Below are 135,595 nucleotides of genomic sequence, written 5' to 3' on the forward strand. Positions count from 1 at the left end.
CCCTCTTGCCGCAGGCCCCTCTGCATGTCAGCTCCATATGATTGCAAAGATAGAGATAGGGAGCAATATCCAAATTCATCAGGGGCCCCAACCCATCCCCACCCCCATTGATCACGGGTTTTGCGGTGTGCGCAGCAGTTGCTTTGCTTGCGCTTTTATCAAGTGAACTCTGTCTCGTGGTCAGCTCTTGGAGAGCTTGGAGTCCCTTTCAGATTTGGTGGCTGCTTCTCCTCTTCTCTTTTTTCCCCTCCCTCTTTCCTTTCTTTCCTTTGTTTTTGTCTTCCTCCCTCCCTTCCACAGTGAGAAGAAGGACACCGAGAAGCAAGAGAGAAAGGGCTCGCCAGTGACAATGGCCGACGACCAAGACCTTTCGGAGGTGGAGATGAGCCCAGTGGGCTCTGAAGACCACCACTGCCTCTCGCCAGGACCCTCCATGACATCAGACAACTCCCCACACCTTGCTGGCTCTGGGAACGGGGAGATGGGGAAAGTCAAGAAGGAACAGCAAGACTCAGAAGCAGATGACGACAAGTTCCCAGTGTGTATCCGCGAAGCAGTCAGCCAGGTGCTAAGCGGCTATGACTGGACCCTGGTACCCATGCCCGTCCGGGTCAATGGAAGTAACAAGAGCAAACCACATGTCAAGCGGCCCATGAACGCCTTCATGGTCTGGGCACAGGCTGCCCGGAGGAAACTGGCTGACCAGTACCCACACCTCCACAATGCCGAGCTCAGCAAGACCTTGGGAAAGCTCTGGAGGTAAGAGGGGCCAGGCAGAGCGGGAGCATGAGGGATGGGGTCTGGAGATGTCCTGGAGAGGACTGTGTGGTCAGGTGGAAGTATGAAGACTTATCAGGATGGACCCTGAGGGGACTTTTCTACATGGGGAACCTCCTCACAGGAGGCATGGTCAGATACTGGGGCAGGAGTTGGTAGTTAGACGTAGTGATGGCTTCATCAGCAAAGATTACCTCCATCCTCCGTGGCAGCCCTTTTCCATGTATTCCCCACTAACTTCTGCTATTGTTTCTGACCTGAACAGTCTCATCCTGGTCCTCTCCTGCTTGACTGCCAGGGGAGATCTTGTTTTCTTGGCTCACCCTCTCTGTTGGGCCAAATTTTGTACTAGCAGGAACTGAGCTTAGCCCCAGCCAACTTAACTCACTGGTGCCTGCCTCCAGCCAGTTTGAACTCCGGTCCCAATGCCAACAGGGGCTATTTTCCATGCTGTGCCACAGAGCAAGTGGGAAATCGTGTTACGGCAGAGGAGGAAGTTCGGGAGAAGGGAGCCAGGCAGTCAGAGCCCCATAGCCGTCCTTCCGAGGAAGATGCCAGTTTTGGCAGGCTATGCAAATGTAGTGAGAAGGACAAGGAGAGACCGTGATAGAAAGGGGAGTGAGGTTTAGCAGAAAGGAAGAGACCTTCAACATTCCAAGACTTAGCAGGCTCTCTTGCAACATGCTAGCTGCATCTCCCTTTTGCACCAAGAGAGATGCCCTTCATTCTGGCTGGCACACACACGCTTGTTCCTCTGGCCCTGCCAGTTTGTTGCACCCATTTTCATTTAGCTTTGTGTAGATCCTTCACATAGCTTTCCCAACCTCCTTCTCCTTCCTCTGGCAGACCAGTAGGCTGCTCTGACTGACTGCAGAGGGCCTGTGAGTGTGCAAAGAGCTGTTGTGCTCAGACCAAGCATTTCAGACTGGCCGTGCAGCTTCTTTCCCATCTGACACTCTCTGCCAACAACCCCATCAACTTGTTACACTTTCTGCCACAAGTCCCAATCCCCCACCTTGCCTTGCACCAACTAGAAACAAACCAAGGCAAACAGACCCTCACATTCTCTGTCCTGCTCTGGAGGAAGCCCCCAACCTTGGGTGGGCTAAGAGACATATTTATAAGCAGAAGCAAAACACACTCCATCCAGCATCTGATGCCGAGGTCTCCTCCTGGCTTCAAACCTCCTTGCTCGCAAGGAACTGAATATCTGGGCATTAGCCCAAGCTGCCACGTCAGTCCATTTCGCCTGACTTGTCTGTGTCTAGTGTAGCCCTAACCAAGGCATTTCTTAGGGAAGCTGAAGTTGAAAGCAGGGCATGATTGCAGATGCCTCATCTGATGCTCTTTCCCGCTTTGTTCCCCACTGCCTTCTCTTTTATAGCAGCACCTACTCCCACCTGGGGCTGTGCTGCCAGCCTCTAGACCATGAATCTACACTGGAAGAAGGGGGGTGTGTGAGGGGAAACTCAGTTTTTTTGTTCTCAATATGTTATGGCAAAAAATAGCCAGTTTTTAGAGCAACAGCCTCTCTCTGGACACTGAAAACATAGCAGAACAGTGAAACCCTCCATGGGTATCACATTCAGAAGTCAGGGAGACACAGTCCCCATCCCACGACCACATTCATGAACCCAAATGCCTCCCTGCTCCCAGGGTATGGGTGGCCCCATGGGACTCAGAGCAGGGGGACACTGCTGCTGGATGGTGGGCAAGGGCCTTGGGTGCTTCTCAGGGCACCATACAGCCATGGAGTGTGAATCTGGCAGAGAACTTTGTGGGATCAGACCTGGCATTGTAGTATGGTGCTAGGTTTGGCACCTGCCTGCTCTACTTGTACATGTCCCGTCTCTGACTGTCCCTGGTGCAGGCTGAGACTCTGAGCTGTAAGCCCCAACGGGGACTGTACAGTAGAGTAAGATGGACCATTAGTGCAGTCGGTGTCTGGCCTGTGTAGGACCATGTGTGTGTCTTTCTGTGAGGCTGGGTGGAAATATTAGTCCACAAACCTCCTCAGGATGTGACCCAGAGGTTACCAAGATAGTAGCCTGGAGCCTTGCCCTGCAGCCACTGTACGGTTGGGTCTTGCCTGCTGCCCTCTTCTATGCTGTCCCCAAGTTGTAGCTCCTGTGTATGAGTACAACTGCGAGCAGCTACACTGAGCTCTGGATGGCTTAGTCTCAAACATTGCACAAAAGACTCCTGCAAAAGACTCTGTCTGTTCCTGTACCTCCAGCCTTACAAGGTGATCACCCAAGCCCTACAGCCTATGTCTCTGGCCACTTTGGAAAATGTCGGCACGTTAGGCAGAAAGACGAGCACTGATGAACACAGAGATTGCCTGCAGACCACTGTTAAACCAAGCATGTCCCCAGTGATTGGCAGTGGGTGTGGACAGCCAAGGCTGGGAAATCTTGAAGGGTGGCTAGCAGACTGAGCAGTAACCCCAGTGCAGTCCCACATGCTCCTCAGCAAAACAGGCTGTAATGTTGAGTTTTTTCAAGCCTAGTGGCTGCTCCGGCCCTGTGCCACTGCCAGATCCTCCATGGGCCCCATCTTCCATTGGGGACATCTGCAGGACATGCCCTAATGACTGCAGTAGCCTCCTGTCCCCTAGTGTGGTGCCAGGGGGCTTATGGACCCATCCACCTCCATCTGTACCTATTTGGGGTCCATGTGGTTTGCAGTCAACAAACTGAATGTACTGAAAAAGAAGGGAGGAGTTTTGTGCTCAGTGGTAATGGCTGTTTTCCTTCCTGAGGGGGACAGGGAGCAGCTCTCAAATGGAGGCTGTCTGCTGAAAATGTCGGCATGACTCTCAGCCAAAATGCCAGCCAGCACCACCTCTGGGGCCAAAAACAAGCAGACCATGGGAAGAAAGAGAGGAAGACATAGTGAGGATGGGTAAGAGGACCCAGTGGAGGGATCTTGGCATGGGAGTGGCAGCACTCAGGGAATAGGGTCTTGCCAACAAAACTGGGGCTGTGGATGTGTAGGAAAGCCCTCCTGGATGATTTCTTCTCCCAGCCTTCCCTTGCCTTGCATCAGGAGATGCCCAACCCCATCACCACACTGACTCATCGGCAGCTGAATCCCGGCACAGGGTCAGGCCTCCAGCCTCGGGCACACAGCACAGTGCCATGTCAGGCGGCAGAATGGGAGGCTGCAAAAGGTGGGTGGAAAGATTTTAGCCCTTCTTTCTCCTCCCAGAGAGAGGCGCTGGATGCTTGGCCCTCTCCACTTGGCTCAAGGGAGAACATTTGGTGCCGGGCCGGGCAGCGAGTGCTCGGTTAAGCCACATGAACGGCTTTGCTCTGTGATCCATAACTTCTCTGCCCGTGCAAGATTCCTTTGCATTGTGGCCTGGAGAGTGTGGGGCAAGAGGGGGAGGGCAGGAAGCAAGTGAAATCCAAATCCCCCTAAATCTCCTGGCCTTTGCCTGCTCGCACCAGTTTCACTTTGCTAAAGCCGATTTGAGCTCTGATCCCAGTAGAGGGAGGAGGGAGCAGAAAGCCTTGGAAAGGAGAAGGCAAAGACATGGGGAGCAGACTTGCCACAGTCTTGATAGTGGCACTGCCTGTGAACTGCTGTCAGGGGCAGAGGAGGTGAGGCTTTGCGGCATAGATCAGAGGGCAGCATAGCCTGGACTGGCTCTGGTTCATGCCATCCACAAGATGGATCTGGGAGGCTGAGTTTTGGTCTCCATGAGAGGCTCTGCTTCAAGCTCACCACACACGACCCCTCACAGATCAAAGCTGGCTGTGCAGCCCACAGCCTCTTCAGTCTGAGAAGTGCCCACATGGAAAGAGACCTCTCATTCCCAACCACAGCATCTTAATAGATTTAGCACCATCTGGGCTGAGAGTGCAGGGATGCTAGAGCCTGGCTGCCTTGTAGTGAAGGGTCCCAGACTGCAAGGCTGCAGGTTCTGCCTCCATTCTCCAGCTCCAGTGGAGATGGGGCATTCTGCAAGGATGAAGGTTTTGCCAAGGCAAGGTCACGCCCCAGACCACAGTGTCTATGAGGGTTTGTCATGAAGCCCCTTTGGACCCCTTGGAGGGCCACCTGGAGTGGTGCATGCTGAGGGATTAGAGCCCTACAGGACGCGTGAGTATGGTAGCAGGAGGGAGACAGGAAAGCTGGTGTTGGATTCACAGTGACTCGGTTGCTTTAATCTCCAGGATTAAGGCACTGGAGGAATGTGGTGTGTGGCTGTGACCTGCTCAGGCTGCCTGGAGTGAACCCAGGTCAGCACTGTAACGGGCACCAGACTGTGCCACACACCTTCTGGCTGTTGGCCGGGGGAATGACCAAGGAGAAAGGAGGTGCTTAGAAACCTACCCATTACTTGCTGGTGACTCCTGTAATCCCCTGCCAGATGCATCAATGTGCTCCAGGAGCCATGCCTCCTCCTTGGCTTCAGGTTTCCAGGCTAGTTCAGGCCTTTGTATCTTCCTCAGTGCCTATAGTTCAACAGAATTGGTCACATTTTATTGCTATGGTCTTTGGAGGTACTAAAGTGCTGGCACTGTTCCTTTGTTGGGGGGAAAAAGGCACGGACATCTCATAATTTTTGCTATTTGGGAGCCCCCATTTCTAATGCAAGTCACAGGAAAACTGGCCACTTCTGAGAGCACTGGTTTCTGGTTGGAAGCAGGATGACCTTGAGTCACAGTATGAAAATGAAGTTCTTCCAACCGAGACACTGCTAAAGGCTTGAGCAGTGAGGTTGACTTCATCTTCAAGAGCTCTGAGCCATCCTGCCCACACATTTCACCATTTCCTCGGAGAGCCTTTCTTAACTAGAGTAGTCCATCATCTGGCAGGAATACAGAGAAGCTTACGTTTCTGCAGTGCCTTTCATCCAGACACCAAAACTCATCTATTTCTACAAAGCTAGTACCATATCAACTACATTTTTTTCAACTGCTCATTTAAGTTCAAGAAGGGCTGGTTCTTTGTGCTTCAGCCTTCTGCATTATCCATGTCTAAGGGAAGCAGGAGCTCCAGGAATAGCAGAAGGCACTGCTTCCCCCTCTTTTGAAATTTTCTTTAATTCCCTTCTAGGATACTGCAAGGTGCTTAAAGGCCCAGCAAGCTCCATGCAGCAACATGGATTCTGTGGAGCCAACACCAGCTGCTGCCATTTGTGTTCAGTAGAGCCTCAAACTCATAGCAAAGCCTATGGAAGGGTGGGGATGAAAATGGAATAAACACAGTCTGAGGAAGGGAGAGACATGTAGGAGGCAGGACTACAGGTAGTAAGGATGGCTCACATTGCCTTAGTCCTAGGAGTAATCTTACCTGCCCTTAATTTGCCCAAACTCTTTGAAAGCAGCTTGTTCAACCTTATTTTAGGTTGCTATGAAAGGCTGTGCTTTGTACCTTTGGGGATGAAACTGAAATGTAAGAGAGTTTGCTGAAATTACTGAGATGCATCATCAGTTGGGGAAGGGGGACCCAACACTGGCACTGACTGTTGTCAGGGCTTAATAATTAATGATGAGGAGGAAAACATTACTGTTTCCTCTGAAATACTTCAAAGTTCTCCCTGGTGTTCTGGGAAACACCCTCAATCGGGCAACATCCTAATACTGGGATTTACGTGCTATGTCCCACAGTGCTGGGTATATAAGTGGGTTTTTTTTCTGACGTACCTGCCTCTCTCCTTCCCCTCTTCTCTGCTGCCTTGGCCTCTGCAGGCTGTTGAATGAAAGTGACAAGAGGCCCTTCATTGAAGAGGCAGAGCGGCTGAGGATGCAGCACAAGAAGGACCATCCCGATTACAAGTACCAGCCCCGCCGGCGGAAAAACGGCAAGGCCACGCAGGGCGAAGGTGAAGGCCAGGTGGAGGGGGAGGCTGGTGGGGCTGCTGCCATTCAGGCTCACTACAAGAGTGCCCACCTGGACCACAGGCATCCTGGCGAAGGGTCACCCATGTCTGATGGTCATCCAGAACATCCCTCAGGTGAGTTATAGGTCTCTGTGAACCTACTGACAGGTTACAGGCAGTTTGGAGGCTCAAAAAAAGACAAGTCACCACGGTGAAAGCCTGAGCAATATGGCTTGTTCATGACCAAAGAAACTCTGCTGGAGTATCAGCACTATAGGGACGTACTTGCATTCCTCTGTTCAGGCAAGGTACCATTGCACCCTCCCTCTTTTTTACACAAGATGATATAAAAAGCTTTGCTTTGGGCTGGCTATTTCTTTCTCCCTCCACTAAGTCTCCAGCTGGGCAGTTGCTGGCATGATGGGAGGAGCAGAGCTGGGCTGTGTATAAAGTTCAGGCATAAACTGGTAACTCACCTCTTCTCTTTCTTTCCTCCTCAAAATGTTCTGCTTTGCAGGTCAGAGCCATGGCCCCCCCACACCTCCTACCACCCCTAAGACTGAGCTGCAGGCAGGCAAAGCTGACTCCAAACGAGAAGGGCGTTCCCTGGGCGAAGGGGGAAAGCCACACATTGACTTTGGCAATGTGGACATTGGGGAGATCAGCCACGAAGTGATGTCCAACATGGAGACCTTCGATGTCAATGAATTCGACCAGTACCTGCCACCCAACGGACACGCCGGCCACCCAGGCCATGTTGGGGGCTACGCGGCAGCGGCGGCTGCTGGCTACGGCCTCGGGAGCGCCCTGGCTGCAGCCAGTGGACACTCTGCCTGGATCTCCAAGCAGCACGGAGTCTCTTTGTCCACTGCCACCTCATCGGTGGTGGACTCCAAGGCCCAGGTGAAAACGGAGGGGTCCACCCCTGGAGGCCATTACACTGACCAGCCCTCCACCTCCCAGATAGCTTACACATCCCTGAGTCTGCCCCACTACGGTTCGGCCTTCCCTTCAATCTCCAGGCCACAGTTTGACTACCCGGACCACCAGCCCTCCGGACCCTACTACAGCCATTCCAGCCAAGCATCTGGCCTCTACTCTGCTTTCTCTTATATGGGACCTTCCCAACGTCCCCTTTACACTGCCATCTCTGACCCTGCACCCTCGGTGCCACAGTCCCATAGCCCCACACACTGGGAACAGCCGGTGTATACGACTCTCTCCAGACCATAAGGGCACAAGGAACGGTGACCGAAGCAGCGACGGAAAGGCTCCGAAGACTTAGCACAGGCAGAAGAGCCTCCGAACTCCGAGGTCACTCAGTGTCATCCAGCCACCAGAACCCACTGAGTATACAGAAGTGCCTTTCTTGACCCCGGCTATCGCTGGCTCACCCGCCTAGAAGAAGGTTTTTCGCCCTTTCACCCTTTACCAATTTCATGCAGGCCATGTGAATGGCATGTGACACCTTACTGGCCTTCTAGATGAGAAGGATTCTAGACATGGAGTGACTGGTCCATGGTGGGTTTCGTTGTGTGCACCCTAAACTGTACGATGAGACAGACTGCCCTTTCCTTCCCCTCCCCAGACTGCTCCAGGGAGTTAGCAAGTGCTTCCAACAGGCCACAATGGCCAACACTTTGTCACCCTGCTGCAGGTGAAGGGTGGCTGCTCAGCCTTGGTGAACATGATATGGGAGGAGTACTAGGGAGGATGGCACAGCCTGGCTTCCTTGCCATCAGCATGGTGCAGCAGTCCTGCCTAAGATTCACACATGCATGAATTTCGAACTCCATTGGAAGACCAACCTACCCTTGCTTCCCTGCCAACTTCCCTGCATCCTAGTTTTTTTCCCCTGCCTCTTCTCCCCATCCTGTCTCCGCTTAATCCCACGCTCTTTCTTGCATGGAGATTTTAAGGCTTGCCTGAACAATACACAGGACTTGGGAACTGCACTGTCAGTCTTAGCTGCCCATACCACAGCCTGTGTACACACATGTGCTCACATATGTAGGTGCAGGAGAGGTGGGGAAAGACCAAGTGAATGATCAAGGTGCTGTGCATGAATCCTCCTTCCTTACAATTACTCTATATCATTCATTTATGTTTGGCATTTCTGGCATCTTGGTCCTTCCTAATCTCTTCAGTATCCCAAAAAACTTCAGAGCAAACTTGGCCCTTGCTCTTCCATGTCTGCCTGTGCCTGCGTGAGATGAAGAGGCACCAAGAAAGCTACTATGCACTTGCCAACCCCCCGAGTTGATTCCAATACTCTCTTTGAACTACCACTCCAAACTCAGGCTGATGGAGTGTGCAGCTCCACTCATTTGCTCATCATATCTCCTTGTCAGTCAACACCTCCCTTCTACTTATGTTGAAGATGGAATGATCCTCCTGTGGCTTCAAGAAAGGCAGATATGCACCCAGTTTTGGACGAGTGTAAAGAAAATCAGCCTATTTAGATGTAAAATAATTTGTTTTCCCCTTTGTGTTTAAACCTGGAAACAACCAGCTCTTACAGTCAGATCATCCTCCTTTTTCAACCCAACACCTGAGGACAGTCTGCTTTACTTCTCCTTTGTCACCTCTAGAACTGGGGTGATTTGTCATGCCAGGGAGTGAACTGGAACAAAAGTTGCTGCAGGAAAAGATGAATCCTGGCAACTCACCAGAGACATGTTGTGGGACCTTCCAATGGATACTGCAGTCTAGAAAGATAAAATACTTTAACCAAACATGGACTGTGATTGGTGCCGCTGTTTCCTTCTGCTGATATGACTGTCAGATGCTATTCCTGCCTCCCTTAGCTATGGATGACTTCTCCTTGTGGTGTCTGAAAAGATCATGTAGAATGTTTGCTCCCTGTACATGTGTAACCTCTTCCAGCCCTCTCCCCTTATTTATGCAAGTAGCACCTTCCTCCCCCACCTCCCTTTCCCAGTCTCTATGCTGTCCTAGCACCATTAACTCTGCATAAAACATATGGAATAATAAACTCAAAAGTTTCATTTTCATGTGTCTTAGTTTGTTGGCTTCTCTCCTGAAAGTCTTTCCTGAAAGATTCAGCATGCACAGTTAAGAAAGGTTTGTATGTACTTCATCCAAGAATTTCTTAATGTGATTGTTAATGCTCTCCAGAATGGGAGTGTGGAGTTTATCATCCTAGCTCCTCAAAACCAGGTGGCATATTACATCCCTTAAAAAACCCCAACAAACTTCCCCACATACACAAACTTGTGTGTTTTGGAAGCAACCATTAGTTTCTCTGCAGAAACTCAACACCCTGGCCTCTTGCCTTCCACAAGCAAGAACATAAACAGAGACACACATTTGCACTCATACACACAGACTTCATCCAACAATAGATGTATACACCTTCTTGCTGAAGAAGACATCCTGGGTGTAGTCAGGACCTGGGAAGACATCTGAAGATGTTTGGAAAGGAAATGTACAGCAGATACTGGTCTGCTTAAGAACATCTCTCAAGGCCAACGGTAGCAAGGTAGGATATCAATCAACACTGAGACTCCACAACTACAAAATTATTCCAAAAGTTTCAGTGTATCACAGTATTGATCAGATCCATCCAGTGAGTTTATGTTCCCTAAGTGCTTTAAGGGTGAATTGAGTAAGCAGGAGGTCTAGGAACTGTGGAACATGTTCAAAGCTTTTTTAAAACTCACAGCAGTATCTGGATGAAGCACTTCATAGGGCCAAGAGCATCATCAGCAGAATGGCTTAATAGATCTAGCAATGGCAATGCTAGCTAAAGAGCTCCATACAAAATAGGACTGTGACCATTTACTGGAGAGGAGGAGAAATTTCTGCCCTAAGTTACAGGCTGTGGGGAGAGCCCAGAAGGGAACTACTGCACTGCAGACCAGGCCAGGAGTACCCGTGGGGAGAAAGGGAAGCCATGGGAGTAGGAGAGCTGATCACAGGTACATGGTATAGACAAACAGAAGAGTGGGAAAAGAAAGATCTTAACCACACATAAGTACTCTTCTTCAGCTCTTCAAAAAGCAAACTAAGAAAGCAAATGGGCTCTGCCCCGTGGTTCCCTAGTGGAAGGAGATGCCACCTCTCATCTAGGAGGGATCACACAACTAAGACAAGACAGAGAATGCCACTGGTAACAGAGGAGTTAACTGCTCCTCCTGCAGCCTAGCAGGAGCTGAGCTGGCCCAGCATCCTTCCCTGTCCCTTTAATCGTATCTGATACAGATGCGAGGCTGGGGAGGGGAGTTGGGTAGGGAACAAAGAAGCCATTTAAAAAAAAAAAAAAAAAAAAGACAAGAAAACGACCCCCGCTCCATGGCAGACGCCAAAACTATTGCACAAAGGCACCATTTCAGGGCTGAAATTTCACCGCACCAACGTGATTAAAGGATTCCATGGAGGGTGGGGGGAGAGGGCTGAAGGCCACAGTGCTGCAAATTAACCTTTTCTTGGTTAAGATGGCCTGGACCAGGAAGCACTTGTGTTCCTCACAGTCAGCCCCCTCCTCACACCTGCAAGGATGGCCTGGTTCTTTTACAGGGAGCAGTGAGAGAATGACATCCATGGTGGGTTACATGAGCTGAGTTCCCAGGCAGGTGGATGCAAACTCCCTTAGGGACGTGGATGCTCCTCTGCAGGCACTGACCACACATACAGCATGGAGAACACAGGCTTTATGAGCATAAGCCTTAACATGAACTGGCTAGGAAGGTTTCTCCTGGAGCAATGTGAGGAGAAAACAGCTGAAACGACATTTACCTTCCCTCTTCTTCTCTTTAAAAAAACCCAAAAATCCCAATGACAATTTTTAATAGGGTAATTGAGAAAGACTCAATGTGTTCTACCCAAGAGCTCAGATCTTTCTTGTGAAGAATCTCAGAGCAGACAGAAGATCACAGAATTGCCACTGTTGTAAAAGACCTCTAAGATCACCCTGTCCAACCATCAGTCCAGAACACACAACACCTTCTCAATAAAGTATGTCCTGATGTGCCTTATCTACACTTTTTTTTTTTTTTTTAATACCTACAGGGATGGTGACTCCAACACCTCCCTGGGCATCCTGTTCTAGTGCCTACCTAGTATTTCAGTAAAGAAATTCTTCCTAATATCTAGTCTAAACCTCTCCTGGCATAACTTCTGGTCATTTCCTCTAGTTCTAAATCAGGAAAACAAAACCCAGTAGTGGTTGGCCTCTGAATGTATCTCCCCAACTCTTCTTGATTTGAGCAAGGGGCTACAATTTTTCTGCTCCCTGCACATCAGAGGTAAGACTGCAGGAGACTTAAGGAGACAAATCACCAATCTTTCACCACACTACAGACTAAAGGAACTCTTTTAAGTTTTAACTGCTGTTGTACCACTGTGAGCTCCACAGGAGGTCATACAGCCCAAATGGCTGGAGAGCACCCCTACCCCCAGGACCATCAGTTCCACTGCCTGTCAGGGAACAGCTGTACAAGGAGGAAGAAGAAGCAACAACCTAAGGCTGCTGAGCTGGTGGGACTGTGAGTGGCGACTGGGCTTCCGGCTGGGGCAGTGCCACTGAAAGGGGATCCCCACCTCTGATAAGCAGCAGGAGCAGGGAAACAATAGGTGATTTGATGAGAGCTGCTCTACGATACTCCTGAGAAGCCCTACAGCCAGCCCTGGCCAGAGAGGAAATTGGGGGTTTCCACAGCAACCTGCTCAGGGCACAAAGGCCCAACTGTCTAGGGGGAAGCAATGGAGGTGTCTCAGCACTCCTGTTTTAAGAAGGGAGAGGGGTGGAGGACTGGAATCTTTCTGAAGTACCTGCTAGAGCATTTTTGTACAGCAGGCGTTTAATTGGCTACCAGTCCTATAGCTGGAGAGGAGTGCTGCTGGGGGAGGATGAAGCAGTTATTGCAGTCCTCAGCAATATGGTCTTTACAGGTGAAAAAAGGCCACAAGAAAAGCGGGGCACTTAGCTCTCTAATCTTATTAATATAGTTTATGATGCAAAAAGAATAATGAATAATGACCGAGCTGGTAGACTGAAGAAAGTCTTCTCCTGGACGTGTCAGACTCAGATAAAAGAGAAGGTGGAAGAAAACATGCAAGCAAACAAACCCACATTCAGCTTAAAATGGGGAGACTTATAATTTATTTACACAAATATAAACAAAAATAGAAACATCTCTGGTGAAGGAAAGAAGCCAAATGATTTCTGGAGGCTGATCAGTCTGTGATAATTAACTCATCCACACCCCAGTCTTCATAGCTCCCATCTGGCAGGTAACGACGGATGATTATGGGGATCTTGCGTGCTCTGAAGAGAAGACAGAGAGGTGAACAGAAATGCCAGAGCCCTCACTGAACTGTCTCAGCAGGCGATGGGAACTGAGGTGCTTAGAGGCTTCAGTACGGCCCTTATGTGTAACTGAGAGATCACAGAATCATCACAGAACGGTTTGGACTGGAAGGGACCTTAAGTATCATCATTCCCCTGTGTGGGCAGGGACACCTCCCACCAGACCAGGTTGTTTCAAGACCCATCCAACCTGGCCTTGAACAACTGGCCTTCAGATTTGTGTGGCAACAGCAATTTGGTATTATATAGCAGGGGGAAGTCCCAACAACCTTCTCTCTTGCTCGTAGGAGCAAAGAGCTGAGCACTGTTAGACTCGAAACCAAAGACCTCCAGGTCACCTTTGCTGATAGATACTGCAGGAATTGAGCCCTGTGATCTGAACCCAGTATTTTTTATTGTTAAATATTTTTTATCAGTGGGTCTGAACCCACTGCTTTTTAATCCCACAGGAGAAAAAAACAATTAAGAATCAAGGGACTTGAACAAATAATAACGTTTTGTTTGTTGGAAGACTTCTCCCCGCAAGACACTAAAACAGTGGCAGAATTTTGAGAACCTTTGCTAAATTCTGGAATTTAGAGTGTTTTGCACCCTGAAAACATCAGTTACTTATTAAGACGGATAGGAAACAGGGACTATTCAGGAACCTGGTATAGCTGAGAGGGAGCACAGCATCTGCTAGCAGTGCTTCCAATTGGAAAGCAAGAAGACACTGAACAGAATTCAAGTTAATGGAAGGAAATTTAAGTCAGCAGAATGTAATCAGTCTGGAATCTAAACAGGGCATCAGGTTTCAACTGTATTAGACTTGAAAAGTAATACAACTTCTTTAATGATCATATTCAGGGCTGTAGTTTTTTCCAGTAGAGAAGTAGCTCCCGCATGCCAACAATTACAAATGAATTTTGGCTCAGAACAGGATGCCACTATACTTTGCCACACCCTGACTTACTTTCTACAGCTCGTGCTCAGACAGTGACCAGGAGGAACTCAGACTGAGCTTGGAAATCTGACAGGAACCTGACCTAGGGAGCTTTTGCCAGCAATAAAGGGAGCTGTAATAAAGTCTGCAAGAGTGGTTGCATTGCACCAATAAACTGGGGGAGGGAGGGGCAGATCATTTCAAGAATGGGCACTTAAACAGTGATGGAGTCCAGCTGCTCTGCTTGAAGGATACCTGCATGTGACCCAGGTCACAGACCATGCAGAGCAAGCAGGGAGCTCTGGTGTGGGAAGCTGGGCCAGTGAGTTGTCATCCAGATGCTGCCTCTGCTATAGTCAGAGATTTATCTTTCTGTAAGCAGAGGATGTGTCTCCCCACAACCACAACAGGCCAAGCATGGAAGGCTATGGGAAAAGAATATCCTTAAACAGGTCTCCTGGCTCTTATTTTTTTCATTTCATTTGAATGCACGTGTAATTCAGACAGCTACTTCAAATCAGCTCCACTCGGAATTAAACTGACTGCAGAAAGATGAGGACCTTGGGTTCTCATCACAGAAATAAAGAACACTTAGACTCCAAGGTTAAGGAGGTCAGAGCACTTCTAATCATCAGTACTTTGCATGAGCCACTCAGCTGGGAGAGAACAGCTATGAAGAGGTACCCAGGTGAAAAGGGGAGAGCAACTGCAGAGGTCACTGCTCTCGAGGGAAGACAAGGCTGTCTTGAAGGTGCTAAATCCTGGGATAAGGAGATGTCTGCTGGCTTTATGGAAATCAACATGTTCATGGTTAAGGTCCAGGACTTACTTGAGTTCTTTCATGGCAATGAGCAAGGGGTCAGTCTCTCCTTCCAACTCCACCATCACAGGGGCACACATCCTGGGACAGAACAACAGTCACTTGAGAGAACACCCTGAGAGGGAAGAGGCACAGCTAAACCTGTGCTAACCTACACCACCCAGACAACAGACTGTCTGACAGGAGTGTGGGACACCACCTCAGCAAACCTGATTTGCTCTGTTGCAAAGAAATTTTCCCCCAAGTGGTTATGGACTAGGAGCTTTTACTTGAATGTTCTTGCACCATCCCTCAGACTCTGCTGACCAGCAGAGCACGGGCTGGTCAGATCTACACTCTTTTAGTCAACCCCTGCTTTAATTAAATGTGAGAAAAAGAGAGATTCTAAAATAAAAGCAATAAAGAGGGTGGGTACACCATAAAATGAGATGAGTTCTATAACTCCAGCATATTTCTTACGTTTCAATTTGCTTACACCTTCCAGGTTCTGGCTGGGGGAAAGCAAGGAGCTGGATTTATGATGCACTCTACCTCTAGGAAGGAAAAAAATTAGCATTTTGCAGAGGGTTGTGACAGCAGAGCAAACATGGGTGACAGTATCTGCCCATGAGACAGCAGCAGCAAAGAAAATTCACGTCATGCATAGCTAAGGCCACTGGGGGCTGCTGCTGGCCCGGGTTCAGCACTGAAGGCAGAAGATGTAGGTGATGCAGAACCAGGCACCAGAGTACAATGGGTTATGGACCTGGCACCAGCCCATCTCATCTGCCCTGCTTTTTCTGGCCCCCCACTAATTGAAAGACTGTGCACAAAACAGCTTCACAGAGTGAAGGCTGTGCAAAGAACAGCTTGGCAAAGCAGTGATGAAAGATCTCATCACCAGCTATGAGCTTCCAAACCCTGTAGAGGAGAGGCATCATTTGGAGGGTGGATATAACCAAGGTGAAGCTCAGAAATGCACTTTCAGACAGACCTTGCCATAGCCTCATGATCTTGCTCATAAGGCATTCTTCCAAAAAAGCATCAAAAAAGATTTGTGTTATTAAAAGAAGTCTAGACAGGTAAATGGATAAAGCTGAAACCTGCCAGGAGCACTTAAAATAGGCTTTAGATGGTATTACCATAAATACCATATAAATACCATGGCATTACCACAAATGAGGCCCCACTATTCCAAATCTTTTTTTAAAAAATAAACACCTTACAGCTTGCCACAATGCAACTGCACTTAAAACAGGTTTCAGGTTGGTCACTCCATTCCAAATTCTTACAGCCCTGTGGTACCAGCTGAAGACATTCTGGAGCATTCCTCTCTCCTTTCAACACTGCCTTTTGCAAACCAGTTCTGAGCTTTCCAGCCCACATTGGTTCCCTTATGAAAGGCAGAAACCAGCATCAGCTTGTCACATCTGCCTCCCCTCTCATTCTGCCTGTGAGCTAGGAAGGTTAATTTGGAGCTGCTGAATGCCCTTCCTCTACAGGCATAAATACCACCATCTCTGCCAGGGAGTGATATCAAGGCTTTATAAGCAACTGAGAGCTACACAGCCCTGTCCTTCAGTGTTGACCAAGTTGGTGATCTACAAACTCAGCAACTGGGTAAGAGATTACATGAGATCCAGCAATTTTTAAGGAAGGAGCTTTCACTGGGAAGGGAGGAAAAGCTGTGACGACGCTCAGGATACAGAACTAAATACTCACGCAATCTGGAGGGCACGAGTGCCCAGGACTCTGGCCCGCTCATACTTGGTCATGTAGGGGGTGGTGATCCGCTTCTGGTTGGCCTGCTGCCGCTCTCCCGAGGGGAGGATCTCCACGTTCTCCTGTCCCTCCTGGGGGAAAGCAGACCAGTGCTCCAGCTCGGCTGTGCCCACCTCCAGCCAGGCCCCGCGGTGCTGGCAGAGCCCCCGAGGCCTCCCCAGCCCCAACGACCACCTAGCCAGGCCGCCACCATGCTTTGAGGTACCACCAGAGCCTGCTCGGGACAGCAGGCGAGGCGATCCGCGGAGCACTCACCTCCTCAGCGTTCTCCAGGTCCTCCAGGCCTTCATCCTCCTCCACATCATCGAAGTCGTCCCCGTCAAAGCTGCGGGAGGAAGACACACGTCGCACACGGGTCAGACTTGCCCCGCCGCGGGCTCCTCCCCAACCCACCCGGCGCCCCTAAGCGCAATATGCTGCCGCCTTTCCTCCCTCCCCTTCCCGTTCCCGGCTCTCACTTGTCCTCGTTGTCGGACATGTTGCCTCCTCCTCGCCTTCCTGCCGGGCGGAAGTAGCGACCGCTTCCGGGTTCTCGCCGTACCGTACACGGAAGTGCCGGGGCTGTGCCGTTGCCAAGGCGACGCACCGCCGCGCTTTCCCCCTCCTTCGCCGTTTCCCCATCCTCCTCCGTTCCCTCCCGGTGCGACCCTCGACGCTATGGAGATTTCGGAGCGACGCCGCGTGATTTCAGCGCCCTCGGCGGCCCGTCCGGTCCGGTACAGCGCAAAGACCCGGGAGCTGCTGAGAGGTAAACGGCAGAGCCAGGCCCGCGCATCGGGCCTGGCGCTGATGGGGCCGCCCCGGTTTGAGGCTTCTGAAGCTGTATCTTCTTTGGGTGGGAGCTGGGAGAGGGGGATCGGTCCGGGGCGGGTTCCCCAGTCTCTCCCCGCTGCCGAAGGGATGGAGTGGAGACCTCTCGGGTTGCCCTCTCCATCACAGAATCGTTTGGGTTGGAAAAGACCTTTGATCATCGCGTCCAACCCTTAACCCAGCAGTGCCAATTTCACTGCTAAACCGTGTCCCTGAGCACCCCATCTACACGGCTTTTAAACTCCTCCAGGGATGGTGACTCCACTACCTCCCTGGGCAGCCCCTTCCAGGGCCGGACAACCCTTTCAGTGAAGAAATTGTTCCTAATATCGAGTCTAAACCTCTCTGGGCACAACTTGAGGCCATTTCCTATCACTTCTTACTCAGGAGAAGAGACCAACCCCCACCTCACCGCAACCTCCTGGCAGGTAGTTTTAGAGATAAGATCTCCCCTCAGCCTCCTTTTCTCCAGGCTAAAAAACCACAGCTCCCTCAGCCACTCCTCCTTAGACTTGTGCTCTCCATTGCCCTTCTCTGGGCTCGCTCCAGCAGCTCAATGTCCTTCTTGTAGTGAAGGGCCCAAAACTGTACATAGTACTTGAGGTGTGAGGGTGTTGATCACTCCTACCCTGGTCCTGCTGGCTACACTATTATTGATAGAGTCCAGGGTGCTGTTGGTCTTCTTGGGCACACTCCGGGCTCATATTTACCCACACGTTGTGTTTTTCAGTGATGATGGAGGAGTCTAAGCTGCCGTGTTTCCAGAGGCGATACCTGATGGACTGCGTGGAACGTGAGTGATGGCCCTCCTGATCTTCCACCTGTGGCTGCTCTGTGGTGGGTCTGTGCTTTTGCTGATCCCCCCCATGGGGCGGGGGTGTTTGCCCACAGCCTGCTTGGATGGGCAAGTGCTTTGAAACAGCAGCACGGCTGCTGCTGACACATAGGGACATACGGGATGATGTGTCCCCCAGGGTTATCTAGGGAACAAGATGCAATGGCATGACTTGAACCACAGTCTGTCTCCTGTCAGCATGTACCAACAACCATGGTTTGCAAACAACCATGTTTGCTCATGGTGCTACAGTGAATCCATAGGGAGATCTGCTGGTAGTCTCTTGGCACCATCCATCCAGGCTCCTCTCATCCTGACTTATAATTATTTTTTGATTTTTCACAAGGGGGAGATACCCTGCCTCTACAGTGCCGCCCCACATCCAGCAAAGAGCCAGCTTCTGCAGTGCCTACCTTCTCCCCAGACGTTTGTCAACGCTGTAAACTTCCAGATAGACCCCATCTCCGACCTGCCAAGGTCTGCCAGGCAGGAGACGCCTACGCCAGGGAGAAATTCAAGCCACGGGCAGGGCGTAAGTCAGCAAACATCATGAATAAATAAATGAAGCTGCCTGGTCCTGCTCTTCCCCTTACATCTATCCCCAGCCTGCAATCTCAGTAGTGGCAGGGAGTACCTAAATTCATAGAATCATAGAATGGTGTGGGCTGAAAGGGACCTTGAAGCTCATCTAATTCCAACTCTCTTGCGATGAGCAGGAACACCTCTCACTAGATCAGGTTGCTCAAGGCCCCATCCATCCTGGCCTTGAACACTTCCAGGGAGGGGTCAGCCACAGCTTCCTTGGGCATTCTGTGCCATCATCTCACCACCCTCTCTGGAAAGAATTTTTTCCTAATGTCCAACCTAAATCTCCCCTCTTCAAGTTTTAAACAATTTCCCTTTGACCTCTCGCCATACACCTGTGCAAAAAGCCCTATCCCAGCTTTCTTGTAGGCCCCCTTCGGATATTGGAAAGCCACTATAATAAGGTCACCTCAGAGCCTCCTTTTCTTCAGGCTGAACAACCCCAACTTCTCAGTCTGTCTTCACAGGGAGCTGCTCCAGCCCACTGATCATTTTTGTGGCTCTCTTCTGGACACACTCAAGGAGCTGTATGTCCTTATGCTGGGGACTGCAGAACTGGACACAGTACTCCAGGTGGGGTCTTACAAGAGCACAGTAGAAGTGGAGAATCACCTCCCTTGACCAGCTGCCTGTGCTTCTTTTGGTACAGCCCAGGACATGGCTTTCTGGGCTGCAAGCACACACTGACAATTTATGTTAAGCTTCTGGTCCAGCATCACCAAAGTCCTTCTCCTCAGGGCTGTCTGCAGTCCTTTCTCCTCCCAACCTGTATTTATGCATGAGATTGCCTTGACCCAGCTGCAGAACCTTGCACTTGGCCTTGTTGAATTTCATGCATTTTGCACGAGCCCACTTCTCAAGCCCGCCAAGGTCCCTCGGGATGGTGTCCCTCTTCCTTGCTCTTCATCTTCATGCTTTCTTCTTCAAAGATGCTTTAAAAAGTCCTTGTGTAAGGAGGGAGCACTATGCAGTTCTCCAGCCTAAAAAACACAGGTTAAGCCTCTGATGTCAGTGTGCTGGGCTATTGCCCCGGGTACCCCTGTGTGGTGCTTATGCAGGTCAGCCTGGGGATGGGCTGTTAACATAATGCTTCCTCTGGCATCGTTAGCAGGAGGTGTGGCCAGGCTCCTCCCTAGGGAGACAGGCTGGTAATAGCTTTTTTCCACTTTGCATTCACAGGGGATTTGGAAAAGGAGAAGCAAAGGCTCCAAAACATCTTAGCAACAGGGAAGGATGTGGTGGAGGACAAGGTGAAGCAGAGACAGGTCCCAAAAAAGGAAGAGGAGATAGCAGAGCCTGACCGGTTTGAAGAATGTGAGTCTTCCCATACCCAGGGGGAGGGCAGGCAGGGAGGCGACCTCCCTCCCCGGGCTGGGGTCACAGGTTGTGTTGTTGGCAACCTGAAGCTCTGAAGTTGTTGAGGGAGGCACAAAGCCCAGTTTCCAAGAGAGGATTTGCTGCTGTGTTGCTGTGATCCAGCCAGCCTTGCAGAGCTTATTCTGCAGAGGTTTGCTGGCAGAATCAAGCTCCCTGAGCTGCCCAAGCAAAGTGAGCTCTGCTGGCATGGGAATTCCCTGGGGATGTGCAGGGTGACCTGGGCAGGAAGCCCAGGTACTGCAGGTCCTTTTTCCAGCCAGCATAACTAAACATAGACTAGGATGCTCGCCACCCTGATGATGCTCATTTGGGCTCTGTTTTCTTTCATTCCAAGGTGACTGGCAATTTTTAAATGTTGAGCAGAATTTTAAACTCTGGTGGACTTTGGCCTCCAGAGTATTCTGGAATGGCAAAAACCTGCCTAGCACCTCTCTATGCTTGAATCTTTAAGGAGTGTGTGTGTGTATGTGTGTGTGTGTGTGTGTGTACCCCAGTCAGCCTTTTGCTAGCCAGGGCAGCACAAAGATGAACCACGCTAGAATAATATGTACAGAACAGGTGCTGTGGTCCCTGGTGTAGGGACACATACATGCTTTGTGTCCCTTAAAACTTGTCATAAGCAGAGTGTTGTCCTTGACACATCTGAAATAGCTGTGTACTTTGTACTGTGGCAACATTTGGACCAGCTGGCTGCAGGTCTGTGCTGTACAGCTGCTTCTAACCTTCTGTGCTGGGAGTGGGCATGGTGACACTGTGCGTCAACCAATGAACCTCATGGGCTTTAAGCAGGTTCTGTCTCCATCCACAGACTGCTTAAACTGCCAACAAGCAACAGACAGTTGTCTGTATAAAGAACACTAGAGAGTTACCATTCTTACAAGATAGGGAGCTGTGCGTAGATGGGCAGGGGGGACATTTCCCATTGCAGAAGGGACTAGTGAGGTATTTTGATGGCATGTGCAAGATGAATGTCACATGAGACATCACCCTTCCCCAAGTAGAGCTAAGAAACTGGGGGTTCAGTTTTAGACAGAAACACCTTTTCTTGCCTTTTTTCGCTGAACCCTCTTCCTACAGTGGTTTTTATTGTTTGTTTGTTTTTGGTTTATTTTTTTTTATCTGTCAGTGGTGAACGAAATTCAGGAGAGGAGGGAGTTCCTGGCAGAGATGGAAGCTCTAGGACAGGGCAAGAAGTATCGAAGTATTGTCCTCACTGAAATCTCACAGGTACCTGAGCATCCTGGTGACACCAATTGTACACTGCACAGGGGGAATCCCTAGTGTCAGAAACCTGAAAGCAGAGTCTCCTCCAACACCTGAACTGGGAAGGAGGCAGAGAACTGAGTGTTTCCCTTCATGGCATGGGGTGGGTGTGAATTTGGGGGACATGGCATCGAGGTTTTCAGCCTTTCTTTCCATCCCAATCTGTACTTGGGGTTGGCAAAAGAAGAAAAAAAACAAAAATTTGCCTGCATTCTTGCTGCTCAGCCTTTCCCCTTTGTACTTTGCAGAAAATACGTGAGATGGAGATCATTGACAAGAAGAGAAGTGAGGAAATGAAAGAGATCATGACAAAAGATTTCCCTGGTGGGAATAAATCTGATCCTCATGACTAGGCCACAGGAGAAAAGAGAAATGAAATTTCTTTCCAGCTCTTTTCTCAAGGGCTGGTCTGTGCTTTCGCCTGCAGAGGGGGCACCACCACCTGATGCCTGAAGCCAGAAGGCAAGAGCAATTTGTATACAGCTGGCAGCAGAAAAGAAGCTGTTGTAAAATCCTGCCCACGCACCAGATCCCTTCTTGCTCGACGACGTTAAAGAGAGGAAAACACGCAGCAGCAGCTACCGAAGCATGAGGAAGCAGAACCTCCTTTTGCCTGTGCAGTGCCTCGGAGTAGCAGCAGTCCACCAATAAAAATGTCACTCCTTTCCATCCAGCCAGGCGTGGAGGTTTCTCATGACAAGTACGATGCATTGCAACCCACATCTGTGACCTGCTTCTGTCCCCAGGACTCTGGGAACCGCCGTGCTGGCAGACGGCAGGGAGGAAGATGGAGCTGCCTTGCACAAACACCAGCCCCTGGCATTGCTGCAGGTCAGTGTGAGCCCATGCATCAGCAAACTCTTGGGTGGCAGCTGGACTACTGGGCAGGCACTCAGGAATGCAGCTGCCCTGAGGCAAGGGAAAGGGGATTTCAGCTCAGTGCATGCTGCTCTTTGCCCCCCATTTTTTTTTTTTTTTAATGTTCCTGAAAGCATGGTATGCAGGATAGCCATCAGCTTCCCAGAGCCTGGAAATGGCTGTTCCCTCACCTCGTGCATGACCCCTACCTCTGTCCTCCAGCAGGCTGTAGCATGATGCCCTACTATTCCTGTGTAAATTCCAGCATGGTCTGCCCCCAGTTTCCTTAAGATCCCATTATCTGCTTCTCAGTAATACTCATCCAGCTGCTTCCCAAAGCCAGGCAGCATGCCCTGGCCCCAGGGCAGCATGAGTGCACCAAGGAATCAGAAACTTAAGCCACGGATTGTTTTTTAAATCCAATGTTTCTTTTATTTCTGTTCAGGTGAATGAAAGTCATGGAGTTAGTAGAATATAATTTACAAATTGGAGTTCTATCCAGGCACGGGGCCAAGGGGTGTCAGGCTGCAGTGATCCTGATGGCCTTTGGCAACATTGACATGACAGCAGGCTCTAAAGTGGATTTCTTTCTCCTCAGAGAAAAGTTGTGCTTTGGGATCTCCCCTCTCCCACCTTTTCCCCCCATCAGCCTTGCTGGGGTACAGCAAGAGTGAGACGGTGTCACCAGCACAGGGCTGGATTTGTCACCTCCCAGCCATAGAGGCCATGCTGGGATTGAGGAGGGACTTGGGTCCCTCAGGTTTTGGGAAATGAGGACCCCTTTCCAGAATGCTGTGCCAGCCACCTTACAAGGCACTGCCTGGAGAGCATTTTGTCCAGCACCTGCTGGAAATTTAGAAGAGATTGCAGCCGGTTATGTCTAGTTTGCTAATGAGAAGGCATGAGAAACAGCTGACCAACCAAACACCCATGAAATTAATTCAGACTGATCCAAGAATTCAATAAATAGCTCCTCACCTTGGAGGAGAAGGTAGGAAACAAAAATTGAAGGAAGAAGGAATAGCTGGGAGAACATTGCTCCTTCCCCCCCATTCCCTTCTCCAATATATACACACGCACGCGCACACACACACGACAAATAAAATAAGGGGTTTAAAAAGTTTTAAGATGGGTTTGAATTCATCTAGTAAATGAGGTGTAAAAAATAACCAGCCAACCCCTGCACACTTTTCAAGTCTACAGAAATGAAGCTGGGTAATGGTCAGTCGTGACCGCGCCTCTCTCCCCAGCTGCTTGAGGGTGGCACAGGTGGGCAGGGGCACAAGCTCAGTGCCCCTTGCTGGCACGGAGTCAGTCTTAAGCTTTTGTGCCCTTGCCTGGAAAAGGAATGTTCCTCCCTCCCCCTGAAAGGCAGCAGAGTCAGTGGGTGTTTAGCAGCAGTGGGAGGTAAGATGTCCTGAGTAGGGCACTTAAGCTAGGTCCTAGCAGCTGTGCACTGTCCCCTGGGGTCCTCTCGGCCCTGTAACAGAGCCCACCCAGCCCTGGCTCTCGAGGGAGGGGACAGCTCAAAATAAATAGGGCACCAGTTTGTTTTTTTGGCTATGGCTCTAGAGCCCTGGGATGTGGGAGTGTTTTCTTAACATTTTAGTTCAGGCCAGTAAACCCAAAGAATCCTAATTCTAATACCAGAGTTTTCTCCTGAAGTTAAAAATGGGACAGGAAAGGGACAAGAGCTGGCAGGGAGGGACAGGCAGGCCCAGTCCCCTCCTGGCAGAGGTTGGAGGCACGTGGAACTGTCACAGTTAGAGCGGGAGAAGGGACAGGGGGGGTGGTTAGTGCAAGTTTTCCCACAAACACCAAACTCCTTGGTTTGCTTCTCAGTTAACAGCACGCAATGGGGTAACGTATCCGAAAAGCGAATTTATCTTCTCCTTGCCTCATCAGTGAGGCTTCACGGAGGGGATGGGCAGGGCTCCTCCACAGCCTCAGAAAGGGGACCAATTTGTTTGCACTCCCCCGCTCTGGGCAGAGGGCTGGCGTTGCCTCAGGGCAGCAGCTCTGGTGCCTGGGATGGGAGCTGGGGGGGAGAGGCAAGGGGAGCAGAGGGAGCCAAGCCCCCTTCCTGGCAGGCATCCCAACCAGCTGCGGGAAGGTCAGGGCAGTTGGGTAGCACATCCCTCCCACTGCTGGTGTTCCCCTGCACTAGCTTTTCTCCTTGGGTGACTTGCTCTTGGAGTCATGCTTGTTGCCCAGCAGCTTAAGCACCTTCATGGGCTTGAATTTGCTTTTCTTCTTGCTCTCGGTCTCCGTCTCCTTGTGAAACTCTGGGGTTGCAAAGGGAGGTTGTTACTGCGGGATACGGGTGCTTTTACACACACACGTACACAGACACGACGACAGGCGCAGCGGGTGACAGCCACGAACCAAAGCCTGCCACTGTGTGAACAATTCTTTCTGTGACAACAGGGGCACGCAGCACAACTGTGCCCCAGATTTTTAATAGCCCTACAGGAGAGGCTCCAGAGTCACACAGAACAGATTCACTCGCTCCTTCTGCACACGGTGAGTAGCTTATTGTGCTGCCCCTCGTGGGGGTCAGCAGCGAAACCATCGCTCCAGAAATCTTCCTGACCGTTTCTTACCTTTCCTTTTAATCATGGCTTCCAACATTTTATCCTCCTCCTCTTCCCTGAAAGAAGAAGTGGGAAATAGGTCAGCAATTCAGTCCCAAAACAGCTGCTGTATTGTTTAAGGCCAGAGAACCTCCTACTTATAAGCCATGGAGTGGCAGATCCATCACTGTCTTGTGAGCATGTGCTACCAGCAGGATAAATCCCACACGCTGTTAGTACTGCCCACTGTTTCCCACACAAGGCATTCAAAGAGACAAGGATTGGGAAGCCTGGGAAAGACGTCATCAACAGAAACATCTTGGGACACCCCTACAAGCAGCTTGTATGGTGCTGAGTCACTTGTATGGTCACTGAGACACTTTTCCCCTCTCCCCCAGCCTACCCCACTCCTCACTCACCTCTGCCGGTCCTCATCCAGGCAGTTCACAATGGCGTTCCTCTGCTCAATGATGGTCACCAGCTCCTGCATCAGCACCTTCTCTCTCCCACGGTCCTCGTCAGTCCAGTCCTTCTCTACTCAGCAAAACCCCAGGGAAAGACAGGCAATAAAATGGCTGAAGGAGCTCTGAAACTCAAAGCTTTTGGGGCAGAGATCCCCTAGCACGATCCCCTGCTACCCTGAGCCAAGCTGCAGGGCCAGTTGGATCACTGGTGCTGCAGGAGGGATCTGTAGGTGGCATCCCATGGGGACAAAAGGCTGGGGCAGCAATGAGATGGGGCAGCAGCTCTACAGCCAGCCGGTTGGGCTCATATCCCTTAAGGTCTGTCTCTTCACCTGAGAGCCACCTAGACAGAGGGGAGATGACACCAGGGAAAAAAACCAGAGGTAACTGCACCCAGAGTGATGCTTTACCTGGCTTGTTGAGGAGGCAACGCAGTTCATACTCCACATCCGACTGCCGCTGCTCCAGGTTCTGCTGCTTGAAGCTGCAAGGGAAGGGGACACTGCCAGGAACTACTGCAAGGCTTCAGAGAGGCAGAAAATCATCCCAACGTATGGGGGGAGCTGAGAAAGAACCTCCAGGATGCTGAGCTCATCCTGTAATAGCCAAAGGACCAGGGAGCCAAATGCAGGGACCACCCCCAGCTGCTCAAGGCCTTCCCACAGGAGATGCTGCAGGGACTCTGGTCACTTGCAGCGGGGCAGTTCTAAGTGCATTTGGATACATTTGTCTGCTTGCCCTCTTTCCCTCCCTTCTCCAGGCCAGGAGGCTATGTCAGGCTCTCCCCAGAAACACAATTTCAGGAAGGCTGAGACGGGGCTCCCCACAAGACCACCAGTGCCCCCGTAACATGCTTGCACACACTTACATGTAGATGAGCTCGGATTCATGGCGCACCAGCATGTGCTTCTCATGGATGAGTTTGAACCAGTCCACCAGCAGGCTGTCCTCAGGGCTGTCTGCCAAGCAAAGGGACAACTCAGAGCCATCCCCAGCCTTGCAGGATTCCATTGCCCTGCAGCAGGATGGACTCTGCCAGACCAAGAGAGGAGCACTAGGCTAGAGCCAACCTGACCTCAGCCTGTTCCTGAGCCCCAGAGAGGCTCTTCTTCCACCTGCTTCCACTCTAGGAACATCTCCATATCCAGGATATGGCTGTGACCATTCCTGAAGCCAAGCACAGCTCCTTTTGCTTTTTCAGCCCCAGAATCATCAGGGAGAAAGTCACCACTTCTATCTCATTGGCTAGACACAGGGAAGCCCTATGGTCTGTCCTGCCCCACACCCACAGACACCCCACCCCACCCCACCCCACCCCACCCCACACACCATTCTCAGCACTGCGAAGTTTTTCCTCCAGGGCCACCCCACGGTGCTCCAGCTGGTCCAGCTGATGCTCGATGGCATCCATCTCCCCATAGATGTCTTCCTCAGGGATATACTGATCTGTCTGCACCTGCCAAACCACAAGGCAGAGACTTCCATTATCATCAACCTCGTTGCCAAGGGTAACCCTGAGGCTGGTCAACACCGAGAGGGGAGGAGGGACAACAGAGCACTAAGTGTGGATCCCCCCCCCCACTCTGGAGCAAAGGGAGACCACAGGGCTGTCATCAACAGGGTGTAGCCCAGACACCCTCCTCCCCAGCCACAGACACCTGCTGCAATCCCCACCCATACCTGCACCAGCAGGCTTCACATACACAGCTACAGCCCTGGGAGAGAGCACAGAGCCATCTTTCCCCTCCCTGCTCCCGAGGGCCCTTTTACCTTGCGTTTGATCAGTGGGAAGCCATGGCCGGGTGCAGGAGGCCGCACTGGTTTGGAGCCCTTGGAAGGTTTCTTTGTAGAGGGGGAGGCAGCAGGTGATGGCTTCCGGTTGAAGGGGTTCTCTTTGCAGGAAGACTGGAGAGGGAGGACAAAAGGAGATACATAAGTGCCCAACAAAGTCAAGGGATATAGCATCCCAACAGCTGGGACTCAGCAGACAAAGCAGCTCTAGGATTTATCCTGCCCCACACCCACCGAGAGGAACGCAGCACTGATCTCCACCAGCAGCCTAGACTTGGAGCAAAATCCAGCTGTGCTCCAGTTTGGCATCAGTTCACCAGCTTCTCCCTGAGAAGCATGCTGAATTATTGTCCTCCATAGTTCCCTTCCTATTTGCTCTCACCAGATGACATGCTGCCTCTGCTCTAGCACATGGGGCAGACAGAATATGACCAAAGCCACCTGAGGCTTGCTTTCAGGGGGTCACAAAACAAACTTCCCTAAGGGGCAAGCCTGGACTCATTATCCCCACTGTGACCAAGTGATGGACAGGGAAGAAAAGCCCCCTGATCTGGATGGGAGGAAGGTCACCATCTCACCTTCATCTGAGGCTTGGGCGAGGAGGGCATCTTAGGGCTCCCAGCACCCCCATCTGAAGCCAAGAGGATGGGTGTAGGGCTAGCCCCAGCTGGAGGCTTTGGGGGCAGCCGGCTTGGACTTGTCTTTAAGCTGCCAGTGGAGATGCTCCTGCTGGCCTGCAGGGTGCTGGGCTGGGCCTCGCAGCTGAAGCTGACCAGCTCGCTGGAGGAGGAGAAGGAAGAGTTGGTGGAGAGGCTGGCTGGGGCAGCAGGGCTTTCACTGGAGGAGACACTGGCCAGTGGTGTGTCAGTGCTAGAGGTCTTGGTGGCTGTTGGTGTGTAGACAGTGGGCTCAGAGCAGCTTTTGGGCACTGAGGCCTCATCGATGTCACCTAGCACCTTGGCTGAACTCTCAGAGTTGATGCTCTCGAGGCTGAGGGCTGGAGATGGGGTAGAGGATGATGGCTCGGAGTGTGACAGCCTGGAGATGGGGTGGTGGGCTGCAAAATAAAGGGAGAGAGGGCTCAGGGAGGAACAGGGGCATTCAGCAGTGATATACACTGGAGGCAAGGATGAGTAAAAAGGGAAGCAGGGCCTCTCTGTCTTCAAGGAAAACAAGAGGGATCCTCCAGCACAATATCTTGCCTGTAACTTAGTGGGTAGAGAGGACACAATTCCCAGCACAACCATCACTGCATAAGGGCCTGGCCTGCCAGGGTGATGCAGAGGTGCCTGGGAAGTGGGAACTTCCAAGGGGACACACAGAGCTTGTGGAGGAGGGGTAAGGGAGTGGGGTTAAGCTCACCTAGCGGGGAAGCACTGGGTGCTCGTGGAGCTGGCCGCTTCTTCATCTTTGGGCTGCTGGTGGGAGTGATGCCGTACCAAGGGTGGAGAGGCTTGGCAGCAGTCTCACTCTGTTCCTGCTCAGGTGTGCTCTTTTGGGTGGCACCGTTCTCTTCTTCCTCCTCATCCTCCTCCTCAAAGGGGTTGTATGGTTTGGGCTCTGTAGTATCAGACTTACTGTCCTCACTCCTGGCTTTCCCCACCTCCTCCCCATCCTCATCCTCTGAAGGCCTACTTGGAGTCTCATGGCCACTGCCTGGGGGAGGAGGGGGAGCTGGCTTCTTCTTGGGCTCTGCTTGCACTAAGGCTATCCATGGTGGGTCCTTGGCTCTCACAGCAGGTCCAGCACTGGGGGAAGAGAGAAATCGAGGTGGCAGGGAGCAGAGACAAGCTGGGACAGTGAGACACAGGAGAAGGACTTAGCCCTCAGGGGAAAGGATGGATGGAGCAGGATGTTTCCCATGCAGAAGCAGCTTTCTTATCCATGAGTGGTCCTGGTGTTCTGCACACAGTGTCTTGTTCTCTGCAGGCAAACCTATGGGCCTGAGGGAAGTGCAGCCTGCTTGACTTGCCTCCTGGGCCCAGTGTTTTAGTTTCTGAATATTATAGCCTCCATCTGCTAAGCAGCTGTAAAGGCTGAGCTTTCTGGACACAGCTCTTTTTCCCTCCCCGATACCATTCCTACACACCCTGCTCTGCTCCCCAGGCTGTGGATGGAGGGGGAGTTGAGATGAGATACCTGCCCTTTGTGGTCACACTCCCTTCCTGCACTTCAAAGGGCTGTTCATCACCTTATCATCTGAGCTTCAGAGGGATCAGAATCTTCTTTGTTAACTCTTACACCTGGAAGCACCACTGCTCCTCCGGAGGCACAGCCCAGGCACATCGTGGCTCTGTGAGTCACCGCTCATCAGGAAAGTGGCCATCACTTGCCACACACACCCGCTCCTTGGCCACTGCAATTCCAGGGTGCTTGTGCAACCTCTGTCCCAAGTGAATGAACCAAGAGCAGTGGGCTACTGGGTGAGAGCCCAGGAGGTATAAAAGTTGCAGCCTGACACTCACAATGTCCCTGCTTTGGACCTTTCCTGGGACAAACCTTACACAAGGCAGACGAGCAGCCCCTTCCCAGCACCCAGAAGCAGGGTCGTTTCAGAAGGCACTCGTCAGTCTACATGTGCCACAGAAACACCTTTCTGAAGCCCCTTAACTCTTTACAAACCCTAAGAGACAAAGACCCTAAGAGGTACAGACAAACACAGTCAACCTGACTGTACTGCACTGGTACCCGTTAAGTTACAGGAAGGGACCTGGTCAGAGCCTACATCCCCCCAAGAGCAGGGGCTGGGGGAGGAGGGAGAGGACACCACAGCTGAACCAGCCCCACTTGCAGTGGGGTTTGCAGGTGATCTGTGAACAGAAGGACATACCGATCAGAGGAGCAGGGTCTCCCTCGGGGTTTTGGGACAGGAGGGCTGGGTTCAGGTACCCTACCTAGAAAGACACAGGGTCAGACTGTCACAACACCAAAAGGACATGAAGAAAGAGTTTAAATCAACACAAGGCATACATCTCCCCACAGGAGGCTGGCTATTCCACTCTCAAAAGATCTAATGGTGTTTCTCCCACAATCAGTGCAGTCAGTCAACACCAAACATCCCCTTTGCTTTCTTCTCCCCACCCCATTCTGGGAGCTGCACCTGGAGAACTGACATGCCCTTCTGTCCTGCAAACAGGACCTGCAGACACCCGCAAACTACTCTTAGCACTGCCACCTTCTCTCCACACTGGCAGCACCCTCTAAAATGCTCTGGAGAAATAAATATAAAGGAAGCGGGTAGGCAGAAACCTAGCGCTGCTCTCCCTGCTAAGGGGATGGCTGGCAGTCAAAGGCTCTGTCTCTGAGCCTGAGATTTATTTGGAGGCAGAAAGCTACAGAGAAGCACCCACCCTGCCACTGACCACCTTGGCTGCTGGGGAGGTGGAGGGTAACCCCTGTCACCACTGTGTTCTCTTACCATTCACCATTCCAGGCCCACACTCGTTGCCATCACCCTGGAGAGTGGACCTGGGCCGGGGTACAGGGTGTGAGGTTGGTGGGGAGAGGGCTGAGGAATCGGTGCTTCTCCTTGGGGCAGGGGTGGGTCGCGTGTCCCTAAGCTGTCCGTCCAGTGTGCTGGCTTTGTCCTGGGTAAGCACTGTGGGCTTGCTGGGAAGGGGAGGTCTGGGGGGAGTCTGGGAGACTGGTGCCCTGCTGCCTGCGTGAGCAGGAGACATCGCTGTCTCTTCCTTGCTGAGTGTGCTGTCCTTCTCTGCTGGGCCAGATAGCCCCTCTGCAGGCACTTGGGTCTCCGCCGTTCTCTCCAGGGAATCACTGTCATCCTTTCCCACCTCTACTCCTGTGGGGATGGCATCCTCACCCACACTTCCAGCTCCAGTTTCAGTTCTTGGCTCTGGTGACTGTCGGTCTGGGCTGGCCCTCCTCTCTGCCTTCTCACTCACGGCAAATTTACCACGATGCTGCGTGCAGACAAAAGTCCCTGCCTCTGACCCAGGTTTGTATGACCCCGGGAGCAGTGTGCTGGAGCACTCCTTACACCTGCCAACGAGAAGAGAGAACCCCATGAGATGGGAGATGCCATACTGCCCCTCAAGGAAGGCAATGCAGTTGGGAGATCCTTGGAGGGCTGTGAAGTTAGTTCCTACCCCTGCTACTACATCCTAGCATGACCTTGGGAAAGTAAGTTGGGAAAGGAGAGGAACACAAAAACATCACCATGCCACTGTATGAACAGATGGGGAGTTCACAATTCAAATACTGTGGGTGATTTGGCTCTACTTCAACTAGAAGCCCATAGTTTTCCTGGAAAAGATGCAGAAGATGGGGGGCAAGAGAGAGAGCTACAAAATCATAGGTGGCCCTGGGAGGAAGAGAGGGATCAAGCATTCACAGACACAAAACAGGAAGTATTATCAACTGGAATTTGAGAACAGCTGGTTCAGAACTGGTACTGAACCAGTACCAGGGAGGCTATGGGCTGCCTTGTGGAGTCCAGGCAGGTTAAAGAACCCACAGACACATTTGGGGGAGGTGGAGGAAAAAGAATAAATGCCCCCAGACCCTGAGTATTAAATCAAATGAGGCCACTTCCCACTCAGCAAATCCCTAGGCTGGAGGCTTAAGGAGCAGTCAGGAGAAGCAGCATAAAAACCTGGCCTGATCTGGTCTCACCCTTGCTGGTGCTGATCATGACCCCCACCAGGGTCATGGTGTTTGGCTGGAAGGATGAGGGAATGATGCAGTAGGACAATTCATACATTCCCCCTTGCCTGTTGAAACTGGGCTAATAGCTTCCCTGTCCTTCACTCTCTGCCACATCTCCTTGGATCATCCACTTTTTCCCTGCTGAGCCTTGGAATCCTTCCTAATGAAGCCCTCCAGGTGCAAGCATAATACACAGCCCTGGCAACCAAGTCAGCCCTTTTCCAGCAGGGAGGGGAGGAGGGTGACATGCATGAAAGAGAGCCAAGGGCAAGGGGCTGATCAAGCACTTCCATGAAAACCAAGCTTGTTCCTTCTTGTCTGAGTACCTGGCACTCACAGTACCTGACTGCTCTACATGGCAAGAAGACCATTTTGGTGAGAATTCTGCTCTGTGTGTCCAGTTGGCTGGGATTTCCTTTGAAATGTAGAGCAGAAGCATGAGGACATGGGGACTCTAGAGAGAAGGGGTATGATGAAATTAAGAGGTAGGCAAGTTTGGACAAGGGGAGAAAAAGGTTTGGTTTGGTTTTATCTCCATCAGCCCACAGAGAATCCTGCCACAGGACATTCCCAAACCAAACAGCACCTATGAATTAGCAGGGAAGGAAAAAACAAAAACAAAAAACCCCAAAACAAAATTTAAAAAAAACAAAAACCAACAAAAACCCAAACCAAAACACATACACACAAAAAACCCTAAACAAAACAAAACATTACCAGAAAAGCATAGAGGCAAAACACTCCAGACAAAATTCAGATTTACAGGAATCTCATTGCTAAGTCTGAAGGGCCATGAGCTGTTCCAATGCAGGCACAACACCTCTCTTATTCCTGGCCCCTGGGCAACGCTGCACCTACACCCCAAAGCTTCTGTTTTTGCCTCAGTTGCAGATGGGAGCTTGATGGGAGCTTCGATGGGAAGCTCAGCCCCCTCCTGTCTATGACACATCCCCAGCTGGCTTAGGCAGGAATTGTTTATACAGGTGAATGAGGCCTCCCCTCTCTTCCCACTGGCTCAGTATTTCTGTCCTCAGATGCCAGCTGCCCACTTGCCAGCTCTTGTCCTGTGGCCCACAGGAGAGATCTCATCCCTTCAGCATCAGAGAAGGGAAAGCAAAGTGAAATGACTTCACAGGTGCTGCAGGTAAGAACCTGCACCCAGGGAGTAACCACAGAGCTGCTGATGTCTAATCCCTCATTCCTGGGTTTGGTAACAGTCTGCAGCTCTTCACATGCTCCCCTGAGAGCTCAGCACCACCCCAGGCAGCATGGGAGCCTGTATATCCAGCTGAGGATATGGAGTGTAGGTGGAAGGAGGTCTGCAGGATGATGTCCTGGCTCAGACCTCAGTGGGAGATGGTAGGGAGGTTCTGGGTAGGCAGGTGGTGAAGAGGCCAAACGTCCTGGTTTACAGAGCAGGGAGAAGCCCAGGGGGCTGGGATGCCAAGTCAGTGCAGCAGGAAAGCACAGGAAAGCAGGGAAGGCGGGGAGTAGGGGAGACAAGCAGCACAAGGTCTGATCTCTGGGACAGGGGTTGGTGGGCAACCAGACCCTCTTTGGGATAATTTCAGGCACTGTTATCGGTGCCTTGTGCTGCCCAAGGAGACAGACACACCAAGATGGGACACAACTGGCTTCAGAACTTTCAGTTTGCCATGGAGAGTTGTTGCACCAGCAGGGGCATGGCCAGGACATACCTAAAGCACTGTCGGTGGTAGAGCTTGCCCTCAGCTAGGTAGCGCTGGACCAGGTGGACGTGCTGCTGGCAGGATGCACAGGTACTGCTGAGCATGGTGTGCTGGGACCTCTCCGACAGCTCCGAGGAGGCATCATCCTGAGACATAACATATGGGGAGCTCAGGATGGGGCCACGAGCTGCTCCCCAGTCCACGGCTTCTCCAGAGCAGCTGCTCCCTGTGCAAGGCTGAGTGCTCGGGGCGCAGCTCAGGGGCTGACCTCAGAGACTGGCAATGCACAGAGCAGCTGTCCCTGAGTCCTGACACAGGCAGGCTGACTCTTCCCAAATTAGAAGGGGCCACTCCAAAAGGTGCCTTTCTCCTGTCTAGGGCTGAAGGGTTGTGGAGGGTATAATCTAAATTCTAGGCAGCAATGACATGCAAGAGAAATCTCTCTTTGGAAAATGTGCCATCTCAGATATCTGCTAAAACCTAAAATGAGGGACTAACAATGAAAAAAAGATTTCTTTTCTGCTCTCCTAATCTCACATTCTTGCTCCTTCCTCATCCACAGGGTTATCATCCTATAAGAAAAGGTGCTTGTACCCTGGATGGCCCAAGGAACCATCCGGCACCAGTCCACCCAGCCTCTTGCCTATCATGTACATTCACAGTACACAGCCTCCTAGAGAGAAATCACTCTCTTAGTTGGGTTGCCCAAGGCACCAAAATCCCAGACACCTCCTCCTACCCCAAAACACACAGGTAGCCCCCTCATGCAAAGATCCATGCTACAGTGATGGGCTCTCTCCCATCTCCTCACTCACAGTACAGGGAGCACCACTGCCCCAGGCTGGCTTGGAGTTAAGAAATCAGGTTACCTGTGGTGCTGGGGTACTTTCGACCGGATCCACAGGCTTCTTGTGGGACAGCAGAGGAGGCGAGGAGGCAGCAGCTGGGCGCTTCATAGGCGGAGGGACTCTGGCTGGAGGCAGAAGACAAGGAGCATCAGGCACCCAGAGGAGAGATGAGTCACAACACCCATGTGGGGGAAGGGGAGGGGAAAAATAAAAAAAAAAATTAAATCATCTACCCTTGTGACATAGGACAGGACTTGCCACTCCCAACATTTCAGTGCCTATTTTAGGTGGAAGAGACAAACACAATCTAATAATGGGTTGGCTGTGAGGTTGTGAGGGAGCCTGGCTCTGCTGTGGGTCCCCTACTGTGACCCAGGGACACTGTCCATTCACTCTAATTTGATTTACTCATCAAATGCTGCTTGGCTTCCTTGTCACCAACTCCCTAAGCAATGCTAACAGCCCAGAGTGCCCTGGTAGCAGCTGATGTATTGTTGTGATCCATTGGACCCCATGGCTGTCAGTGGGTCTGTGAAGCATCCCTTGCCCATCAGGGCTGGCACATACACACACCAGTCCCCAGCAGGAGCCCTTGGCTGGTAGGCGAGCATCCCTGGAGAAGTGCATGCACGTGGAAGAGATATATCTGATGTAGTGGTTAGAAAGTGGAGCAGAGACCTGGAGCCCTCATCTCCACCCAAAAGGGATGCCCTGGAAGAGCTGTCTCAGAGCAGCACTCAGCTCAGGTTGCAGTTGCAAGAAGAAATGAGCTGATTCAAGGCACTCCACCCTGGCTCCCCTCCCTCTGTCCTCCAGTTGCTTTACACTTACCCATGTGATAAAAATTAGCTGTGGTAGGCGGGTTGCCTATCTAGCTTTCTCCCATCTTAGTGGGTTAAAGCAGATCACAAAGGGGTCTGATGAGCACCCAAGGGTGGTGACCCAACCCAACCATCAGGAATGCAGCACAGAGGGGAGGAGAAACAAGGCGTTCCTCTTTCCTTTCCACAGCCTGAGCTCTTAAATCACCTCCCTGCCTCTTGCGAAACCTCACCCTGCTCCAGTCCCCTGTCCCAGGCCATCCTCACAGGCACCAGCAAGATCCACGAAAGGCAGGCACTACCCACTCCCCTCCCCTTGCCCACAAGCTCCATGGCTCCTGTCTGACGCGTGAAGAAGGAAGCACAAGGTAACGTTGGGTTTCCTGTGCTCAAGTTGGGGCACACTGAGAGCCAGAGGGGTGGGAGGACACTCACCTTGGCTGGGGTTGTTGAAATGGTTGTAATATTGAGACACATAAGTCATGATGCTGAGGCAGTCGGGGACTTTCATGGAAACCATGTCATTGGGATCTAGCAGGGCTGGAATGCCCAGCTCCCGCTCTGCCAATTCAAAGGCCTGCAGAAACAGCAGAGAGAGGTTTTAAGTAGAGAAAACTGATGCTCTCTGATAAATAACATAGAAATCAAGTTGGAAGAACCCTGGGGAAGATTAAATATTAAGCCTATGGCACCCCTGATGGACAGAAGCTACCAGACATGCTGCTTGACTGGAATGGTGACATTAGAAGCAAGAGAACCAGTTCTGCAGCTGCCCTTTCCTCCAAGTCATTTCAGCAGCCTGTGCCCCTGCAACTCCCACCTGAGGGGTCCTGGCATTCACCTGCTGCATTGGGACAGGGAAGAGAAACCCAGTGTTTTTTCAACCCATGAAATGGGCACATCATCACTGCTCTCACACAAGAGCCCAGCAGAGCTTCAGCTGGCATCACGAAGGGCCTAGGGCTGGTAGATGCTCCCAGTGACACAGCCAGACATGAACTCTACTCAGCAGCATCCCCGGCCACCCCAAATGCTCACCCCACAGAGGAAGAGACTCTGCTCATTCTTTCATGCTCTGGGGGGGGTCACATCTTCCCCTCCCACAGTTCACACAGCCATCCCAGCTCAACAGCCAGCAGCCTGCCATGCACATGCCATTTCAGCACTTTCCTGTGTCTCAGCAAGCAGAAATGACAAGGGCATTGCTTTAAGAAGCACACAGCTCCTACAACTGCATACACAGCTACTTGAAAGGAAGGAGTGAAGGAGGAAAATAGCTGTTTGAGAGCTTCCCACATGTGTGCATGTGGATTACTGGCTGTACGCTGGCCATCACATTGCTGTGCCAAGGCCAGAGTACACACATTTTCATCTCCAAGGGAGGTGGGGGGATGCAAGACTATGGCAGGGACTGAAGTGCAAATGAGTCAGGAAGGGATGAAAGTGGTGTGGGCACCGAATGGTGAGGAAATCAGGTGCAGTGTGTGGGTAAAGACTGAAGGTGCCTGGTCTCTGTGGTACAAGATGCTGTGCAGGGTATGGGATCTAAAGAAAAGGAATGGAGAAATAAATGAAAATGTGCATTTGCAGTAACTGGGGGTGTAAAATGCCCCCTGTGGACACAGCTCCTCTGGTCAGCCCAGCTTTAAGCTGGTGCTCTGGACTTAGCCTTGCTGAACACAGGCTGCAAGAAGCAGAGAGCAAGAAGAGACCCCAGCTTAGGGGTCACTCAAAGGACAAGAAACCCATTCTATGGCTCTTGAATAGGAAAATAAAGCTCCTACTGGCTGAAAGGGGTCAACTGGAGAACTAGGACCCAACTGGAGACCCTTAATACTGAAAACCCAAATGACCTAGCTCAGCTCATCTTGGGAAGGCGGTGGCCCATGTCTCTCTATGGACTATCAGATGAAGCCAGCAGCACTTTCTTTCAGCCAAAACCCCTAAAGCTATTTCTTCTCTGTTCTACCCCTACCCCCTGGGGTTGGGCATCTCCCCATTCCCCACTTCCTGTGTCTGCTGTTGGCTCCAGCTGTCCCAAGCAGGAGAGCAGTCTAGGTCCAGCATGACCCTCCTCTCTGCTTATGCCTGAAATACAGGTAGCTTCCTGTACTGAAGATGTTATACACCATTATAATCTTCACCTGAGATCTTGTCTTAGCAACTATCAGGATAACAATCTTATCTTCTCCTCCATACAGGCAGGAAGGTGATGTTCCAGATTCCTTTATGTTTCCAGAAAAGCTCCTGCCTATTACATACAACCACTGATTTTTCTCACACACCCTCACACCGTCATGAAGTCCTCCCACACTACATGACCTTCATCAAGTCATTCTCATGTCCTTTCTTCCTTATGTGTACTGCATAACGGGACTTACCAAGCGGTTATTCTCATAGACATCATCCTTGGAGAGAGAATCAAAGTCTCTGCAATGAGAAAGCACAAAAAAGCCACATGAGGTCCAGAGGAAAAGTACCCCAATGCCACCAGACGCAGGTTTCTTGGGACAGCCAACCTTGTAACAGCTCAACATCTAAGATCTGAGATAAAAAAAAACCTTGACAAAGCAGATTTCAGGTTGTAAAGAGGCAAAGAAACCAAAATGAAATTGCAATTATAAAAAGACAGCAAGTCATCAGGAAGTCCAGGAAATGAAAACCTTACTGCTGTCTCTTATTACCTGCTCCTTCTGGCCTCAAGAGTAAAGGCTGCAGAAATACCAGGGCCACTTTCTGATTACCACCACAAACCACTGCATGGAAGGGTGTGGACATCACACCAAATTTGCCCCTCAAAGGCCACTAGCACAACAGCAAGAGCAGGATGGTGGAAGCAGATCCTCTGCCTCAAGAGAAGGAGCAACCTCTGCAAGATCTCTCTCTCCTATGAGAGTCTTTAGGCAAACCTCCCTGCACAACCTAAAGGGATTTCAGGTCACTCCAGGATTTGTGGTGACACAGGTCCTAAACTGCACTTCTGTCCTTGCTTGCTCCCCAAGACTCAGGAAAAAGTCCTCAGCTACAGCCTTTACAGTGAGGCAGCTTGCTGAATGCTGAGGGCACAGGGAGGAACCCCAGCAGTTCCCAACCCAGGCAAGTTGTGGCATTTCCCTTGTTCCCCTGGACCCCTTTGGGGGATGAAATCAGCTCAGCCACAAGGACTGACTGGCTGCCTCTGTCAGAGGAGCAGATGGTAGAGAGTAAAAGTGGTCTGCAGGTTTTCAATAGGAGGAGAAATACAGTAAGGAATTCGTTACGCCTCTTCCATGTGCGCGTGGGTATAATGTGTGAAAACAGCATCATGTTAAACTGATCACACCCCCTTCCTGCCAAGGATCTCACTTTTGCTGCCAAAAAAATCCTCATGCAGCAGCTCAGTGTGCCTCTGAGCTGGATTCACAGAGGAGGACACAGCCCAGAGAGGTTTAAGGTCAGGTGAGGCTACCCCAGTGGCCCAGAGAGAGGTACCAACCTGAGAGACCAACTCAGACAACTCTGATCAGAGAGGGAGGGATGTGTCTCCTCCATCCTGAATGTGTTGCACAGGAATTGGGCACCATGGCCCATCCTAAGCCACGGGCCCACTGAGAGGGGCTGCGGAAGCCTCCCTTCCTCCACCATCCTTTGGATTTTATTGCCTTTTCCTGTCATGCCGACCCGACCTGCCCCAGAGCCGCACCGCAGGGCAAACAGCCTCTTCTGGAAGCCCCTTGCCCGTGTTTCCCAATGCTGCAGAGGAAGTCTGTGATGAGTTCAGGAACATTTTCCCAGCTGCCTGAGCCACCATAAGATTACATTTCCTCCGTTCAAAAGCAAGAGGCTGCGGGTGCCGTTTCCTCCCAGATAAATGAAACCACAGCCGCTCGCTGCTGCGGGAGCAAATGCGGCAGATGTGCAGGAGATGGGCTGAGTGTTCTGCTCTGTGTTAAACACCTTTTCTGGAAGCTCACACAGATACACGCACAGAACTAGGCATGTTTAAAATAGCACAATGTTTCTCTCTCTCCATACGCTGCAGACAAAAGCCTTCAGCCGCAGCCTTTACTTTGATGTCAAAACTGGTGCCTTTTTATGACTATTTATGACTATTTTCCCTTGGAGATGTTGTTTTCCTCTAAGTTTTGTTGTTTGATGTTGTTGGTGGAGTGTTTTTTTTTTTTGCCTAGAGAACTCCTTTAACCTTGCAGTATTTTTATTTTATGTTTTCTTTTTAAAGAAAATCTCAGTTTGGGAACACAGGAGAGGCGATGACAGCTAAGTTGATATATCAACTGCTCTCTAAACATTCATGACCTTCATTTTGAATGCCCTCACTTTCAGGATATGGGAGTGGTGCAGTTGGAGGCTCAAAGACTCCTTGGTGGCCTGGGCTGGGAGAGTATTTTTTGACAGACAAAACATGTACATTTCAGTCTGCCCCAGCAAAGGAGAGCTGTTTTAGTAAACCAAGGCAAATCTGCCTGGGAGAGCAGAAGGCAGCAGAGAGGACATGAAGCTCAAGAGGTAACCAAGCAGCAAAGGAATAGAAGATTTATTCATTTTTTCCAGGAATATAGGATTGCAGACTCTCACCTTTCCTTAGGATACTGAAGTCCCTCAGTACAAGACCCCAGGGATCACAGTTTATTTGGTTCCTCTCTGCTGCATTTTCCAGCTCCCTCTCTGAACAAGCCCAGCAGGACCACGCTGATCTCCACCACTCCCAACATGGGTACTCCCACAGCCTGCTCTGTTGTGTGGAATCCCTGAGACTCTGGGCACGCTCTGGGACTGTGCAAGGAGCAGGCATGGGAGAAAGAAACCCCAGACTTCATAAACTGCTTCCTCTGCAGAAAGACCAGAACTTGCCATCTCACAGCTCCATGACATGTGGCTGCATGTCACATTATTTCCTTGCCCTGATCTCAGCAGCCTTCTGTCAAGCCCTGCTCAGGCTCCTCTCCTGACAACATACCAGTCCAAGGGGTTGTATGGAAGACTCTGCTGTCCCACTCACACAACTCTCTTGACTCGGCAAACCCCAGCATCGTACCATATCCTGGAGTAGTATTTCCATGCAAATAACATGCCAAGCCCTTACCTAATCAGATAGACAGAGAACCACTAAGCACTCCGGGGTTTCGGGCAGCTGCCAGGGAGCACAGCAAACCCAGGGAAGGGGGAAGGGTGTGCCGTGCAGCTCAAACCAGAGCAAATTCCTGGATTCCTCGAGTATAAATCATGAGCACTTTTAACAGCCGTGCTGCATAATAAGCCCTTCAGCTTTCCTGGTCTTGTCAGGGAAATGCTGGCAGTACAAGGGAAGGAACAAATGAGATTTGTGACCCTGTCTGTAACCAAACCCAGGGCCCCAGGGACATGAAGCCACATTTCTCACACGCAGCTCTCATCTCCTGTTTTCCTCAAGCCTCCATCTCTCTCTCAGCACTCGAAAGGCATGTGCCATGCTCTCTTGTTCTTCTCACACCCCAGTGCCAAGAACCTTCCCTGAGCTCCAGAGAGGCTGCACGGCTTGGGACGCTGGAAGATGCTTTTTGCTTCACTAACAACTGCCCTGTAAACACTAATTTCATGCTTGAGCTTACTACATTGCTGAGCAAACAAACTCAATAATCCCTACAGTCCACTGTCAAGTTGGCTTGGATGCTTCCAGCTTAACTGACATGGGAAAAGAAGAGATTAAATGTCTTGCCTTAAGATTTCACAGCCAGCAGTGCAGTCAGCAGCTAAACCCAGGCTTCCCATTTCCCTGATTGGAAGAGAGAGGTGTTGAAACCAGGTGAGGTGTGTACAGTAGTACAGCTCAAGTCAGGGACTTTCAATTAATTCCATGGTTCAACACACAGATCCTGCAGGTATTGACTTCATCCTTGGCTGTCAGTTCAAGATATTGAACACTTCCAGTCTTTACTTCTTTCAACAACAAAAGAAGCCTCTCTAGTGGTTCCAAGAGCTCTGCAGTTCAGTAGGAACCGCTCTGAACCCGTCCAGGGCAGCATCCCGCTGATGCCACCCGTCTTATGTCTAAGTGATTGTGTTCAAAACAGGGGTCAGGCAGAAAACTGTCCTCAGCCTCACTTGGCCATACAGACTTTGACGACGGCCTCTTCCCCAGTGTGTCACCTACCAGCACAGCAACACAACAGAGGGGTGTCCAGGCAGGGTCAAACGACCAGGACAGACCAAAAGCCACCACAGCAGCAAGAGAAAGCCTGGAGGAACACACTACCAGAGGAGTGGTGCCACCCAGGTAGAGGAGAGAGCTCCGGCTCAGCTCTTGCACAGATGGATGTGCTCATTCCTCCCTTCCACAACCCAAGGGGAAGCCAGCAGGAAGCACACAGAGAGGAACTTCAGCCTTCAGGGAGCAATGCAGCCAGAAAAGCCCCGCACAAAGACAGACCATGCAGGGTCAGAAAGGCACTTGCAGATCCCTGCCAAGTCCCATTACCGGGCTGACTGAAAGCACTTTAGAAGAAAAGAAGGGTAACCACTTTTCCTCTGCCATCAGGAGATTTATTACCTCTGATCTGATCTTCCCACTTCCAAATTGGGACAGGCTGAAGAAGTTGGAAGCAGAAGAAATGATGCTGCTCTCCTGACTACCCTCTGAAAATCCTTCTACAACATGCCATGTCCTTGTAAGGCCCTGGGCTTTGTCTCTATAAGGCAGCTCGTGTACAGGACCTGCGAAGCATTTATGTAGGACAGCTGCCAGGAGCAGACTTAAGCCCACTGACAACTTAAGAGCTGTAGCTGCTTCTTAGTGGGATGGCAAATATGGTTAATGGGAAAGCCTTACATTGTTCTAGTAGTGTTTATGGCAAGCTTTTGCTGAAGCTCTGCTTTCCATATCCCAGTTACTGTGCCACTTTTAAGAAAAAAAAAATAATTAAAACTTTAAGACACACAGGAACTATCCATAATTTGCCTCTTCCCCTCCAGCAGCCTTGTGACTGGGAGCATTTTCAGATGCTCTGTCCTAGCCGGGCAGAGTGAGCCATACCACATGGAAGCTGCTGAGACAGAAGACCATCCAGCTCCCTCAAGACCCAGAGCGATGGAAAGCCACAGTACATCTCTTGGTGGTTGCCAAATGCTACGCTGAGGGTTTTGTGGAAGGGTTTTTGAAACAGAGAAGGCAGTTTCTAGCCTACCTGTTCAGCTTCTGCTTGTAACAACAGAAGCCTGTTTTGTTCTCTCATGGGCACTGCAACTTCACAGTGGAGTCAGTGACAGCCCTCTGCCTGCTTAGAGGCTGCTGTTATGACAAAAGGCCATCCCAGGACCAGCTCAAAAAGAGGATTTGGTCAGTTCAGGCAACCTCAAAGGAAAAACCACCAGTGCCAGAGCAGAATGTGACAGGGGAAGCTGACAGATGAGGAGCATATGCATGCTGGAGGCATGGCAAGGTGGGGTGATGCCTACCTGCACTGACATGGGCTACCAAAGATTGGAGCAGAGGGCAGGTAGATTCTCAGCAGCGCAGGATTAGAGCAGCAGGTCAGGGCAGATTCCTTCCAGCAGCTCAGCCAGTTTCTCCAGCCTGACACCATGCCCCTAAGCAATCCCAAACTCACTGTCTGCCTCTTGAAATTCACATTCCACCTCAGAGCCACCCTGCAAGAGGGAGGCTGATGAAGGAAACCCAACTCCAAGCCATTGGCAAGGGCAGGTAGTGAGGCTCAACGCTGCTGCTGGTATTTCATGGAATCATAGAATGTTAGGGGTTGGAAGGGAACTCTAGAGATCACCTAGTGCAACCCCTTAACAAAGCAGGATAACCTAGAAAAGGTCACACAGGAATGTATCCAAGTGGGTTTTGAAAGCCTCCAGAGAAGAAGACTCTTCTCTGGGCAGCCTGTTCCAGTGCTCTGTCACCCTCACAAGTAAAGCAGTTTCTCCTCATGTTGAGGTGGAACTTCCTGTGTTCTAGCTTAAACCCATTATTCCTTGTCCTATTCCTGGATACCACTGAAAAGAGAATGGTCCCTTCCTCTTGACAGCCACCCCTCAGATATTTACAGACTTTAATAAGAACCCCTCTCAGCCTTCTTTTCTCAAGGCTCCTGCTTTCAACTGCAGCATCCACAGAATACGAGCTGGAAGTAAATGCAAGCAAACCAGTCCAGAGGTCTGCATGTTTTGGAGAGGCCTCTCTGGCTCCTGGGTAAGGGGGGATGCCCACCACCTGCAGGGGTGAAACCCCTCCATTCCCAGCTGCCAGCATTATGCCTCCTCCCTGGCAGGCACCACTCCAAGCTGGCTGCATGGCAGTCAGACCAAGCTCACCTCCATGCTCTTCTTGCCCTTAAACCACAGGACTCCTGTTTAACCCTGACCTTGACAGGCATCCAAACACAGGTCAGAAGGTCATTCACTCAAACACGGCATCCTCCATCCCGGTGCCCATTATTTCAGAAGGCTACGCAGCCACTGATGTGCTCTCCGCCTCAGAACTCCATGCCCAGGGAGGCTCCGTCCCTCCCTGCCAGCCACCCCGGGGCCCTTCCTTTCGTGTCCCCCAGCCCCCGGCATCCCCCCGCCCGCCCCGGCAGCCCCCGGAGGCAGCTGCACATGGGCACGGCCGGCCCAGTCCTTCCAGAACAGGGTCTCCCGGCGCAACCCCCGCCACCCCTCTCCCCGTCCTCCTTCCTGCCCCCACCGGGATGCCGGGCGGCGGGGGGCAGGCGAGGCCGGTGCCGGTGTCGGTGCGGCCTGCCCTGCCGCCCGCTAGACTCACAGGAGGTCAGGCCGGTGGCGGTGGAGGATGGCGCAGAAGGCCAGGCCGTCGCGGAAGGAGGAGCTGAGGTCGCGGATCTCCACGCCGCGGTACCCCTCGCACTGCCGGCGGCACCAGGCTTGCAGGGCGCCCCGCGGGCCCGACATCGGGGCGACCGCCACCGACACCGCCGCCGCCGTGAGCCCAGGGGCGGGGCGGGGCCTAGAGGGGCGGGGGCTGAGCAGTGGGTGGGGTTTGAAGTAGGCGTGGGTTAAAGGGTTTGCACCCTCCCGGCCCCTTCCCCTCCCTCCCGGGGCTGCCCCTGCCCGCCGTCCCGGCAAGGGAGGAGCGAAAAGCGGGTGAACTCCGCCCGGAGGGAAGGGGAAAGGCCGGGGAAGCGGTGGCGGCCGGAGCCTGCGCAGCCGGTGGGGCACGGAGCACACACACACACACACACACACACACACACACACACACACCCGCCCCTATGACTCGCACCAGCGGAGGGAAGGCTGAATTAATTTAATAGAATCGTAGAATTGCTTTGGTTGGAAAAGACCTTTAAGATCATCAAGTCCATCTCTTAACCCAGCACGGCCAAGTCCACTGCTAAACCGTGTCTCTGAGCACCGCATCTACACGGCCTTTAAATACCTCCAGGGATGGCGACTCCACTACTTCCCTGGGCAGCCTCTTCCAGTGCCTGACAACCCTCTCAGAGAATAAATTGTTCCTAATATCCAGTTTAAACCTCCCCTGGAACAACTTGAGGCCATTTCCTCTTGTATAGGTTAACACCTCGGAGAAGAAACCACCCCCCACTTCACAACAGCGTCCTGTCAGATAGTTGCAGAGTGCGATAAGGTCTTTCCCCAACCTCCTTTTCCCCAGGCTAAACAACCCCAGTTCCCTCACACACCCCTCATAAGACTTGTTCTCTAGCCCCATCACCAGCTTCTTTTCCCCTTCTCTGGACCCTGTCCTTCTTGGGACATGATGGGCCCAGAACTGAACACAGTACTTGAGGTGTGGTCTCACCAGTGCAGACAGCAGGGTGATGATGACTACTTCTCTGCTCCTGCTGGCTACACTGTTCTTGATACAATCCAGGATAGCATTGGCCTTTCCAGAGAAAAGCCTTGTGTGGAAGTTACAGCCACCTTCTCCTCTCTTGCAGGACAGGGAGCACTGAAAGCAGGAACTGAAAACAGTTGGGACTGAAGTCAAGTTTAACTTCAGCTACAGGAAAAAGCACACCAAGCGACCTCATTTCTGGATCTTCTTCAGGCTTTGATGTAGGTTGCTCTACGCAGAAGCAGTTCTCTATAGTCCTAGGGCCATGAGCCATGGAGGATGGAAACATCAGACAGTGGAATACATGTGGGACATAGGTGGCTCCCAGGGTAGGCACAGGGCCAGGGAGGGCTTTGAAGAGGGGGACATTTGGAGTCACAGGCAGCACTTCACAGGAAGCCCTGGAAGAAGTGGAGGAAGGGTGCGATACAATCTCAGGAACCCACGACATGGAGGAGATGGATTGTCACGAGAGCTGGCATGCATTCTCAGAGCAATGCTCTAGCAATGCAAGGGGAGAAGCACATCATTACATGATAGTTTATTTTGCTAAACATTTTTTCCACTTCCAGTTAGGCCAAGGGATGGGGTGGGGCGCAGTAGCTACCTCTGTGGAAGGCTGGTCCATCACACAAGTGTTTAGATTATTGCTGGGAGTCCCCACTCAGTAGGAGTCCCCCCTCTCCATTTTCTTTTTTTCCCTGTGGGCTCTACATTCCTTTCTCCACTCCCATCTCATGCTTAGCACCCTCCTTCCCCTATTCCATGGTTACATTCTATTATTGCGTGGCCCCTGAGCTGTAACAAGTGAAAAACAAATGCCTTCTGAATGGCCTGTGCAGCCTCACCCCTCAGTGCCTGAGAAAAGCTGTGGTGTAAATCACTGGAAAGCTACAATGTAATGAAAAAGGAAATGAAGCATTGTCTCGGGTTTGTAACACCCGAGCTGGCTGCTCTGAATCCCCCAGACTTGCCTGACATCATCTTCCTGATGTATCCTAGGGGAGAGGAGAATCAGGGAGAATTCCTTAACTATCTTTTGCAGCATCCATAATCACACTTGCTCCTTTCACAGCTGCAGGTCAGAGACAGATTAGATAACCCTGTGCTCTGGTTCCCTCTGACAAAACCATTTGGACCACCACTGCCTGAGAACACTTCCACTAACCAAACCCTGCTGTAGCGGGCAAGGCTGGAGCTCTAAACAACCCCCCCTCTACTGCAGGGCTTCTTTTCCAGCAGCAGCAGAGCTCTGTTGATGCTGCTGAACACCCTGCATTCCTCCAGCTTCAAGCAGTGCCAGGCACCGTGTCTGGCTGAGCCCATCTTTCTGCTCCATGAGAGAGCTGCAAGCTCTTCCTGGCTTTGATCCATCATGTGCCAGTCCCACTCATTTAACCTTCAGCAGTCCCTCGAGCGAGGCAGACCAGCTGATGGTCCCTGGGCATAGTCTGGAAGCCACCAACACAATTCACATACCTGAGAAGAGTATGCTGGAGGGTTTAAGATACGCACATATATGCATTAAAAACCTGTAATTCCAACATATCCATCACAGATTAAAACCAGACCAAATCCCACACATTGCCTTCCTTTGCTATCTTGATTATGGTGATATGCTTCCTGCCAAAGGTTCTCCTCTTGCACATCACATCTGTCTCAGCTCACATTCTGGGAAATATTTAGGCTCTGGATAACAAGAAAGCTGGAAGGGAGCTGCTGTTGGTAAACTATACACAAGCAGAAGTGCCAGGGCTAGAGATAAATAGGAGCAGACTCTTGCTAGTTCTTGTGGGCTGCTGCAATGCAGTGGCATCTCAGTCCTTCTAATAATTCTTTAATTAGCTGCATTCAGAACTGGAGGCAGCAAGTCCTTAGCACATGTCACACCAAGAGCAGCAGCCAGAAGGCCAAGAGGAGTTACCCATTTAATCTCACTCTGTGCTGCCTGTACCCTGCCCCTCCGAGTTACACAACTTTGTGATGGGAAACACAGTTTACTTTTGAGTGGTATCTAGGACAAGAGAAACTTGACCTTTTCAAAGACAGCGTGTAATCCAACAAAGGCTCATTATTCCTGACTTCTAAACAGAATCACACACAAAGCCAAGATGGACAGCCAGGACCCCTCTCTCAGTGGGGAAGAATGAGAGAGAGGGGTACAAGGGGACAGATGGAATACACGAAGCAATCTTTGTGTCTGTCTTCTATAACACACGTGGCTTTTTTTTCTCTTGCATCTGTTCCTACCACTCAAAACCCAAAGTATTTTAAGGACAGCAAAAGGAGAAGGGAGAGGAAAGGGTGTGGAGGACAGAGGAGATACTATTAATTCTTTACATTTTCTTCCTCAGGATTTACAGGTCCATATCCCCTTTATAGGGCTAGTTTTCAACTGTTTTTTCTCTTTCAAGGCTCTGCAAGCTGTCCTTGAAGAGTCAAAAGTGGCTGGAGAATGGCGGAAATTAGCATTTAAAGGGTTTTAATAAATTATACACCCTGGGGGAGTTTTCTGGAGAACCTGAAGTCCATTCAATTAAGGGCCAGGATTTGGGCATCACTTGTGCTGAAATAAAAACACTACCTCCAGCAAGGACTTCCTATCAGATGGCCAAAGTTACTACTGGTGAACATTTACAAGAAAATTCTCCTCCCTCCTCTAAAACCTTGTCAATCCATTTTGGAGCACTTCTACTTCCTAGCAATTCAAAAAATGAAAGGGCTGGGAAGGCAAAAGCACAGCCTTCCAGGAAACCAACTACATCTCAGTTTTATTCAGTCTGTGGGGTGAGAGCTAAAAGGAGTAATATTAGCATCTCTTTCCACATCCTGTGGAAAGATCAGAGAACAGCTAATTTCCTCCTTGTTAATCAGTTCTGCAACCTTCCCTGTTCACTGTGTGCAGTGCCTCTATAGAGCACGGAAAGAGATCTGCTCCCCACTGTTACCTGAAAGAGTGTGGACCAAAGACAGCACACACAGCACCTGCCCACATCTCCAGATGCAATTATATTCTTCCATGGAGGCAGAATAAAAAGAGTATACCCGATACTGAAGGTTCAGCAGGAAAATTCCACTAATTTATTAGATGCCTTCTCCTTCGTAGGATAGTTTGAGCCAAACCAGTACAAAAAGATCCTGCAGTCCCAGGAGATTCCAGAGATGCTGCCAGAAGCCAGAGCTCCCTTCCCTCACCCCAAACAGAATAATCTCTCCCACCCACTTCTCTGCTCCAGCTGATCACTGCATCCACAGTCGTTCTAGGGTCTCTGGCCCATCTTTTTCAGGGTTCGATTCAGCTGGAATCAGAGAAAGCAGAGGTCAGGAAAATGCATGGTGATTGACATACACTACTGTTCTCCTCAGCAGCCTCTATCCAATGCCTCTGCTCCTTCATCTCCAACTCACTGACAAAAAAAGTTCTAGCACAAGTGCAGAAAGGGGACAAGGTAGGAGGGGAACTATTAGAACTCCCTCCTCCACTCCAAGGCAGCAAAGGAAAACGTGGGGAGAAGAGAGGGTGCAAACTCCTAGCAGTGATATTGCAACCCTGTATTGCTCCAGTCCCCACATCTCAGGATTTTGCTGCCTCAGCTTGCAGTGCACAGCAGCCTCTGTCAGGACAGAGGACAGAATGTCACCCCATGGCTAAGCAGAGAGCTGAAGTCATCTCCACTCCAGAAATCTTTCAGGCCACTTTCTAGAGCTGTAATAATGAGGGCAGAGATGTAACTCCAGTTGTGGTACTGACAGGAACACTGTAACTGTCTCATGACAGAGTCAGTGCCCTTGGACAGTAAACCCCTCCTCTTGCACTGTGGCTCAGATAAGCCACACTTCTCACACAAAAACTTAACATTCTTCAAAGGCCAGAAGCTGCTGCTTAAACCTTTACCCAGTGCCTTGCAGAGTCAGGGCTCTCCCCTGCAAGGCACCACACAGCTGTTTCACACAAGCATTGCTCCTCCAGGGTCTGCACAGCCCCAGTGCCTGCCCCACTTTTCCTCCAGAGCTCCACAGTTGTACTGCCCAGGACTTACCTCCTCAAACTTGTGGATCTGGCGGATGAAGAAGTCCCCATAGCGTCGAGCGACCTTTGTGTCTGCAATATGGATCATGTCCTAGGGGAGGGAAGAGCACGAGGTCAGGAAAAGATCTGTGCTAGCAGGTAGATAGGAAGCATTGCCAAACATAAGGAGCAATCAAAGGAACTTCTCTCCAGCCCTGGTTCAGCATCGCATATACCTGATCTGTACCAGTCCCACAGCAATCATTCAGTTCTCTGTGGGCTGCCTTCCCTACACATATGCCTGGGATGGGTCCCAAATTCATACTGTATTCATTTCCTACATTCTTGCACACTCTGCCTATTTTTTCCTCTCTCTGCAGAATTTTGACACTCCTGACTCATGCTCTCCTTCCCTCTACCAGAAGGGACCAAGAACAAGAGACAACCTGTCCTCCTTACTAGCAAGACACCTAATAGTTAATGCCATCTTCTCTGAAAATGAAGTCCTAAAGTGCACCACTTTGCTATGCATCCTGCTGCACAGAGATCCAAGGTCAGGATGGGGACAGGACCATACCTTGTGTTCAGATTCCTCCTAGAGCAGACAAAGCTAAATGGTGCTCCAGTGAAAAATAGACTTGTAACATGACTAAGTAAGATCCTTACTTTGTCAAGCAAAGGAGAGATGTGAGGGAGACCTGCAAAGCTGATAATGGCATCTGACACACTGACAGTACTAGCTGTCACCTCATACTGACAGACAAACAGTCCCCTCTGTCGTGGAGATGACATTCAGGACCTTTGTTTTCCAGGTATGGCAATTGACAAAGCTGAGCATGACATCCCATCACTGTTTATCCACTAACACTCTGTTAGGCAGGGCTATGATTTCCCTGTGCATAGCCAAGCCTTTCACATGGCCAGAAAGGAAAGGAAGTTTCCCACAGACTGGAGCAAAACTAAGTGCTGTCACCTCCAGATTTTCCCAGGTGAAGGAATTTCCTGACCCGCAAGAGAGAAATACCAACCTTGTCAATATAGAAGTCAACCTCAGAGGCAGACTGGAACTCCCCATCCAGGGCAGATATGCCACTGGTCCATACCAGGTTCTTCATTTTGTGCTTGAAGACGAGCAGCTGGATACGAAACTCCTGCTCTGTGAGGTCTAAGAAGCCAGCCAGCTTGGCCACAGGCATGGTGGTGTAGAGCTTGAGGAAGCTACGGATGGTGGAGAGCTGGGCCTGCTGCTGAACCTCATCAGCAAAGACCTTGAGCTGCTGCAGGAAGGGCTCCTTGTGGTAGTTGGGGTGCACATTGTCATAATTGGGGACCACAGGGGAGAGGAACTTGGGGCAAGCATAACTGAAGAGCTCCTCATAGACCTGTGCATCACCCTTCTGCATGCGCAGCATCTTATCCCCATATTTTTCTCTCAGCTGCAGGTGGATGCTCTCGTCGATGCGCATGGGGTACATGGTGAGGGCGATGGCCAGGAGTGCGTGCATCTGCTCATTCTGCTTGTTAATCTGAAACAGAGAAGAGAACCTGTCAGCTTGTCAACACGCTCAGGCCTTATGGTGCCAGAGGGAGCTGCAAGTGCCTCTGGGTAAAGCAGACAGATAAATGCCACATCAAGGACCTGGGAGCTTGGACTGACAGGAAGCTGAACATGAGCCAGCAGTGTGCCCAGGTAGCCAAGAAGGCCAATGGCATCCTGGCCTGTATCAGGAACAGCGTGGCCAGCAGGTCCACGGAAGTGATTCTGCCCCTGTACTCAGTGCTGGTGAGGCCACACCTCAAGTCCTGTGTCCAGTTCTGGGCCCCTCAGTTTAGGAAGGAGATTGAGGTCCTGGAGCGGGTCCAAAGGAGGGCAGCTAGGCTGGTGAAAGGACTCGAGCACAGATCCTATGAGGAGAGGCTGAGGGAGCTGGGGGTGTTCAGCCTGGAGAGGCTCAGGGGAGACCTCATCAATCTCTACAACTCCCTGAAAGGAGGGTGTAGCCAGGGGGGGGTTGGTCTCTTTTCCCAGGCAACTCTCAGCAAGACAAGAGGGCACGGTCTCAAGTTGTGCTGGGGGAGGTTTAGGTTGGACATTAGAAAATTTCTTTACGAAGAGGGTGATCAGACATTGGAATGGGCTGCCCAGGGAAGTAGTGGATTTTCCATCCCTGGAGATATTTAAAAAGAGACTGGATGTGGCACTCAGTGCCATGGGCTGGTAACCGCAGAGGTAGTGGATCAAGGGTTGGACTTGATCTCTGAGGTCCCTTCCAACCCAGCCAATTCTATGATTCTATGATTCTAATGCAAAAAAAAAAGAGGGCTAGACAAGAGGAAAGTATAGAGTGAACATAATTATAGTCACACAGAACGTGGATGGCCAGAATCAGGTTTGGCTGCTGTGGTGCAAGAAAGTGGAGAAGGGAAGGTAGATAGTTTAAGAAACATCTCCTGGCAAGGGACTGTTACCAGGGAGGCCAGTGAAGACAAGACTGAGAAGGAAAGTTTATCTGAGTGTGGGATGAAATAGACAGCTATATAGCTGAAACAGACATAGCAAATTTTCTAAGTGTCATGGAATTAAGAACAGCAGAATTTGGCTACAAAAAGAGTTAGAAATCAATCCTAAGGATGAAAAGGAAAGAGCAGCAAGGGGTAAAACAGGCACCAGAGACAGCTTAGTGGAAAGAGAAAGGAGCTTTGTTTCAGCTATGCTTAATTAAAAGAGTCTATGAATGATTATCTGATAATGGAAATATACCCAACAATGGCATAAACCTGAAACGCAAAACTGGACTAGAAACAGAACTGAATTTGAAGAAGCATCAACAAGAATATTATTAGCAGCTGATACTTATTAACAACACTGCCTGGAGGGAGAGTGCAGATGGAGCCAGGGCAACTGTATGGTGAACAACCAAAGGAACCAGTGACATAGCTCAGAGAAAGTATTGCCACAAGTGGCAGAGGAATACAAAGGATGTCCAGTCACCACTGCCAGCATGGTCCAAGAAAATAAGGCTGGACTACTGGATGTAGGTTTTCAGGGGGCAGGAAAGAAGACAGCAGCTTTTTCTTTTGGGAAGTCTAGACCTGTTCTATCTCTTACCATCTCATACTTGTAGGTTGTCCTCTGAAACATGCTCTTGGTCCTCTGGATGTAGAGGAGGATGTTGGCAAAGACACGGATGGCATCCTGGTAGCGCCGCATCATAAGGTACGCAAAGCCCACGTAGTAATAGGTGGTCACCTGGCACTCAGGCACCCGGGAGTACATGCTCTGAGAAGGAAGGAGCAACGTGATGGGTTAGAGAGGAGACAACCACCTTTGATCCAGACAGCTGGTTATCCAGAATCCAACCACCTCTGTTTACATTCATGTCCCAAATATAGGAAGAAGAGTGTTAATTCAGGATACCTCACCTCCCGCCCATCCCTGCAGCAGCTTCCTCAGGGCTTATTGTATCACCCCACTTCCTATGTTTTCCAGTTTCAGTTTCCTGCAAGCAGAGAACTATTGCATTGTGCCCAGTTTTGCTCTGTTCAGTTCCCTTTCCCCCTATTTCATTCCACGTCCTGTGCCAGACAGCACACACACAGATCTGTGCCAAGCCTTGGGCCAAGCACATGTGTCAGCTGGACTTTTGTTAGCCACTGTTACCACAAGCATCACCCAGTTCTAGGGCAAAACCATGCAAGGTGGGAGTGGGCATGGTGAAAACGAGTCAAAAAATTAAAGGATGAGCCACTGACCAAGGATGGAATGATGCATTCAGCTAGCTACTGCTGTGCTATTGCTTAGAGTTCAAATAACATTCCTGATAATGATGCTGCTGCCTTGCACAACATAGCAAACCTCCTAAAAAAAAAATATAGGCATTTGTGCTGCAACAGCATCAGGCATTATCATATGGCTTGATCTAAAGCCAAAGCTCCAGCTGCATTCAACTACAAAGTCCTGACAACTGCAACAGCTACAAACAGCTCCTCATCTGGAAGATCCATTGTGGCAATCTTTCACCAGCATATTTAGAACAGAGCAATTTGACAAACTGCAAGGGAGAGTTTAAAACGTGTTGTATTACCTTCTTGTTGAGCTCGATGTTCTCCAGAACCTTGATTGCTTGGTAGTAATCCCCCAGCAGAGAGTGCAGACGCAGTAGCCCAACCAGGCTGAAATAGCCCAGCATCTTGTAGAGGGAGTGGCGACCATATTCTCCAGCCACACTTTCAGGGTCACCTAGGGGAAAAAAAAAACAACAAAAAAACAAAAAAACCATGAAACTTTCCTCCGAGGAAGCAAGCTCCCCTTTCTGGACCTCTACACCTCCTACACCTCTACGTTTAGAAGCAAAGGGAGCAGGAGTAACAAGAGTAACCATCAGCACTTCTCACATACAGCCAACAGAACCTGTTCCCAGTCAGCCTGTCCACTGATTAGAGATTCAATCCAGCTCCCAGGCCGAGTTAATTGAGCTCTGCCAAACCAAAGCAAGAGACAGCAGCCTTGGTCACTATCACCCAGCTAGCTCACCTCCACTTGTGTAGACCTCCAGCTGGCGGTTGATGTTGGATTTGTCCACCAGGGAGTGCAGCACATTAAGGACGCTGTGGACATTCCAGATCTTGGGGTTGGAACGTAGGAAATCAATTTCCTCTTCAGACTTCTTGGCTGTCTTGCAGCGGTACTGGCTGAAAGACTGGAACTACAGGAAAAAACAGAGATTCAATGGTGAGAAACTTTCGGTTTGGAAATGATTGGCTAAGTGCACTCAGCTTGCAAGTCGATCACACAAATGCATTAAAATAAGCTACAAGTCACACGCACATAAAAGTTTCATCTGAGATCCCCTGGCATTTAAAACAGCAAATTAAACCACCTTTAAAGCACCTGTGGAAAAAAACCCCAAACCCTATGTGGTGCAGAGGGAAAAGGCCAGAAGACATTAAAAAGCAGAGAAGAATCTCTTAAACAATCAGGACAGGCAACTAAACACAAATCTGCTGTCTGAACAGGCAGCAAAGAGAATGACCAAGTCCTGAGATACGTTTGCATATGCACACATCTTTCTCTATATGTGAACACATCTTTTTTATCCTCAAGCTTGACAAGAGTGCACTTGAGGAATTCCAGGTATTTCTATAGTAAAAGGTTACAGACAAAGGAATCTAAAATCCATAGCACCCAAGATCTCTACTGCTCCTCTCTGAATGGTAAGTGGAAAAATATCTCCTAATGTCATGATCTTAGACCACAGGTAATTTCAAATCAGGTCAGCAATCTCCCAGTGAAAGTGTAAAGGCCCTACTGAAAAAAACGAAATGAAAGTTAAACCTTAGTGCACAATAAAACTAGCTCAAACAAGTATCTTTTTTAAAAGCCTTTGTCATTAGAGCAGATTCAAGTCAGGCCTCTTTGTACAAGTCAGTCAGAAATGAAGAGAAGCTTAAAAAAAAGCTCCCTTTTTTTTTTTTTCTGCACGTTTACAACTACTTTATCTACCTGGTGACACAGGAAGAGCTGTGCTCACCAAAGTTTTCTGACCTGCAGTGGTACCCTAGCCATGAAAATCACAGAGGGATGAGATGGAAAAGCTAGTGTTATAGAGGAGAGACTATCCCAAAATGTCCCAGTCTTATCGTCATATACCTGGTATATGAACTCATCAATTATATCCCAGAGCCACTGGTTGGGGAGTTCCAGAGGAGCAGGGCCATCAGCATCTGCAGAGGAACAAATGTAATAAATGAGAAGCTTAAAACCCGGAGCAAAACCAAAAGGCAGAATCAGAGGAACAGAGAAGTTAAAGAACACAAGAATTTCCCTGAAATGACAGATGCAGCAGCAGATGAATGAAGCTTCCAGCCAGGGAGTGATACACAAGTCCAGCTGCCTCCACAGCCTTCACTTTTAAAGGACACGAGTGTGTATGGGGTTAATCTCTAGAGCACAACTGCTCAGCAGCAGTGACTCTCAGCAGGGGTTTATGCACACTGATCTTTTCTCCGAGACAACTCTGGCTGAGAGTCAACAACAGTAACATTTGCTCCCAGGGCAGTTAACAATAAGCAGTTGTACAACACTGCTACTTTTCTCTAGCTTACAGCTTCGTTTTGCTTTTTAATAAAACTAGGTGAAGCAGTTCTCAGCTAGACAGCTAAATAAATTTTACTCTTTAGAGTATTTCAGAAGGCACTGAAAACTATTTGTTGTTTTTGTGCTTTTAAATGCATGGATGTAAAGTCCTCTTCATTCAACACTCAAGCAACATGGAAAGCCCCAAGCCTGTTTCTTCCAATGCAATCTATTAAAAAAACCATGTTCCCATTCTTCTGACCCTTCCTCCAGCTCTACCCTCTCCATCCACTCCTCCCCTCTCCAAAATTCACAAGCCAGAAATGAATCCCAGTTACTCACTGAGGATGTAGTTGAAGAGACTGCAGTAGTTGTAATAGGATTCAAATCTCTGCTCCAGTGTGGGTCCCCCCTGCAAGGAGAAGTCAGCACAGGCTCTTAGCTTCAAGCATGGCAGGAGCTGAGTTTAGGGGCAGCAGTGTATTGAGGAGAGCCCAAAGTCAGTCTCAGCTGGAGTGGGTCTGCTTCAGAAACATGAGAGCTAATATCCATCCAGGACACCCCCCAGCAACACCCAGAAAAGTCGGAATTTCATCACTATTGTCCCAAAGAATAAGGCTGACTTTTAACATAGAATCATAGAATCATGGAATTGGCTGGGTTGGAAGGGACCTCAGAGATCATCGAGTCCAACCCTTGAACCACCGTTGCGGTTTCTAGACTATGGCACTGAGTGCCACATCCAGTCTCTTTTTAAATATCTCCAGGGACGGAGAATCCACTACTTCCCTGGGCAGCCCATTCCAATGCTTGATCACTCTCTCCGTAAAGAAATTCTAATATCTAACCTAAACTTCCCCTGGCACAACTTGAGACCATGCCCTCTTGTCTTGTTGAAAGTCTTCTGTCAAAAGAGCCCAACCCCCACCTGGCTACACCCTCCTTTCAGGGAGTTGTAGAGAGTGATGAGGTCTCCCCTGAGCCTCCTCCAGGCTGAACAGCCCCAGCTCCCTCAGCCTCTCCTCATAGGGTCTGTGCTCGAGTCCCTTCACCATCCTAGTTGCCCTCCTTTGGACCTGCTCCAGGACCTCGATATCCTTCCTAAGCTGAGGGGCCCAGAACTGGACACAGGACTTGAGGTGTGGCCTCACCAGCACTGAGTACAGGGGTAGAATCACTTCCCTGGACCTGTTGGCCACACTGTTCCTGATACAGGCCAGGATGCCATTGGCCTTCTTGGCTACCTGGGCACACTGCTGGCTCATGTTCAGCTTCCTGTCAATCCAGACTCCCAGGTCCCTTTCTGCCTGGCTGCTCTCAGCCACTCTGTGCCCAGCCTGGAGCTCCCCATGGGGTGATTGTGGCCAAAGTGCAGGACCATATGGGAACATATGGGGAGCTTCTCCCTCAAATCTCCTGTGAGCAGGATGCATTAACCTTACTTGTCCTCTTCTCTGCTGCCCAGGCTTAAAAGCTTCCTATCACCCTCAGCAGCTTTCCTTTATTCTCCCATCATGAGAGGACCTGATAAATCAACAATTCTGCCACTCAACAGTATTTCTGAACACTTTGAAAGGCCAGTAAACACAACAGGGAATCATGCTCTTCCTAGAATCATTTTCCTTGTTGCACCTGGAGATACTTCAGGGGAGTCTGAGAACCACGAACTGCACAGAAGCTTGAGAAACCAAACTCTCCTGTTAAAGCCTGACTCAGGTTAACAGAACAGCCTTTTTAAAGTGCCCACTTCTCCACCCTCTGGTCAACAATAAAACTGCAATTATTATTTTGTTAAGTCATGCCTCTTCAGGTTCTTTCCTTAAAGAACTAGGAATTACTGTGGTATTTTAAGCTTCAAATCAGCTTAAACAAAAATGTGGGATTTGGTTTGTTTTATAGAGCATTATTATTATATATATACACATTAAATAATATTCTCATATACACATTAATAGTGGAATATTCCACTTCCTTCCCTTGTATCCATTATGGTATCCACGTTTCCCTCTCCACCAGGCATATAGATAACACACCTTCCTCTTGTGACACCCCTTCTCCCTCACTTGCTAATCTAAAAAACAAAGAGCCAACAAAACCAATTGATCCAAAGGTCTTGTAACTATAGATCTATAAAAAAAAAATCCAATTATACCTCCCAGTGCCTCAATCTTCCCTAATACACTAACCATTTCACTTCTGTCAGTAACAAACTTTTACATACTACTCTCCTGGAAACTCAGACCAGGTCCTCTGATTCACAGAGGATGCCAGGGAAACCTGCACACTCATTACAACCAAGCTTGAGGACGCAGCTAATGAGCTTCAGAAACACAATCAAGTCTTTCTTGATTTTCAGCACCTGGCAAACCATTACCAAACTAATGAAAGGCAAGAATTTTTCAGCTTCCTTAAAGCAACTTGATTTACAGCTCACAAGCACACTCAATCCTGCCTTACAAAAATTATGGAGCTGCTGGTAGCAGCCAATTTCGCAAGTTTTATGGCATGGAGAAGCCAGCAGGAAGATAAGTAAGAAACACTCACGCTGACTTTGGCATAGATGTGCCTATAATACAGTTCCTTGTACAGGATGAGGAAAACAGCATCTGCAAAAGAGGATAAAAATAGGCATTAGCAAGACACAAAGCCTAAGCAGCTGGGTTTTTCAGACACACCAGTGGTGGTCCTCCTCCCAGTTATTAAGGGAGATGCAAAAGTATAATGCCTTCAGTTTTGACTTCTTGCCAGGCATCTACTGAAGGAACCAGAGTGAACAACCATGAGTGACTCAGGTGGCAGCAACACCATACACTTGCTCATTCACCTATCAGAAGTAATTTAGTTCCTTCTGTCTCTCACAAACAAAACCAGAAAGTAAAAGACTTACCATTTCCAACCTGAGGGGCAATGGCCTCAGCCTCTGGCCATGGGGTATTCTTAAAAAACCTTTCTGTCAGCTTTGTCCAGCTGAAAAATAGACACATGTGATATCAGAAACCATTTCTCATTATGAGAGTACCAGAGCTAGAGATGACAACGCACAGGCCTTGGACTTGATGAAAGCAAATCACCACCACCATCCCCTTTTGGTAAGTCCAGTGCTGAAGTGATGAATAAGAACAACAAACTAGACAATTAAAGGCTTTAATTCATCTTTTAGGGATGGTACAGTTGAACAGGTTGCTCTCACATTTCCTTCATAAGGTAACAGCTGTAAGAAGGAATGTAAGTATCTGCAGGGAACAGACATCCACAATTATCTATCACAGCTCTCTGCTGCCTAACTAGCACCACTGAGGTTACTTTTTGCTGCCTCCTGCCTGTCAGGGACAGGACTAGCATTTTCCTTCAGACATCACAATTCACTGCATTTTAGAGAAAGCCCCTTTTTGGAACTCCAGTAGAAGTCAGCCTTTCCTTTCGCAGCCTTACTTTTTAAGAAGAGGGTGCGCCTTTATAGCTGTGTCACTTCACCCTTGAGGGTAGGATGGTTTTGTACCTGTTTTCATAGATGTCCTGGATCTCAGACACTTTCTGGTCAATGACATCACTGGAAACGTGGCTGGCCTGGAGCTCGTACACCTTCTGGTCAATGAGATCCGACACCGTCTTGTGAAAATACTGAATAAAGTTTTTGATCACTTCGGGGATCACCTGGTAGGTCTGCTGCTCGTACTGCCGCTCGTAGGCCAGGTCTTGCTTCGGATCTCCTGAAGGAAAAGAGAAGCGGTCAGGAAACTGCCCCAAGGCCCGCTCCGGGCCTACAGACCCCCGAGGACCCAGAGCGGCGGCGGCGCGGCCCAGGCCCGCACTCACCCGTGTGCATATCATAGTCGTTGGAGTAGGCGTAGGGGTCGTAGGCGCCCTGTGGAGAGAGAGATAAGCAGCGAGTCACCGCTAAGGGCCCGGACACAACCCCCCGGCTCCCCCTCCCGCCGCCCCGGGACCCCTGCCCCGCACCTCGTTGTCGTAGTCCTCCCCCGGGTAGGCCATGGCGGCGGCACGGCAGGAAAAGGACCGCGGACGGAAACGCAGGCCCCGGCGCCGAACAGGAAGGGAGGGCCGCTCCCTCCCACTGGTTCAAACAACTGCCTGTCTTCAACCTGCTAAGCTGCCATAGGTCTGGTGCTGACTAAGGCCCGCCCTCCAAATCTGATTGGTTACTGTGCCTGCCCCTCAGCCCTCCCTTGGCACCGCCTCCCGCCTCCCCTCGCACTTCGCCTTCTTTCTTCCCACTCCCCATTGGCTGCACCCGGGGGAATGGGGCTCTTCCGATTGGTCGAGAGGGCGCGGGCCGCCCCGTTGCCATAGGGACGATCCGCCCCGCCCCTCTCTCCCCGGCCCGGGACCGGCCCGGTCCGGCCCGTGAGGGGATGGAGGGCGGTAGTGGAGCTGCAGCAGCGCCCGATGGGGAGCCAGAACCAGAGTCAGAGTCAGAGCCGGGGGCTGGGCTGACGCTGGGGCCAGTTCCGGGCGCTCCCCTGGGCTACCTGCACGTCCTGTGGCAGCGGGAGGAACCTACGGGCAAGATCCCGGCCCGCCGCCTGCGCAGGGCCGCCCGCCTCCACCGCCGGCTGGGACCGACCGGCAAGGAGAGCCACGGTGAGGGGCCGAGCCGCCGGACAGGCCTCGGCGGGGTGGATCGGCTCCGCTTTAGGGAGCGGATAAGGCTTCAGCTTCCCTGTCTGCTTGGGCTCTCTGGAAGGAGGTCGGGTCGGGAAGGGCGGCTTGGGAAGCCATCCTTGCTCCTGCCGGCATCCTTGCGCCCGTCAGGAGTGGGAGGGCCCGTGGCCGGCCTCGGGAGGAGAAAAGGAGAGGGCTTCTTACCTGGCAGCTGCTTCTCTGACTTTGTGACTCCTTCTCCTGCTTCAGCCTTCTCTGGGCAGAGCCCGCACCAGCGTGGTTTGCTCCCCGAACCTGGGCTTGGGCGCCGAGGTGGGATGTGTCGGTAGGGAAACGCTCCTTTTCTCCTTTGCTTTCCACTGATGGCTTTTTTTTTTTTTCTTTTTTTTTTTTTTTTTTTTTTTCTTTTTTTTGTCTTGTTTGTTTGTTTGGTTTTTGTGATTTTTTTGTTTGTTTGTTCGTTTGTTTTTTGTTTTTTTCCATAGCTTTGAAAAGGCTGCGTGAAGCTGCCAATAGCAACGACTTGGATACAGGTAAGATTTCTGTCAATCCTACTTTGGGCCTCTTCTTGGAAGGGCAGTTTTGTCGAAGACCATTATTTCAACAGAGGAGCACGAGGGTGCAAATGGTTTGCAGGCATGGTGCTTTAGATGCTGCAAATCTAGAAACTGCTTTTCTGGAGCATTCCTTTTTTTCTTTGAGCAGAGTGAGGCTGGTTATAATACCTGCTTTTTCACTGTGTCTGGTTCATAGTGTTAGTTTTCCAGATGCCTCAAGCGAAATCAGAACTGTACTTTTCCAGCTTCCTGGGTATGTGACTTCTGTTGAATTGTTAGCAGCAAGAGAGGAGTGTTTTGGAAGGGTGGAGAAGTTATGATTATCTGAACCATGCCTTGTGTGATGGGACAGTGTCACAGTAGATCACATTAGGAGCACAGCTTCTCGCAGTGACCCTTCTGTTTTGTAGATCAGATGGGGTTTGATATACATCGTCCAGCAGCAGTATTGATGTATATTATCTGTCTGTTGTGATTGCTCCTCCTTAGACTATACTGTCCCTTCAGCTGTTCTGGCCCATTCATCTGGCCATTCTGTGAGCAGAACTAGAAACTGGTTTGACTGGTAGAAACTCCCAGTTTGTCAGGGTGGGGGTTTGTCTGGTTTGGCTCCACAGTACACCTCGTTTCATGAACTGATGGGTAAGGTTCATCTGTGAGCTGTGTCAGTACAGAAAGGCTTGGCTGCAGTCACCAAGGCAAGAGGAAGCATGAAAGAGTGTGACTTTATGAAAGTCTTTATTTCAGTCCATCTTAGGGTTTTACACACCTGTATTTGTTACTTGGGTTCCCCTGTTTACAGTCCTGGTATGTTTTGTGTACTCTGCAAGTTGAGGAAGTGTCTGATGATTAATTTATTCTTCATTGACAAATAAAAATCTCTTTTGCTTCCTGTGGTGGCACTGGGTGGGAGAGGTTATGTCATTTCCTACTGGCTTTGGGGCAGGACTAGATAAAGTGTCCCCTCTTAGTGGTTCTCACTGGTAGCACTTTCAGGTGCTCTTCCTTTCTTCTGGAGTATCAAACATCCCCTGTTACGTTGCCACCACTTCTGCCTTTTCAGGTCTTCCTTTCACTTCTGTACCACACTTAAAGCAAGAAGTGTGCAGGAAGAAATTCAGATGTGGCTAGTATTTGATCTCTGGAAGCTGAGATGAGTTTTGACTTTCAGTGGTCTGAGCTATCTAGTGTCTTGTCTCCAATACTGGTCAGTCTTGATTGTTGCAGGGTATGCTCTGAAAGTTCTCAAAATATAGCAAGTCTATCAGTATTTTTAACTGCCACCCAATTAGCTTTATTTGAAACACTCGATAATTATATTGTGATAATCTCAAAACAACGGGAGTAATACAGTTGCCCTCACACATGTTGCTGTAGATGCTACTTTTATGTCCTTAATCTCTTCAGCCTTTACTGATCTCTTTGCATTTGTTATACCAAATACTGGAGAGTTACACTAGTTTCTCTTTCCCTGTGTAAGCAGGTTTTTCCTTCTTCTCTGAGAACAGGAGGTTGTTCAGGTTACAAGAAGTGCTGGTGGTGGCGCTGAAAAAGTAGCTGGGTGGACAAGCAGGGGGAACAGTATGGGCAGAGGATAATTTGGCTATTTGGGCTGTTCACTAGCTCACTCTAATCCATAGTCTCCTAAGGGTATATGTGCACTGCTGCTGGTGGATTGGTGCACTCACCTGACTGCTTCCCAATCAGTAGGCACCATTAGTATGGCAAAACTCAGGGGTTTCAGATGAATCTCAGGAGTGGCATATTTAAAACAGCATGAAGAAATGTTTTTTTCTCACTGCGAGGAACTGAAACTTCTCACTGTAGGTCCATGTTGATGTGAAAAGCTTTACACAGATGCACCACGTGACTCTGCAAATCCATGGAGAAAGCCATTAGCACAGGATGCTAATTCTGGCTTGGGGGGTGGCTGAGGTGCCTCTGACTAAGGTCTGTGAGAGTTAACCCTGCATCCTTGTCATCTTTCTATACTCTTCTGTAGGCATTTATTGCTGATTGTCCTTGGACCTTGAATATGAGTGGATCCTTAGCCTTAAGCTGTTACACTTGTGGCTTTTCTTTTATGGCCAGTGCCTGGTGAAAGTTGTAACAGTGCGTGGAGGGCATGCTGCCTAGGCTGGTTCTGATGGGCTGGGGTGCTCACTGGAGCTTGATCAAGCCCAGTTGACTTGGCAGCTGACAGAACGAATATCTGCTAGCAGAAAGAGCAGGTAGTGTTACCCCTCTCCTGATTAGGTGCCCTTTCAGCTTACCTGCTTTCTCCTTCTTGGTGTTGTCAGTGCAGCAACTCCTGGAGGATGGGACTGACCCCTGTGCCGCGGATGACAAAGGCCGCACAGCCCTGCACTTTGCCTCCTGCAATGGCAACGACCACATTGGTGAGTGGGGAAGGGGGAGTTCTGCCATAACAGCTTCTCCATGCCAAAGATTTTGAATGGTGCTCTTTATTTTGGTTCAGCACGTGGCAAATATTGCTGCATTCCCTCTGTTTGGTGGCAAAGTTGCCGGCTGTACTCTGGCTCCAAGGCTTGCCATGTCTTCCTGCTGAAGGGGGTGCAGCAGCTCCCAGCTTTAGGGCTGTACTGGTGCAGGAGGAGGGGTGTCCTTGCTCACAGTTCTTCCCTTCAGGGTCACCGCCTGGCTTTGTGCTAGGTCCTTCTGCATTGCTCTGCAAACTTCTGTCCTCTGTTCCTGTGAGGAAGATTATGTACTGAACAGAAGCATCCCTCAGGCATGGACCTGCATCCCATTTGGGCCTGACCTGTGGGGCAAAAGGAAGGGACTGACAAGGTTCTGTTTCCTTGTTTCCAGTGCAACTGCTTCTGGACCATGGGGCTGACCCAAACCAGAGAGACGGTCTGGGAAACACCCCCTTACATTTGGGTAAGTGCCACACAGATGAGTTTTGCATGCAGACAGGTGAGGTGAACGCTGCCTTGCTTTTTTTTTCCTCTTCACTTTCCTCCTTCCTGTGCATCACAGGATGCATCCCCAGCTTTAAGGACCTGGGAGGGACTCTTTGCATTTCGTTAGCTTCACTCTTTATGAAGGTTTTAGGGGCAGATGTAGAGCAAATCCATTTCCCTCCCTCTGCCAGCCCCAAAGATCATGACATCCATTCCTGAAAGAATATCTGGGCTTGAGCATGAGGCCACCTGTGGGAGTTGGTCTGTTTATCATGTCAGAGAGCCCTTTGGGAAGTGTCAAGCTCCACACTTGAGCAGAAACTTCTTTGTTGTTTGCTAGTACCTCTGAGCTGTCTGTCCTGTGTTTTCCCTCCCCAGCTGCCTGCACGAACCACGTTCCTGTCATCACCACGCTGCTGCGCGGAGGTAACATTTCCTGTATAACAGTTTCAGCCTCTCCCTTTCCTGCCCTGCCCCTCTCGATACTCCCCAGGAACACTAAGTTCTTGAAGACAGCCTTCACTTTCTGTCCTTGCTCATGCCTCTTGCAGGGGCCAGAGTTGATGCCCTGGATCGAGCTGGTAGGACCCCGCTGCACCTTGCTAAATCAAAGCTAAACATCCTCCAGGAAGGACTCTCCCACAGCCTGGAGGCTGTACGCCTTGAAGTGAAACAGGTAAAAGAAACAACACTGTGTTCTGGCAAGGTGGTGCAGCTCCTAGCAGTCTCCTGTACTTTTTATTTAAAGACCTGTCTGCAGGCTCTTGGCTTCTCTGGGGAGAATTTGGCTTTTTTTCCAGTTGTTTTTAGGGACCTTCCTTTTTCGCAGCTGCTATTCTGAATTTTTGCAGCACCTCTCTTGGCTCTGGTAGGACAAGGATGCATTGAATGTCTTTATTTGGCAGGCTGTATGGAGCACTCTCTTCAACCACCATGTAAGACGGATGCCTTCTAGCAGGCAGGAGAGGGGCCATGGGATGGGGCTGTAGCCATGACATACACCTTCCAGCAGGAATTCTGCATTCCTAGCACAGTCTACCCTGCTCCTGTATGTGGAGGCATGGGATAGGATAGGAGTCACAGGGCTGCATCACAAATGCACGAGGTGTGAGCCTTGCTTCGGAAGCAATACAGGAGCCACAAGGATTTTCATCCTCGATGCTCGAGCAGATCCTGCTGGAGTGGGAGGTCCCTGCTCTTCACAGTGAGGGAAGATAGCTGGCTGTAAAGAATAGCTCAGAGCTTTCAGGGCTGGACCTTGTGCTTTTTCAGCTGGGTCTGTCTCTCTTCCCCCAACACCTTTGGTGACAGGCTGGGCTCTGATGCCACCATTAGTGCCCTGCAGTTGCTTTGCATGTGTCATGTACTCTGCTGTGTACGCAGCACCAGGGCTGGGCTTGGCAATTCATTTGTAACTTAATTGTTCCTGTAAAAACAATCCAGTCTGGTGCTGCTGTCTGATTTCTGTCTCTTTATGCCCGTGGGTTTCAGATTATCCAGATGTTGCGGGAATACCTGGAGCGTCTGGGGAGGCATGAGCAGAAGGAGCAGCTGGATGACCTCTGCTCCAGGTTACAGATGACTAGCACCAAGGAACAGGTAAGCAGTGTTGAGCTACTGTGACTCACCTGCTTGTGATGACTTCTGTGTTCAAGAGAATACAACTGCATGAGCAAGGTGACATTGAAAACATGGTTATGGAAAGGCCCCAGCTTGCATTCGGTAAAGGGAGCAAATTATGTGGTGGCTTGCCGTGGTCCTTTGGGTTGGAATTCAAAATGCAGAAAGCATCACTGTGCCTGGCAGCTCAGCAGAGGAGAAGATCAGATGGGCTGAAGGCACATGTTTCTTAAGGCCAGGATCAGCACAACCACAAAGGGCTGCAGGGCCAGTTTGGGTTAGTTGGTTTTTTTGGTTGGTTGGTATTGGTTGTTTTTTTTCCCTACAAAATACTTGCCATAATATACAGGCTTCGAGGAAACAACCTTGATACTCTGGTTGAATGGTGGGTAATGCAGCAACATGCTTCTGTTTTAAGGAATGGCTAAATAACATGAGGTGGAGGTCAAGGGGATGGGGAGAGGCTCTCATGACCTTAGATTAGGACCTGTGTGACTGTGAGGACAGGAGCCCTCCTACGTGACTGTGGGACCTAAGGAATCTTGGAGGATATGCTCAGTATGGGCATTACTGGCAGTCCCGGTGCAAGGAGACTTGTCACAATCCCCCTGCTGACTGGGCGTTTCTTCTGTGGTGGTGGTCAGTTGCACAACTGCATTCCTCAGCCTAATGGGCAGCTGTATTTTTCTGTCAGGTTGACGAGGTTACAGACCTCCTGGCCAGCTTCACATCGCTCAGCCTGCAGATGCAGATGGAGAAGAGGTAATGGGCTTCCAAATCATCTTCCTGATGCACCCTGAGAAGACTTAAAAAAGGAGGAAGCTGAAGCTTGCTTCCCACATCGCTGAATAAACATTGCTGCCAGCGGCCGTTCCTGCCAGATCCACTCTCCCATGGTGCTCAGACTTCCTGTGGGTGCTGCCACAGCTGCCTTATAGGAAGGCAGTGGGCTTTGGACAACAGAGACAGCAGTGCTGCAGCTGAGACTCTTGGAAAAAAAGATCTGCGCCTTTTTATTAGATGGGCTGGCACTGAATAGGACACCCCTTCCTGAGATATTCTGTTTTCTCCTGAGCTGAAGCTTGACGTAGGCGATGGCTGATGCCATGTGCAGTCACCAGCACTGATGAGTGCCCCTCAGCAGTTGGGCAACATCACAGAAGTGTTTGGAACTGAGACCTTTTGCCACCTCTACGGTACTCGGTTGCACGGGGGAGAAAGTGGATGCACTGGACAGCAGAAGACTTTGTGCTGTGAGAAGAACATGCACCTAATTCTTCATGCTAGCAGCTGAGCAAACATACTGCCTTGAGAAACATGCACCGAGACTTAATCCTAACCCTCCCCACAGCCTGTGGTCAGAAAATCTGTTTGGTTACAAATGGGATACAAAGCTTTTAATCACTAGACTAACAGCTTTTGTTGGCCCCGTTTTCTAAATCACTGCTGCAAGCTGGTGCTAAAATACTACAGTGAAACACTTGCAAAAAATACCCAGATTGCTAGCTAGCAGGTCAGAGCTGCCCCAATGCAAGAAAAAGGTTTTGAGGGAGGGTGATTTAATCCTACTGCATGTTTAGGCAGACATCTACATCTTGCAAAAAACCCCGACTATAACTGGTTTCCGATTGTTGGCAGCCTTGGACAAGAGGTCCAGTTAAAAGAGGAGGGTTTATGCTGCCCCACCAGCAACCAAACCCGGAGCTGATCTGTACTTTTTTTTACTTATCACTGAGAGGTGCTGCTTGGAGACCTTGAATGCAGCGTTAGGAACAAATTCTGACCTCTGCTGGGAGCCTGAAGTGGTGCAGCTATGACGGATGCAGGGAATTGCTCTTGCTGCTCTCTTGCTTCTGCACAACTGTGATTAGTAACTATGATGCAAATAGCTTTGTTTTCGAGCAGGGATCCATGAAATCTTGTAAGTAGGGCACTACCAGCAGCAGGGTGACAAGAAGATGCCCAATTTTAATCGTGAGTTCCTACCTAAATGAGATAGTAGGCTGGTAGCAATACCCACCCCACAGCTTGGGAATCACTGGTTTGAAAGTGTTCATTCTTAGGATTCAGTTCAACCATACAACAGCCACAGTTTGGAGCATTCTTCAGGGACCTTCAGGTCAGCAGCTTCTTTCACATCTGGCCTCTTATCCAGGAAGAGGCTGGGAAGACCTTCATGTTCAAAGCTGAGACACAGAAATATGCATGACTTTTTGGTTGATTCATCCATGGGGTGCTGGAGGCCATGACTGGGACTGTTGGTTTCCTGGTTCGACTGGAGCTGTCACTGTGAATACTGATACTTTGTTATGATATACTGGATGGGAAGGATAACAGAGGGGGTAGGAGACAATCTGATCTTTTTTCTATTTTGAATTTCAATAAAATCCTGTCAGCCTTTTCAGTCTCCTCAGCCAAGTTTTTTCTTTTTTCAGAGCACCCCGTTCTTCTTTCTTTACTTATGTTCCAGGCCCCAGTCACAGCACCAGAGTTGGTAACTGCTGCTCTCACAGCTGGTACTGACAGAAGTGACAACATGAAGTTATTTGAATTCAAACACTGGTCTGTTTGCAGATTGAAGTACATGGCTGCTGGCTGACCTTCTGATCTTGACTCCTACAGCCAAGAAATCCCAGGGTTTTTTATCTGGTTTGTTGCTGTGAAACAGTACAAAGGGATGAAAGAGAATCTCAGTGGGATTGCTTCAAGCTGGAAGAAAGGATGTTTTGCAGAGAGGAAAAGCAGCCTTGCCCAGTCTGCACTGCTGCTTAAGTATGGAGCTGTTAGGGAGGAGGCAGATGAGGGAGGAGGCCTTGTCAGATAGTATGGCCGTGCTGTGAAAAGGCAGCAAAGGGATGAGCGGCTGGGAAGGGACATCTCCTGGGCAGGGCAGAGAGTTTCCAGGGTGGTCTCTGTATGAGGAGCTGGTAACTTTTGTGTCCAGTCTCTACTTTTCTTGCTTCTTCCCCTCTTCACAGCCTAGTCTCGGTGTCCACGTCACTCAGATGTCACAGCTTCTGCACTCAATGGCCTTGTTGCTGAGGAGACCATTAAGGTCCCCTAAGAGCAGGTGGCTGAAATGCTCTTTAGGGCTGCAGCTGCCTTAGTTGCTGATATTGTCTGCTAACTAGACACAGCTTGGAAGCTTTCCTTAAAACCAAGAATACACTTAGCTGGGACTCAGAGCAAAGCTTTTAGTCTGAGCACACATGATGATGTTGTCCCCAGCTCTTCAGGCTTTTGTGTTGCCTGGCGGTGGAGTTTTCATGATTGTGTCTGACTGTAAGCTCAGGGTGGAAAGGTGTGGGTGCTGCAGCCAGCCAGGAGTGCTCATCTTTCCTCTTCCAGCACTGTTGCCTCCATGGGAGGTGAGGCAGCACTGACAGTCCCCTGGTGACTGGCACAGTGAGCTGAGACAAATAAAAGGAGCAGGTTTATAGGAAGTTTTGCCACTCCTTTAGCAATAATACCAGGTAAGAAAGAGAAAGGGGATCTGTTTTTCAGAAAAGCATCACATAGGGATCACTGCAGTCAGTTCTGCTTTCCTGCCTCAGGGTTGAAGCACTGGGCTGCTGAGACCAATGTCATGTGTTTGGCACTGGGCTGAGAAAAGTTTTAGGGTTTTTTGTGTCAGCTGGTCATGCCGAAGCCTGGCTCAGCTACTGTATCTTGAAAGAGAGTTACCTGCTGGGGAGGGAAAGCAGGAAAGAAAAGGTTCCAGGGAAGGAGGAGAGGGTGGTTCATGCTGTGCTCAGAGTGGTTCACTGGCACTGTCTGGTTTTTCTGCTGCTCCTAGCCTGGTGTCTTCAGCCTCTCCCAGCAGCTTTTCCCCCTGCCCTTGCATCCTGTGCCACAGATTTCCCTGCAAATCACTAGGGTCAGGCTGGTGGCAGCTTTCTGCATCTCCCAGAGGTGTCTGCTGCAGCAGTGGACAATAAAAACAACAGCACAGGTTTCCCTCTGCTATTTATTTTGACATTAAACTCAGTCCAACCTCCTTATTTTGCTTGTGCTGCACCACCAAACACACCTCGGGGCCATGAGGTCAACCAGGATTTGGCCTAAGGCTTTGTTTCCCCCTCTCTGCTGTCTGGCCTCCAGAGCTGCTCCATTTCCCCTCCTTGTTCAGAGCACAGCTCTGCAGTGAGGTGCTGAATCCCCAGGCACTGAATGCAGCAGCAACCTGCCCTCCTCTGCAGCCCCTGCTCTGCTGTAAGACACAACCAAAACTAGCCAGGTTGAGGGTCTGGCTCATCCAAGCATGGGAAGACTGAAAACCTGCTTGTGTTTCACTGAGGACCCACAGCAGAAGCAACAAGCCCTGAACAAAGCCTCCCAACAAAGCTGCATGGATGTTAGTAAGCAAAAGGCCTTCCTCTGAAGTGGCCGCTCACCCATCTGAGCAAATGCAAAGCGTGCACGCTGCAGTATGTGCAAATATCAAGAATCTATTCAACTCTTCAGCAGCTTAAATAATTAAACTCCAGGGTATCACGCTAACAACTGAACACCATTAATTCTTTCACCTTTGCCTTTCCAGCAGATTCAAAATACATTGTTGTGATTATTTGTGCTGCTAAAGAAACACCTCTGGCAAATCTCCTACCCTTTCATCTGTTTCCTCCGCTCATTCTGTGAGCAAGACAGATCTTTTCCATCATGGAAGAGTACTTACTGAAAGATGGCTTATTCATGCTCTATGCTTGCCAGTGTGGGAGAGAAGCCTTGGGCAGCTCAGGGCCCATGGGGCAGCAAGGTAGAAGAGCCTGCAGTTTTGATTAGGAAGATGTTAAAGGAGATTTGACAACCTGCATTCCTCTGAAGGCTCTGTAAGGGGAAGAGCGCTCACAATTATTTGAAGAATTAAAATAATCAACTGGCAACCTGCTAAGGCTTGTCATGAATTAGGAACCAGCAGCTAAACCCAAAAGCAAATAAGCAGAACTGCCTGTATCTTGCATAAGTGTTATGTGTTCTGACTACCCCTGTCATACTGTTACTTCTCTGCTTGTGAGCTGACAAGGCTGTCCTGCCCCAAGCTGCCTTTGCAGGGCTGTCCTGGCTGCTTGCAGTGTGTCTGTTCAAGGTGCTGGTCCCATGAGTCCAAGGGGAAACACAGACAGGATTTGAACCTGTTGCTCTGCCAGGGAAATAGCCATCCTTTTAACAGCTTTCTAGGTCCCCCAGCTCCATGTGTCTGCAGACAGGGAAATCAAATCCCACCACCAGGGCTGCCAGATTTGCACACAGGGGTGTAAGCAGGGTGAGCTTCTCAGCACCTGGATCTGACACCTCCCAGGAGTGTGGGACTGGTGGTATACACGCTGGGGAGATGCCAGGCAGCAGAACCAGCACACAGCTGGTAGGACTAGGTTGCTCTAGGCACAGGGCAGCTATGTCTGGCTGGCAGGGGAGCTGGTGCTGACCATGAGCTGCAAACCCCCAGCCTGCTCTCACTTCTCTTGTTCCTCCTGCTCCGTGCCGGCATGCGACACGGTTGCATTCAGCTGATGTGTCAAACCAGCCTCTGCAGGGTTAAAGCTGAGCTTGTCAGCCCAAGTGATGACAAGTAGGAAAGAAAATATAAGCAAGAAGCTATTAATTAAGGTGAGAAGCTGGGAGAAGAGACTGCAGAATGATAATCAGTCTGGGAGGAGAGGCTGCACGGAAAACGGCAGTCAAGATCCTTCAGCTTTAATTAAGCCCATCTCTGCATCAAGGACATGACACCTGTTCTTCACCTCTGCCTTTGAGCTGTGAAACCAGTTGGAGCATGTATGCTGTTACTGGGCAGACAGGAATTCCCTCCTGGCCCCAGAGCCTCCCTGGGCCAGGCTCAGCATCTGTCCCTCTTGCTCATGTGCTCTCCAAAATCAGGGCTTAACACCAGGCAGAGCTTAGAGATGGGAACAAGGGCTTGTGGATATTTACCGTGCTAAATGCAGCTTTCCCCCCAGGTTTTCACATTGTCTTGTCAGTCCTGTTTTCATTTAGGCTTCACCCCAGCATACAGCAGTCAGGACTGACCTGACCTCATCTCTTTGCAAGCCAGGACCAGGAGGAGCAGGATCAGGGGTGAGCAACAGCCTGGCTGCATGCAGGCAAGAACGGGCAGCATTGGGTTATGCCACATCACTGCTTCTGACCACTGTTCCTTTCTCCCTCTGATGCTTTGGGCTCTGAAGTGGGGACTCTTCCCCAGAAACAATGCAGATATTCCTGTTACCTGGAGGCTGTCTTTGCCCCACAGGAGCTGGCCACTAGCCATGGCATTGCAGGCAAAGGATGGCTACAGGACAAGCCATTCCAGGAAGGTGGGCAGAGCACGCTGAACATATTGCCAGAAGGCACTGGCTGCAGAGGAGCCTGAGAAATCAGAAATAGGGATAGGACATGAGGGAGGCTCGAGGTGCAGAGAGCAACATCAAGTACATGAAGGGAAAAAGAAAAATAATTCCCCAGCACAGTGCTTCTGCTGGCCTCTGTATGGGGGAAGGGGTGTCCTTGGTGCTGAGCTCTAGTGATTCATACAACTGCATCAGAAAGAGTTGAAAATACAACGTTGCCTGGGAATTTTAAGAGCGGGTAGGGCAAAGTAATAAGGGAAGATTTACGCAAGCAGAATCAGGGGACAGGAAAAAAAAAAAAAGAGGTAGCTTGTGGCTCTGCTCATGCTCAGCACATCTTTGCAAGCCCTTTGCTGCCTGATGGTCCACCAGTCCCACTGCACAATTCTTGCATCACTGAGAGCATCAGAAGGCAGATATGGCACCAAAACCCTTTTGCTTTGGATGCAGCCCCAGCTGCTTTGCTGAGGTCCCATCATGCACATAGACAAGTCAGGCCATCAGAGGCTTCTGCAGCCAGTGTGGAGATCAGGACATCACTGATGGAGCTATGCAGCCTCCAAGAACTTTTGCATGCTCATATTGGCAACCAGCTCCCACTGGTTAGTGGACTGCCAGTAAATGCCTCCTCTCTGCTAGCTGGGGCTCCTCAGCATTAGCTCTCTTACTGTTTTAATCACCTAGAAACTGAGAGGTGTGGTCCCTGCAGATTTCCAGGCTGTGGACAATGCTGTAGCACCCAGTCCTTGTGTCCCTGCCTGGAAAGTCAGCCTGTAGGTCTTTGCCAGGAGGGATGCATCCATGCACGCACCAGCTGTGAGCAGTGGAGTGGGAGCAGCAAACTGCTGTGGAGGAGAACCATCTGCCCTGTTCAGGGCAAAGGTGTTCACTCTGAAACCTACTGCTGCCATGTCAATTTGTCACTGTTTCCCAGCTTCAGTGTAGAAGTCTGGAGTGTCCCGCAATGTCCCTGCTTTCACTTAACCCTCTCTGCCAAGCTTTCCCTTCCTCACTGCTGTTAGGGCATTGTGGGTGAAGATCTGTTTCATGTTGAGTAACACACTCTGGAGCCACACAGCACTAATTAAATGCCAGGTGTAAATAAGGAAAAGGAAGGCTGTTGCAATCCTGTAAAGCTTACTGTAAATATTGAGCTGGGGCAGCAGCTGGTTTAATGATTTGCAGCCAAGGCATCTCTCCTGGCAGCAGGACCATGAAGGAGATTGCTGAGAAACTCTGTGGGACTTGAGCTTTAAGAGGTGTGAGTGAGAAAGTTCCCCCTTTTGCTGCCAGCGGAAAACCATCTCAGTGTGGGCCAGATGATCCTGGCCTCTCCTGGAGGAAAGCAAAGCCCCTGGGATGTGGTCAGGAAGTGTGACACTAAGATTTCTCCTTTGCCTGTCACCATTGAGGTTCTTCCATGGGCTTGTCCCTTTCTCTTCCCAAAGCCTTGCCTGGCCAGCAAAATCAGTCCCTTTTACCACCCCCTCCATGCCTCTCAGGTGACTTGTCTCTGTACCTTTCCTAGGGCTTCTTCCTGAGCTTGTCCTACAGCATCACCAAAAGCTCCCAAGTCACAGGACTGAGGCTCAAAAGGTTATGACCTCTATGGTTTTCTGGGCTTCTCTGGCAGTCTGATGATGCAGAAAAATGCTGAAGAAAGCTGCCGGGGTCCATCACAGCTGCGTGATGCTCACCCAGCTCCACAGCCACATGACACTGCTGGGGTGGGGAGAAGGTTCTTGCCAAAATGTGGGTTCTCTGCTAACAAATTGCTTCCCGCCTCCCTCAGGCCACCTTGTCCTCCCTTCTGCTCTCTGTTTCTCACCCCTCACCTCACCCTGCCTTCTTACTGACATCTTCTGTCCTTGTGGATGGCTCCTGCCACATATTTATCACTTATATTGCCCCCTATTTGTCCTCTCAGCATTCCTCCTTTTCCCTCTCTGCTTCTATCCCTCCCTCTCCAATGACTTTCTCTTGAATGCCAGCAGTGCTGGATCCATCTTATAACCCTTGGTTTTGCTTATTCTTACTATTCTGATGTGTCTGCAAAGTCAAATAAAACGAATTACACCCTGATAGTGACTTGGGAGCATCAGTCTGTGCTCAGGCTGCTCCTACAGCCTCCACCACCTCCAGCCCAAACTGCAGAGCCCCACACCAGGCAGAGGTTCTACCCAGAACACAGCAAAAGCAGCAGGAGAAGGAAAATACTGGGGTTTATTCAGGTCAAGCAGAGGAAAAATTCCAGGGCCTTCTGGTGAATGTAATTTTTGTCCCACCACATAATTCCTGTGGCACTTCCCATCCTCCCAGTGGTCAGGCTTGGGGAGGTGGTGCATGGCCCTCCAGCGAGGTGTTGTTGAGGTGCTACCACAGCCAAAGGCTCCTCCAGGGCTGCTGGGGACAGCAGAGACAGAACAGGGGAAAATCTTGCTCCCAGGCAGACATGGGTCCCACAGCAGTGGCTGTCTTGGAAGATGTCCCAGTCTACTGAGCTGTGTTGGTATCATGCTCTCTTGGAAACCCTCTCCATTAGGTAGAAAGGGGCATTGAAGAGATAGAACTGAACATGGTGCTCATAGGTCTATTTCTTTCTCCTTCATCTCACCACAGCTGCCAGTTGGCTCCACAGCTCATTTTGCAGCCTAGCTACTTTTACTTTGGTGATGGCCATCAATTCACCCACAATCATCACCATCATGTGGAAAAAATAACTTATATCAATGAATAATGTTGCTGCTCAGAGAGCAACAGGTCCTTCATCCCCAGAAGGAAGGGATGAAACTGCAAGTAGCAAGCAAAGATCACAGAGATGGCAGCAGTCCCTCAGGAATTTGTGAAAGGCAAACAGAAAGTAAGCAGAGGGGCAGGCTGTGTGCAGCAGTGTGGTGGAAGGAGGAGTTACCAGGTTTGTTTAGGAAGAACTGGCGATAGCTATCAAGAAATATTTATGAATTGAAAAAGGCATTAGGAAGTGTCCTGCAGGATCTGCTTACAAGAGCTAAAGCCAGGTGGGACAGAGCTCCAGGAAACATTCTCCAGTGAGTACTTCTGGTGGGGCAAGGTGGAGGGAAGAGACTGGAGAGATGTTTTTTTCTTCCTTGAACTTCAGAGAAGCCACAGGTGCAGAGGGGAGGCACACAGAGCCACAGTCAGCACATGAGCTTTTCTGTTCTCCACCTGCCATGGCACAACTCATTTGAGTGTGACTGGTGACTGTTGCAGAGTTTGCATCATCAAGCTGCTGTCACAGATGGCTGATTTCCTTGCACGTGAGACAGGGCTGGAAAAGGCTCTCTGATCTGGATGCAGGGGCTGGGAAACAGCATGGAGGTGGACTAGGGCTGCCCCTGGACTATAGGAAAAGAAAGACATATGGACAGGAAATAGTTTTTCACCACTTGGGGCTGGGCACAGCACTCCAGCCCTGTCAAAGAAAGAGGCTGCCAGCTACCCTGTTCATTCTCAAGTCCTCTTGCACTCCATCCACCCTTCCCACCTCTGATGTGCCCTTAACAGACTGGATTTCCTATCAGGATGCTTTCACTTTGGTTGCCTCCCACTTAAGAGCTCCAAGGTGCTGCATGATATTAGCAAGTTAGGAAGCTGGGAAATCGAGGCCTTAAAACCTTTTGCAGGAATGCCAGCCAGGCCATCTGGCATCACACTAACATGTTCCTCCACTTGGCATCTGGATGGGTGGATTGTGCCTAGGTGAATTCTGTAGGACAGTGAGGGAAGATGAGTGAGGACAATTGGTTACCAAGGCCTCTCAGGAGCTTTCAGGGGCTCTGCTGCATCCATTCCTCCTTGCCCCACATTATTCTGCCTTTTTGGGAATGGAGTAGTTACTCACAGTCTGGAAAACATCTGTAATGAACAGTGAGGAACTCCTGAGTTCCTCCTGCAGGAGTCATGGGTATGGGATGGCCACCTGGTGCCAAACTTTCCTCTTCCAACAGCTCCTTCTGAACAAAGACCATGGCATCTTGTACCTGGTGAGTCCATGCTCTGGCATCATGACTGGCACCTTCAGGGTCCCTCTTTCTGGTGCTCCCCTCTGGGACCTCCGTGTTGCCTCCATAGAAACCTCTGGTGCTGTTGGTGAAACCTTTGCTTGTGTTGACCACGTGGACTTTCTTTCCAACTCTCTTCTTCTTCTTCCCGGTTTTGTTCTTGAAGAAGAGGCAGGTGAAGACCTGCTTGAAACGCTTGCGGAAATGCTTGGAGATGAGGGCGTAGACAATGGGGTTGAGGCAGGAGTTAGCATATGAAAGACAGTGGGAAGCCAGGCGGCAGGCATAAGTGGCTCGATTGAAGGGGAAGTGGCCAAACCAGAAGCACAGGATGACCAGGTGGTGAGGCAGCCAGCAAAGGCAGAACAAGATGGCCACAGCCACAATCATCTTAGTGACCTTACACTTGGCCTTCCTCGACTCTGAGATCCTTTCTATGGGGTCTACGGAGGTCCACAGGAACTTGATGGTCCTGGCGTATGCCAAGCTCACCACAGTCACGGGCAGGAGGTATCCAAAGACAAATGTCAAGATGTCCAGAATCTTTCGGCGCTGGTCCTCCCAGATGGGGACACAGATGGGCACCCCATGGTAATGGACTATCTGGTAGTAACTGAGGTAAGGCCCTGCGAAGAGCAGAGACAGAGACCAGATCACTACAATGGCCACTCCTGCTTTTCGTGAGGTGCGGAGATCTCGGGACTTCAGTGGATAGCGAATTGCCAGGTACCTGGAGGGAAGAGGAAAAAGGAGAGACCAAACCCAGTGTGGGTGAGATGAGATATTTATCCTGCCCTCTGCGTAGCCCTTCCCATGCAGCCACTCATCTCTCCCCCTTCCTTCTCAGGGTCATCCCAGCACAAGGTCTGAGATCTCTGTCAGCCACCCTGCTGCACTAGCTCAGGGAGGGCAAGCAGTGTGCCTCTTGTATCAGGGAAGAGAAGGACAGGAACAGGGCCCAGAAGGCTCCCTCTTTCTCCCCTGTTGCACTGATGCTCTGGGGCTTTGTCATTCTTGGTTTTACATGATGGACACAAAGCCTCAATATATGCTTGCACTCCTTCTTCCCAAGGGAGGGTTGGTAACCAAGCCTGGGGCTTGGCTTGGTGCTGAGCAAGGACACAGCAAGGTGGGGAGGCTGGGGAGCCCAGCAAGGTGGGGAGGCTGGCTTTGCTGTCCCTGCCTCTGGGAAGACCTACCTACTTCTATCAGGACATGCATCAGGGTAAGGACTGTCCTTTCTCCCTCCTCTTAGCTCCATGGTGGCAAATATGTTGTCCCTGAGCTGAGGGACCCAAAGGGTAGGGGACACTTGCCTGTCGACGGAGACAGCAGCCAGGGTAAAGCTGCTGGCATACATGGTGAGGTAGATCAGGAAATGCACAGCCTTACAGGCAAAGGCCCCAAAGAGCCACCCATCCAGGGTGTAAATGGTGGCCTGGAAGGGGACGCAGCAGATGATGAAGCAGAGGTCGGCCATGGCCAGGTTAAGGATGAAGAGGTTGGTGGTGTTGTACTTGACTTGGCCATTCCGCAGCAGCACGGCCAGCACCAGCCCATTGCCCACAGTGCCCAGGAGGAAAATGAGGGAGAAGATGATGGGTACGATAATCCCTGCAGCTCGTAGCTCCGGGCTGTCAGAGGAGGCATTCCAGCCTCCTGGCATCTCCCCATCTGACTGCAGGGACCTGCGTGGGGAAAAAGGGAGACACAGCACCTGTCCATGGCCATGGGCAAGTGGACACTGCTCAGCATCGACCACAGCAGCCACCAAGAGCTCTGGCCCTAAGGTGCCCGATCCTAGGCTTTGTCTGACACCCACGTTTCTCCCAGAGGCTCCAATCCCAACCAGCTCATTAAATGATGACATCAAGATCCTTGTCATTCTGTTGGGATAAGCCAGCCCACATCTGCCTGACTCCAGTGGAGCCAAAGCCCCTTTTCTCCTGCCCTCATTCATGTCCCTATCACAGCACTTTCTGTGCTCACAGCCCCCTGAAGGACGCCCTGCCCTTCCTCCTGACCTCCCCTGCATTTCTCCTACAATCACAAAGCTGCTGAATCTCTTGGGATTGCTTGCTTTGTCAAGCCTACATCTTAGCTGGTGTTTAACAGGGCTCAGCTGTGAGGCCATGGGGAACAGGGGCTCCTGTAGGCTGTAAGCAGTCCTGGCACCCTCATCACAGGGCTGTGCCACCTCAAGCAGCAGGGACCTGATGCCTGGATGATACCCCAAAGCAATAGCATCCCCACCACAATCTCAAAAAAAAGGAGATCCTTCAGCTCATACCACTTCTACCCCAGAGCTAGGTGCCCCTTTTTCACTGTGCAGTAGTTATGCTCCACAGAAAAGAGGTGGCTAAGGGCACCTCTTTCTGTTGATGAGAGGTGCTCATGGGTTGGATGGTAGCAGCTAGGAGAGGATGGAGGGAAGACCTCAGAGCTGCCTGGAACACAAAATGATGATTATTGTGAGGGACCTTATTATTTCCACAGCTCAAGGTATTGTGATTTGATGTAAAACTTCCTCCAGCCCTGAGTAACACCGTTAGGCGGGGAGCACCAACAGCCTATCTCCTAATGAGCCTTCCCTATGTTGTGCTGTCAGAAGAACAAATTGTCCTTCACTGAGCAGCAACCAAGAGGGAAAGGCACTATTATCTAGCAACTGCTGACACACAATTAACTCTTTTTTGGGTCTTGCAAGCTCCTTCGCCACATGCTCCCCCATTCCTCAGCTCACACCACTTCTCAGCATCCTCTCCATATCCCACCAAAAGGCTGTCCCTGCCACTCTGGCTCTCTGGCTCTGTGGTCCCTTCTGTCCTACTGGTAACTATCTGGCTTCTCCATCTGGTCCCATGGGATCTCCTCACTGGAGCTGAGGTCCAGGTCACTCTCTGACATGTAGCCAGTGGGGCTGATCTGGGTACAGTCATGTCCCTGCTTGGGGAGCCCAAAGCCTCCCCTTGCTTGGGAAGCTGGCACTCACCTCTGTGAGGAAGGGCCTGCAGCTTTGATATTTGCTCGGAGGGAGATCTCTGGTCCAGAGGAGGAGTGGTGGTGAGGAGGTTGTGACCGCTGAGGAGTTCTGGCATCCAGTGGCATCCAGGCAATGCTGTCACCCCAGCTCAGTGCTCCACTGCCTCACTGTGCTCACCTCCAGCTCTGCTCTCTCTTCTCCTGGCTCCCCCGACTGTCTCTTTCCTTCTGGAGCTCCTCTGCTCTCTCTGTCTCCCCCTTTTCCCTCCCTCTGCTCTTGCTGCTGATCCATTGATCTCTGGTTGGTTTTTTTTCCCGTCTCCCTGAGGTTGGGTTTGGAGTTAACTCCTCTCTGCCCAGCTTTTCTGTGGGCTCAGTTGCAGCGGTGAGGGGGAAGTGGCAAAGAAGCCTCCTGCTCTTCAGTGGGAGAGGGTGGATGGAGGGGCCAGGGTTCCAGAACCCCAGCAGGCTCTGTGTATACCCCTCAGTGTTAGGTGTTTGGGCTGTGTCACTCAGCACCTCCAGGGAACACAAATATCCTTCCACGGTGAGTCTCAACCCTGGCTTGTCTTTGGAATATGGGTCCAAACCCTCCAGAGCACATGCAATTAATTGCTGTTCCTAGGTGTTATTAATTATTAGTAGCACGGCACAGAGTGGACTGAGCCTTTGGCACAGTGTCTGACCCAGAGAAGGAGGGGAAAGCAGCTTGTGGCTTCCAGCCAGCTCATATCTGCCCTCCACCAGGACTGCAGCATGGGGGTGGGAGGCCACACAGGGAGGCCATTTCCAGAGTTTCATCCCCATCACCACTTCCTAGGACAACAAGCATCCTGGCTCATGTGTGGAGGGGCAACAGTGACCCACGCAGCCCTCCTGCCCCCCCTGCCCCAGCACATCCATCCCCATGACAGGACCTGTACCCTGCAGACCTCCAGGTGCACCAGGGCCAAATGGGGCTCGGTGGTCCTTTCCAGACAAGACCCACCAGCTCCCCTTCACTGGGAAGGTTCTTGACACCTTCTGCCCATGTAAGATATGGAGAAGCAGGAGGCACCAGCCCCTTCCCCTCCATGGCATCCCCAGATGTCCCCATCCCGGGCACCCCTTGTCCTGGTGGGAGGGTCTGTGTGTCCTCCGCTCCTTGGGGCGGGAGGGAGCTGGGTGTCCCTGCCGGCTCGCTATCAGCTGCTGTAACCAGGGGAAAGGGGAAGGCCAGGCCTCGGCACGCAGTGATAACCTGGGGGATGCGGCGAGGCGCAAGCCCACAGCCTGGCACAGCCTGCTGCCACGCTGCTTGCCATGGAGGGACTGCGCTATGTCATCCTCCTCCTCCTCTGCCTGCTCCCACCACCAGGCACCCTGGCCCTGTCGCTGGAGGAACCCCGGGAGCTGCCGTCGCTGCCTCCACCCAGCACCGCCGACCCCACCGCCCACCTGCTCCGCGGCCGCCCCTCTGCCCCGGTGCGGCCCTACAGCCTCTCTCTCTCCCCTGAGGATTACCACTACTCCCCCAAGCCCCGGCACCTGCGGCCTGGGCGGCTGCGCCGGCTGCTGGGCTCAGCCTTCGACCCCTTCTGGATGGCGACCGAGGAGCCGCGAGGCCGCAACAGCAGCATCCCCGGGGAGAACCTGGAGTCCCTTCACCGGGACCTGGCGGAAGGTGCCGGGCGCTACCGCCGCAAATTATGGAGGGAAGTGGAGGGGATGGAGCTGCCTACCCTGCTGCCCCCCATCCCCGGGCTGCCCCCCGAGCTGCCAGAGGTTCTGGCCCGCCGCCTGAGGCAGTGGCTGGTGGAGCGGGCTGCCTGCCGCCTCACCTCCACCTGGGTTGACCTGGGAGCTGTCTTCTGGCCCCGATGGATCCGACACACTGCCTGTGAGACTGGGCCCCCCGGTTGCTCCTGGCCCCCTGGCATGGCCTGCCGCCCGGCGCAGGTCACCCACATCAAGCTGCTGGCGTGGCACTGCTGGGCACCCCCGGTCCCCGGACCCCCACACTGTGCCTGGCGGCAGATCCCATACCCCGTTGTGGCCGCCTGCAAGTGCTCCTGCCGCTGAAGGGGCCGTGGGGGGCTGCCAAGGGACACCCCAGTTCTAATGGCTCTAAGAGGAGAGAGGCCACCTGGACTCACCCCCGGGGCTGGAGAGCCAGGGAGGTAAATGCCCCAAATGGAGAAATAAACAACCAGAAGGAAATGGGGAGCAGCTGTGGGTGTTGCTGATTCTTGCTGAAGCCCTCCAGGGATGGAGGGCACCGCTGCTTCCCCCCTCCCCTGCCAGCACGGGGGGGCTGCACCAGTGGGAGCCCTCGCATAGTGATTATCTATGGTCAAGGATGTGGGATGGGATAATTGTGGCACTCGATGGCGAGTTCAGACCCCATTTGCGTCAGTCCAAGCAGACTTGCTCCGAGCTGGGGAATTGGGCAGGGAACAAGGGCAGAGCGATGCCAGCATGAAAGAAGGTGGGTGGAAACAGCAGTGTGGAGAGGAGATGGAGGGCATCAGTGGGAAGGGGGGGGGGGTGGTTTGGGACTGCAACAAGACAGACTGGTGAGGGTGGGAGAAGTGAGAGTTGGGAAGGGACCCAAGGCTGGAAGCATCTGCAGGGGCTGGGGCTGTATGGAAATGGGGTGGAACAGGACTGTCCTCCCATGGAGGACACAATGGGCTAGACATGGGGATCTCACACCCACCCTTTGGGGTGCAGAGGGTGGTTGCTGCTAATCCTTTGATCTCTGGTTGCTTCTTTTTCCCCTCTCCCTAAGGCTGGAGAAGGGGCAGCACATCAGTGTGTGGGGTCTGGCGTGGGTCAGTGAGCCCAAGGTGGAAACCACATTCAAAACCCATGGCTTTCCCTTCACGCCCCACCCAGTGCAAAGTCCTCTGCTTTCAGGGCTAAAAGCTGCAAAGAGCTGCAGATCAGACCTGGGTTGGCAAGCCTTGAAGAAATAAAGAGCCCGAGGCTTTGCCTGGGAATGCAGCTATTAACCCAGCACCTGCAGTCGATGGGCGCTGCATTATTCATTTCCAGCCTGCCATCATCTGACCCCCCAGCCTTCCCCAGGCTCCGGCGCTCCCTGTGCCACTGTGCAAACTGCAGTCTGCTGCAGAACTCTGCCGGGAGGCGGGCGGAGAGGCTGTCATAGTGGGGCTGAGGGGCTTGGGAGGGAGGTCAGGGTGCCTCAGGAGGACAGGAGGAGAAGGGAGGAGCAGAAGCGTGCAGGGAGGGATAAGTTAGTGTATCGCTGCTTCCCTTGATCCTGGCTGAACAGTGAGACATCTGCACAGCTCTTCTCCCACGGAAGGGGACTTGACAGCTGGAACTGTTTGGCTTGGCTGCCCTGAGCAGAGCAGACACATCAGCAGAGCTGCCTGCAGAAGCACAGGGGAGAGGGAGAGCCTGGGCAGGGTACTAGCTCGAGGGAAGGAAGGGAGGTGTGTTCAGGTGTGCAAGTAGTGGGGAGCAAGGGGGTTTGAACATATCCCATTCCCAAAATATCGCTTGTTGATTAGGGGGTGCAGCACCACGATGACCTGGTGCCACACAAAGGGAACTCATACTTTATCAGCAGGCTGAGCTCAGGGCCCTGCAGAGAAGGATATTTCAATAAAATGGGTACCTGGTTACACTACCAGCTGCTCTGAGGTCAGGCAGCAGCCCCATAGAAAATGCATTTCTCCCCTGCTTTTTGCCTTCCAGGAAGCACTGCAACCCTGGATTAACTTGTGTGTTTTTCAGCAGTTGCTCTGGTTCAGGTTATCACTCCATATCTCACTCCCTGACTGCCAGGGCCAGCAGCATCTTTTTGAGCAGATCCTTGCTGACGTGATCCAGTGCTCCCAGCACCCAAGTGAAGCACACTCTTGTTTTGGCTGGAGCCTGTCCCCAACTACAGGCTGAACAGGTATGCAATTCAGCACGTGAGCAGACAGCAGGACACACGATTTCTCATCTGCAGCAAAACTGAGGCAAATAAAGCAATCCTGAGAGATAGACAAGACATACTTGTTCCTGCTCGAGTGCTAAGTCCTTAACTCCAGCATGACTTAGAGGAAAAATCCAGAGATCCCAGCCTGCTGGGTGTTCTCCATCCTGTGAAATTGCAGCTGATGAGAGGAAAATTACAAGTTTCTGTCACCAGCTCTGCCCCTGGCCTCAGCCCAAGGCAGGCATACCTTCTTGCCAAGCTGCTGATCTCGGCCACCTTGGCTTGCCCGCTGCCCAACAGCTTGTCAGGGGTAAAATACAGCTCCCAGGGCAGATTTGGGAGAGCCATAGACTTGGGCAAAGCCTTAGAGCTGACCCCAGGGACAAAGCAAGGGTCATATCCAACATTTGAGAGTGGCAAGGTGAAAGAGGAGGACCAGAGGTTTGGCTAGTCTGTGCCCTCTTTCCCAAACTAGGCTGTTGGTGGCACAGGTTGCCAATGGATTTGGAAACCTGCCTGTCTGGTAGATCTGTTGTTACAGCAGGTAGATCTGTTGGGGCGACAGTGCTGGACCCACAGGAAAGGTGAAGGAAGCAGATGACCCTGAACAAACCAGTAGCAAAGATATACTTCCAACAAGAGGAGTAGGAGCTACAGCGCTTTGGCAGACTGAGTCTTTACAGAATAGGACACAGCACAGTGTCTAATAAATGTAAAAGAGGATGGGGATGGGCTGCACCTCCCCTGTGAGAAAACAAGAGCTAGGCAAGTATCTGCTGCACTGCAGGACACCTTTAATGACGCATGAAGTGGTTGCCAGCACGGCTGTCAGCACGCTGCAACAGCCACAGCCTCCTGCAGGCTGCAATGCCTTGAGGACTGGTCCTGCTTTTGGCAGCATGTTGCTCAAGCCTTTTCCCTCGGCACAGGCACTTGGTCGTGGGCAGGGAGGGTGCCAGAGGAGGTGCTTACTGTCCTTCAAGGCAGCGCTCCGTGTTTCCGTCCCACCTCGGTGAAGGCTTCCACACAGCGGTCGATGTCCTCGTCGCTGTGCACGGCTGAAATCTGGACACGGATGCGGGCCTTTCCCTTGGGGACCACGGGGTAGCTGAAGCCAATGACATAAATGCCTGGAGTGGAAACACATGGAGAGTGAGAGCTGGCTGGGACGGAAGGAAGTTGAGTGGTAGTGGGCAATAGAAAGGCTTTTGGTTCATCAGTCCCTTCTCAGTAACCATTTCCAGGCTTCAGGGTTTTCAAGTGGCACCTGTTCCCAAGCATGGATATGAGAGTTAGGACCAGTGATGGGGATGGAATCCAGCATGGCAGGACAAGAGGACTAATGTAACACCTTCCCCAAAAGAGAAAGGAGATGAACATCTAGGGGGACCAAGATGACATTTGCAGATGGAAGCTACAGAATTAGCATTTCAAGCAGGAACATCCTCTGAAGGAAGGGCAGTGGTGGCACCACCTTCCCTCAAGGCATGTCTGCATTCAGAGCTCCCTCTCCAGCTCACCTCTGTTCAGCATGTCCTCAGCCATGACTGCAGCCAGCCGAGCATCCCCAAGCATGACAGGACAGATGGGGTGATCTTTCCCTGAGATGGTGAAACCAGCAGCTGTCATCTTGCTTCTGAACCTGGTGAAGAGAAGGAGAGGAGGAGTAAAACCTCACCACTCCTGTCTTTAGGGACTGCTACCTTGCTTTCCTCTGGGTGCTTTGGCCACCAAGGGCTGGGTGTGGTGCACCCCCTGCATCTCACACGCAGGGAAGGGATCTCTTTTTTGAGTCACCCCCTGCCATTTTCTGCTCTGCTCCGAGGGACTGCAGCTGTCTGAGGAGCAGATGCACCCTGGCTTGCGGAGCATCCAGATGTGACAGATATGCCTACACATCTGTCTGACACACACAGGCACACTCCATGATTTCTCCTGAGCACCCCCCACCCGTGACTTACAAATAAATTGTCTTCATAGCTATCACTCAGGCATGAATAAATACATGTGGACAACTCATTCCTAATGAAGCTCTCCCCCTGCTCCCGCCCCAGTACAGCCCCCTCACCGTTGGGTCTTGGCAGCCATGGACTGTGCAATGGCATTGCTCTCCATGAGGAGGTGCAGGGCTTTGGATGCACAGCCTACCACAGCGGGGGGCAGGCTGTTGGAAAACAGATATGGGCGGGAGCGCTGGCGGAGCAGATCGATGAGGGGTTTGGGGCCAGTCGTGTACCCACCTGCAGATGGAGAGAGGAGAAATGGAGAAGGCACCCCAGAGGACCTGTGCAGTGTGGCTCCCTTCCCAAATGTCAACCTGTCACCTGCAGCAGGAATTTCAGTACAAACCAGGTGGAAAAAAAAAAAATCAAATAACAGCAGATGCTTTTCACCAAATTTCCACCTTGGCCCCAAAGACAAATGTATGGGTAAGGAGACATTAGATTGAGCACGTGGCAGGACCTTGACCCTGCAGCAGCATCTCAAACTGAGCCTCAAGCCAAGAAGAAGAGTACACATGCATTTGTTGTTCTATCATAAGGCAGAGGAAGGAAATATTAAAGTGATGCTGTGGAGCTCTTTAGGGCTTGGACAGGAAAATGCCTTTACCTGCAGCTCCTCCAAGAGCTTTTCCTAGTGTGGAGTTGATGATAGTGACTTTGTCCATCACTCCCAGGAGCTCATCTGTACCCCTGTAATAAAGGAATGTCACATTAACAGCTGTCAGCACACATCAGGGAAGCTGCTCTACACCTGATGCCTCAAGGGAAACTAAAGAGCTGCCAGCCAGGTCTCTGGTGTCCCCATGCCTGATAAAGGAAGAACACTGCCCTGTGGCAGTTCGACCCAAGTGCTGTCCACTTTTACTGCAGAAAGGTGAAGTTGGGATTCCTGAGGTAAGAGTTTGGTTTCTTCACCCATTACAGACAGGAGAGTGCTCAAAGATCCCCCCCAGGAGTTTAATGGTCCAAACAGAGCAGTAGCTGTTGAGGCAGGTCATCTTGCACTCACTTCTGACATGCCACACTGCTGGTATACACCAGGGAAAAGGCTGCCTGGTTGGAGTAACCAGTGTCCCCTGAGGTGGTCTGTCCACATTGCTAATGTGCTGCTCTAGATGCACACTATATCAGGGTCTACACTACTGGAACCAACAGGACATGGCAAACATGCTTTTCAGCTCAGTGTCCTCCAGCCCAAAAAGGCAGGACAAGTGCACTGACGCCCAGCTATTTGCTCTCTTCAGACAGTGTTGTAGACAACAGCATCAGGTTATACACAGAGAAGTGGCTGGTGTGTTGGAATGGATCAGTGTGAAACCATCTCCCTTTGATTCCCTCACATGCCCCACAAGGGACTGATAATCAGGAGAAGAGGGCTGAAGCAGGGGTGGGGTGCAGTTCCTTCAAGAAAGGGTGGTTCCATGAGCCCCCGCCCGAAAACAGATTGGCTGTCACCACCTTTGAGAAACAGAGGTAAAACAGCTCCTTACCGGCCATTGGGTCCCAGGAAGCCCGTGGCATGGCATTCATCAATGAAGACCAGAGCATCATACTTCTGGGCCAGCTGGCAGATCTCCCTCAAGGGTGCGATGTCACCATCCATGGAGAAGGCACCATCAGTGGCCACCAGCCGCAGACGATGTTTCTGTGGGAGGGGAGAGTGGCAACTCCAGAGATCACCATTGAGAGGCTGGTGAAGGAGACCAGGACATAGTCCAGCTCCTGCAGGGAGTGGAGGTATCTAACCATGATAGGATTGCAACGTGATGCTTTCTCACCTTGCCTATCCATGCTTACCTGTGCCAATTAGCAAAAAACAATGCCTGTTGCACAGGAAAAGGATAAACTTAGCCTTCAGGGATAATTACTGCCCCGGTAGCACAGCCAAGGAGCACCTTTGCATCTGGGTAGGAGCAGACCTGTGTACCTGTGCATCCTGCAGCTTGGCCTCCAGGTCCTCCATGTCCATGTGCTTGTAGCGGTACTTGTTAGCCTTGCACAGGCGGATCCCATCGATGATGGAGGCATGGTTCAGCTCATCTGACAGCACTGCATCCTCTGGGGTCAGCAGGGCCTGGCCACAGTAAACAGAAAGGATCTTCCTTGTCTCCAGTGTGCCATCTCACCAAGATCTTCCAGCATCTCTCAGTGTGGAGGACAAGACAGCTGCCAAGTCTCTCCTGATGCCGTTAACTTTCCACTTCTCTTCCCAGCCATCTTATCCCACAATTTCCTTAGGCTAGGTTCTTGCCTGTGCCTTCAGAGTTCAAAACCTCCCACCCCTCCCCTTGCAAGCCTTGGGGGATCACCCCTTCCCCCTGCTTACAGGGGGAACACAGATCTCCCGGGAAATGGGAGCTCTCCCCCAAACATGGAGCTGCCTGGGGAAGGGGCAGGCGAGGGCTGATTAAACAACTCCACATGGGTCCCCTGGTCCAAGAGCACCAAGTCAGAGTTCTTCACCATCAGTTGCTGCCACCTTCTCTTGGTCACAGAGCTCCCATGAGGGGCCCTGGAAGGCACAGCTGGCACATCACCTCCCTCCTCCATGGGTGACACCAGGAAAGCCCTACAAACCTCAAAGATGCCAGCATTGGCATCAAAGCAGCTAGCGTAGAGAATGGCATCTTCCCGCTGGTGGAAACGTGCGATCTTCTCCTCTAGATCCTTGTGTATGCTCTAAAAAGAAGAGAGGAGCAAGAGTAACCAGTGGGGCAGCACAAGTTCTCGCTTGCCCACTGCTGCTAGACGCTGGCTGGGAGGGGAGGAAACCACTGGGTTTTATCCAGAAAAGGTGTGTGTGTGTGTGTGTGTGTGTGTGTGTGAGAAGTTAGCTGTGGTCAGAGTTTGCACATGCAATCTTCAAATGTGGCTAGAGGGATGGGTGCCAAAAGCGCAGTGGGGAGACTCCAAACTCCCCACCCGTGGGAGTGGGTGCACTTCATCAGCTGGGGCTCTGAAAGGCTTCCAGAAGGGATAAACCAGGGTGGGATTGACAGAGCAGTTTTAAGTCAAGACTCACTGTAATTTTTGCCCTTAAAGGGAGGGAAAAAAAGACATTCATTTTTTAAATCCAGAGTGGTGTTGCAGGGGTTTATGTTTTGGCTCTCCGAGGGGGCTGTAGTAGTTTAAGCTGGCGTACTTCCAGATCTTTGGCTAGTGGGGACCCAGTAGTTTTGTGGGATTTTTTTTTTCTCAGCTGGCCACGTGTACCTCAGCACTATGCAAGTATGCGAGAGGGGAGTCTGGTCCGAGCAGAGCCCTGGAGCAGGCGATGTACCTGGGTACCGCAGATGAAGCGTACGGAGCTAAGTCCAGCACCGAACTTCTCTAGGGCCTCCACGGAAGCCCGGATCACCTCGGGGTGGCTGGAGAGTCCTAGGTAATTATTAGCGCAGAAATTGAGGATCCCTGCGGGTAAACAAAGGGAAAAAGTCACGAAGCGGGGTGTGTGTAGGGGCGGGGATGGTGGGAAGAAGACCCCAAGAACCCCCCCCACCGGCTCCGTACCCACCATCACCACCGGCCGCCAAGCGGAGGTGGGGACCTTGCCGGGAGGCGATGACCCTCTCGTTTTTCCATGTGCCGGAACCTCGGATATCCTCCAGCTGGCTCTCCAACACCCGGCGGAGCTGAGACGCAGCCGCTACCGAAGCCGCCCGGGGGCTGCCAGCCCCGCCGCCCCGCACCGCCGCCCGCACCAGCTCCCGCTGCCACATCCCGATGCTCCAAGCCACGCCCTTCGCCGGTCAAAGAGGCGGGGCCCTAGCAGCCAATGGCGTGGCTTTATATTGCCTCCCCCCTCCGATCCCAGTCACCTTCTCTAGGACTTCCAAGGGGTCGTTTTTAGGGAGGAGACTGGCTCTGTGCCGGGGGGTTTAGGCACCTCAAAGCCAGATGGTTTGCAACGTGTTGAAAGTCTCCAGTGGAAGCTCCCCGGTGGAAAAGGAGCTGGGGATGTTGGTTGACATCTGGGTGAATATGAGGCACCAGCAGCGTGCCCAGCTGGCCAAGAAGGGGAATGGCATCCTGGCTTGTAATTAGGAAAAGTGTGGCCAGCAGGACCAGGGAAAGGATTGCCCCCCCCTGTAGTCGGCACTGGGAAGGACAAACCGCAAGTACTGTGCTCGGTTCTGGGTCCCTCACTACAAGGACATTGAGGTGCAGGAGCGAGTCCAGAGAAGGGCAACAAATGCTGGCGAAGGGTTTAGAGCAGGGTTTATGAGGAGAGTCTGAGGGAACTGGGGTTGTTTAGCCTGGGGAAAAGGAGGCTGAGGAGAGACCTTATCACCCCTGCAACTATGTGACAGGAGGTTGTAGCAAGGTGGGGGATGGTCTCTTCTCCGAAGTAATAGGACAAGAGGAAGTAGCCTCAAGTTGTACTGAGGGAAGATGTAGATTGGATACTAAGTCAAAAATCCTTCCGCAAAAGGCTTTTCAGGCACTGGAACAGGCTGTCCAGGGAAGTGGTGGAGTTGCCATCCCTGGAGGTATTTGAAAGCCGTGTAGATGTGGTGCTTAGGAACACGGTTTAAGGGTGGACTTGGCAATGCTGGGTTAATGGTTGGGCTTGATAATCTTGAAGGTCTTTTCCAACCCAAACACTTCTATGATTATTCTCTGTGATGACTGCCAGCGGGACTGAGTGTACCCACAGCAAGTTTGCCAACAACACCAAGCTCTGTGGCGCAGTCAGAGTGCTGGAGGGAGGGATGTCATCCGGAGGACTTTGATAGTCTTGAGAAGCTGGCCTGTGCAAACTGTACAAAATCCAACAAGGGCAACAAGCACAAGGACCCCCTGCACGTGGGTCAGGACAGTCCCAAGCACACATACAAACTGGGCAGGGAATGGGCTGAGAACAGCCCTGACAAGAAGGTCTTGGGTTGATGAGAAGCTCAACATAAGCCCAGAATGTGTGCTTGGAGCCCTGAAAGCCAACCATATCCTGGGGTGCTTCAAAAGAAGTGTGACCAGCAAGTCAAGGGAGATGGTTTTCCCCACCTGGAGTACTGTGTCCAGTCTGGGAGTCACTAACACAGGAAGGCCATGGAGCTATTGGAGTGAGTCCAGAGGAGAATCACAGAGACGATCAGAGGGCTGGAGCACCTCTCCCATGAAGACAGGATGAGAGATCTGGGGTTGTTCAGAAGGCTCCAGGGGGACTTACAGCAGCCTTCTAATACCGAAGGGGGCCTACAGGAAAGCTGGGGAGGGATTTTTTACAAGGGCATGGAGTGATAGGACAAGGGAGAATTATTTCAGACTGAATGATATAGGTTGGATATTAGAAAGAAATTTTTTCCTGAGGGTGGTGAGACACTGGTACAGGTTGCCCAGAGGAGTTGTAGCTGCACCCCTCCCTGTAAGTGTTCTAGGCCAAGTTGGATGGGGCTTGGAGCAACCTGGTGTAGCCAGAGGTGTCCCTGCCCATGGTAGGAAGGTTAGAACTAGATGATCTTTGGGATCCCTTCCAAAACAAACCATTCTATGATTCTTTGATTCTGGAGCAACCAGCCACCATGGAGACCTCGAGAATCCACAAGCCCAGGACCATTAGATGTACCTACCTCAGTGAGCTGGAGTCTTCAGTGACTTGAATCCTTTCATCTAGGTTGTTTGTGGGTGCCAAAAACAGAGGGTCATGAACCAAAGACCTACAGGATTTGGTTGCATCCAGCTGAAATAATCAAGGATGTTTAGAATGTGCTAGGAAGGAGATCTAAGGAATCTTGAGCCCAAGAAATTTAAACACCTTTGGTGGAAGGGGTTTGTGACCCACAGACCCACCAGCTTCAGACACAAAGAGCACAGCTGGATCACGCATCTCCAGCTTCTGCTATAGAGAACTGGAGATCTGGTGGCCAGAATGATTTAGACTGCTCATGTCCAGAAGGACTAGGCAATAGGCTCTTGAAAAGTGTTTAGGATCTTCAGCCTAGGTGGTCTGGGAGTCTTGGGTTCAGGGGTCTTGGGAACAAAAGCCAAAGGGAATAGATGCCTCCTAATGACTCTGAATGACATGATTTGGAATCCTCAATGGCTAAAAGGCTCAGGCACCACGTACCCAAGTGGGCCAAGGGACCTGGGAGCTACCATCTGGGATTGTGAAGACCCTGGGCCTATGGGATTTAGGCACAGCAAGCCCAAGGGGACTGGCCACCTATATGGTTCCTGGGATTTTGGACCTTCTGGCCCAGGTGGTTGAGGATCCTTACATCCAAGGAGATAAGCCATGTCCAGCTAAGGGAGATTAGGCACCTCCTGCTGGAGGCTGTCAGATCCTACAGCTCAGCAGTAGCTGGGCTGGCCCGCAGGCTCCTTGCCAGCCCTGGTTGTCAGCACGGCTCAGCCCTGCTTGGGGAGGGCTGCTGGCAGGGGACACGCAGGGCCAGGCAGACCCTGGAGCCATGCCAATCCTCTCTGGGCACAAAGCCAGCACCCTGAGGTGACAGCAGTGCCATCCCCAGCAGTCCTGCCTCAGCCTGCCCTGGATGCCCACCCCAGCCTGCCTGCATGGCTGCCCACTGCCACGCTTGGGCCCCTTTCCTCCCCAGGGAGCAACACCCCTCATAACCGTGTTTGTCCCTTCTCCCCCAGGGATCAGCCTTTTCCTGCTGGCAGGACATCTCCAACTCCTCGAAGGCAAATGTGGACAGATCCTGGACCTGCTCCATCTCCTCCGTCCCCTCCCTGTCCCATGAGTCCCTGCCAGCACCCAGATCTGCAGGCTGGAGTTATCTCCAGCACCAGCCCAGCACACCTCACCTTGGCCCCACGGACCTGGTGGAGAAGTGAGCAGGGAGCCCCTTTTCCTCCTCTGAGGAAAACCATGGGTCTCTCAGCTCTATGTTCCCACTTTCCCTCTGATACCGGGAGAGTCTTTACTTGGCCCCAAAAAACACCCAACCCCCCAGGAGAGCTGAGGCAGGATCAGGAGTTGAGATCCTGTACGGCCTCAACAAGAAGTGTGGAGTCACCATCCCTCCCAACACACCGCAAGCAGCCCGGCGATCAAAAACAACAGACACAGACACAAGAAATTTCTGAGACATCGAAATAAAAACCCAGACCAGTAACTCTTAAAAATGGGAACTCTCCATACCAATCATGTTCCTTTTTTTCTTTCACTTAACTGCCTTGTTTTAGCGATTTCCAGAGAGGGACAGATAATTCTTTATATAATTCAATAGAAAGGGGTAAAAATAAAGGCAAAAGTTATTTACAGAAACCAATGGGGAGAGTACCAAAAAGCCTCTAGACTTCTCACTTCTTCTTGGGTGATTTTCGGGCGCCGGACTTGGCTCTGGGTTTTGACCGCTTTGCCTTCTTGGGCTTCCTCAGCGACTTGGCCTTAACAGTCTTTGGCTTCTTGGCTTTCTTCGGGCTGCGCTTTGACTTCTTCCTGGCTTTCTTGGCGGCAGATTTGGGCTTCTTTGCCGGTGACCTGGCTCTCCTGGTCCTCGCCGCTTTCCGGGGTGATGTGGATTTCCGTGCCCCCTTCTTCCTCTTCTTGGACGGAGACCTCTTCCTCTTGATGGCCTTGGCCAGGCGGAAAGAGCCAGAGGCGCCGACCCCTTTGGTCTGCTTGAGGACACCGGTGGCAAGCAGGCGTCGGATGGCGAGCCTGATCTGTGCGTCGGCGTTCCGGCCCACCTTGTAGTGACTCTTCACGTACTTCTGGATGGACTGACGCGAGGAGCCGCCGCGACTCTTCTCGGCCCGGATGGCAGCCGCGATCATGTCCGAGTAGGTTGGGTGGGACGCCGTACGCCGCGCCTTGGGCCGCTTGGGTTTGGCCGGCGGAGATGAGGCTGGAGCCGGGCTGTCCGTCATGGTGGACGCTTCTTCGACGCCTCGCTTATCCCTTAGGGTCAAGATGGGACCCCAGCCCCCGGGGTGGGGAGAGGCTGGGGAGAGGAGCGGTGGGGAACCACGGCAGGAACCGGAGCGCTGCTGCTGCTCCCGCTGTCGCCACCGCAGCCGTGGCCGCCGCCCCCGCCACCCCCGCCCTTTTAAAGGCGCGGTGCGGACCGCGGGGAGGACTGCCCCGCGCCCGTGAGCGCCGCCCGCCGCTGCTGTTGTCCCCGTGTGTCCCCCGACACGCCCCGAGCCACCCCGGCCACCCGCCTGTCTGGGACAGGAAGAGACATCACGGGGCGAGGGGGAGAGGGACGGGGGACAATGGGGTGACAGCAAGGGGACAAGGAGGGGACACTGGGGGCTGACAACAGCAGGACAAGGAGGGAAACTCGGGGAGACTGGGTGGAGATGGGGAAGGACACTGGAGAAGGATGACAGCAGGACGAGAAGGAGCAGCTTGGGAGACATGGGGTGGGTACAAGAAGACACAGTAGTGGGGTTGCTGAGAGATGAGGAGGGACACTTGTGGGAGCACTGAGTGGGGACAAGGAGGGATACTGGGGGGAGATGCTGAACCACAAGGAGAAGCAACTGGGGACATGGGGGACACAGGGAGAGGCCGGGCTGTGACACTTGGAGTGGCATTAGGGCATGTGGAGAGAGACTTGGAGGGAAGCTGGACATCAGGGAGGGACAAGGAAGGACACAGGGAGAAACATCAGGGGATAAGGAGAAACACTAGGTAGGAGACACCAAGGAGAAAATGAGCTTAAAAATAGGCTCAGCAGCAGTAAGCCACAGCTGGATGCCTCTGCCCCCCTCCCCTGCCTTCTTTGCTCCTCACCAGGTACTTTGGGGACATTAGCTCAGGCCTCATGTGTGTGTGGTGGGGACCACAAAAAAACAAGCAGCCCCTTTACAAAAAACAAGCTGTCCCTTCTTTTTCTTTTTAGCAGGAGGAACACAAGTCTTTAGGAGGTGATGGAGCAGGGATATCTGATGGCAACCATCAGCCATCCTTTTGGAGCTGGGCAAGCTGTCAGCTGCTCCCGGGAGATTAAATGTAGCCACTATCATCATCTTACCAGTAGGATTTCAAATTACCCCTTATTTCTTCAAAACACCCGGGCAAAGCCACCTTGAGCCCACTGACAGACCCGCAGCCCTCAGAGGTGAACCCCAGCACCTCCAAACCTTCCAGCACTTCATTAGGGCATTAAAATACACAGGTAGCACCTTCCTGTAACCCCCTGCACCCTGTAAACCCAGAGGCATGAAAACCACCTGCTAGAGACACACTGAAGTATAGATAAAAATAGGTGCAGATATATATAAATACGCATAAATAGAAACATATGGAAACAATAGGAATAGAAAGAACAGAAGGAGTGGAAAGAAAAAGAATAGAAATAGAAATCTTTGATGCTCTCTCCCCAACATACACACATACTAGAGGAGGGTGCAGCATGAAGCCCTTGGCATTTTGATGCTTTCTCACTGGGGGCATCCCCTTGTCCCTTCCTCCCCAGTGCCACTCTTCCACATATCCTGCTTCATCTGGGGAGCAGGACAGCTTCCCAGCACCTACCAACCACACGATCTTTATTAAGAGCAAAAAACTCATAATTACAGAGGATCAACCACACTTCCACCTCTCTTGGGCTACTCTTTTTTTTGTTTTGTTTTGGCTCAAGACCTAATGAATACATCTCTTCCCACCCCATATGCAGGCTCTGGTGGCCTCTGTACAACCCTTGTCCCAGCTGAAGGACCTCTCATTTTTTCCTAGCCAGGAATAAACTGCCGTGGCTGGCTGCCTGCACGTAGGCAACCTGGGTGCATGCAGATAAGGCACCATCTGCTTTTATTTGTGCCCAAGTTTTTAACCGTCAGCATCATTCTCACCAGCATGCCAGGCTCTGAGGGGGTGAGGAGGCTGGGTGGGTAGAAACATTGTACCCCAGCCCCCCGGGGCTTGGCACAGCATCTCAGGCTGACCATGGCAGAGCCTTTAATCCTGAAAAACCAGGCAGCAGCCATTATCAGGGCAGAGCAGTGGCCATGGGGAGCAGCAGGGTGGGGGCAGGGGGGGCAGAGAGCAGGCCCTCTACCTGACTTTAGCCAGCTGAAAATTAGAGGTCTAATCTCAACCAGTCACCTGGGCAACTTCTGCAGCTGACTCAGGGCTGCTCAGCCTCCTCCAGCGGGTGCTGCTGTTTGCCCACAAACACCCTCTCCTCTATACATGGGGGTTCCAACCCTTTCATCCAACTAATTTTTAGCCAGTCAAAAGAGAGGGAACACTGCATGCCCCCAAGCAACTTGGAAGAGTCAAAGCAAATAGGTAGTCACAGCTTAGCAGGCTGCCATGGGCCTTTTACATGGGGGGTGGATCCTGGTCAAAGTAAACCCTAAGCACCTCACTTGACACCAGCAAGCACCCCTTGAACTGCTCTACTAGTGCTGACTTAACATCTGCTGGCCAGGATCAAGAAGGATTTTGTGGACCCTAGCAGAATGCTGGGGTTGAAGGTAGGATGCAGATTCTGCAGGGCAATGCAAGCCCTGTTGCTGCTGAAGAGTGGGGTCCAGTGCTGCCAGCACCCCCACTGCAGGCTGCACAGGGGGCTCATCCAGAAGGAAAAATTGTTCCCACGAGCCACCCATGCTGCCATGTGAACTCGGGCTCCTGCCTGTATTTTTTGACAAAAGAATTGCCCCAATACCCAGGGTGGGGCTGGTTACCCCCTGTGGCTCCTTTTCTCCTCAAGGTGAGCTACCCAACCTCTCCAAGCCTCCTGTGCCTCCCATTTCTGGCATTACTAGGCAAAGATTGGGAAATCCCACTTCTCTGACAAACCCCAGAACACAGGGCCTTGCAGAGGAATCATCTCCATAATCCCTGTTACCTTCTCCTCCCTCCCCATGCTGCATTCAGCCAGACCTCATGGGGATTTGCACACTTCCAGCTGCAGATTTCATCTTAAATGGTCAAACCATGTCCATTGTGGATGTGTTATGTATCTGATGGGTACCAGTCCCTGCCTTGTAGGGCCAGGACGGCTGCACTTTGGCATCCAAGTGCACTGGGGCACTTTGGGTGACTAATGCCAGTGATGTTTTACATGTTACCTGGTTTCCATCTTCAAAGAGGCTCAAAAGCCCCAGCAGCAGGACTTGGCCTCACAGGCACTCAAGACCCAAGCGCTCCAGTGCTTTTTTTTCTAAGTGGCAAAACAGGAAAATTGGCTGATTTTCCAGCTGTGCTCATCAGAGTTTCAGCCCTGAGCCCCCAGCTTGCTGTGCCCTGTGGTCAGCCCAGCACGAAGTCACTCAGCCCAGCCACCACTAATGCCAGAGCAGCTTTTAGATGGCAAGGGACATTGCCTCTGGCTGCTGGACCCATTACCACTCTTTCAAAAGATTTATGGTTTGGTTTGTTTTTTTTAAGAGCAAGCTCCTCATGCGAGATGTTGCTATTCTAGCTGTCATCCAGCCAGGGTGCCACAGTTTTCCCTGTGGATGAGGCTGGGACCAGTCTCACAGACACAGCCTGGCTGTGAGCAAGAGGATGTGGCCCGAGCATCACCTCGGGATGCTTTCTGGACTCTGCCAGCTGTCTCGCCTGTCACCCATCAGCATTTTGGTTGTCTCCTCTCCCCGCCACTCACCCCTCCACCCAGCTCCCCTGCACCCAGGAGATAGTGATGCAGAGACGACGGGGTGTCCCTATCTCCCCTCTGCAGGCGAGATGGGGGCTGCCTGATTAGCCCCACGCCGTTTTGGGGTGACAGGAGGCTCCTACCCATCTGGCAGCTGATCTGCAGCCGCAGTGCCTGAAGGAGGGGTGGCTCGACCGCATGTCAGGCGCCTGCACATTTTGCCTGTGCTTACGTGACATGTTTATCGGTGTCAACAGCCCCTGCTCAGGAAAGGGGGGGGGGTAAAAAAAGTAAACACCACCCCAGCAAACCAACCCAAACAAACAGAAGATAGGGAACCCTTTGAGGAAGGGGCTGGTGGGCAGCACGCCAAGCACTGTGCACACCAGGGTCTGCAGCTCACCCCTTCCTTGCTCACCCTCCACTTGCCACCGGTGCCCTACTTGTCCATGTTTCCTCCCCCAGAAGGTATGACCACACAGACTATTGTTTCAGTGGTTGCTTTTTGTAAAACACACACACAAACACACACACACACATCAGTCTTTAACACTGTGCCTTGAACCCCACTTTTGTTTCCCTCCTTTCTTGGTCCCTACCAATCCCCCATGGCAAGCCCATCCCCTGCTGGTTGGAAGCAGTTGTCCTCAGCTACTCTGTTCCCTCTTTGCTTCCCATCTCCATCCTGCAGCATGTCAAACATTCACCCAATCCCGAACTCAGCAGCAACATGCACATCCTGCTGAGATGTGCAGGGAAAAACCTGAACTTTGGGGAACACAGGGACAGGAGGGTTTCCAGGCTGGAGGCTGAGCCCCTGCCAGAACAAGCCCCAGCTCTGTGCAGGTGCGATGGGGATCCAGGTGCTGAGCTCAGCACCCAGCCTCTTGCACCATCCACTGGGTTGCCCAAGGGCCTCACATGCATGATGAAAGCCTGAAACCCAGTTTTACTGGAATTCTTGAGGTACAAAAGGGCTTGGCCTACCTAGGGAAAACAGTCACCACTGCTGGGTTCTCAGAGAAGTGAGTCTGCATTTGTCAGCACCACCCTGTCCCAGGGGCTACCAACACCACGTCGAGGTTATGATGTGCTAGGTGAAGGTCTGGCCCCCTAGCTCCCCTCATTGTGGCTGTCACCCTGTCCTTAAGCTCTGCTCCCATGTCTTGTGGTACTTCAGCTTCCAAACCAATGCATCTGTCACCTCCATCCAAGGTCCTCCTTGAGCCCTTTGCCTTCCCCTCTTTTAGATGGTGACTCCTGCTTTGGTGCAAGCTCACAACTAGGGCTCTTCTGTAATTACCAGCAGCCTCTCTACAAAGCAGCAGCTCAGGTTTACACTGTGATGGGGCTGAACAAGGAGCAGTTGCCTCCAGGTCCTCCACCCTGCCGTAAAAAGAGCATGCTTCATCTAAAAACAGGATGAGGAAAGCATTTTGAGATCCCTCTGATCTCCCCCAGGATCTGCACATTTTATTTACTACTGTTTATTTACTCTGCCAGCGATCTGCAGTGCCGTCTGCCCCTGCCAATACTGGATTTATAAACCCTGCTCTTCCTCCACAGGGTTGAGGGTCCATGTGGGATTTTCAGAGGTGTGGTGAAGGAGATTATTTACCAAACCCAAAGGTGAAGCAGACAGCTGGATAACAGGACTGCAGGTCTCTCTTGCTCTCTGGACCTGGGGTGCTTTCCTTCCCCAAATGCAGAGGGAAAGATGGGTCAGGATACCCCAAAATCACACAGGGACATGGAAAAATGACACCCCCACAGTGACAGGGGAAGATTTTATTAAGTTAAAAGTTGAAGGGCGCAGCAGAGCAGCAGCAGCTGCCATCTTTGGGGTGTTGGCTCCGGCAGGTGCAGTAGCAGCCTCACAGCTCCTCTTCCCTGGAAAGGAGAAAGCCCATGGCTCTGGGGCCCTGCCAGTTCAGGTTGTTGAAGGAGCCAAAGGACAGTCACGGAGAGAGATAGCTTGATCATGCAGACTCTTGCCAAGATCTCCTCTTTCAAAAGTCCCAGGCAAGCAAGTCCATGCCAGACTGCCCCAGCAGCTCCCTCCTATGGCTTATATGTCTTCTCCACAGGTCCCTGGGAGTGGCATGGGAAGGGGGAGCGTGGTCCTCACCATACATGCCAGGGGGTGCATAGAGATATTTGGAAAAGAGGGAATAGGTGCCAAAAGTGGTTGTGTGGTTGGGAGCAACGGGGCTCGGGCAGGAGGGAAAAAACAGATTCTCTTGCAGGTTAGAAAACGTTGATGTAGTAAAAAGTTTCCCCCCTCCTCTTCCCCTTCTTCTCAAGGGGGAAAAAAATCCTCTATAAAATATAATTTTCACATATAAAATCCTGAAGAAGGTGCATGTAAGGAGCCAGTCCAAACAACGTGCTCAGGTATGCAGACAAAAGGGTTCATCAAAAAAGCTTTGGGAGGGCAGTGAGGAAGCTGGGGGGTGGGCGAGATTCCTCACCAAGCCGATATCAGATGGGGTTCAACCTCCTCCTCCCTGCAAGTGAGGAGCGGAGCAAATACAAAACAAGAACAGATAAACAAACCAAGAGCAGTCCTAGAGAGAGACAAAACCAGAAACAGTTTAGAAAGATTCCACCGAACACTGTCCCTTCTGCTCCTCCAGGAGATGGCTGTCTTGGTGTCCTGCTAGAGACCCACTCATCTCAGTGCTCACCAGCAAGTGCTGATGGAGTGGGATGACCCCAGTCTGGATCTTCCACAGGATCCAAGCAAAAAAGCAGAAGTACTCTGGACAGCAGGGCACCCTGGTTGCTGTCACCCTGCTTCCCTCCCCAGCTGTGACAGGGATGTTTGTAGGCAACAGTGGGAGGTGGGCTGGGTCTAGGCAGGGCTGCTTAGATGCAGACATAAAAACTTCTGTGCTGCGATAGGGAAACCACTTCAAAGGCAAACACAGCAGAAAATCACCTTTGTAGGAAGTGCATAACCAGTGCCCCTAGGCTGGTCACCCAAAACAGGAGGTGAAGGCCAGCAGTGCTTGGTGCTGGCTGCTGGAGTATCAAGAGCAGCACAGTGAGAAAGGGGCTGGGGACCTTGGAAGAACAACAGGAGGGCCAGGGGTGCAGGACGAGAGAATGCAAGAAGCAGAGAAGGAAGAGTTTAAGACTAAAGTTTCAGCACTGAGTAAAGGAGGAGGAACTGGCACCTTCCATCCCTCTGTCACAGGGGGGCAGCCACTCTCAGCCACCTGCATGCAGAGGGGATGTCACAGCAACCCTGATGCTCACCTTTACTTGCCAACACTGTTGCATAGTGACTCCTTCTCCTGCAGAGCTGCCATGGCCAGGCGCAGGTGCTCCTTCAGCTGCTCAATCTCTCGCTCTGAGCGCACCTTAATATGATTCAGCTCTGCATAGACATCTTGGTATTTCCCTGAGGCAAATCTCTTATCCTGCCAGAGGAGGGAGAGGGGGGTCAGCAAATTTTAGGGCTGTTACTAGGGAGGGGGGCAATAAGGCAAGCCCAGCAGAAGGGCCAGCAGGTGAGTAGGGGAGAACCAGACCCCAGTTTGAAGCCTGTATCAATCCTAGCCACAAAGAAAGAAGAGAGCAGAGGTAGAGCCTCCCTAACTCTGGGCCAGGGAGGAAGGCAGTAGGGCTCTAGAACATCAGCTTGAGGAGGCAAAGTGAACTCTACCATGGCTCACATGTGTTTGGGCCAGCTGTATGGGAAAAATAAACTTCAGTGTAGATGCAGGCCACTGAAAGGGCTGGTACCAGCTGGTTATATGGCAAAAATTATAAATGAGAAAGTCATAAATTCCTGAAGCATCAGTGAATCTCGAAGCCTCTTTCAGGTTCTACTTTGGCAGGGGTCTCGGAAAATCCTTCCAAAGGAGCTGCTGGCAGTAGACTAAGCAGCACATCCAACAGCAGTGCCCATGGAAGCACATCCATCCAGCAAAGGGACAGATAGGGGGAGAGAAGGTGCCTGGGGAAACAGAGTGCTGAGCAGGCTTTATTCAGGTTTCCCACCTGGGAAAGACAGACTCACTGCTTATATGACCATATACCTGGGGAACCCAACAGCAAAGTCTGTGACATTTCCCTCCTTATAAGGCAACTCTCTCCCTTCTTACAAGGTGCTGTGGCTGCTGTGTGCTTGGGAGTGAGCAGCAATGAGGAGCACAGGTGGCAAGAGTTTTGCCCTGAGCATCCCATCAAACCCAGCAGCACCCTGCTGACACGCAGCCCTGGTGGTCCCCTCCCTCCCTCCCTCCCGAGAAACACCAACCTTTTGCACCATCTGCAGCTCCTCCCGGAGGCACTGCACTTCTTTCTTTAGGTACTGGAGCTCGTTTTCCTTCACCCGCAGCAGCATCTGGGTCGGGAAGGGGAGAGAGGAACCAGAGGTGACTCAAGAGCTACCGCGGGCGGGCTCCGCGCAAGCGCGGCGATGGCAAAGGAAGGAAGGGCCAGGAGGGCCGGGGCAGGAAGCGGTGCGAGTGCCCCGGGAGAGCGGTGGAGGGGAAGCTTGCGTACCTCCTTCCTGCATGACCCCACTGCTCCATCCGGCACCCCCCACCCCACCTGCTACAAGCCCAAAAAAGTGCTGCGAGGAGGAGCCCCCCGTCGCAGAGCGGTGATGGAGGCAGCGGGGCAGCCCGGGGGCACTGCCGTACCTCCAGCTCACAGGAGCTTCGCTCGTTGCTGTGTGCTGAGCGGTCCCCAGAGCTCCGGGATGAAATAAAGCTCCGCAGCTTCCCGATCTCATCCGAGAGGCGGGTCTGCAGCTCCTGTGGGAGAACGTGAAAGATGTTAGGCTAGCCGGGGCACTGGCCTCTCTGCTGCCCTGACCTCTCCATCTTCCTCTACCCCTCTGCTCTTGCCCTGGTGAAGACCTCACTCGGAATATTGTGGCCAGCTCTGGAGCCCCCAGCACAAGGAGGATGTGGACCTGTTAAGAGAGTATCCAGAGGAGGGCCACGAAAATGATCAGAAGGCTGGAGCACCTCTCTTACGAAAACAGGCTGAGGGAGTTGGGGTTGTTCAGCCTGGAGAAAGCTCCAGGGGGGCCTAATAGTGGTCTTCCAACACTACAAGAAAGCTAGGGAGGGACTTTTTACAAGGGCTTGCAGTGAGAGGACAAGGGGTAATTGTTTTAAACTGGAAGAGGGGAGATTTAGGTTAGAGAGCAGGAGGAAATTCTTTAGTTAGAGGGTGGTGAAGCACTAGAACAGGTTTTCCAGGGAAGTAGTGGAAGCTCTGTCCCTGGAAGCGTTCAAGGACAGGTTGGATGGGGCTCTGAGCAACCTGATTTAAAGAAAAGTGTCCCTGCCCATGCAGCGGGGTTGGAACTGGATGATCTTTAAGGTCCCTTCCAACTCTTACCACTCTATGATTCATGCCAGCCCTGTCCCTGCTTAGAGACCTCCTTGTAACCCCCTGCCCATACACAATGGTGGCACCTACAACCAGTAGTGAAGAATACACTCACTGAATTTAACAGCATAGTTAGGGCAGGCCCATCCACAGCCTCTAACTCTTTTTTTTTTTTTCCTTTTCTGATGATAAAATCTCAGAAGCAAAGAAATATGAACAAATAGGGAAGTTTTATCAGAAGGGCTGTGCCGTACGAGGGAGGAATGTGCTCTGTGCTCTCTGCTGGCAGGAAAGGCCTCTCTCTTGCCTGGTTTTTCCGGAGGAGCTCCTTCCCCTCCTGCTGACAGTGTAGCAGTGTCTGCTCCCGCTCCTCTGCCTTCTGGGTGAGCTCTCCAATTTCCAGGCACTTTTGGGAGTACTGTTCAGAAAGCACCTGCAGCTCCCGCTTCAGGGAATCGATGTCCAACCTGTCAAAGAGTCATCGGCTCATTGCTGCCCCACAGTTCTCACTGGACCTTGACCACCAGCATCATTTCCCCCCCTGCCACAGGCAGCCTCTGCCCACATCAGTCCTTGGCACAAAATAATGTCTCCTGCAGACAAAGGCTTCAGTTCCCAGTCTCCCACATATGAGCGTGGCGCTCTAGGAACTTCAAGCCATGCAGGAGAAGTGGAGGAGCTATCCATAAAGAAGAGAAAGGAAGAAGCTACAGGAAAAACAGAGATGCTACAGAGAAAATAGCCAAGCAGGGAATAAACTTCCCTGCCCTACAGCTCCAGCAGCCCTGGCAGGTACCACTGGGCACCCACTACTCCTGGGGAGAGAGCAGGGGGGACAGCTGGGGGCTACAGTTCCAGATGGGGTGTGATGGGACTGGCATAAAGCAGTGGCATCAAGCAAGGGGAGTGGGAGAGCTGTTTTCTTACTGGTGCTGCTTCTGGACGGCATCAGGGATTGAGCTGCACTGCTGGAAGCTTCGTGACCTGCCCAGCTCCTTATTCATCTCCTCCCGGTGGGCTTTCTTCATTGCCTCAATGGCTGCAGAGGGGAACAACAAGAGATGAGACATCAGGCTGTGCCAGCTCCAGCACATTTGGGAAAACTACTCCAGGAAACCAGCCAAGCTCTTGCTTTCTGTCCTCAGGACATCCCCCACCTTCTCCATGACCCAGAATCATCCTGATGTGCCAGGTGTTGCCAAGGAGACTAACATAGGGCAGCGTGGGAGCTCCCCACCACCTCTGCCAGTCCTGCCTGCTGACAAGAAGGTGCTAAGCATCCGCTTGACAGTAGGAGGGTCAGCAAGGTGTCTCCAGATGACTGATTTCTTGCAAGAGACATTTGGGAGAGGTGGGAGGGACACCCCAGAGGGACAGCATGACTTGGTGTCCACTCCTACCTGCTGCTGTTGCTGCAGCCTCCTCTGCCAGGAGCCGGTCCTTCTCCTGCCGCAGCCGCTCCAGCTCCCGCTGGTGGTGCCTCTGGAGCTCCTCCATCACTTGCTGGTGGGATGACTCCATCTCAGCCAGGCTGCGCTCACAGGCCTCCTGCCATGCCAGGGAAAGGAAGGGTCAGGGACTCAAAAGGTCCCAGGCATGCAGGGACTCTAGCCATGACAGGCATCTGACTGGGCTGATGTTTGGCTTTACAAACCTCACCCAAGTCCAGAGCCATTCTGAGAGAAGCAAGACCCCTTCAGAAGGAAAAGACCCTCCTGGAAAAGCGAGGTGACACTTCTATCACAGAACACAACCATTTGAGAGGGCCACACATCTTGCAAGCCCTGCATGCTTCATGGAACAAGAAGTGTTCCTCTTGGTCTTAATACTGAAGCAGCGAGACAGGATTATTTCTCTTGTGCAAAGAGCTGGGATGAGAGAGCCCAGTACCTATGCCCAGACCCCTCCACCAGGCTGCACTGCCTTGCTGGAGATCAACAGTGTGAACCACATCTTGCTATCTGCCTTTTAAATGAAGTAGCTTGCCCAGGAATAAATGAAAACTGAGCCTCTTCTCCTGAAAAGTGACACCCTGCATGTCCTGTGGCAGGACAGAGGCTGCCAAAGAGCCCTCCCCCAGAGCCTGATGGTCAGGGATCCTCCTCACACAGCTTGCCCTCCTTTCTGATGGCTCAGAGTCCAAGGGGATGGTTCTTTCAAAATCAAACACTGTAGTCAAGTGGTGTTACAGCAAAGCAAGCTCTTCCCAACACAGAGCTATGCCTCTGCTCTCCCCATAGACCCTGGCAACACCACCACCAACACCCCGGCAGGTCACTTGGAAAAGACTTACTACCACCAAATTGTGCCAGAGTATTATTTTAAAAAGCCAAGGCCTCTAAGATGTCAGCAAAGAGCTAAGAAGCCATTGCACCCCCTAACAGCCCCTTGCTGTCGCATTCCTTCCCCTGGTACAAAGGCAAGGGTTGACATATAGGAAGCTGCAACACACTGTGGGAATACAAGTCCTTGCTAGCTACTCCTCCCTGCTGAGACAGGGAAGCTGGAAAGCTTCACAGATCAGTCAAAGGAGAGGAAAGGGTGCAGGATCAATTTAGTGACCGTCTCATGGGCTGGCTGTGAACCTTGGCAGACTGAGGGAGAACAAGCCCTTTGGGAAAAGGCCAAGTTTGGCCTCAGATATGAAATGCTGCCTTTTGATCTAAGCTAATAGGAATATTAGGTGCATTCCTCTCCACTCCTTTTGCTTTTTTTGACCATAAAGAGGCCTGTGAACTTTAAGTATTAAATTGGGTTGACAGAGTGACTGGTAAGTGGCTGGGCTGGGCACCATGGAACTTGTGGGTTTCTTTATGTGAGCTAGGTACAGCCAACCTACTGTGCAACAGGCTTGGTCAGCCCCAACTTCCTTCCCCCTTGGTGTCTTTCAAGACACAGGGCACATCCTGAAATCCCCACAGCACAGTGGAACGGCAGCCTCCCCCCAGGAAATCCCTGTGGGATGTGACCCAGCTTGATTTGGACAAGTCCATGGAGGGAGAAAACAAATAAACAAAGAGAAGCCAGAGGCTGAAGCGTAAGCAAACTCTGAAACTCTGCCTTGAGGGCTTTCTCACACGCTGTCCCAGCAAATGAACGGGCTGTGCTGTCAAAGTGACCTTCCGGGCTCTGGCAGGGACAGGAGCTCCGCAGGGCCTGACAGACTGCTTTTAACAGGGGATTAGGGAGCCTCTGTTAATAAGAACCACATGTGGCAAGTTGCAAACTAATAGGGAATGTGTAGGTGGCTCAATAGAAAGCTGCTGACCCACTCCTGAGCTGGGGCACAGCTCACCCTCCCAGTTCAGTCCAGCATCGCACCCACACAAGAAGCAGGGCACAGATCCTGCACACCTACCCTAACCCTCCTCCTCCTCCCTGTTTATACTCTGGTCCCTTTAAGGCCAGGCAACACACACCAGCCTTTACATAATTCACATTGATTACAAGTGGGCCTAGTTAGGGTCACCATGGCAACCCAATGATTAGCTATACCTTCTCAGTAATGAGCTGAGTCCCACCCAGCATTTGCCAGTTTGAGACTGGGAGTGATCCCAGGGTCCCGTGTCCAGCACCCTGCTCACCTGCGAGATGTATCCCCGGGGCACATGTCCATCTCCCTGGGATTTTGTCACTTCCTGAAGGCTCTCATTTTGGGCCCGGCAGGACTCCAGCTGTGCCCTCAGTGACTGAACCTGTGCCAGGAAGGATGAGGGATGCTCAGCCAGGGATGAAAAAGTGCTGCAGCACTACCAGTGCACCACATCTGAACTCTGGGCTGACTCTAGGGATGGGGATGACCATGCCTAACCAATGGAGACATCTGCTTCTCACAGGAATAGCAGCCTGCCAAGCCTGTTAAGTGCTAGAAAGGAGGGGAGGAGATGTCCCAGCTTCCATAGGTGGATCCTTGCTGGAGGAAACAAGTGCTGCATGTATAGCTGGGATGGACAAGCACACAGCTCCTTTTAAAGGCTGGCAGGTGAAGCACTTGCAGTCTTGGGAACAGCTAGAGAGGCTTTGGACGTACCTGCAGGAAACAAAGGTCCCTGCAAGCAGTGCAACCAACTAACTTATCCTAGACCAAAACATGGCCTGGAGAACCTCTGTAGGCATGTGAGAGCAGGTCTCTGCCTCATTTAAACCGGGTGCAAAAGCTCCCATACACCTGAGAGGTAGAAAATGGAGCCAGAAGGAAAGAACATCTCCCTGCACCTCTGCCTTGCTCTTCTGCAGAGCCTCCTGCTGCCAAGGACCACAACAAGGCCCACCAGAATCCCAGTTTCAGAGAGGAAGGATGCTCTTACCTCCTTTTTCAGCGCCTCATTGGTGTCTCCCTGGCCCCCTTTGCTCTGGTTCAGCAGCGTTGTCAAGGGCACTCGCCGCGAGTCCTTCAAGGGCAGGCGTTCCAGCTCCAGCCACTTCTTCTCTATCTCCTCATTCAGCCGAATCTGCTGGTCCTCCGAAAGTGGGGGAGTGGGGAGGTCCTGCTCCCTCACCTTGCGGGAAAAGTCTCCCGTTGGGCCATCGCTGTTTGGGACCCTGCCATCGGGGGTCTCAAACCATTTCCGTCTCTCCTCCGAACGGACGGCCAGATCCCGCTCCAGTTCCTCATGCTTGGGAGTTCGGTCAGAGATCTTCAAGCTCCCTTTCGTCCTCTGCAGGGACCCCTGATTCCCAGGGTCTTGAGGCAAGGGAGACAGCTCCACATAGTCAAAGGCATGGCGCTGCCCATCTGCCTTCCAGGAACTGCCCTTTGAGTTCCCCTCGGAGCCCGACCGCTGCTGCTCCTCTGTCCGGAGTGAGCCCTTCTGGGGGACACAGTTGCAGATGGAGTTCTCCTTATTGCAGTCTGAGAGCCTGAAACCAGAGCAGCAGCCAGTGAAGGAGAGGCACTGCCCAAGGTTCAGCCCAGCCTTACAAAACCCCACCCTGAGTGCAGAGCTGGGCCTGTAGCATCCCATCCCTCAGGAAAACAGGTTCCTCCACAGGGCGGGGGAGGATTTACCCCACTTCCAAAAACTTTGGTGAAGAAACCAAGCTAAATTGATGTGGCAAGACAAAAAAGCAGGTGCAAGAGCAGCAACCATCAGGCTCTCAACCCCTGACAGTGGCTGGTGTATCCAAGCCATGTTCAGAGGAGAAGGGCAGGGCTGATTTGAGAGCAGATGGATTTCCAGAGGGGCCTTCCTGCTCCCTGCTTGCCATGGGAGAGGGGCATCAAGAGGGAGAAGAGGAGAAGTGGCAGAGGGCAGCTCTTACTTGGTGATGTCTGGAGCACTGACTGGGCGCACATTCTTCCTCAGTGCCTCGATCCAGTTGCGCCGAATGCCCGAGGTCATCGCCGACAGGGTAAAGACAGCATCCTTCGTCTGCAACAGGGAACAGAGGCCTCATCAGAGATGCTCCCACTCACTCCCTGAAAACCCCAAGGGCACTCACTCATATGGGTGGTGGGTCAGTATGGGCTCTGGGAGCCCAGTGGAGGTGTGGGAGTGGACACGTAACTCTTTGCAGGGAAGCCCACTACACTGCCCTTCCATAAGACCGTCTCCAAGCAAAGGCGAAAGAAACTTTGCTGGTACATTTGCCCAAACGTGAGCTGGTGCAATCCAGCCATTCAGGTGCTGGGAGCTGGGCACGGGTGCTGGAGTGCAACAGCAGGCCACCCAGGCTGTGAATTGGGCTTTGCACACCCACAGAAGTATCATTATTTGTGCTGCCTCAGCAGCCACCTCCTGCTGCTACAGCAAGTAGCCAAGGACAGGACAGTATTGCAGCTGGATCCAGGGCACACATTGTTTGTTACTGTTAGCACAATCACACAGGGTACACACAGATCTGCAGTACTCACTCCCTGCAGCTCTAGAGAAGCTGCCTTAGCCAATGAGGCAAGTAAATACTCCTGGCATTTAGCTTGGCTCTTGGGTTGCCTCCAGAATGGCCTTCAGCCAGCCCTGAAAATCCTTGTCCTCCTCTTTTCTTTGCAGACATGTAGCACTCGTGTCCTTGAGCACTGCCATCCACGTGCCACCAACCAGCCTTGCCAGGCTACCGTCCTGGCAAAAGGCTTGCACGGCTTGCCCCTTGCTGTGAGGAAGGAGCGTGCATTCCCACCCTTGGTGGAAACCCCTTGGTGCTGCTGCTGTGTGTCAGACACTCACGTGTATCTGGAAGCCATAGTTGCGCTGCACTGCGAACTCCGTCACGTCTGTGCAGGAGCGGAGGTCAATTTCCCCATCGAGGTCATCAGCCTGCAAGCACAGCCACCCACTAAGACACCAGTGCAAACCCAGATTTGAACCAGGTCCCATCACCTGCCAGAACCCTAACCAAAGTGCAGGCCACTTCTTCCTTCACCCCACAGCACTGGGGGTCTCAGTTTCAGCTCCCCAGCACAGCCTCTTTTAGCCAGCAGCGAGGATGGGGAGCGTCAGAGATGCCCAACCACAGGACCAACCCTACTCCTCACCTCCCACCCCTGACAGCACCCAGGCTTCACCCACCCACCCACCTTCAGACACTGAACAAAGAGCAGCTTGCCACCTCCAGTGCCCTTCAGGAGGAGAGGATGCTGCCACTTCTCCTGTGCCATTGGCCACACCAGGGCTGTGCTCTCCTACCCCCCTGGCTGGGAAGGAAGAGAAGGCTGGAGAAAGGCTGTCCCTGCTTACCTCCTCCGCGTTCGAGTCCCGGTAATACTTCAGGCTCGAGTCAGTCAGCACAAACCAGTGTTTCTTCCACTGAAGGCAGATCAGGCAGGGGGAGGGAAGGGTAAAGAGAGGAGGGAAAGGGATAGGCAGTTACCAGGGGAAGCATAGGAACAGGGAGGGACGCTCTGCACCGTGACCTCTTGGCTTTTTCTTTCCCTTAACTCCACATCCCTGCAAGCTCCTCCTCATGCCCCTTGGCCGGGAGAGGGGAACCGGGTGAACCTCCATGCCTGCGCACAGAGTGAAGCACCTCCACCAAAGGCTTCTCACTGCCTCTCCCAGTGAGACTGACCTCAGTCAGGGTGGGGAAGGAAATCAGCTGCTCACCAGGGGAGATCTCAAGCAGCAGGGCTGGGGAAAGAGGCAGACCCCCACCTCAGGCTTACCTCTCCTGACTCATCCAGAATAGACATCCATCCCTTCTTGAAATTGAGGAGATCTGGCTGGAGAGAATAAAACAGGACAGAGGGTTACTGTCAGAGAGACCCACAAAAGAGCTTGCCATGCCAGGGGGTGGAAGGCGAGTCTCCAGTGGCAGCATGCAGTCATTCCTGCAAGAGGAAGCAGGAGATAAGGAAAGAGGGGATTTTTTGTGGGGTTTTTTGTTGTTGTTTTTTGGTTTTTTGTTTTTTTTTTTAAAAAAAGAAAATATGGAGCAGGGAGTTTTCCACAACGTGCCTCCCTTCATAGAGGGAGAGGAAGGGACAAGGGGAGCAGGCAGAAAGGAATGCTCCACCACCACTGATGGGACTTGCCTTAGAGAAAGTCACAAAAAAACAGACATGTCATCTTGAAGCCCTAGCAATCTGTGCTCCTGCATCACTTTGGTAACTTCACCACTGATCTTCTATTAAAGACATGAGTAATCCTCTACTAAACAGCCCTCTCTGCACACATACATAACCTGTGGAAACACATGTGATGTGTTTTAAATGATGTGCCCCAGGGGAGGGATGAAATCAGTCACAATCAGAACTTGACCCTCTCCAAGACTTGACCCTCTCCAAGATCCAACCCTCTCTGAGATGCCTGGGACTCCTCTCTTACCCATCTCTCCCTGTTCCCTCCTGCTGCAGAACCTGCCCTCTGCCCAGCCTCAACCACAGTTACCAAAGAGGAGGATGAGCTGAGTTCTACCCATATCAGCCTGCGCTAGAAAGAAGTTTCCCTCCAACTCCCCACCTCCTCCTAACCTCATACCACCAGTGCAGCATCCCAACCAGTTTATCTCCTTCCCAAGGTGGAGTGCCAGAGAGCTGACTCAGGGGATCTGCTCTCCCTCACTTTGCCCTCAAGCAGGCTCAAGCTGGTCCCTCCTCCCTGTGCTACTGGCTCTGGATAAGTTGCACCACCAAATTATTCAGAGCAATGCCTCTTCTCCCTAGGAAGCCAGAGTCTGCTGCTCTGCCCCTACTTCTGCAGCTGAACCAGGTGGGAATAGTGTTGGAGATGTGATGGTGCCAGAGCTGGACCTCTGGGTGCCCCAGGGTACCAGACCTGCCAGCCCTGAGGAAGCCACCAGCAGTCCCCACACTCAAGTGCCACCTCAGACCAAGCTGGTGAGAAGGGATGGCTCTGTATGATGATGCCCACACTGCACCCCCAAATGAGCTGAGCAGCTGGCCCTGCCTGTCTAGCAGTCCCAGTTCCCCAGCCACCCAGCTGGGCCAAGCCTTCCCTTGCTTTCATCTTGCCAAGCTGCAGCTCTTGGGTTACACCCAAGGTTATGGAGTAGCGAGAGCCCAGTGTGTTCTGGCCCACCCCACTGCTCCAGCAATTGGTTTGAGAAGGCCCGCCAAGGGGAGGGTCACTGGCTGCTACAGCTCCAGGCCTGGCCAGAAGTGTCCGACTATGGCCCCAAACCATCTGGGGAGGGAGGGAAAACAAAGAGAAAGGGCACGAGGGGCTCCCATGCTTCACCTCCTACTGAGGAGATGGGTGTTGATGGCAGCTGGGAGATGAGGGGGATGCATGCATCCCCACCTCTATGGGCCTGGATGTCCCACCAGCCTGAAAAAGCGCCTCAAAAATAAATTTCTTCCCCATGGCAGCAGCTCCACCCTTTTTCCCCTTATCCCTTCCAATCCAGTGACTTCAGCTCCGACTCCGAACTGGGAGCGGCAGGAGGGAAGGAAAGGAGGCGAAACGTCAGGGCGCAACCTCCCCCATTCCCGGGACACACGTGTGCTCAGCAGAAGAGAGCTGGGCAGGCTCCACAGAGGCTGGAAAACAATATAGGGAGAGAGGGAGCGAACGGACTCCTGCATGGGTCTGTTGTATGGATCAGCTGGGTCTTGTCTTACTAAGGATTTAAAATCCCAAAGCATTAGGTGACAAAATAATGAACGTTATCCGGATGTACACTGCTGGGAAAACTGGCACAAAGTCCTGCCAGAACCGCTGCCCCTGAAGCAGTGCTGTGGCCAGAAAATCCCCCCTGAAGGGCTTCTCCCAAGCTGGCAAATTGCACAGGGCTCCTGTTTTCCCTGCCAGCCCAGACATGGAGCTACAGCTCTAGAACAGGCTTTGAACTATTCTTGTCATAGCAAGGCTGGCACCATAGGACGAGACATCAAACTCCACAAACTGCTTAGAGCCACTTTTTCCCCCTTCCTCACCACAAAATCCAGCTTCCTCATCTGACATAAACTTGGGATACCAGCAGAGAAGAGAGAGGGATTCAAACCAAACCCCCCATCCAGAGGAAACAGTCCTGCAGTGGCTAAAGGAAACATTCAGGAAAGCTGAACTGCTGGGAGAGATCCGGGTGCCGGAGATGCAAGGATGCAGCAGGATGCACACCCAGCAAAATGTGTGTGGAGAGACTTTGGCATGGGAAAAAGCAGCAATTTTGCCTGTTTGCATCCACACCCACCAGCTACATGTTCAGCTAGAGGCACTAGAGAGGGTCCCAAGCAGCCAGGTGATGTCTGGAAAGACTGGCTTACAAGAGCAGGTTAAGGAGAGGCAGCTGCCTGCTCTGGCTGAAGAAGGGCTACAGGGGAGGTGATAACAGTTTTCAAGTATCTGAAGAATGTAAACACCAAAGAAGGAAAGGCAATGGGGTGGGAGCAAAGGAATGGTTCCTGGGTGGTACAGAGGCGCCAGGATGGAGAAGAGACTGTGGCAGGCTGAGAATGCTCAGTGTCCAAGCAGAGGGACAGGACAGTCAGGTGTGCTCTGTCCATCGCTATGTCTCCTGCTCTCCCTATTTCCAACAGCTCCCCAGAACTGAAGGTCCTTTCACCTCCGTGAGATGGGCTCTTGGCCTCCCGGAAAGCAGAATGTTTCCTCTCCTCCAAAAAGGGAACCCGCTCCACAAGGCGCGGGCCCCAGGCCAAAACACAAAGCCAAACCGCTCCAGCTCAGTTGGGTGGAAGCAAAACCACTCCCAGGCTGGAGCATACATGCAACTCCCGAATCTATATTGTATTGCAGAAGCAAGTGGGTGGCAAGCTCTCCCTTTCCCACTACCCCCATGCTGGTGGGGACAGCCTGGGCTGTCACCTCCACTATCCCACTCCGCTCCATAGCTTTCCTCTCAGGGCTGGCAGACCTCGGTGCTGAGAAAGGCTTGGCCCCAGGGGCAGGATGCTCCCTGCCCCAAACCGCATCTGGTTCCCGCAGGGAGCAGGAGCTCCCCATGCCTAGGGGGGGGATTCAGATTTCGCATCCGATTGCGGTCACCGGTGCGGTGAGCTCGGCAGGCTCCAGCCCGGCCCACACTTTAGGCACGGCCTTACCGATGCCTACACAGGTGGGGTGGTGCCCACCGCGATCGAAGATGCGATGCCAACCAAGTGACCCAACCGAGCGGTCCCAGAGAACCCGGGAGGGAAACCCGGTGGTGATGGGGAGGGGAGACAAGAAGGCACCGAGCCACAGCCTGAGGACAAGCGGGGAGCAGCGGTGGCCGGGCTGGTCAGGGAGCACAGGGATCCCGGTGAGGAAGGGCTGATAGCTGAGGACCCTTCACCCTTTCCCAGCTCCGGGCTGCTCCGCGGGGTCCGGCCGGGGACCTTCCTAAGGGACAACACCCCCACTCCCCGACCGTCACCCTAAACCCCATACCCCTGTCCCGACTCACCGTCATGGCGGGGGCACTGCGGCCGGCGGCGGGGCCGGGGTCGCGGCGGGGCCGGTCGCTGGCAGCCAGGGCGGCGGGACGGCTTCAGCGGCCGGGCGGCTTCCGCGGCCCCACCATGCCCGCTCCGCCGTCCCTCCCTCCCTAACCCCCACCCCACACCCCCCCACCCCACACCCTTTTTTTCTTTTTAATTAAAAAAAAAAAAGAAAAAAGAAAAAAAAAAAAAAGAAAGAAAAAGAAGGGGGAGGGGATAAAAAAACAAAAAAAAAGAAAACCAACCGCAAAAAACTTTTCTTTCCTCCCCCCCTAAACTTCCTGGGAGGGCCCGGGAAGGCCAATGGCAGCCACCGCCACCGCCCCGGCCGCCCGCAGCCAATGGAGCCGGCGGGGCGGGCAAGGCCGCCGGGGAGCACGGAAAAGAGGTGGGGGGAGAGAAAGAGAGGGTAGGCAGCCCCGGGCTGAGGGGCGGCGGGACGGGACAGAACGGGGGTGATGGTTGGGCTGAGCCGCGTCCCCCTCCCTCCTCGCTGCCCCGGGCAAAGTTGAAGCTCAGGGAGGGACAGGCTGAGCCGCTGCTGTCCCAGGAAGGGACCCCCGAGAGCCCAGTCCTTCTCCAGGCAGGGTTTCTTTCAGGAAGGGATTTTCAGTAGTTCATGTGTCTGCATACAAGGGGGTCCACACCTTCGTTCTTGATCCTCGCCTTTATCTCCCCAGGGAAGCTGTGGCTAGCCCCTCCCTGGAAGTGCTCAAGGGCAGGGGGACTTGGATTAACCTGCTCTAGTAAAAGGTGTCCTTGCCCACGGCAGAAGGGTTGGAACTAGATGTATCTTTAAGGTCCCTTCCAACCCAAACCAATCCACGATTCTATGATTCCTTATCCCCTCGAAATGAACATCTAAAGTGGCAATTTGATATCTTGGCAGAGGTAGTAGCAGGTCCAGAGAGGGGTGTCCGGTGCCCCCAGAAAGCCAACTGGCACTGGGAAGGACAATTTGCTAGAGGGTCCCAAAGGAAAAGGGGCAGGAGGCTGCACATAACAAAATGCCAAAGATCTGCTGAACAATTACAATGAAGTAACACTTCTCACCACAGGAGCCTGGCCAAGAGCTCAGTGCTAAAGAAACCGGGAAGAGATGAGGTGAAGTTGCCTCTGTTGTGCAGGAGGAGCTGAGGGCTTCGGGCTCCTCTCTGGCCTAGGGCAGGGAGGGGATGGCACCCGTTTCAAGTTTCACAGGCCTTTGGAGCCTCCTGCCCAGCTGTAGTTTGTCCTTACATAAAGCTCAAAGCCAGGCCCTAGCAGGGGACAACCTGGCCAAGATAACTGACGCACATGGAAGGGGACAGAGGCAGGGACTTGGGTGCAGCTGCCAGCTACACTGGCTCTCAGGACACTTTCCGCAGCCCTCCAAAGCCTCTCTTGTGCCATTTCTGTTATCCCAGAAATGCCAAAACAATTGACTATATCTTCTTTCATGCCACTAAATCCTGCTTCATCCCCATAAAACCCTTGGTGCCATCATAGTGCTGTGCAATAATAAAGGGAAGGAAAGTAGCTATGCTGACATTTTAGTCCCAGGTCTACTGCTTGCATCTCTCTGGCTGTTAAAACAAAAGGCTCAGCTCTTCAGATTCCCTACTTGAGAAATGGGAAAAGGACTAAAGGAAAGAGGGGTGCTGGTGAGTGTGGTGTGCCCAAGAGGTCACAGGAAGGCAACACCATGCTGAGCCTGCTCAGTCAAATGCTGGAGACTCAGGTGGAGCATGCAGTGGCCTCCAGGGAAGGGTGCCTGCACTGCCTCACCACTCCCGTGGCCTGGCCCCTACCTTGTTGTGCTTCTCACTGGCATTTGAACGTGGCTGCTGGCTTCCTGAGGAGCTGGCACTGCTTTGTGTTGGGAAGGTGCTTCCACTCAGCTGAGGCTGCAGGAGGAGAAAGCAGGAGTTGAAGTCATGTGGGTTTAGTCCTTGCCTATGCTTTCCAGATCTGAGCACCTGCCTCTGGGCACACAGCATGGGAAGCATCCTCCCTCCTCCCAGTGTCAGGCAGGCAGCATGGCTCCCTTGGTGAAGCAGAGGATCCAGGGGAGGCTGGGTGCACAGAATTGCAAGTCAGGGGACCCACCCACTCAGTGCTTGCCAGTTTTACACCTGGCAGGGCCCCCATCACCTCTAGCTTCTGCCCTACTCACATGGTAAATGAGAAGCCTCTTGTTCTTCCAGCTGGTTTCCAGTGGTTTCTCTGGGTTGTTGGTGTCTCGACTGTGCTCAGGACCCTTCCAGTCATGCTCCAGCAGCTGTGCTGGACTCTCAGGCCTTTTCCAGCTGTCATCTGGTCGTACTCCTATGTCTAGACATTTAGTGGAGCTTTTCCAGTCCCTTTCCACATGGCGCATCAAGTCTGCATGGCATTCAGCCTTCTCTTGGTGCTTCCAGTCCTTCTCCCGTGCCTGCACTTGGTGGGCATCTCCCCGATTCTTCCAGCCCTGCTCCAGCGGTCGTGTTGGGCTTGTGGGGCGCAGGGGCTTACCTCGACCTTTATAGTCATTGCTGGCACCCTTCCCAGGATGGGAGTATGGCAGCTTTTCCCGGAGGCTCTGCCAGTTGCTCTCAGATGGCTTCCCAGGCTTTCCATGCAGTGGCTCCCCTGGCTTCACCCGTTGCCTTTCCGCCCCCCGTGCTGTGCTGGGAGGGGAAATCTTTTGGCTTCTCCACGTGCTCTCTGTGTGTCTCCCAGGACTGAGGGACCATGGTGGTGCCCCTGCCCGGCTCAGCCTGCTGTTATCCAAGCCCCTTCCAAGGCTTGTGGGATACAGGGAGTCTCCTCGGTTCTTCCTCTCTGGGGCTTGCCCTGTACTCCTGGCCTGCCAGGTGCCTAGGCCCTTCTCCACGTTCTGTGGGCGGCCAGGCTCTCCTCGGCTCCTCAAGATTTTGTCTGAGCACCGGGGAGGACTCACAGACTCCCCTGCCTTCCTCTCCAACCGACGAGTCGGGCTTGCAGAGCGTGGGCTCGGGCTCCGGCTCCCTCTCTCCAACATCCATCCGGGGCTGGCAGGGCGCAGGAGGTCCCCCCGGTTCCTGCTGGCCTTCTCAGGGACCCGACCCGGGCTAGGGGAACGCAGGGGCTTCTTGGGGTCTCTGCTGCGCTGCTCAAGCTGCCAAGAGAGCCGCTGACCCTAGGGACATGAGAGGGAGTAGACAGTCCTCTTAAAAAAAAAAATAAAATGCAGGAATAAGACGGGATTAGGTGTGGGAGGGAGTTTGGTGAAATAACGCCCTAGACAGTAACTGCATCCCCATGCACAAAGACAGCCTGTACTGAAGAGAAGCATCTTGCACCTAGAAGGTGAAGGGGTTGCTGCCATTTCAGACCCCAGAGTCCTAGTCCACAGACTGGTAATATAGGGAAGGGGGAGCAGAGGAATGGAAGAGAGACGCATGTGGCAGAAATAGATGAAAATGTGGTAGACAAAAGCAACCCAATTTGGAGAGCTGAGATGAGGTCCCACCACGCAGACAAGCCTCACCTCCCTGGGCCGGCTGGGGCTGGACTGTCTCTGACCTGGGCGGCCTTTTCTGGGTGGCACTGGGGTCTTCCCATCAAGCCGGTCCACACGGCCCTCCTCCAGGGCCTGAAAGGCCTCCAGGGTCTCTGATTTCCTGAGGGCACACAGAGTTTGGCTTCTGTCAGGTTCAGTTCAGAGACAGAGTCCCTGCAGCCCCTGCTCCCTCTAAGCCTGACCCTTAAGACCTCTGCTTGCCCCAGACACTTTGTTTGTCATACCATGTCCCTGTCCCCATCGCTTCAACCACTCCAACTTCATGTTCTGCTGCCTCACCTATGTCTTCTTCACACTATTCGTTAAGTTTTCCTCCATTTGTTCCTTCACATCCCACCACTCTTCCCCAGGACACTTCCCAGGTCCTCATTAAGTCCTATCGTGCCCTGTGCCACTGTTGTGCTTCTACACAGTTGTGCTTCTACAGCCAAGTCCAAACCAGCATTGGGTACTTCTCAGCATCCCCAGTCCTTTCCTGAGTGGCTGCTACAGGGGACCTTGAAACTCTGGAGAGCCAGTGATGCTGGAAGTGGCCATCACCTCTTTCCTTCCCCATTCCCTGGTTTTCCCTGTTCCACAGCACATCCTGCAGCATCCAGGAGGTGGCTGTGAGAATGAGGAGGGTGGGCTGCTCCCTCTGCTTCCAAAGGGACAGCTTCACTCCGCGTTTCCGACAGCCTCAGCTGCCCGTGTTCCACAGAGGGTGAGCTCCCCATGTTGGGAGGCGCTGAGCCTAAACCCAAACCTTGCTTTAACAGAAATTTAAGCACAGCTGAAATTTGCCACCTAGCATTGTTTCTCTCCTTGAGGCATGGCAATTCAGGGGGGTGGGGGGAGGCTCCCAACAAGCATAGCAGGGGTGATCCCCCACCTCTGACCACTTCCAGAGACATCGAATCATGGAAAGTTTTGCTTAGGTTGGAAGAGACCTCCAAGATCATCCAGTCCAACCTTTGACCAACACCATAAGCTAACTATTATGCCATGTCCTTAAGCACCAGGTCTGAATGCCTTTTAAATACCTCCAGGGATGGTGACTCCACCGCTGCCCTGGGCAGGACATTCCAATGCCTGACAACCATCTCAGTGAAAAAAGTTTCCTAACATCCAGCCTAAACCTCCCCTGGCACAGCTTCCATCCATTCCCTCTGGTCCTGTCACAGTTCACTAAGGAGAAGAAGCTGTTTTCCTCCTCACCCCAACCTCCCTTGAGGTGGTTGAAGAGAGCTCTAAGGTCTCCTCTCAGCCTCATCTACTCCAGACTAAACACCCCCATCTCCCTCAGCCACTCCTCACGGGACTTGTGCTCCAGGCCCTTTATGAGCTTTGTTGCCCTTCTCTGGACACGCTCCAGCACTTCTATGTCCCTCTTATACATGAGGTGCCCAGAACTGAACACAGTACTCAAGATGCAGCCTCACCAGTACATGTTGCTCCTCACCTGCGCTCAGAGCCAAATATCTTCTCCACCTCCACCCGGCCAGGGCTGAGCGTGCGGGAGCCAGAGCGGTCAACAGCATCCCTCTGGCCAAGGCGTTTGGGCTTGGGCAGGTCTGCCAGCACCGTGTACTCTTGCCTCTCCAGTCCGTGCCGTCCCTCCACACCCCCGCTGCTGTGGTGCCTGCGGGGCTCCCGAAACTGGGAGCTGGGGAAGTGCCCGCTACCTTCCAACAAGCTGCTGCGGGACAGCGAGGAGCCGGCAGCAGTTCGTGGTGGGGTGGATGCCCGAGGAGGGTCAGATTTCCGCCGGTCCAGGGAGAAATAGCCACTCTCTATGCGGTGCTTGGGCCAGGTCTCCTCAGGCTTCTGGCTGGAGGGACGGTGTTCTGGGACGGGGAGAAGGCCATTACTGGGGGAAGCGCGAACAACGCGGGATGCCACCACGTCCACAGCAAAGCAGGTCTTCGGAGGAGAGCTAGAAACAGTCCAGGAGGGCAGAGATAAAACCCAGGCTCCCTCCAGATGGGTGGAAGTGCTGGGAAATAGTGCTGCAAGCTGAGGGCACACCAAACCATGCAGATAGAGAGCACCCAGGAGACCACAGCTCACAGTCAGCACAGAGATGACATCTCTGGGCCTCATCCCTTTACATGGTGCCCATGAAGGTGTTGTATGCCTCCCAGGACCAGAATTGGTTAAAGGGATGCTAAATCTAAATTGAAATCTGCCATGAACTTCAGAGCCCTCAGATGGAAAGCAAACCAGAATGAGGATCTCACACAGGAGCAAGCCAAGTGTACCTGCTTTGAGTGGGCAGATTTCTTTCCTAAAGTCCTGGGCCTCGGTTCTCACCCAGGATCCAGAGGGAATGGGCTGAGCCCACCTGGGTCTGTCTGCCTGCGGGACTCGTGGTTGCACCTCCTCCCTGTGGCCCGTGTAGCTCATCATGTCCCATTTGCCCAGTCCCAAAGTGCTGTCCCACAACCGCGTCATTTCCCCGTCCTGGGAGACAAGATAGGGCAAAACTCTGCAATGGGGACTGGTAGGTTTTGTGGGCTGGAATGAGTTAAAAACATATATGAAAAGTTACAGCCCATTCAGCCTAAAACTGCTGGTAACAAGGAACCAGGAGAGGAGCTGGGTGAGCATAAGATGACCCCAGCCCAACAATAATGGGCATGGCAAGAAACAACATAGAAAAGTCAGCATAAGGGAATCCAAAAGAGTGAATCTAGTGCTCTTTTTAGGGGGATAGCCTCCCCTGTGGGGTTTCAGCTGACCCCCCCCCTTGCATATCAGGGCCTTCTGAATGTGCCCAGCAGAAGAAGTACTGAAAGGCCAAGGGGCCTGGGGAGACCAAAATAACCCAAACTGTGAGAGATCCCCATCTCACCCTGGCAAGCGTGGAGTTGGCTTCGGCACAAGCGCTGGGGTCGGTGCCAGATTCTCTGTGCTCACCCTCAGCTCCGGGGCTGAGTGGGGGATATCCCCTGCTCTCATGCCAGCTGTGGGGCAGGGAGAGAGGACAGCTGGTGGTAAGCACATCCTGCAGAGCTCAGGGGTGGGTGGCGGTGTTGGCAGCCCACACCACTCCAGCTCTCTCTTTACTGAGGCTGGCAGAGCCCATTCTGGGACCACCAGCCTTGCTCTATAGGCAGTGAGAAGCCAGGAGACTCTTCTGGTGACCTCCTGACCTCTAATTGCATTGCCAAGAGCTACTTGGTTAGAGAGCATGGTGTGGGGGTTGCTCAGCCCTTTTTCCCAGACACTTCAGAGCATGAAGGAGAAGGCATCTAATTTCCTCTAGTTTGGCTTCCCACTCCCCCTCCTCCACTCTTCCCACTAAGGGGGCTTGTAGGAGCAGCAAGACTCCTGGCTGGTACTCACCACTCCGTCTCCTCCGCCGGGCCCACGCACAAGTATACCTCACACTGGGGGGCTAAAATGTGGAGGGCATCCCAGGGCCCGTCTGGGTCTGCATCACTGCTGGCATCACACCCTGGAACTTCCACAGCACGCTCCTGCGAGGATGACAGGGATGAAATGGTGCTGTCAGCACGTTGAGGAGGAAGGCTGTTCTTTGGAAGCTGCTGCTTCTTCTACCTCCTCTGAGGGCAGCCAGAGTTCTTGATGCGTTTTCTTAGCCCACCGTTGAGATTTTTCTCCTATTTTGGGAGGCCAGAAACACCCAACATGCTCCTGTTTGATGCTGAGTGATGCAGGCATCCCAGAGACAGCATGTATGGATGAAGGCTCAGGGAAACTGCTCCCTCTGTGTCAGTGCTGATGCTGCTGGCAGCCAGTCTCCCTCATCACCCAGATAAGCCGGGGAAAGACAACGAAGCCAAGATGGAGGGTGAGCTTTGCAAAGAAGGCTGTAGCCCCAGTCCCAGCCCCTGCCTCTCTTCGTCAGTGCTTGCAGGTGTCTCAGCATCCTCCCCAGCCCCATTACCTGCAGGGCTTATGAGCAGGGGGGGAGGAGGCTCTGGGAAGCTGGCTGTCTCTGCTGCTTTCCCTCCAGCATTTCGCCTCCGCCAGGATTCACTCAGAGGCGACAGCTCTGAGCAGATCGTGAGCAAAGGGCTGAGGTAACCTTAGAGGGCCCGGGGCCATTGGGAGAGGGCAAGAAAGCGAGAGGGAGACTCATTACTATTTCATCGTCCCAGGCCAGTCGCTCCTGGAGGACAGTGAACAACACGAAACCCTCTGTGAACATGAAACCGGCTGTCGCCCGGTCAGAGGCAGCCAAGTGGCTTGTACCTGCGCTGACAAACTGTGTTATATTGAGGTATCCAGAGCCCAAAGCCCTGTGAGATTCATACCACTCCTGCCTTCCTCTCTGGGAGCAGCTCACTGCAGCTGGCCCAAAGACAGAACTCAGCCCCAGCTCTATTCTGACAGTCGGGGGCCACAGGGACATCCACCAGGACCATATTTTAGGTGAGGCAGGTTGTAAATGCCAGCAGACACCAAACAGATATTAATCCAGGTGGGTCCTGCTCTGCCATTCCCCGCTTCACTCCTTGTGGCTTTGCATCTGTGACACTGTTCTACCTTCCAGGATCTGGCGAGCCCCTCATACCTCATATCCAGCCCTGGTGGTTCCCAGCTCAGGTTTGCGCATGGTTAAATGATGGATTCCCATGCCTGGAAAGACTCTCTCACCATGCAGCTTTCCCCCAAAAGACATCTATAAAGCCCAGGTGAGTCTTTGTCTTAGGAATTTCCATCTCTAAAAAGGCACAGGGATTCCCAACATAGAACAAAGAGGCCCTTAATGAAGTATCCATAGCCTCCAGGTGAGGTGGAGAAGCTCACCTGGATAGCATGCTGGTGATCCCCTGTGGCTTGGCAACAGTCCTGGCACAGGCTCTTTGCAAATATGTTGGCTTCCAAGTTCATGCAGGGCAGGTCATCTACTGAACCAGACATTGTCCATAACACAGCTGCAGATCTTTGGCTGCTGGGCTGCTGGCAGAGGGCAGCCAGGAGGAAGAGGAAGAAGGCAGAGCAGCAGAAAAGCAGAGTTTTTGGTTCCTCAGGCTCCTGTGGAAGGAGGAATGTTATTCCCAGACTGAAGTTTGTTGCTCTCAGCTGGCAGTACTGGAATTGAAGGGCAAGGTGATCATGGTCCACATAATTATAGATAATAAACGTGTATGCTCTGGCTGGGATCTCTTTTGGAAAGGGGCATTGCGCTGCACCCTCAAATGACTGCTGAACCCCCCGCAACTTGTAAGCCTGTGCAAACAGAGAGCATGATGCTCATGTCCTGCTAGTTTGTTTGATGAAAGTTTTCCTCCTTCAAGCTCTTTTAAAAGGCACAAAAAGGAAATCTTCTTGACTATGTTGCTTATAAAGGGAGAGCCAAAAAGAGTTTAAGAAATTTGGAAGCCCACTGAGATTCTTCCTGAACTTTGATCCCACTGAAATTTCTGAGACCTGTAGGACGACTGACTACAAAACTGTGAAGGACAACAATCTTTGCCAGCACAACAGCTGGGCTGCACACTTCTGTCTGGCTTTTCACAAAGATCCTGCCCACCATCAACTCCAGCAGAGTTTGAGACCAAGTCATTGGATTTGAGCATGTAATCTGTGCTGTGAGGGCTCTGCTTTATTTGTCCAGAGGCACAAACAGGACAGGAAATCAGTGTGGGATGACTCCAGCATCCCCGATATGAACATGGACACTACAGTCAGAGCACCTGATCAAGACTATGACTGCATCCCAAAACACCCAGGGCCAGCTGCCAATGCCCAAACCAAGCTGCAATTTTTGTTTTGTTAATGCACTCATTTGCAAGTTGCACTAGTGTCCACCTTGCAGCCCCTCTCCTTGCACTGAGGCATAGTTTCTTGGTTCATTCACACCAAACACCAGATAGGAACCTAAGCACTCGCCTGCCAAGGATGCAGGACGGAGAACCCCAACATCGCTGTCTACCTCACCCTACTGCTGCCCACAGCACCCCACCGCCTGATGGGGAAATCATTGCTCTCTACATCCCATGAGGCGCTTGGGGGTCTACAGCCGGGACAACGCGGTGCTCCCCGGGGCCTCTAGCATACATGCAGCCAACCATTCCCAGTGCTTCCAGTACCTCCCAATACCCCCAGTACCTCAGCTCCCCTATGGCTCCCAGCACGTCGCCGCCCGCCGAGCGCCCCCTCAATGAAGCTCGCCGTGGGAACGGCGGGGGGCGAGGCCCCGCCCTCTCCCCTCTCATTGGCTTCCACGGGGGGCCTGATTTGAATACCGACCTCTGAGTGGCTGGCGGAGGCGCGAGGCCGTGACTCCCGAGGGTGCGGGCACCCACGTGTCGGTGTCAGCGGGAGGGCGATCGACCCGCCCGGGCCTGGGGAGGGGGCAGCGGCTCATCCCCACCTCCTTGCGCCCTCGTCCCGTGATCCGCCCTTCCTCCCTGGGACCACCTCATCCCCCCAGGGTCCCCTACAGGCATCTCCCAAGTTAAGTTGAACCCTAAACACGCGCCAAAGCACTGGTACCAGCTGCAAGAACCGAAACAGCCAAACCGTGTCCCCAGCACCTCTCCTACGGGAGGTCACCCCTCCCCACGCCACTCCGGACAGGTTTGTCTCACCTGCCAAGCACAAACCCTGCCTGAGCCTCGCTGTGCCCAGGGAAACGTGCTAAACATCTGTCTGCCAGTGCTCCTGCTACAATTCCATTTGCTTCTCTTCCCGCGCCTGGCAATGAGCACTTAAAAAAAAAAAAAAAAAAAAAAAAAAAAAAAAAAAAAAGGTTGAATTTCACTTTCTGTTTACCCATGGAAAACAGCTTGCAGCTCTTCAAACCTGCCTTTCCCAGCCAGTCCCAGTTATTCAGCTTTCTTAGCCCCTGGAAGTTCTTGTAAGTCCCCCAAGTAACTCTTTTCCCCAGTTCATTTCTGGAATACAGTGCTGGAAGGAGTACTAGCACTTCTTGATATGCTACTTAAGAGCAACAAATGACCAACACTAGTGACCACACCAGCTCACACACGCTACAGCCGTGCCTGCTCTGCACCACGCTCCTCTTTTCCCCCATCCCTCTGACCTTTTTGGCTCCCCGTCTGGTTTAGCTCCTCCATAATCCCAATTACATTTCTGTGTGTGCGTGTGTGCAGAATTCCAGTCTAGCCAGCGGAAGCCATCATGCATGGAAACCCCGGCGTGGCAGCTCATGTCAAAAGCCTTTTGCAATCTCTCTGTGTGAGCCCTCGGGTGCAAGCATGAGAAACGTGGAGGTGCCCGAGGTGGCCTAGCTGCAGAGCCAAGCGTGGAAAAAATGTGCAGAGGTACATGGGGAGAGGGAGCACACGGGGAGCTTGTTGGCCTCTCCTTTTCCTTTCTGGAGCAGTGGCTGCATTTAGGAGGCTGATTTTTGCAGGTACCTTATATTCAGAAGCAGCTTCCTCCCAGACAGCTGGAACTTGTTTGTGAGCAGCTGGGGGAAGGGAAATAAGAAAAGTGATCAAATCCATCTTGAAAACAAAAAGCAGCAGCAAACAAGACAAACTTTAAGCCACAGCCTGGCATGAACTGTGATGTGTCTGGCAAACACTTAACTCACTGACTTGTCCGTGGGAGATTGTGTCTTTGATCCAATATATGCTGGGGGGTGGCAGCCTGTGTGTAACAGCAAGCAAGGGCTGAGGCAGTAACTTAAAAATAAAGCTTTAATTGATCAAATGGAGAAATCAATAGTGCAGCGAACAATCCAAATTGTTAACTCTGTATAGGATTTAATGGTCCTGTTCTCAGTTTCTCCACATCATGACTCTTTTTCTAATGTGAAAACACAACTTCCAGCAGGAACTGTAAGTCTTCAGAGCATGGCAGAGGTTGTTGGAAACTTCAGCTGACACTTGAGAAAGGCTTGGAAGTTATTAGGGTCAGGGAAACAAACTAAAAGAGATTATTCTAAATCACCTGGCTGTAAAATAACAAACACTGAAGTGCTGCTAAAGGTCACTCTTAACATCCCAGCAGGATTATAAAGAGGTCACGCAGCACTCTCCCCACCACCATGCTAGGCTGTCTACAGGATGTGGAAGGCAACTCAACCCACAGTTTGCATGCCACACTTAAGCAGATTTCACCAACACACAAAGTATGTTTCCTTAACAGCAGCCATTCCAGCTGCAGAGCAGGCTCCTAGGGTGGGGGCAAGTGGAACGTATCTTCTGTCCATGGTCACTCTGCAAGGCACCATGTCCCAGAGAGAAGGATTCCAATGGGATGAGGTTCAACAAGGCCAAGTGCCGGGTCTTGCACTTTGGCCACAACAACCCCATGCAGTGCTACAGGCTGGGGACAGAGTGGCTGAGAGCAGCCAGACAGAGAGGGACCTGGGAGTCTGGATTGCCAGGAAGCTGAACATGAGCCAGCAGTGTGCCCAGGTAGCCAAGAAGGCCAATGGCATTCTGGCCTGCATCAGGAACAGCGTGGCCAACAGGTCCAAGGAAGTGATTCTGCCCCTGTACTCAGCACTGGTGAGGCCACACCTCGAGTCCTGTGTCCAGTTCTGGGCCCCTCAGTTTAGGAAGGAGACTGAGGTCCTGGAGTGGGTCCAAAGGAGGGCAACTAGGCTGGTGAAAGGACTCGAGCACAGACCCTATGAGGAGAGGCTGAGGGAGCTGGGGCTGTTCAGCCTGGAGGAGGCTCAGAGGAGACCTCATCGCTCTCTACAACTCCCTGAAAGGAGGGTGTAGCCAGGTGGGGGTTGGTCTCTTTTTCCAGGCAACTCTCAGCAAGACAAGAGGGCATGGTCTTAAGTTGTGCCAGGGGAGGTTTAGGTTGGATATTAGAAAGAATTTCTTTATGGAGAGGGTGATCAGACACTGGAATGGGCTGCCCAGGGAAGTAGTGGATTCTCCGTCCCTGGAGATATTTAAAAAGAGACTGGATGTGGCACTGAGTGCCATAGTCTAGTAACTGCAGCAGTATTGGTTCAAGGGTTGGACTTGATGATCTCTGAGGTCCCTTCCAACCCACCTGATTCTATGATTCTATGAATAGCTGCTGTGCAACCCTGACCACAGATATCACACTGTCCTCCAGCTTCAAGACACAGTCCCCTTGGCTTGGTGCACCAGTAGAAACAGATTTTTCCTTTCCTTCCCTCCTACATCTCCCTCATGCCCAACCACCACAGAACAGCTCTAGAACATGTAACTCCCAAAACAGCACAAGAAACACTGTGCTCTGCACATGGCACCACTTGGACACTTCGAATGCCTCATACTTTTGGCCTTGCTCCCAAGTTGCTCTGAAATATCCAACAGCCCCAGATGAGACAAGAAGATGGGTAAGGTCGTGCATTAAACCCTATGAGCTTTCTGGAGTGCCCTTTAAGGCAGAGAGAGATCACTAAAGCTATTTGGAGTAAGGAAACCACACTGTTTCCATGATGTGACCAGGGTTATTCAAGAACTAGTGCCTGAGAGTGCTGAGCCTCAGCCCAGGACAGGATTCAGAGTCCAAGCACACAAGCCATCAGTAGCACATGGGGTAACACTAATAATTTCCTTGCCATTTATCTTCATTGGAGGAGTGAGGTGCAAAGAGGACCCCACCCCTCACCACGAGAATGTGTGCCACACAGCCCCCTCTGGAGGAACATGCTCTAGCAGAAATTGTGTAGCTGCCTCTAGTGCTTGAGATTAGAACCCTTTCCCCAACACACTCTGAAGAAATTCTGTGTGTTTGTGTATGCATGCTCCAAGAAATGATGAGATACATCAGGCTGGTGCCATTAGTTTTGGTGGCTGGCTGGTGGCCACCAGCATTGCTCTGATGTTCCTCCATGAAGCCTCGGGCACGGGTTTACTCTTCTCCCTCTCATTTCTGGCATGAGGAATCCATAAATTCACCCATTGCTGGGTTGCCAATTTCCTGGTGTGGGTTTTTGGCCACACAGGCCTTTTCTCCCTTTGTCATTTCCTCACCAGAACACATGCAGCAAGGGAGGGCCTGGCTGCCAGAAGCAGAACAGCCACCATTTCCTATACACACTGGAGGACAGAGTCTACCACACTGCCCAGGCTCACCCTCCTCCCCAGAAGATTGGCTTCCAATTTTGCCACCAGCATTCCTCAGCCACGCAACAGTTTTTACTCCCCCCCCCCCACCACTAAAGGTATCCATGCTAAAAACCATACAGTGAGGTCCCAAGAAGAAAGGCAATTAAATGTTGATGACTGCAGCAGCCCTGAGGTAAAGGGCAGTCTCTGCCACACCCATCCCAGAGAGGGCCACACACATACAGCAAGGGCATTAGGGCATTTCATACTCCTCTGAGCTATCAAAATTAAGATCGGCACATTCAGCAGACAATGCAATGAGCCATTCCTGCTCTGGCTGGTTCTGTGTTGCCACAGAAATAGCTCCTAGCTATTCCCTTTCCTAAGCACCAACAGATTTCAATATCCTTTAAGCAACAGGAGGAATCATCTCACCTCTTCCCAGCTGGTACTGGTGTTAGCACAGTTGCTCTTATGTTTCAAGTAAGTCAAACAATTTTTTCTTTTCTTTAACAAAACGACTTCATACAGATTTATTCACAAAATTACCAAATATTACCTGGCACAGGTACCAAACACAAAGTACCCCTGCACTCAGGTGTGGCACTGGAGAAGGAACACATGAGACAATACGACACCATGTCTCCATGGAAAAAGGATTTACTGTGCAGCAGAAATGCCAGGGCACTGATGCAGAGCTCTTCATAGTTGCATAAACTGCCCTGGCAGTGTGCCTACTGCACTCAGCCCCAGATCCTATTCCTTTGATAAAGCCAAGTATCACTTCAGGATGGGGAGGCCCAAGGACAGATGTGTTATGGCAAACATAGAACCTGACCCCCAGCAGAAGTTTTTAGAGAATCCCTGGCACCCGGACACTTTGCTGGAGATCACTGCAGAAAAAAATGGGAAGAGCATCTGGTGATTCTGGCTGGCACTCGGGAGGTGAGGAAAAGGCTGAGCTGGGCTCACTGCTGGTCAGAAAGCCAAGTAAACAAAGTCCCTGCCCACAACGAAGGGCTCCAGAAAAGAGCAGCAGGCCAGATGTTGAGTGCTGTCCCAGCCACTGGTCTGTGCACTGGCTGCTCCATTAATCTTGGTCACGGCCCATTTTGCCTGTGAGCCTCCGTCGCTGAGTCTTAGTGGTTCGGCCCGTGCTGGATTTCTGGATTTTCTTGCGTGGGCCCTGCCCACGTTGGGGTCGCTTTCCTTTCGTCCTTTTCTTGCTGTGCATGTGCAGCGTGGCAGTAAGAGAAGATATCCTGTGAAGGGCAGGAAGAGATAAATATTTGGGACCAAATTCTGCAGGAGCAAAGCGATACAACAAGAGCAGGAGAGCCCGGTGTAGCTCAGCAGGAATGGAATGCCAGCCACAGAAAGCCCCAGGGGAACTCCACTGTGCTGGACATCAACCTGACAGGGCAGGAAACCTGCAAGTACATGTGCAGTAACAACGAAAATTAATTTCCTGAGCAGTAGGCTGTCCGGCTACCACAGAGCCAAGTAATTCCCTGCATCTTGAAAGGAGCTGTAAATCCTGAATACTGAAAAATTTGGAGAGTGACAAAGCTGAAGGCTTCAGCGTTTTTTGAACTTCATCCTAGAGAAACTCTACATCTCTGCAATATCTGCCCAAAATAAAGACTTGCCAAACAGTGCAGGACAAAACCTGCCCTGCATCTTCCTCCTCCTGCTGCTGTCACTGGGGATCGGTGCGACAAGAATGGAGTGTCCAGGAGAGGACTGTGTTCTGCCAGTGCCCTCTGCTGGCTCCTGCCCACCAGCGCCCAGACAGCACAACATCCCCTCCCTGCCACCCCACGGCTGATGAGGGAACTCAAGATCCTCTAGATCAGCTTGCATAGCCTAGCAGCAGAGCTGAATGAATTCGTACGTACTTTTCAGACAGGAAAGGGTTTCTGGACTTCTTGGGCATTGCTCTCGCAGGCTTGTTCACCACCTCTTCTCCTTTCTCTTCTTCTGATCCATCATTATTTCCCTTAAAAATGGAGCAAAAGAGAAAAAAAAATCCCTATAGACACATTAAAACAGTCTTTGTGTTTCCGATGCCTTCTTGGTTTCACCCTGTTTTATGAACCAACTAATCATGGGTGAAGACTGTTTTAATTCTTCACATCCCTTGCTGTCCAAATCTCAAAGTTTCTTACTGCAGCCCCTCAGAAGGGGAAAATCAGTATGAAGTCCTACAGTAATCCACCACAAGGTCCAAAAACTTGAGCATGATCTTAACAGTCATGCAACTGAAGACTAAAGTATGAATTAAAGGCTTCAGTTTTTTTTCTTTAAATCACTAGTAAAACTCCTTTAGGTGGCTTTTTCAGATTAGAAGATGACCTTACAAATGTAAAAAGTTAACTGCCAAACACTGACACTTTGCCAAACAGCTCAAACCAACCACAAATAATGAAGATCAAAATAATAAAAAATGGAACAGTGCCTGAAGACCTCTAGGGCATCTCAGTTATGTTTTGAGAATAAACGCAACCACAACCAGAACTGAGTGGTTTCTTTCTCTGTGATCCAAGTGCATGATCATAGAGAGAGAAATCCTGCTTCATGCTAAGAGTAATTTTTCCTGGACAGGACACTAGAAAGAGGTTGAAAATAGCCCATGCAGCAACCTCTGAAATCTTGCTGCTTGTGTTGTATTGGTTTTTAAAAGACTGTATTTTCCCCTTCCAGCCCTGTGACACCTCTCAGAAGGTCAGCTGGGACTAGCAAAGGATTCCAGGGAGCGAACTGTTCATGTAGGATATTTTTTTTTCCGTTTAAGAGGCCCAATATAAGTTGTGGAGGAGTGTGAAGTTTTGAGTTCCCCTTTTCAGCCCTGCTCCCAGCCAGCTCCAAGTCCTTGGGCATATTCAGGGAGTATCCGGCCCACCCTGCTAGCCCCAAGAAAGTTTACCATTGATACAATCAGAGAAACAACAAGAGGCTTTACCACAGGAGTGGTCAGACCCAGCTGGCGTGCTCCTGAGAGGTCCAAGTCACTGATGGTGGTCACTGTTACAATGTGGTTTGGGTGGTCGATGTTCACAGACTCTGTCCGTGATGTCACCAAGTGCTCCAGTTCATCAGCCTCATCTGGGGAGACAAGACATCCTGCACTGCAAAATGCCCAATTTTTCACCAGATACATTAGCTTGTTACTGCACTGCCATACTGAGGGGGAGGACCCAGTCTCTGCACGCAGGGTTGAAGGGTGGCGGGACCTGAACACCAGCAATGAAGGCAAACTCCTCCCAGCAGAAGGGATGTGGTAACACCTTGGAGATGCCCTCTTGCTTGTTCCTTTCTGTACAACCCACCTGACATCCTGTCCCACCAGGGCCACAGGGCAGCAGGGGTCACCACTCAGATCACTGCCCAACTTCCCAGGGGGACAAAGAATCAAAGAATGTTAGGAGCTGTAAAGGACCTCTAAAGATACAACCCCCTGACAAAACAGGATCACCTAGGGCAGGCCACAAACACATCTAGGTGGGTTTTGAAAGGTCTCCAGAGAAGAAGACTCTACAGCCTCTCTGGGCAGCCTGCTCCAGTGCTCTGTCACCCTTACAGTAAAGAAGTTTCTCCTCATGTTGAAGTGTTCTGGATTATACCCATTATTACTTCTTCTGTTACTGGGCACCACCAAAAAGAGACTGACCCCTTCCTCTTGATACCTACCCCTCAGATATTTATAGACATTAATAAGATCTCCTCTCAGCCTTCTTTTCTCAAGGCTAAACAGCCCCAGTTCTCTCATTCTTCCTTCATAGGAGAAATGCTCAAGTCCCTTCATCATCCTCATAGCTCTCTGCCTGGACTCTCTCCAGAGGATTCCCATCTCTCTTGAACTGGGAAGCCCAAAACAGGATACAGTATTCCAGGTGTGGTCTCACCAGAGCAGAGCAGAGGGGGAAGAGAACCTCCCTCAACCTGCTGGACACACTTTTCTTAATGCACCCAGGATACCACTGGCCCTCCTGACCACAAAAGCACATTGCTGCCCCATGGAGAACTTATTGTCCACTAGGACTTCAAGGTTTTTCTCCATAGAGCTGCTTTCCAACAGGATGATCCCTAATCTGTACTGGTACCTGGTGCTATTCCTCCCCAAATACAGGGCTCAATACTTGTCCGTATTGAACTTCATGAGGTTCACCTTTGCCCAGAGCTCTCCAGCCTCTCTAGATCTCGTTGGATAGCAGCACAGCCTCCTGGTGTGTCAGCCACCTCTCCCAGTTTCGTATCACCAGCGAACTTGAGGACATGAGAGGAGTGAGGAGCTGATATTTTGGGACAGTGTGTCAGCCTCCCTGCTCCATTCCCTTATCACCCAGCCCAGGGTATCAAACCATAGACTCCCACTCCCGACCTTCCTCCCCTCCCCTCGCAGCTGCCCCGCTCCAGCACGTACCGAGCGCCTCCTCCCTCTCTCTCAGCATCTTCAGGTACTCCTGGTGCCGCTGCGGGATGCAAACATGCCACTGACACCCGGCCCCGACCCGAGATGGCCCCATCCCCCTGCGAGCGGGGCAGGGGAAGCCCGAAGTCTCCTCCTGCCCCGCTCCTAGGCCGCCGTGGCGGGGAGGAGTGGGGGGTGGAAGGGGGTGTCCCTTCTCCCCAAAAGAGGGCTGAGGGATGTACATGGGGGTACCTCCTCCTTCATCTTCCTCTGCTCCTCCTTCAGCTTCCGCTTGATCTCCTCTAACGCCACCTTCCTCCGCTCCACCTTCCGCTTGTGGAATCCGGTCAGGTACTCCCTGCCGCAGCCAACACAGAAATCCCTGCCTTTTAGCGAGCCCCCTCACCCGGGGATGCCGCCTCTTCCCCGCCTGCCTCCCGCCCGCCCCTGAGCCCGTCCGCTCTCACCTCCGCTTCTCCTCGTCGAAAGTCACCACCAGCCGCCCCTCACGGCCCCCTAGACCCTTCTTCTTCTTTTTGCGGCCCATGGCGGTATCCCAGTACCACGCTGCTGCTGCTGCCCGCCCCTTCCGCCGCCGCACAGCTCTAAGGGGCGGCCCCTACCCCGCCCGCCATTTTGAGCCGCTGTTGGGCTGAGGGCGGAGCCGAGCAGGGGTGAAAGAGGGGGACCCTACTCATCCTCCGTGGATCGTGGGGTGGGAGAAGGGGCACGCTACAGCCGCTTTGTTGGCTGCAGGGCGACTTGAAGGAGTAGAGTGGGACTGGCATCAGGACCTCTTGTCCCAGCGGTGCGTGGGACCTCTGCGTGACTCTTTACCCAGCCCTGGTGCACTTTTCCCCCCCAGGCTGGGGGCAAGAGAAAGGAGCTGCTGTCATGGGGCTTGTAGGTGTCTGCCACTAGCCCTGGCATCCAGCCTGGGGTGGGCAGGGGTGTCCTTCAGGCGTGGGTGCCTCCAGCTCCCACTCCTCTTCATCTCCCATCCTAGGAAATGGCTTTTTGGCTTCTGCCTCATAGCCAGCAGAGCACTTGGTCTCTCACCCCGAGAACCGACTGCTCCTCTAAGGGTTTTACAGCTGCATCTCTTACTAGTAAAGGTTGTTTCCTCAAATATGTTACACCTCAATTTCTTCGAAAAAGGTCTGAGAGTTTTTATTTTAAGCTATCATCATTGCTTGCTATTAGTGGCACCTCTGCAGGGGCAAGTCCCGTTTCTGACACTGAGTCTCCAAGATTTAGGACCTTGTGAGCAGCTGTGGTTTCTGTAGCTAATGATGGAGAGGAGTATCATCATGAGTTGGTGGGCACATCAGGACTCCTGTGTTCTTGGCTGCTCGCTTGAGTGACTTCAACCCTTAAACCTTTATTGCCCTCCAGTCCTCGCCCTAAAAATGGCTCTAATGCTTGTGCAATGGCCAGCAGATGAGGTGGAAGTTCCCAAAGCGCCATGGGATCGGACAAAGCCAACCCCCACCCTCAGCCCACAGAGTCCTGACATGGCCTGAGGGCTGCTCATTTAGGACCTCCTCAGCTTTTATCAGCCCTCTTGCTGCTTGCCCTCTTTTCCTGGCCTGTCCTTTCACCAGCAGAAATGCGGAAAAACCAGTTCTGTGGTTAATTGCTGCATTTCCCTCCACGCCCATGGGGCAGGTCTCCTCCTTCTCCTCCTCCTCCTCCTCACTCACAGCCTGGGTGCACTTCAGCCTCCAGCCTCTTCATCCCTGTCTTCATTCAGCTGGTTCAAGTGCACCATCAGGTCTCTACACTCTTTCTGTTACCCTTACAGCTTCTCCTACCTTTGCCTTTTTCCTCTGTCTGCAATCTCTTATTTTCCCCTGGGGCAACCCAGCAGGTTGGCCCGCAGGTGCAGAAGGTGCAGGCAGCTGCTACCCTCCTGTCCCTTCCCTGCCCTGCCCAGAGGGACAGCATTTGGGCATGATGGCTGGAGGACAGGAGAGGAGCATGAAGACTTTGAAAGAGGTGTGGAGAAGAGCAGAAAACTCTTTTTGTGCAGACTGCGGGAAGCCAGGTGAGTCCCCGGGGGCTGCTGGAGGAAGTCAGAAGCAGTGATCTGGGGCTGGCCACTAGCAGCAGTTTGGTGCTGGTTATCTACCTTGAGCAGAGAGGGAGGAGAGGCATTGCTCTCTCTGGATATTTGCTTCCTCTCCCTGGAGGTGAGTTTGGCAAGGGAGGAGGAAGGAGATGCTGCCCCAGCTCTGGTGGCATGAAGGACAGGGATGTGGTAGTGCCAGAAGAGGGGGGCCTCTGTAGGTGCAGTTCTAATCGTGTTGGATCTCAAATACAAATGAAGGTCATGCCCAGTCAGGACCTGACAGGAAAGCTCCCGGTGAAATCCTAACTGCTCCAGAAAAAAGGCATGACTCAGGAAAGCATTGTCTCCTCGGTGACTCAGCTATGAACTGACAACCTGCCATGGGCACCTTGGAGTTTGCTGTTACAGAAGAGCTTGCCCTCTCTAAAGGGTAGCCAGTTTGAGTTCCTACAGGTGCTGCTAAAATCTTCCATCCTACTCTTCCCAACAGGAGCATGTGGCATGCACTACTCAAGCCAAATTAAGACTAGGCTAATTAATACCGTTAGAAGAATTTTGAATCCAAGGCCACTATCTACTTCTTGAGCTGTTGGGGGTTTGTGCTGTTGCACTAAACAACTCCTGGAGTCTTCTCCCAGAACTAGTTTCTGTTTCATCTTGGGTGATTCTTTTTGCATAGTTTGAAGTTTATGCATAAAGCAGGGTTTTTCAAGGCTTGAGTCAATACAGATTCAGATGGAGCATTTGGAGCAGGGGGACTCAGGGACTAATAGCTGCCTAATTTTCCTGCCTATACCTTGGGTCTTAATTAATCAGCTCAAATGAAATAGTGGTTACTAAACTCTCTGATTCTCCAGACTGTGTTCTCAGTTCAGGTGTATCTTCCAGGAGCATTTACCACCTCTAGTCATACTCTTTTTTCATACCCTCAGACCCTGACTGGGCATCCTCTACTTTGGGTGTCTTTATATGCCTCAGCTGCTCAGGAATTCACCGCAACATCCCTAGCATCAGCAAAGTAAAATCTCTGAAGATGGATCACTGGGATGATGCTCAGGTGCAGGTGAGATCTTTATCCCTATTAGTATGTCAAGGGGGTTTTGTCTAGGCCATACATTAATATGCCCTAGGATAATCATCCATTTGCAACTCAGTTGGAGATTTTGTCTGATACATAATCCCTTAGCTACTCATGCTCTGGATATTTAAGCAAGGATAACTCCCCATAACCTACTGGGAAAGGGATGACACCTTTGCCTTATGTGTCTCCTCATGTCCTGTTATTTTATTGCTGATGAAGAGCTCTTGCCAAGGTACAGTCTTTGTCTCTCCAGATTACTCATTTCCACTCTCCAGCATCACACGGTCTGAATATCTCCTCTTGCTTAAGCAATCTGAGGGAAAAATCTTGGGCAATTCTGTGCTCCAAGAAGTTTCAAGATATGCCTGCAGTTCTCTTGAGAAAAATTGCATTTATGGGAAGTTAACTTCTGTGCATTACTCCTCCCTCAATTAATCTTCAGGGAACTGAAACATTTCTCCAGAGATCCAAAGAAAATAATCTGTATCTGGCTGCTCTTTGGAGAGGAGCAAAGAGATTTGGAATGTCCTCCCAGATGGCATTGCAGAGCTGTCATTGAACTTGGTTCTTTGGAGATATGGGTCATGACAGCAAATTCACTGAATGTGTGTGCACCCAGTCCCACAGAAGAGACATTTATGGCATTCTGTTGATCCTGGTACAATGAGTGTAACTCCTGAGAGTAGGCAAGACCTTTGAGATCCACCTTTCTGTAGTCAGATTTTGCTGGGCTGTTGCCATGGACAGGAAAGACATTACTCCCTTAAGAGCTCAGTGTGCATCTAGCCCTGTAGGGGGTGAAGAAATCAAAGAGCCCAACGTGAGTTTGCAACAAAGAGAAGGCACTAACTCTCTGTCTAACTCTGCAGTTTCTGGCCAAGCATGGGAATGCTGTGACTAAAGCCACATACGAAGCTCACATCCCTATTTACTATTATCAGCCAACCTACAATGACTGCCAGTAAGTTGCTGCCTGCAGATAAAAAGGGAGAAGGGCAGTTCTGGGTTCCTCTAGTCTGTTTCTGACCTACCTATCACCTTTCTCCCCAGAGTGCTGAGAGAACAGTGGATACGGGCCAAATACGAACGCAAAGAGTTCACGGAGCCGGGAAAGCAGCTGCCATATTCTGATGGTAAGAGCAGAGCACAGCATCAAAATATCCTGCCTGTTGCTTTTGCTGGAAACTTTTGAGCACCACGAGTGCTCAGTGTCAGTGTTGCAAATACCCAGCTGGTACTTACATAGCATCTTTTGGGGGAGTTTAAGTTGTGGGCAGCATAGGTTAGCACTGCCACAGGTTGCTCCCAAGCTTGGTATTATCATATGACACTTTTCAGTCATTTGCTCCCCTGGGTGAGCCAGACCTCTGCAGTAAGGAGTTTCTGTCCTGTTGCATGCCATCCCCCCAACCACAGCAGCAGTCTTTGAAATGTCACTGCCAGTGCTGTGACACAAGGTGCAGGAGCACCAGGGCCTGCAGAGACAAGTGGGAAGTGTTCTGGTCCCATACCAGGGTCTGTGCGGGCCAGGACTCTGAAGAAATGTCACTTAAGAATGACACTTAAGAAATGTCTCTCATGCTACCAGAGACAGTAGTTGGAGGTGTACTTAGAGGTGGGAAGAATCTGGGAATGTCTTTTGATGACCTTTTATCTGGGTTCCAAATCCAGGAACACTTGACATCTTCAGTTGTACTCAGAGGTGAGACCTCTCCTTCTCAGGTGTTTGGTTTCAGTAGCAGTCCATGTGATACTTTATCCCTGAGGTGTGGCTTGAACCACAAGCTGCACGCAGCTCTCTGATACCTACTGTGCCTGTGGGGGAATGCTCTTAAAGGTGGCTTTTCTGCTCCTAGGGGTGAAGGAAGGCATCCTCTGGAAGCGAGGCCGAGACAATGGGCAGTTCCTACCCCGCAAGTTCCTCTTGTCTGAGAGAGAGGGATGTCTGAAGTATTTCACCAAGCAGGATGTGAGTATGGTCAACTCCCACCTCACTGCATACTCCACCCAGGGCAGTGGGATCATGGAGATGTTTCTATTTCCTACACATGTTTCTGAGGCTGCCTTATTCATCCCATGCCACGGATGATAAGTGAAACATGTAATTTAGGAGTGGGGTCCTCTTTCCTACAAGCTTCTTTCACTGATGGTACAAGGGCTGATCTTTCACTTCACCTCTGTCCATTTGCCTGGCTGTTTAGTCCTTCACCACACCTGGAAACAGCCTCATGCCAGTGTGAGCCAAGTTGGCAAAAAAATGTTGTTTGGTTTGAGGAGAGCTTGAGGAGAGTTGCTCTTCTGCTAGTTCATCTCCCTGAAATGGGTAGGACAAGTGCTAGTATACTGTTGCAAGGGAGGCAAGGGCTGGAGTAGGGAGAAGCAGGAGTGGAGTCTTTCCTTTTGGGGTCAGTTAGCCTTTAGACTGTCTCAGCTGTAAAGTTAGATGCACTCTTGGAATCTCACTGGCAGTTCTGTAGTAAGCACAGCTCAAATCTAAACTGGAGAGGCTGGGCCACTTTGTGGGCAGAAGCATGCCACACAGTGAAGAGTGTGTGTGCTGCAACAGGTTTGTTGAGAAGGGACAGTTATTACCTTTTATAACACCCTCTGACCCTTCTTAGCCCACTGAGTCAGCTCAGGCCTCTCCCACTAGGACTGCCCATGTGTGACCAGTGCCATTCTTTTCTCAGGCCAAAGAACCCAAAATCAATGTTAAAATAGATGTCATCAATGCTACGTTCCAGCCAGTGAAGATTGGGAACCCCAATGGCCTGCAGATCACCTATCTCAAAGACAACAAGACCCGGAATATATTTGTCTACCATGAAAGTGGAAAGGTATCTTGTTTGAGGTTAAAATGCTGCAAAGCAATTGAGATAATTTGAGAAGGTGCTGGTTTTAAATAG

General features: G+C 51.7%; 12 protein-coding genes across 18 annotated transcripts in view; 5 read left to right on the top strand and 7 right to left on the bottom strand.

Annotated features, from left to right (window-relative positions):
- Positions 1-334: 334 nt before the first annotated feature.
- Positions 335-8,284, top strand: SOX10 (SRY-box transcription factor 10). The gene is made up of 3 exons (XM_008496032.2): positions 335-759; positions 6,480-6,745; positions 7,128-8,284. The coding sequence occupies exons 1-3, from the start codon at positions 350-352 to the stop codon at positions 7,841-7,843; spliced, it is 1,392 nt and encodes a 463-aa protein (XP_008494254.1). The 5' UTR covers positions 335-349; the 3' UTR covers positions 7,844-8,284.
- Positions 8,285-12,705: 4,421 nt separating this feature from the next.
- On the bottom strand, positions 12,706-16,995 carry POLR2F (RNA polymerase II subunit F). Of its 2 annotated transcripts, XM_008496021.2 has the most exons (5): positions 16,903-16,994; positions 16,700-16,769; positions 16,385-16,515; positions 14,693-14,764; positions 12,706-12,899 (listed from the first exon to the last, which is right to left on the bottom strand). In XM_008496021.2, exons 1-5 carry the CDS (start codon positions 16,920-16,922, stop codon positions 12,809-12,811), a joined length of 384 nt encoding a protein of 127 aa, XP_008494243.1. In that variant the 5' UTR covers positions 16,923-16,994; the 3' UTR covers positions 12,706-12,808. The 2 variants fall into 2 exon arrangements, with proteins under 2 accessions (XP_008494243.1, XP_030301555.1); XM_030445695.1 differs by lacking the exons at positions 12,706-12,899; positions 14,693-14,764 and adding an exon at positions 15,009-15,216 and having other exon boundaries at positions 16,903-16,995.
- A 16-nt stretch (positions 16,996-17,011) lies between these two features.
- Positions 17,012-22,268, top strand: C1H22orf23 (chromosome 1 C22orf23 homolog). 2 transcript variants are annotated; one of them, XM_008496513.2, is made up of 6 exons: positions 17,012-17,192; positions 17,985-18,047; positions 18,436-18,621; positions 19,854-19,988; positions 21,178-21,278; positions 21,563-22,268. In XM_008496513.2, the coding sequence occupies exons 1-6, from the start codon at positions 17,102-17,104 to the stop codon at positions 21,665-21,667; spliced, it is 681 nt and encodes a 226-aa protein (XP_008494735.2). In that variant the 5' UTR covers positions 17,012-17,101; the 3' UTR covers positions 21,668-22,268. The 2 variants fall into 2 exon arrangements, with proteins under 2 accessions (XP_008494735.2, XP_030301545.1); XM_030445685.1 differs by lacking the exon at positions 17,012-17,192 and having other exon boundaries at positions 18,004-18,091.
- A 1,820-nt stretch (positions 22,269-24,088) lies between these two features.
- On the bottom strand, positions 24,089-43,959 carry MICALL1 (MICAL like 1). Its single transcript, XM_030445669.1, has 16 exons — positions 43,769-43,959; positions 37,404-37,452; positions 35,458-35,599; positions 34,223-34,326; positions 33,363-33,499; positions 30,419-30,999; positions 29,831-29,894; positions 28,363-28,748; positions 27,579-28,057; positions 26,980-27,114; positions 26,539-26,665; positions 26,078-26,168; positions 25,620-25,693; positions 25,165-25,279; positions 24,776-24,822; positions 24,089-24,457 (listed from the first exon to the last, which is right to left on the bottom strand). The coding sequence occupies exons 1-16, from the start codon at positions 43,912-43,914 to the stop codon at positions 24,336-24,338; spliced, it is 2,799 nt and encodes a 932-aa protein (XP_030301529.1). The 5' UTR covers positions 43,915-43,959; the 3' UTR covers positions 24,089-24,335.
- Positions 43,960-47,873: 3,914 nt separating this feature from the next.
- EIF3L (eukaryotic translation initiation factor 3 subunit L) lies at positions 47,874-58,948 on the bottom strand. Its single transcript, XM_030447263.1, has 13 exons — positions 58,867-58,948; positions 58,723-58,771; positions 58,406-58,616; positions 57,794-57,873; positions 57,451-57,512; positions 55,249-55,318; positions 54,481-54,554; positions 53,365-53,536; positions 52,916-53,070; positions 51,940-52,110; positions 49,859-50,356; positions 48,862-48,942; positions 47,874-48,120 (listed from the first exon to the last, which is right to left on the bottom strand). Exons 1-13 carry the CDS (start codon positions 58,897-58,899, stop codon positions 48,082-48,084), a joined length of 1,695 nt encoding a protein of 564 aa, XP_030303123.1. The 5' UTR covers positions 58,900-58,948; the 3' UTR covers positions 47,874-48,081.
- Positions 58,949-59,221: 273 nt separating this feature from the next.
- On the top strand, positions 59,222-67,037 carry ANKRD54 (ankyrin repeat domain 54). Its single transcript, XM_030465568.1, has 8 exons — positions 59,222-59,508; positions 60,015-60,062; positions 62,387-62,485; positions 62,919-62,990; positions 63,392-63,439; positions 63,565-63,689; positions 64,505-64,612; positions 65,328-67,037. The coding sequence occupies exons 1-8, from the start codon at positions 59,280-59,282 to the stop codon at positions 65,397-65,399; spliced, it is 801 nt and encodes a 266-aa protein (XP_030321428.1). The 5' UTR covers positions 59,222-59,279; the 3' UTR covers positions 65,400-67,037.
- A 7,648-nt stretch (positions 67,038-74,685) lies between these two features.
- Positions 74,686-76,875, bottom strand: GALR3 (galanin receptor 3). Its single transcript, XM_008496482.2, has 2 exons — positions 76,319-76,875; positions 74,686-75,732 (listed from the first exon to the last, which is right to left on the bottom strand). Exons 1-2 carry the CDS (start codon positions 76,870-76,872, stop codon positions 74,835-74,837), a joined length of 1,452 nt encoding a protein of 483 aa, XP_008494704.2. The 5' UTR covers positions 76,873-76,875; the 3' UTR covers positions 74,686-74,834.
- A 2,108-nt stretch (positions 76,876-78,983) lies between these two features.
- Positions 78,984-80,164, top strand: LOC115599708 (noggin-like). The gene has a single exon (XM_030465432.1). The coding sequence runs from the start codon at positions 79,287-79,289 to the stop codon at positions 80,043-80,045; it is 759 nt and encodes a 252-aa protein (XP_030321292.1). The 5' UTR covers positions 78,984-79,286; the 3' UTR covers positions 80,046-80,164.
- Positions 80,165-82,692: 2,528 nt separating this feature from the next.
- Positions 82,693-87,655, bottom strand: GCAT (glycine C-acetyltransferase). 2 transcript variants are annotated; one of them, XM_030458288.1, is made up of 9 exons: positions 87,436-87,655; positions 87,202-87,299; positions 86,499-86,600; positions 85,849-85,995; positions 85,412-85,566; positions 84,529-84,611; positions 83,987-84,158; positions 83,439-83,560; positions 82,693-83,048 (listed from the first exon to the last, which is right to left on the bottom strand). In XM_030458288.1, exons 1-9 carry the CDS (start codon positions 87,638-87,640, stop codon positions 82,897-82,899), a joined length of 1,236 nt encoding a protein of 411 aa, XP_030314148.1. In that variant the 5' UTR covers positions 87,641-87,655; the 3' UTR covers positions 82,693-82,896. The 2 variants fall into 2 exon arrangements, with proteins under 2 accessions (XP_030314148.1, XP_008494211.1); XM_008495989.2 differs by having other exon boundaries at positions 87,202-87,332.
- Positions 87,656-90,981: 3,326 nt separating this feature from the next.
- TRIOBP (TRIO and F-actin binding protein) lies at positions 90,982-111,670 on the bottom strand. Of its 4 annotated transcripts, none has more exons than XM_030458267.1 (14): positions 111,602-111,670; positions 107,901-107,957; positions 107,476-107,544; positions 106,966-107,055; positions 106,064-106,173; positions 105,109-105,661; positions 104,386-104,496; positions 102,202-102,349; positions 101,729-101,840; positions 101,109-101,268; positions 100,102-100,215; positions 99,714-99,800; positions 98,708-98,871; positions 97,409-97,953 (listed from the first exon to the last, which is right to left on the bottom strand). In XM_030458267.1, exons 1-13 carry the CDS (start codon positions 111,605-111,607, stop codon positions 98,710-98,712), a joined length of 1,779 nt encoding a protein of 592 aa, XP_030314127.1. In that variant the 5' UTR covers positions 111,608-111,670; the 3' UTR covers positions 97,409-97,953; positions 98,708-98,709. The 4 variants fall into 4 exon arrangements, with proteins under 4 accessions (XP_030314107.1, XP_030314127.1, XP_030314117.1 ...); XM_030458257.1 differs by having other exon boundaries at positions 97,409-98,013; XM_030458275.1 differs by lacking the exon at positions 99,714-99,800 and having other exon boundaries at positions 97,409-98,013.
- A 13,975-nt stretch (positions 111,671-125,645) lies between these two features.
- Positions 125,646-130,117, bottom strand: NOL12 (nucleolar protein 12). Its single transcript, XM_030469433.1, has 6 exons — positions 130,005-130,117; positions 129,790-129,895; positions 129,550-129,598; positions 128,089-128,231; positions 127,025-127,125; positions 125,646-126,388 (listed from the first exon to the last, which is right to left on the bottom strand). Exons 1-6 carry the CDS (start codon positions 130,082-130,084, stop codon positions 126,217-126,219), a joined length of 651 nt encoding a protein of 216 aa, XP_030325293.1. The 5' UTR covers positions 130,085-130,117; the 3' UTR covers positions 125,646-126,216.
- Positions 130,118-131,393: 1,276 nt separating this feature from the next.
- LOC103530410 (arf-GAP with dual PH domain-containing protein 1) overlaps positions 131,394-135,595 on the top strand; it is a 6,609-nt gene continuing 2,407 nt past the window's right edge. The window contains exons 1-6 of the mRNA XM_008495978.2: positions 131,394-131,584; positions 132,541-132,671; positions 133,559-133,650; positions 133,740-133,822; positions 134,546-134,658; positions 135,380-135,526. Of these exons, the coding sequence (XP_008494200.2) occupies positions 131,491-131,584; positions 132,541-132,671; positions 133,559-133,650; positions 133,740-133,822; positions 134,546-134,658; positions 135,380-135,526 (660 nt within the window). The 5' untranslated portion in view covers positions 131,394-131,490. The remainder of the gene's footprint in view (positions 131,585-132,540; positions 132,672-133,558; positions 133,651-133,739; positions 133,823-134,545; positions 134,659-135,379; positions 135,527-135,595) is intronic.

This window comes from Calypte anna, chromosome 1, assembly GCF_003957555.1.
Source record: "Calypte anna isolate BGI_N300 chromosome 1, bCalAnn1_v1.p, whole genome shotgun sequence".
Lineage (NCBI taxonomy): Eukaryota > Metazoa > Chordata > Aves > Apodiformes > Trochilidae > Calypte > Calypte anna.

Bases quoted from the DNA above. Each gene is read 5' to 3' on its own strand.
- SOX10 (XM_008496032.2), top strand. From the start codon at position 350: ATGGCCGACGACCAAGACCTTTCGGAGGTGGAGATGAGCCCAGTGGGC. The intron at 760-6,479 runs GTAAGAGGGGCC...TGGCCTCTGCAG, and splicing joins ACCTTGGGAAAGCTCTGGAG to GCTGTTGAATGAAAGTGACA. The intron at 6,746-7,127 runs GTGAGTTATAGG...TCTGCTTTGCAG, and splicing joins TCATCCAGAACATCCCTCAG to GTCAGAGCCATGGCCCCCCC.
- POLR2F (XM_030445695.1), bottom strand. From the start codon at position 16,922: ATGTCCGACAACGAGGACAA. The intron at 16,516-16,699 runs GTGAGTGCTCCG...GCTTTCCCCCAG, and splicing joins ACCTGGAGAACGCTGAGGAG to GAGGGACAGGAGAACGTGGA. The intron at 15,217-16,384 runs GTGAGTATTTAG...TTTCCTTCCTAG, and splicing joins ACTCGTGCCCTCCAGATTGC to AGGTAGAGTGCATCATAAAT.
- C1H22orf23 (XM_008496513.2), top strand. From the start codon at position 17,102: ATGGAGATTTCGGAGCGACGCCGCGTGATTTCAGCGCCCTCGGCGGCC. The intron at 17,193-17,984 runs GTAAACGGCAGA...TGTGTTTTTCAG, and splicing joins GACCCGGGAGCTGCTGAGAG to TGATGATGGAGGAGTCTAAG. The intron at 21,279-21,562 runs GTACCTGAGCAT...TGTACTTTGCAG, and splicing joins TCCTCACTGAAATCTCACAG to AAAATACGTGAGATGGAGAT.
- MICALL1 (XM_030445669.1), bottom strand. From the start codon at position 43,914: ATGTCGGGCCCGCGGGGCGCCCTGCAAGCCTGGTGCCGCCGGCAGTGC. The intron at 34,327-35,457 runs GTGAGTGTCCTC...TTCTGCCTCCAG, and splicing joins TTTCAACAACCCCAGCCAAG to CCAGAGTCCCTCCGCCTATG. The intron at 31,000-33,362 runs GTATGTCCTGGC...TCTCGTTGGCAG, and splicing joins TACCACCGACAGTGCTTTAG to GTGTAAGGAGTGCTCCAGCA.
- EIF3L (XM_030447263.1), bottom strand. From the start codon at position 58,899: ATGGCCTACCCGGGGGAGGACTACGACAACGAG. The intron at 57,513-57,793 runs GTAAGTCTTTTA...CCTCTTTTGCAG, and splicing joins TGCCCCTCAGGTTGGAAATG to ATGCTGTTTTCCTCATCCTG. The intron at 53,071-53,364 runs GTGAGCTAGCTG...TTTTTCCCCTAG, and splicing joins GGAGGTCTACACAAGTGGAG to GTGACCCTGAAAGTGTGGCT.
- ANKRD54 (XM_030465568.1), top strand. From the start codon at position 59,280: ATGGAGGGCGGTAGTGGAGCTGCAGCAGCGCCCGATGGGGAGCCAGAA. The intron at 59,509-60,014 runs GTGAGGGGCCGA...TTTTTTCCATAG, and splicing joins GACCGGCAAGGAGAGCCACG to CTTTGAAAAGGCTGCGTGAA. The intron at 63,440-63,564 runs GTAACATTTCCT...TGCCTCTTGCAG, and splicing joins CACCACGCTGCTGCGCGGAG to GGGCCAGAGTTGATGCCCTG.
- GALR3 (XM_008496482.2), bottom strand. From the start codon at position 76,872: ATGTCATCATTTAATGAGCTGGTTGGGATTGGAGCCTCTGGGAGAAAC. The intron at 75,733-76,318 runs GCAAGTGTCCCC...TCTTCCCTCCAG, and splicing joins GCTGCTGTCTCCGTCGACAG to GTACCTGGCAATTCGCTATC.
- LOC115599708 (XM_030465432.1), top strand. From the start codon at position 79,287: ATGGAGGGACTGCGCTATGTCATCCTCCTCCTCCTCTGCCTGCTCCCA.
- GCAT (XM_008495989.2), bottom strand. From the start codon at position 87,640: ATGTGGCAGCGGGAGCTGGTGCGGGCGGCGGTGCGGGGCGGCGGGGCT. The intron at 85,996-86,498 runs GTTTGTAGGGCT...TACTGTGGCCAG, and splicing joins CCAATGCTGGCATCTTTGAG to GCCCTGCTGACCCCAGAGGA. The intron at 84,159-84,528 runs GTAAAGGCATTT...CTCCATCTGCAG, and splicing joins AGCTCTTGGAGGAGCTGCAG to GTGGGTACACGACTGGCCCC.
- TRIOBP (XM_030458247.1), bottom strand. The intron at 105,662-106,063 runs GTAAGAGCTGCC...CTCTGGTTTCAG, and splicing joins AGTGCTCCAGACATCACCAA to GCTCTCAGACTGCAATAAGG. The intron at 91,884-101,234 runs GTGCTTTCTGAA...CGACAGCGGGAG, and splicing joins CCCTGAAGCGGGAGCTGCAG to CAGCAGCAGCGCTCCGGTTC.
- NOL12 (XM_030469433.1), bottom strand. From the start codon at position 130,084: ATGGGCCGCAAAAAGAAGAAGAAGGGTCTAGGGGGCCGTGAGGGGCGG. The intron at 129,599-129,789 runs GTACCCCCATGT...TGCATCCCGCAG, and splicing joins AGAGGAAGATGAAGGAGGAG to CGGCACCAGGAGTACCTGAA. The intron at 128,232-129,549 runs GTACGTGCTGGA...TTGTCTCCCCAG, and splicing joins AGAGAGGGAGGAGGCGCTCG to ATGAGGCTGATGAACTGGAG.